This window comes from Bos taurus, chromosome 22, assembly GCF_002263795.3.
Source record: "Bos taurus isolate L1 Dominette 01449 registration number 42190680 breed Hereford chromosome 22, ARS-UCD2.0, whole genome shotgun sequence".
Taxonomy (NCBI): Eukaryota; Metazoa; Chordata; class Mammalia; order Artiodactyla; family Bovidae; genus Bos; species Bos taurus.
The window spans coordinates 59,829,828-59,969,339 of NC_037349.1; the positions used below are offsets into that span (position 1 = coordinate 59,829,828).

General features: G+C 57.1%; 4 protein-coding genes across 14 annotated transcripts; 1 reads left to right on the forward strand and 3 right to left on the reverse strand.

Moving 5' to 3' along the window:
* Positions 1–3,968: 3,968 nt before the first annotated feature.
* ABTB1 (ankyrin repeat and BTB domain containing 1) lies at positions 3,969–8,661 on the reverse strand. 8 transcript variants are annotated; one of them, XM_059879552.1, is made up of 13 exons: positions 8,547–8,661; positions 7,560–7,622; positions 7,427–7,482; positions 7,221–7,304; positions 6,657–6,751; positions 6,357–6,516; positions 6,244–6,289; positions 5,869–5,964; positions 5,662–5,780; positions 5,410–5,505; positions 5,167–5,334; positions 4,563–4,763; positions 3,969–4,497 (listed from the first exon to the last, which is right to left on the reverse strand). In XM_059879552.1, exons 3-13 carry the CDS (start codon positions 7,475–7,477, stop codon positions 4,291–4,293), a joined length of 1,323 nt encoding a protein of 440 aa, XP_059735535.1. In that variant the 5' UTR covers positions 7,478–7,482; positions 7,560–7,622; positions 8,547–8,661; the 3' UTR covers positions 3,969–4,290.
* Positions 8,662–8,864: 203 nt separating this feature from the next.
* PODXL2 (podocalyxin like 2) lies at positions 8,865–58,091 on the reverse strand. Of its 2 annotated transcripts, XM_024983128.2 has the most exons (8): positions 57,909–58,091; positions 52,640–52,918; positions 18,980–19,695; positions 18,351–18,425; positions 12,082–12,238; positions 11,813–11,874; positions 9,636–9,815; positions 8,865–9,221 (listed from the first exon to the last, which is right to left on the reverse strand). In XM_024983128.2, exons 1-8 carry the CDS (start codon positions 57,970–57,972, stop codon positions 9,009–9,011), a joined length of 1,746 nt encoding a protein of 581 aa, XP_024838896.1. In that variant the 5' UTR covers positions 57,973–58,091; the 3' UTR covers positions 8,865–9,008. The 2 variants fall into 2 exon arrangements, with proteins under 2 accessions (XP_024838896.1, XP_024838897.1); XM_024983129.2 differs by lacking the exon at positions 52,640–52,918 and having other exon boundaries at positions 57,909–58,076.
* Positions 58,092–66,188: 8,097 nt separating this feature from the next.
* Positions 66,189–82,873, reverse strand: MCM2 (minichromosome maintenance complex component 2). Its single transcript, XM_024983123.2, has 16 exons — positions 82,828–82,873; positions 82,164–82,396; positions 78,460–78,635; positions 78,121–78,378; positions 77,769–77,988; positions 77,417–77,624; positions 75,901–76,035; positions 75,506–75,697; positions 71,118–71,211; positions 70,321–70,571; positions 70,091–70,217; positions 69,623–69,735; positions 68,590–68,835; positions 67,615–67,797; positions 67,151–67,306; positions 66,189–66,888 (listed from the first exon to the last, which is right to left on the reverse strand). The coding sequence occupies exons 1-16, from the start codon at positions 82,831–82,833 to the stop codon at positions 66,778–66,780; spliced, it is 2,709 nt and encodes a 902-aa protein (XP_024838891.1). The 5' UTR covers positions 82,834–82,873; the 3' UTR covers positions 66,189–66,777.
* Positions 82,874–90,867: 7,994 nt separating this feature from the next.
* TPRA1 (transmembrane protein adipocyte associated 1) lies at positions 90,868–99,938 on the forward strand. 3 transcript variants are annotated; one of them, XM_059879881.1, is made up of 11 exons: positions 90,868–91,009; positions 96,009–96,132; positions 96,297–96,429; positions 97,255–97,341; positions 97,426–97,498; positions 97,611–97,690; positions 98,061–98,171; positions 98,260–98,320; positions 98,607–98,709; positions 98,803–98,883; positions 99,363–99,938. In XM_059879881.1, exons 1-11 carry the CDS (start codon positions 90,883–90,885, stop codon positions 99,601–99,603), a joined length of 1,221 nt encoding a protein of 406 aa, XP_059735864.1. In that variant the 5' UTR covers positions 90,868–90,882; the 3' UTR covers positions 99,604–99,938. The 3 variants fall into 3 exon arrangements, with proteins under 3 accessions (XP_059735864.1, NP_001422094.1, NP_001422093.1); NM_001435165.1 differs by lacking the exon at positions 90,868–91,009 and adding an exon at positions 91,132–91,308; NM_001435164.1 differs by lacking the exon at positions 90,868–91,009 and adding an exon at positions 91,545–91,801.
* Positions 99,939–139,512: the final 39,574 nt, after the last annotated feature.

Genomic DNA, 139,512 nt, shown 5'->3' on the forward strand with positions numbered 1-139,512 from the left:
ACCGAGCAGTCTCCACACCCATCCGTGTTGCTGCAGACGGCACGGTGTTTGACGGCTGAGCGGTCTTCCATTGCAGAGCGCGTGTGTGCCGTGTCGTCTGCATCCACTCCTCGGCTGACGCCTCGTTTCCAGCCTTGGCTGTTGTCAGCAGTGCTGCTCTGAAGACTGACTGGGTTGCACGTTTCAAATTGTGCTTTTCTCTAGATGTGTGCCCAGGAGTGGCACTGCTGAGTCATACAGTAATTCTACGTTTGGTTTCTTAAGGAACTTCACGCTGTTCTCTGTAGTGGCTGCACCAGTTCACATTTCCACGAACAGTGGAGGTGCGTTCCCTTTTCTCGACTCTCTCTCCAGCATGTGCTATTTCTAGACTTTCTGATGAGGGCCATCCTGACAAGTGTGAGGTGATACCTCACTGCAGTTTTGACTCGCATGTCTGTTAGTGATGCTGAGCAGCTTTTCCTGTGCCTCTTGCCTGTTTGTATGTCTTCTTGGGGAAATGTCTATATAGATCCCTGCCCATTCTTTTGATTGGACTGTTTGTTGTTTTGATCCTGAGCTTTAGGAGCTGCTTGTGTGTTTTGGAGACGAATCCCTTGCCAAATTGTTTGCAAGTCTTTCCTCCCATTCTGTGGGTTGTCTGTTCCTATTATGGTTTGTTTTTCTGTGCAAAAGCTTGTAAGTCCCGTTTATTTTCATTAGTCTAGGAAATGGATCCAAGAAGATACTGCTGTGATTTATGTCAAAGGGAGTTCTGCCTGTTTCCTCTAGTAGTGTTACAGTTGCCAGCTTATAGGTAGGTCTTTAATCCACTCTACGTTTGTGTTTCTGTGTGTGGTGTTAGAGAACGTTCTGATTTTTTTTACATGTAGCTGTCCAGTTTAGACTCTGGTTTCTGTGGCTGGGTGTCTCCCTCTGGTGGGCGAGGCTGGCCTAGCAGCCTCCCTGGAGGGCAGGCCCAGTGCCCGCCCAGCCCCATGGGTGGATGACGCTGCGTCCTGGCCGTCTGGTGGGCAGGGCTGTGTCCACCAGGGGGGTCAGGGGGGTCTCAAGGCGGCCTGTCTGCTGCCAGCTAGGGCTGTGACCCCGCCCCGGGGTGTGTGACTGAGTCTCCCAGCTCTGGGTCTGACGGGCCCAGATCTTAGCCCAGAGGCCGTGTTCACGGGGCCAGTGTGTGTCCAGGCGAGCCCCGGCCGCCCCGTCTCTGCAGGAGACGCTCCGCGGCCAGCAGGTAAGTCCGGCCCAGGCTCCTGCCCGGCTCGGTGTGCGTGAGGTTCTGTGAGGCCATGTCAGTGTGAGTCTGTGGGTTTCTGCCTCACGCCTTCGCAGCCAGATGCTCCGGGGGCCCCGGGGTCACACCCCCACATGGGGAGCAGGGTGGGCTCCCAGCGCTCACTCCCGGGGGACGCTCTGCAGTGTCACCTCCCCCAGGCCGGGGGACTCCGCCGTCTCGCTGTGGTTCCTTCTTCATGTCGTCAGCGGCAGGTCATCTCAGGGAGGCTTTGGTTTTCTCCATCGACGGCCGGCATGCTCATGGGAGGTGGGCTCAGGCTGTCTCTACTCTGCAGCCTTGGCTGCTCTCCTGAGATGACATCTGATGCCGTTCTCGCCGTGGGACAGGCCCCATGGGGGCCAGAGCTGGCCTTGCCCCCAGGCAGAGGCCCCCCCGCGTGGCGTGTAGACCTGAAGGACGGACGACCCACTCCTGAGTCCGATGGAGTGGGCCGCCCTTCTGCATGGCAGTCAGGACGGAGGCAGGAGAGCCGTACACTGGTCCCTGCCGCTGGCTTGGTTTACTTTGGTGTGGTGGCCTGCACTGCTTTGTGGCCCTATCTACTCTGGGAGATGGTGTGACCACTAATCCCTGTTTAGCATAAGAAACTGCTTCCCTGAGCTGTCCCCGCCCCCACGGACACTCCTCCTGAGGGCTATTGCGTAGCCTGTGCCCCACGGTCATGGGGGCTGCTCCCAGAACCGGGTGGGGTGACACGGCTTGCCCAAGGGCAGCAGGGCAGGAAAAGCCGATGGAGCACCAGGCGAGAGCAGACGGGGTGGCGGGAGGGGCCGTCGGAGGGGCTGGGCTCTGAGGGCAGCAGCCCCCAGGACGGTGTGTGAGGAAGTGCAGCCAGCGGCTGCAACGCCAAGACCAGCCGCTGGGCGGCGCCCACGGCCCTGGCTGGAGCGTCTGGAGCCCGGGCAGACACAGCCCCCGACGGGGCAGGCTGGGGGGACGGGAGGGCGGGGGCAGCCGCACCTGTCTCCCGTGCCCTCACGGCCCTGCCTGAAGCACAGGGCTTCCTGCCCGTGGACCAACGTGCCAGCTCCTGCTCCTGCCAGGGCGTACTCCTCCCGGCCGACAGGGAGGGCGGAGAGGAAAGAGGGCTTTGCGGGCCTGGCCGCAGCTGAGGGCAGGGGAGCTGGGGGAGGAGCCAGGTGTGCACCTGAGGCTCTGCGGGACGGAGACCCGGGCTGTGTCCACCCGCAGAGGCCGACACACAGGTGAGCAGGCGGGGGGAGAGGCAGGGTCCCGACAGGGGCTGAGGTGCCAGGAGAGACCCTCAGAGCCCGACCAGCAGCTGCTGCGTTGACTGAGAGGGCTCGGGGAGAGCACACAAGGGTCCGAGACCCCACAGGTGGAGAGGGCTGCGCCACGTGCCCAGCTGCGCATGTTCCGCCTTCAGGAAGAGTTCCCGCGAAGCTGTGGGCTGAGCCCACGGGTCCCGGGGACCCTTGGGATGCATACCAGCGTCGGGGGCTGGTGGCGCCACACCGCCCCGCCCCGCCCCCCCAGACGGCAAGGGCACAGTGAGCCTCAGTGGGTGGACCCCACTCCTGCAGGGGCCCCTCAGGACCCTGGGACGCACACCAGCGTTGGGGGCTGGCAGCGCCGCCCCGCACACACCGTAAGGACGGGCGCTGCGGCTCCAGCCCAGGGCCCAGCTGTCGTGGCACGGGTCGCCAATGGGACTCGCAGCCAGGCTTCCAGAAGCTTCTCCCTTCATCCCCACCTGAGGCAGCGGTTCAGACCTTACCCAGGTGACAGCTGCTGCTAACTTCAGAACTTGTGCTCCGGGAAGGCAGGCGGCCCCCAGCCCTGGGACCGCATGCCCAGCTTTCTGCCGCCCCCAGCCCCTCCTCAGCCTGCTGCAGGGAGACGGGGCCCTGAAGGCTAGGCAGTTTTCCAGGTGGAACAAAGCACACACCCAAAGCCTTCATTCCTGCAGGTGAGAAGGCTACTACAGGAGGAGTAAGAACTATTTTGGGGTTAGGGCCAGAACTAGTAGGGTGAGGCAAGTGAAGCACCTGCCTTGGGCACAAACTTGAGCACCGAAAACCTGGGTAATCAAGATAAGCGATATTTTAACGTCATTAGCGACCCAAATGCCGACAATTCTCACAGGAATATAGGCCATGGCTGTGCTCAGGGCCCCCTGGGATGATTGAGCAGCATCCCTGCCTGCGGCCCGTGCTGCGCCGTCAGGCCGTCTCCTCGGGGCACACCCCGCGTTACCGACAGCTGCTCCCCCGTCACTGCGTCTTTTCTTGGTGGTTGGCCTACTTCCCCAAATGTGAACACTGCTGGGGTCCAGGCTTGGGACAGAACGCACGGATCATTTTTCCCAGTAACATGTCTAAACACTGATTCGACCGTTCGCTTAGAAGCAGTCATGGGGAGCTGGGCTCCAGGCTGAGGTCAGACAGACAGTGGCTTCTGTCCTCAGCCCCACAGCAGTAAGAACAGCGGGGCTCACTAAGCGCGCACCAGATCGCAGATGGCTCCCCTTGTCGCCAGGGAAGCAACTGCTGGCTCCTCCAAATCTGCCCTGGCCCCCAAGGGTGGGGGACAGGCTGACCTCAGCAAGAGGAGCCTGGCTGGCAGAGGGCCGGTCCCGGCAGGCAGGTCTCAGGGCCCCAGCCAACACCATCTCTTGTCAATGAGGCTCCCTAACCAGTCCTGGCACACAGGCTCCCACAGTGAAGTCAAGCTTTATTGCCACACTGACATTCTGGCCCCCTCATGGCAGCTCTGTGCAAAGAAGCCAGCTCCCCCAGGGAGACATGGCAGGAGGGGCGGGGGATGGAGTGAGGCCCTCAGAGACCCTCACTCCAGGATGCCCTGAGTGGTGCCCAGCCCCGGAGCTCGGGGGCTGGTTTGTGCTGAGAAAGACCTCATCCCCAGGCGAGCATCCCGGGGCCCCAGGCGAGCATCCCGGGGCCCCAGGCAGAGAGGAGGGAGCCTCTGCAGCCACAGGGATGCCCCCGGCTCCCTGATGGCCCCGTGTGCGGTGGTCAGCAGTCCAGGCCAATGGACACCAGCAGCTCCTCCAGCACCCGCAGGCGCTGCGCGGCCTGCTCCATGGCGTGGCAGGTCTGCACCAGGCTGCCCATGTGGAATCGGATGTCATCCACCAGCGGGATGGAGTCCGTCTCCTGCCGGCCGGCCACAGCCGCGGCCTCCTCCCGCACGGCCTCCACAAAGTCCTCCTGCTGCACCAGCTGTGGACAGGCCGGATCAGGGTCTGTCCTCCGCCCAGGCCCGGCCGCCCGGGGCCCACACTCACCTTCTCAATGACCCTGGCCATGTACTTGGTACACTGGTCCTCCAGGCGCGCCAGGCCAAACAGCTTGGCCACACGCCACACCCCCACCACGCTGTCCTCGTCCAGCAGCTGGGCTAAGCTGCGGCCACACAGCTGCTTCAGGCCCGGCAGCAGGTACATGTCGGCCACGCTCAGCACGTCGTAGGCCAACTCGGGTGGCAGCTGCAAGGACAGAGAGTGAGGGAGGGTACCTAGAGACTGAAGACGGGGTCCCTGGGGCTCACAGCGCAGGCTGGCTCGGCCCTGAGACCCGCGCCTGCTGTTGCTGGGCAGGCCCCTGCTTGGGCGTCCCCTTGTCCAGGAATGGCGTGACGGGAGCCTACGGAGGGTGCTGTCCACCACTGAGCCCTCCCAGTGGGGTGCTGTCCCTGCCCTGAGCATCACCGCAGAGAAGGAGAAGCCCTCCTCCTCAGCTGCTGTTTCTTGGGGTCTCTATGACGGTGACTGCACACACGCCGGCTGCCTTTGGGGTAGCTGAAGGCATCCTGGGGTCCCCGGCGTGCTCTGGCTGGAGGAGCAGTCCACACGGCGCACACTCCCCTCGCCGGTCGGATGTGTGACGCACCTCGGTGTGGTCGCTGTACACGTAGTACAGTACATGCGTGAAGACCTCGGGCGAGACGCTGTGCAGGGTGACGGCCGGGAGGCCGCCCGAGGCCTCCAGCTGCTCACTCTCCTGGAAGTGGTCGTCCAGCAGGGCCCGGAAGTACTCGCTGCGGCCACAGAAGAAGGCCTGCGGGAGGCTGGGCTCAGGAGGGGCTGCCCCGGGAGCAGGGCTGGGCGGGTGTCTGCGGGAGAAGCCGCGTACCTTGTGACAGAGGAAGTCGTAACCGCCCACACGGAAACAGACGTCAGGGCAGCTGCTGAGGCCATCGCAGGGGAAGGGCAGCTCCCCGAGATCACCCTGGGGGGAGGCGGGGCAGCCTCAGGGCAGGCAGGAGGGAGAGCGCCAGGCCGGGCCCCTCCTAGCTCACCCTGGAATGTGACGCTGCTCCAGGGTCAGTTAGACACAAGAGCGCCAGGCTCTGGGTTTAAGCCGCAGCCCAGGGCGGGACCTTACCCGGAGCTCAGGGGGCAGGGCGCAGTCAGCCAGTAGGGCCAGGTCCTCCCGCAGCTGCAGGTCCGCCTGGGGGGGCTCGATGGTCAGCACCTTCATGCACACGCCCGGCTTAGACGCCTCTGCGGGGAAGAGCGCGGGTTCATGGGGTAGGCGGCCCACAGGTGCCCGCCCGAGCCCAGGGCCTGAGGGCGGAACGGCCCCACTCACGTTTGGCCTCCAGGCCGCCGAGCAGGCCCCATAGCTGGCACTGCCGGGCCAGGCGCTCGCAGTCGCTGACGTGCTCCACGCCGACGTCCAGGCAGCCTGGGTGTGGGGGCAGTGCAGGGGGAGACTCGCGGACTGAGGAAGCCGTGGCTGCCCCCCAAACCCCCAGGTGGGTGGTCCATCTGCCCAACCACTGGCTACAGGGCTGCCGTCCGACCTCTCAGGCCCCAGGACAGCGAGAGGGCCTCAGACCGTGGGTGGACGAGCTGACGGAGGAGGCAACTGGGCCATCCCACCGCAGCGGACGAACCCAGAGGGAAACGGTGGCCCCAAGGCCACGTCTGGTGCCCTAGCCCCTGCCCACCAAGCACGGCTCACCTGTGTACAGGTACTGCAACAGCGCCCCGAAAGCCACGGGGTTGATCTGTGGGCAGAGACAGGGTCAGGGACGGCCACGCCAGGCGCGCCTCCCCTCGCGCCCGCTGACGCACCAGGGGGTGCCTGAGGACCACGGCGCTCCTGCCCTTCCACTTGGTGTCGAGCATGTGGGCGAAATAGGTGCTGCGCGCGCCCAGCACGCCGCGGTGCGCCCGGAAGGCCCTGCCGTGCACCACGAAGACCACGTCGCTGTGGAGACCCTGCTCCAAGAGCCTGTGGGCGGGGCCAGTGGTGTGCTCAGAGTCCCGCGCAGCGGACAGCCCGCCCCGGCAGGCCCCGGCAGGCCCCGGCAGGCCGGCTCACCGCAGCAGGAAACTGTAGTAGAGGTCCCGCCGCCAGAAGGAGGCCGTCACCTGTCTGTAGTCACGCAGCGCCCGGCGGATGGCGTCGCTCTGCGCGCCGTAGAGGCAGCGCTCACCATCGAAGGTGTTGGCCTCGCAGCGGGCTCCTGAGGGCGGCAGAGCTGCCCGTCAGCGGGGCCTGGGGCTGCCTGCCATGGCCGGGGACGGGGAGCTGCTCACTCCACCACACACAGACACACACACGGCCCCGGGACTGCCCTGCCCCCAGCACCCTCCCCGCCAGGCCCCGGGCGCACGCCACCGAGCACAGACACCCTGGAGGCCGGCCTGGCCTATGCTGGGCCCCGGGGACACACCCCAGACAGAAGGTCCCCTGCCCGCAGAAAACGGGGCTTCCAGGGGCAGAAGCACACACACAGGCTAGCAAGTGAGGTCAGGGGCTCTGAAGAAAACGAAGAAGGTGAAGGCTGGCTGTGGTGCAGCTGCCACAGGGGTGGCCATGGAGGCACCGGGGCAGACGAGGAGCAGGGATCTGAACTAAGCGAACCCCTGGGAAAGAGCCAGCAGAGCAGAGGGAACGGCACGTGGCCAGGCCCCGAGGAAAAGCAGTGGTACCTGCGGGGGTGGAGGGGCACACTTCACGGGGCAGCTCGGGCACGGCCAGGTTCTCCAGCTCGCGGGAGACGCGGCTGGGAGGCCCTGCGGGACTTCACACCGGTCAGACTGGCCTCCCGGGCTCTGGGCAGATGCTGAGCTGGGCCCCGGAGACCGGTTCTGAGAGCACCCCGAGGGGTGCAGGAACGTGCCCACCCTGCACTCACCGTGGGCCAGCAGATAGAGCACCAGCTCCTCGTGTCCACAGAGGCAGGCATAGTACCTGAGGGGATGGGGGAGGGCGCCGTCAGGCCCGCCCGCCGCCCGCCCCCCCGCCCGCCCCCCAGGCCCGGCGCTCACAGGGGGGTGCTGTCCCACTTGTCGCGCACGTTCACCTCCACGTCTCGCTGCTCCAGCAGGTACCTGGGCCGGGGGACGGGGGTTAGAGAACACCCGCGGGAGGGGAAGGAGGGAAGCCTCCCCGGTGAGGGCAGGTGAGGCAGAGACCGAGCAGGACGGGCGCTGAAGACCAAGCAGCCAGGTCAGGGTGTGGGCGTGGGAGCGTAGGCCTCAGGGGCCTCAGCGCGGAAGAGGCTGAGCGCCGGCTGACAGCGCTGGGAGGGGCCGCCCAGCGGGAGGCCTGCAGGGTCCCGGAGGCGTGGGACTGAAGCGACAGACTCCAGAAGGTGGGCGGCGGGCGGGGGTAGGGAGGGCCACTGAGGATGCCCAGGTGGGAGGGACCCAGCGTGTTCTGAAGAGCACCAGGTTTTGGAGGCTACCAAGTAAACCCCAAGTGGCACTCGACCTGGGGAGGAGCCCAGCGAGACAGCAGGACTCGCAAGTCGGGACTAGCCCCGGGGAGGGCTCCAGGGGAGGACGGAGAAGGGAAACACTAAGCGCCTCACCTCCCAAACAAGCCGCACCCCCTCCGGCGCGGCCGCGGTGACGGCGATGGCAGCGCCCAGGCTCTCCGACAACCGGAGCCTGACTCCGGCCCCAGACGTTCCCAGCACCGGTCCGTGGCTCATCAGAGTAGCCCCGTCGGGGGTCCCAGGCCCGCCCCCAGGGTCTGACCGCCGGGCCCTTCCCTTCTCTCCACCCTCTGCTCCTCCTCCGGGCGTCCGCGTCACAGTCCTAACCCTAAGCCCACCGGAACCCCGGGACAACTCACGCCAGCACCCGCGTCCCCGCTCGGAGGAATTCCTCGACCAGAAGGGCCCTGCTTTGGAGCCCGGGCGCCGGCTGGGGGCGGGGATCCACGCCTGGGCCGGCCCGTGCCCTCCCCCAACCCCCAGCGGGCGCTCCGCGGACCGCCCCCGCGCCCTCCCGGGGACCACGCGTCCTCACCGCACTCGGCCCACGTCCCCCTTCCTGCAGCTGGAGAACAGATCGCAGGTATCCATGGCACAGACGCCCAGACGCCGAGCCACCTCGGGCGGCAGTGCCCGCCGGATATCAACACGCCCCGCCCGCCCCGCCCTCCGGATATAAACACGCGCCGCCCGCCCCGCCCGCTCCCTAGCGGCGCCTGGCGACCGGAGGACCGAGAGGAGGGGAGGGCCGAGAGGGCAGGAGGCGGGCGAGGGGGGAGGCGGCGCCCCGCCCGCAGCCCACCTGCCCCTTCACCCCCGCCCAGCACAAGAACGAGTCGCGCAGGGGACGCGGGCCGGCGTGCTCTCCGGACGGCTTTAATGGGGTCCCGGGGCGGCCTCGAGGGACGTCGGGCGGGGGCGGGGGCGGGGCCGAGGTGCGTCCTGAGTCAGGAAAAGCGGGGGGCCCTGCGCCGAGGGCCGGGCGGGGCACAGCCCCTCACAGGTGCGTGTCCTCCTCGAACACATCCGAGTCCTCGGGGTCGCGCTTGCCCCCCATGAGCGCGCTCCAGCCCCCCGGGCCGTTGACGGCGCCGCCGCCGTTCAGGCTGGGCTGCTTCTCTTGCATCTCCGACTGGCTGTCGCTGGCCACGTCCAGCGTGGGGTTGTCGTGGCAGCCGTTCTCCACGAAGCGCAGCTCCTCGCCGTGCGACTGCGGCGGGACGGGCCGCTGGGCGAGCGCGCCGGACCCCGCGCCCCCACCCCGGCCCTTTGCCGGCCCTGACCCCGCGGACCCTGATGACGCAAGGCCCTGGTCCGCGGCTTCCCCAGCTCTAACCCTTTCAGATGACCACTGAGCCTCCCACCCAGCAGCCAGGGCCCCACCCCCGGACACCAGCGGACCCCTTTCTCACCACCCACGCCTTCTAAAGGGGCTCCTCCTGGGGCTGCGGCCCAAAGCCCACACCCTGCACCTCCAGCGCCTGAGGGAGGCTGGTGCCTTCCTCTGCACAAGCGCTTCACTGCAGTCACCCCCTCCCAGCCCGAGAACACAGCCTCAGATGGCCGACCTGCGGGCACCTCAGAGCAGCCCCCGGCCCCGTCCCGCCCACACAGGCCGGCTCACCACGTGTTTGAGCTTGGGCAGCCGGCGCTGCCAGCAGTTATAGAGAAGGCCGAGCACGATGATGACCACGCAGAGGGCGCCGATGACCACCAGCACCACAAAGAGCGTCCCGTAGTCGCTGCGCACCTGGCTGGCCCGGGCCTGGCAGCTGCTGGTGGTGGAGTAGTTCTGGATGCCAATCTGGGGGTGGGGGGAGGGGCCCGGTTCCTTAGCTGGGGCCTTGGGGTGCCGGGCTCCCCCAGGGCCTATGGGGCTGGGGCTCAGGGATGGGAACAGGCCTGATACCTGTGCTGGGAGAGGACCCTGCCTGAGCCCAGCACCCTAGCCGGAGGGCCCCAGCCTCCTCTAGCAGGCCTGCAGTGGCTCTGACGCAACTGTGGTTGATGTCCAGCCCCACGCCCACCTGGGGGTGCCCAATCCCCAGAGGCCGCCATGAACTGGCTGTCACAGACCACACTGCCCCACCCACGTGGGTGCAGACAGGGCAGCTGGGGGCCTCCGCACTTTATCCACTGCACACCTGCCCACCAGGCTCCGCAAACTCAGTTCCCACCTGAGGGTGGGTGTCCACGTCCCAGGCTGCCCCCAGCCTCCTATTCCTGCTGGGATGGCCACCAGTGTCACTGAGCTGCCCAGCACTCCCACACTGTGGGCTGTCTCGGGGGGGCAGCCGGCCCTGGCCAAGCGGCTGCTGTGCCCCACCCCCCTACCCCCTGGGCTGGGCAGACTCTCTCCAGTCAGCGTCTCAGGCCCCGGGAGCAGAGAAAGTGAGGTGCCATCCCCAAATGACAGGTGCCGGGGCGGGCAGGGGTGCCACCTGCAGAGCAGAGACCCGGGGGGCCACTTTCTGCTGCAGACCTCCTTTCCAAGGCCAGGAATCAGCTCCTCTTCCTGTGAATGATCTGTGCATTTCCAGTGCTCTTCCACTTTTTACGTTACCAAGATTCAGTTTTTCCTGCTGGATTCACCACCAATACACACGCAAAAATCTGCCCACTTGTGTATTTCCAAAGACCCAGCCCAGGGACCTTCCTGGCGGTCCAGTGGCTAAGACTCAGCACTCCCGATGCAGGAGGCCCGGGTTCCACCCCGGTCAGGGAACTAAACCCCGTCGTGCCGCAGCTCTAGATCCGGCACACAGGCATCAACCTTGAGACCGCAAGCACGGCCACTGAGACCGGTGGGGCAGAGAAACAGCACAGGCGTATTTTAAAGAGGTACTCTTTGCTAAAACAACAATAAAGCCCCCGTGTGCCTTTCTGCCAAATCCATCTGAATGAAGCGTCTGGTAAAGCCAGAAGACCCAGACCCCTGGGTGGGAAGAGGCAGGAGGGCCTGTACTCAAGGCGCAGCCCACCAGCCCCGCCCTGTCATGAACCCCACAGCTCACAGCCAGCCCCGCCCCCAGGTGGTGCAGACATGGTGTCTCATGGGACGTCTGGGCCGTGCCTTGGGTGGGGGCATCTCCTCTCTGCTTTCATCTAGACGGGCACCAGCAGGACTCAACAGGGCTTCTTCCCTGCTCACAGCCCCGGTTGGCAATGAGCCCGAGCGAGAACCCAGTCTGGCCCTCAGCACTCCATGCACTTATCGAGAAGCCCCACACCAAGACGGAGCCTCCCTGGCCCCGCCCTTCTCGGCCTGGCACGCAGGAGATAGGAGGGGGGCCCATGGCACGCGTACCTCAGCTCTGCCGTGGACACTCCAGGCCCGTGGGCATGAAGGGGATTGATAAGGGCCTGGATGCCAGTGAGTGGACAGGGCCTGGAGGACACGGGCTGTCCTCAAGGGGGGAGGTGAGTAACGGTGCATCTGGTGGGGGGGGGGGTGGCGCGGGGAGGGGTCTGCCAGCCTGTCCCCTCAGCCCAGGTCCCCAGGAGCGCGTGGTGGGCCTCCCAAACTCTGGGAACGTGCGGTGTTCCCTCACCCACCAGGCTCTGCAGTATTCCTTGAGTAGACACGGTGCTTCTCCATTGCTCACCCAGGGAATGCCACCCACCCTCCCAGACCCCCGAGGCTCCCTCCGCTCCGTGCCCTCTTCTGACCACCCCGCTCCGTGGCTTGGGTCCGCACCTGCCGTCTCACGGGGCTCACAAGGCGGCTGCGGGTGGCTCCATGCCCCTCAGGGGCTGGATCAGGCCGCGCCCAGCCATGCCTCCACCACCCCGCGCTCTTACCTCCTCCAGGCTCCTGCGGATGTCGCCCAGCATGGACAGCACGTCTTGCGTGGGCACCACGCCTGTGCAGAGGGCACCGTCAGCACAGCGGTAGCCATGAGGCGCTCAACCCCTGACCCTCAGACCCCCGCCTGCGCCCCCGCAGCCCCTCCCCCCTACGCGGCACATAGGCCTGCAGTCCTCCCGACCGATTCTGCCCCCCCGCCCCCCCCACCTCTCCATGACCCACGAGGTAGGCCCTGCAGAGCCCCGAGCCTCGCCCCACTCACCCTGCTCGCCCACCAGCGCCATCAGCAGGTGCTGCTCCTTCTCACTGGGCTTGCTCAGGGAGATGTGCCAGGCGCCGTGGCGGCCGCGGCCGTGCCGGGGCAGCACGCCCTCCACTAGGGCCAGGAGCTGCAGCCCCCGGTGCCGCCGGAACACCTCCTGAGGGCGGAGAGAAGTCTCACTTGCTGGGGGCAGCGCCCCCGAGCCCCTCCCACCTGGGAAGGGCCGTGGGGGCTGTCCAGAGGGGCTGCTCCGGGAGCCCCGGGGACCATGGGGGACGGCGGGGGGTGCAAGACCCGAGTCCACCTAGTCCTGCCTTGGCCTTCGCCCCCAGGAGGGCGAGCACAGGGCCTGCCCAGGGCTACTCACAGGTGAGCTGGGGGGACAGACGCACCCACACAGGGCCCGAGGGGCCACATGCGGCAGGTGACGGAGAGCTGGGACAAGCTGGAGGAGAGGGGGCAGGCGGCCGGCCCAGGCTGGCCCTCGCCTTTCACTGCAGAGACAGGGCCCCAAGTCAGGGAGTCAGGGAGGACGTCTGTGCCCTGGCGGGCTGCAGCGGGAGCAGGAGGACCAGCAGAGGCTCCAGAGCGCTCGGGCCCTGGCTGGGGGCGGGGAGACCCCCTTCCCACCTGACACTCCTTCCTGCTTAGGTCTCCTTCCCCTTGTGCACAGGGAATTACACAACTTAAGACCAAGCGGCTGGCGGCAAACAGGAACTCAGCACGCGCAGGAGGCCTCGCTCCTGACTCCCAGCCGGTCACTGTCCCCATGGGGCCGCCTGGGAGAGACCCTCGCCAGGCCTGGTGGTGCCCCCCAGCAGCACCTCCCCTCTCGGACACGGGCAGTTGCCACCCCCGGCTCCTGCCTCTCTTGAGCGCCCAGCCTCGGAGCTGCCACCCGTGTGGGCCCCGACCTTTCTGCTGGAGCCCAGGCTAAGCAGCGAGGCTGTCACACCCTCAGAATGACGTGCGTCCTGCTGTCACGGCACGTCCAGGCACGGCTCCTACCAGCCTCAGACTCGCAGCCTCACAGGAGCTGGTTCAGCTCCGCGCTCGCGAGAGGCTGGTGCCTGGAGATGCCTGAGTGAGCCAGAGGGAAGCCCCAGCCCCTGGAACGGCTGCCACCATCGGTGTGTGCGTGCACACGCGCTCGTGGGCGTGTGTGCACGGGGCCCGAGTGGGGCGCGTGTTCTGGGCCCCCTCGTGGGTGAGGGTCACACACCGCCTGAGCACACCTCACATGTTTGGGGCCCACATGTCTGGCTGGCTCAAGCCCGAGAGCCACAGGGTCACCTGCGAGGAGGCCGGCTAGCTCAGCCTAACTTCACACCATGCATTCTGTAGACGGGAACTGAGGGGAAAGCACTGGCTTTGGAATCCTGTGTCGGTTCACATCTCGGTTCTGCCACTTGTCAGCTCTGTGACGTTTAGCAAAATACTGTTCCTCTCTGAGCCTCGGTTTCCCATCTGAGAATGTGGGCACTGGTCCTAAAACCGCAGACTTTCTGTGAGGGTTAAAATTACTTTTTCAACCACAAGTGCGGGGACAACTGGATGTCCCAAAAGAAAAGAAAACCATGCCTGGACTCATACTTCATACCCACACCAAAGTCCATTTCAGGTGCATTTTACATGGAAAGCTTTCAGAAGCAAGCATGGCCTTGGAGTGGGCAAAGATTTCTAAATTGGACCCAAAACTCCTAACCATGAAGAAAAAAAATTGGTAAGTTGGACTATTTTATGGTGAAGTTAAAAAAAAAGGTCTTCCACTTATCAGAGGGTTCTATCAAGAGGGTCAAAAGGCAGCCCGCGGAGCAGGAGACGTTCGCACAACATACACAGAACGGGGGCTTCACATCCACGATGCATAAGTGATTTACAGACATCGATAGACAAAGTCAGCTAGCCCGGCCGCCAGGTGAGCAAAAGATCTGATGAGGTACTTCACAGAAAAGAGGCTCAAACACGTACGGCAAGTCGTTCAATCTCACTGATCATCAGAGAAATGCAAAATAACCCACAAAGTGAGGCCTGCGAAATGGTTAAACTGGGAAACAACGCAGACAGCCAGCAGCCCCCGAGCGCCAGGCGCTGCCGCGGAGGAGCACACTGCTGGGCCACCGTGGGAAGCTGCTGGGCAGCACCTGGCCAAGGTGACCTGCGGCGCCCATCAGAATGTGCCCGGTGCCCGCCCGCCAACGTGCAGACCCCAGAGCCTCCAGAGCAGCAGACCCACAGCAGCCTGGGAATGAAGCTCCTCAAAGGCCCGCCACCAGCCAGAAGGACAGAGAGAAGACGAGCGTGAACGCACGCGCGCAAGGACACAGAAGCTCCCGAAAGCAGGAGCTGAAGTGCAAGAAGCTAGAACAGAACACCACACTCGAGGAGCCCCCCTCTGTCACATTCAGAAGCACGCAGGGTTGATTCATGGTATCACAAGTCCACAAGGAGGCTCCCTGAGGAACAGTCTGGAAGGCGGTGTGGCCCTCAGGCTGTGCTGGTCTCTCCTGACCGACAGCCGCCCTCCCCGGCTGTCCCCACAGCCTGAGGCGTGAGGATGCCCCCAAGCAGGCGCAGGCGTACCCGGTCTTCCCTGCCAAGCCCTCCCCGGGCAGGGGACCTTCCCCAACGGCCACAGCAGCACCCCAGCCAGTGCCCGGGCCCTGCGTCCACACACAACTCCTCACGGTGCCTGGGGCGATGGAAAATGGTGTGGCTGCGGAACGAAACTGTGTGGCAGCTCCTCCAAAAGTTACAGATAAAATCACCAGGTGGCCTGCAAGCCCCTTCTGCGCACACCAACACAATTCAAAAAGGGGTCTGGGAAGGCATGTGCACACCACAGCATTCACAGCAGCATTCTCCACAACAGCGGAAACACGCCTGTCAACAAGTGAACAATAGCAAAACGTGGTCCTTCCGCACACTGGAATACTGCTCAGCCTTAGACAGGAAGGCTGTTCTGACACCTGCTACACCCAGCATAAACCTTGAGGACGTGACACTCAGTGAAACAAGCCAAGTCACAGCAAAAGCAGATCGTGTGCGACCCACTAACACACAGGGCCCCGAGCAGCCAGGTTCAGAGACCGGAAGCAGAAGGGGAGCTGGGGGGGAGACGGAGCTGTTAATGGGGGTGGTTTCAGTTTTGCAAGACGGAAAAGTCCTGGAGCTCTGCTGCACAATAATGTGAACACACTTAATACAACCGTACACTCAAAAGTGATCAAGATGGTAAATTTTATGCTAGGATTTCTACCACAATAAAAAAAATCCCACAATAATGGCTAATTAGGTAGATGTCACACATACCAATAACCTCTGATATGCAGATGACACCACTCTTATGGCAGAAAGTGAAGAGGAACTGAGGAGTCTCTTGATGAAAGTGAAAGAGGAGAGTGAAAAAGCTGGCTTAAAACTCAACATTCAGAATATTAAGATCATGGCATCTGGTCCCATCATTTCATGGCAAATAGATGGGGAAACAGTGGAAACAGTGAGAAACTATTTTCTTGGGCTCCAAAATCACTGCAGGTGGTGACTGCAGCCATGAAATTCAGACACTTGCTCCTTGGAAAAAAAGCTATGACCAACCTAGATGGCATATTAAAAAGGAGAGACATTACTTTGCCAACAAACGTCCATCTAGTCAAAGCTATGGTTTTTTCCAGTAGTTATGTATAGATGTGAGAGTTGGACTATAAAGAAAGCTGAGAGCAGAAAAATTGATGCTTTTGAACTGTGGTGTTGGAGAAGACTCTTGAGAGTCCCTTGGACTGCAAGGAGATCCAACCAGTCTATTTTGAAGGAGATCAGTCCCAAATATTCATTGGAAAGACTGATGGTGAAGCTGAAACTCCAATCCTTTGGCCACCTGATGCGAAGAACTGACTCCTTGGGAAAGACCCTGATGCTGGGAAAGATTGAGGGCAGAAGGAGAAGGGGACGACAGAGGATGAGATGGCTGGATGGCATCACTGACTTGATGGACATGAGTGTGAGCAGGCTCCAGGAATTGGTGATGGACGGGGAGGCCTGGTGTGCTGCAGTCCATGGGGTCGCAGAGTCGGACACGACAGTGACTGAACTGCACACAAACATTAAATGAGAAGAACAACAAAGCAGATAAAACCAGGGAAAACAGAAAGCATTTTAATCTCTTTGTGTTGTTTGGGAAGAAAAAGAGACATTAACTTTAGACGTCATTATCCACGTATGCACACCCCAATTCCTGGGTCTCAAGGCCCCACATATCCATAAACAGCCAGAAGGCCGCTTGGAGAACGCCAATTCTGGGTCGGAGGAAGGGGACATACAAGAAGAGCTTGGAGCACCCACTACACTGAAAGCAGCGACACCAGGGCCTCCCTGGCAGTCCAGTGGCAGAGACTCCACCCTCCAGTGCAGGGGACACGCTGAGCCCTGGCTGGGGGCACGAAGACCGTGCACGCTGCATAGCAGCCAAGCCTGTGCACCACAAGTCCTGAGCCCGTGCGTGCTGGAGGCCGCGCTCCACAACAGGCCTGCCTGACGCAACGGCGCCACTGAGCTGACACCATCAGATAAACAAACAGCACAGAGAGGAGAGCCGGGGCTATCAGACATTCACAGGCTGGTCAAAGGGCTCAGAAGCCGACTTAGAGAGGCACTCACTGGCCAAACGGGTGCGGACAAAGCAGGCTGCCCGCCACTCAGCTCCACAGGATCAAGTCTGGCCGCTGGCGTCGCGACTACAAGAGCCCTCTGAGAGGAGAGCCGGGTGAAGCAGGCTGTGTCTGGACACCTGGGCCCCACAGGGGCAACACGCATACTGAAGAAGAACGTCGCTGGCCCTAGATTCCCGCTCTGTCCCACATGCAGCAAAGCACCAGAGTCACGAACTGCAAGACCCTCAAGGCCAGCGGCAGCCTCCCCCCGAGATCCCGGCTGCAAGCAGCTCCTTCACCAAAATTCACGCCATCCCGGCTCAGTGTCTCCCTCTCCGAGCAGCTCCTCGGGGCCTCCGTGCTCAGACACTGAATAAACTCGACCCACAGCCCTCGCATCATGCATTTTATCCAGTTAACAGACTGAGCATGCATGAGATTAAGAACTGCCCTGGGTTAAAGCACACCCATGAAGTCAAAATCTACCCGTTTATAAAGATGCTGGGAAGAAGTGAGTATCTCACTGGTCACTTCCAGATTAAATATGTGATGTACTCTCACCACCCCGCCCCAAATTCACTAAAGAAGAAGGAAGGTTGTGTTTTAAGGTCTGAAACCACAAAGACAAAGCCACAACAAAACAACAGAGGAGGCAGAAGCCACACGCTTGGGCACCGGAAGTGGGCGGATGGCGGGTCGGTTTCCCAATTCAGCAAGCCCAGAGAGCAGATCCTGAGCCAGCCCGGGCAGAGCTGAGATGCAGTCACACGGACACTTCCACTCCCCGCGAGCTCGGGACGTGCAGCACTGGTGAGCTCCGGGGGACGATGGGAGGGGAGGGCGGGAGCGCCAGTGAACTTCAGGGGAGGACAGGAGGGGCGGATGTAAGGGGAGAACAGGAGCGCCAGGACAGTGCTGGAACAAGACGACTCTCCGAGTCTGCTGGAAAAGCACTGCATCCCTAGGCGATCCCCCCGCCCCCTGCCCAACACTGTAGAGCTGACAAACATCCCTTCTCCTGGCACAAGACCACAGCCAACTGCAGGAGAGGCTCACGCTGCAGATGAGCGCAGCTAGTGAACGGCCCGGCAGGCACGCCTGTCCTGACTGGCAGACAAGAGCCCTCTCGCACCTGCTCCAGAACACCGGTGACCAGCCCCACACCGTCAGGTAGGACAAAGTTCCTCTTTCCAAGATCCTACTCACCCAGGAAGAAGGACCTAAAAACACCAACATAAGACATTCTCAGATCAAACGGCGCAGCCAGACCACCCTCCGGAGAAGCTCAGTGAAGCCCCCCAGCAGGCTGCACCAGCCCTCCTAAAAACAGCTCCAAACTAACCCCAGCAGACACCTGAGAGAGGATGCAGGTGGAAAACTGACGACACGCAGGAGAAGCAACCTGCAAAGACACGACCCCGTGCACAAAGTCACAGACAGAGGCGGCAGGCGCAAAGAGCCCCGGGGACGTGACCCTGTGCACAAAGTCACAAACAGAGGGGGTAGGCACAAAGAGCCCTGGGGACTTAAAACCAGGGAGCCCTCTTCTCAGGCGCTGGTGGGAGCAGCTCGTCCCCCGCAGCCCCCCCAGGGCCCGGCCGCCCACCCACCGGCACTCACACACTCTACGTTCTCAGTCATGTTTAGGATGACGTAGTTCTTCCCGGCCAGATTGCTCCAGTCTTTGCAGATCACCTGTGCAGTGACACAGAGGGGGTCTGGAAGGAGTCTGAGTGGAAACCCCGGAGACGCGAGGAGGGCGAGGCCGAGTGTGGCTGTGACGGCTGGGGGGCAGACCAGCTGCGTCACCTCCACGACTGACAGCCCCCGGCCCAGCCAAAGCTCACAACCTGCTCTCTCGGGACAGGAGGCGCGGGCCCAGAGGCTCCAGGGCAGAGGGAACTGGAATGCTCTGAAGGGCGAACAGTGCACCTGTGGGCGGACACCAGGCTGACCGCCCAGGACCACCCCTTTTCTTCTGGGGCCGGGGTGGGCCAGGCTGGGGGTATGTGAGAGTGACTTATGGGGTGGGGAGGATGGCAGGGTGGCGGCACACGTGGGGGGCTGTGGTGGGGAGGGGGCTGGCGGGAGTGCCCCCCAGCAGCTGTGACAAGCAGGGGGACCCTGAACTGAGAGGGGGGAAGGCTGGGGGTAGGCGGGCCAGTGTGGAGAGGACGCCACTGATGGGCCGTGAGCAGTGCCCCCAGAATCTGCTTCCTGCCCGCCCCCGCCCCGCACAGTCACTCTACCTGCGTGGAGTCCCAGGGCCTTCTGGACGGAGCTGCCCTGGCTGGCCCTTCCTGGGGCTCCTGCCTGAGGTCATCTCGCCCCAGAGTCACAGAAGAAGGTGTCAGCTCTGTGCCTCCGGGGGCCAGCGGGAGAGAGGCCGAGCCTCCGGGCTGCAGGGCGTCTCTGCCAGGGCCCTCAGCCCCACCGGGAGCCACCGTCTGAGGGAAGGAAGCGGGGGACGGCCCCGCGCCCGGCCAGCCGGCCAAGCCCGCAGCTGCAGCAGCGGCCTCCACACTGGGCTCCGGAGGGGCCTCAGACACGCTGCTGCGCCCTGCGGCCGGCAGCACTGTGGGCCCCGGCCCGCGGCCAGCCATGTCCTGACCCCTCAGGGTCACCGGACTCAGGCTGACCCCAGGCAGGGACAGGCTGGGCTCCATGCTGCTGCCTGCCTCCCCCCCCGAGGCTGCCTGGTCCCCTGACTCCTCAGGCCGGTGCTCAGGGGGCTCCAGGGCCCGGCTGCTGCCCACCGGCAGGAAGCCCAGGGCCTGCCTTCGGGCGCCCTCCTGGGGTCCGGTCACTGGCAGCAGCTGCTCCTCCTCCTCTCCGGGGGCCATGTGCCAAGGCGGCCCCACCAGGTCCACCCCGGGCAGCGGGGAGGCAAGACTCGGTGTCTCCTGACTCTGGCCCGTGTTGTCCGTGGGATCCGCCTTCTCAGTCAGGTCCGGAAAAGCATAATCTGTGGACAGAGAGGGAGATTTCATTCCAGAGCTTCATTGTTCATGGATTTGCTGAGCAGATGATAAAAAATCCAAGAGAGCCTCAGGGGGATGGTGGGGAGGTCGGTGGACAGTGGGTCACGTGGGAAGGGCGTGGGCAACAGGCTGGACTGGAGGGGACAGATAGGGCTGGGGGACGAGCCCCAGGCTGGCCCTCACTTCCTTCATGGGAACGACGTGGTGCGCCCCGCCCCGGTGTACAAGCCCCAGGGACTGGGCCTGCGGCCATCTACGCCCCGCTCTGGCAGCCGGCTCTCCGTGTCTCTCTGGCTCCTCGTCTGCGCTCTCCCCTGAAAACCATCATGACGCTTCACCCCTTTCCTAACAGGCTGGGGTGGGGGTCTTCCATGTGAGTCTGAGGACCCTCTCAGGGCAGGTGATGACCACCATCCCTGACCGGTGCTCCTGCTTTGAACTGAATGATGCCAGGAGGCAGAGGGCAGAGGCTGAGCCCCAGTGTCTGGAGTCTTCCCGTGCTCTCAGCGCCACTGCTGGCGGGGAAGGAGTGCTTCCTCACCCACCAGCCCCTGAGAACGGACGCCTCCTGGAGACTGGGACATCTGTCTTCTCAACGAGATGTGAAAAGCACAGGCCAGTTTGTTTGGAAACTCATTCAAAATGTCAGAGTCTACATCTAGGTAGCAACAGACATTGGCGGCCCCACTTTGTTTCAGAATAATAAACGTCACCAACATAAAACTCCAACTAAAAATCTTAATTTATCTAATTAAAGAATGAAATTTTACGGAAGCTAAAAGTAATAATAATAATAAACATCAAAGTTCTGAAACACCGTAGAACCGGGGCTGGGAAAGGTCTACGGGGGTGACTGAGCTGCTCAGCCTCCTCCTCCTCCTCCTCCCAAATTTCTGACAAAAGAGACAACTGTTTTACACCATGAAAATAAAAGTCTAAAAACACAGATAAATTTCTGTTAACATGGAAAGCAGATGAGCTCAGAGAATCAGATAACCTCTCAACCAAAATAAAGAGGAAAGTCAGCAGTGGAAGAGGGAAGTTCTCTCTGTCAGAATCAAGGAGAGGGAAGTGCTGTGGGTTTAGTGAGGACACAGAACCCAAAGCTCAGAGGGCAGAAGACAACGCTGCAACGCATCCTAGCGCCTCAGAAAGACACAGACACACCGCTTCCCTAAAGCAAGAGCAGAGTAACAAAGGCAAGCAGTCTTTTAAAAAGCAAAGGTCTCGGATTTATTTGCAGGGCAGCAATGGAGAAACAGACATGGAGAACAGACTTTTGGACATGGAGAGAGCGGGGGCGAAGGCGAGACGTGCGGCGAGAGTAGCATGGAGGCTTCCATCACCGTATGTAAACTAGAGAGCCAACGGGAATGGGAACTCAAACAGGGGCTCTGTACCAACCTGGGCGAGGGGGATGGGGCAGGAGATGGGAGGGGAGTTCAAAAGGGAGGGCACGTGTGTAGACCTACGGCTGATCCATGTTGAGGTTTGACAGAAAAGAACGAAATTGTGTAAAACAATTATCCTTCAATTACAATATAAATTAAGTAAAAGAACAGTTCTTGGAAACTAAAAATCATTTCAATGTATGTGAACTTTTGATAGAACAGCTTGAAGAAAAGTCATCAGAGCAAAAGCAAAAGGGAAATAAGCTAAGGGGTAAAGGCGATCAGTGTCGGTAGGTTACTGTCATCTTCAACAAGACAGAAACACCCCGAGTCCAGGCCTCACAGAAGGAGCCCTCAGGCTGGGAACAGCGGTGGGCTCAGCCCCAGCCTCACTCTCAGGACACGCCAGCTCTCGGAGGACAAATGGGCTGCCTACAAAGCAACAGGGAACAGACTCTCGTCAGGCTTCTAGTCAACTACACTAGACTGCAAGAAGGAAAGGTGTGCTCAAAATCCTGAGGGAAGCTTACCTGGAACTGTCACGCCAGGCCTCCCTGTCCATCACCAACTCCCGGAGCTTACTCAAACTCATGTCCATTGAATTGGTGATGCCATCCAACCGTCTACGGTCTCCCGAAGCAGCAATGTCTCCTGAGCACCGCTGTCTTCTGAAGCACCACTCTGTGCTGGACACCCATCTCCTGTGCACTACTGTCTGCAGGATGCCACTGTCCCCAGAGCACTCTCTCTCCTGGACAGCTCTGTCTCCTGGACACCACTGTCTCCTGAACATGTACCCAGTATACCACTGTGTTCTGAACCAACATCTGTCCTGGACACAACTGTCTCCTGGACGCCGCTTTCTCTTCTACCACCACTGTCTCACTCAGTACCCTGCACCACAGTCTCATGACAGCACCATGTCCTGAACAAAAGCGCGTCCCGGACACCGCTGTCTGTGTGCACCAGTCTCCTGGATCCCACCACCTTTGGATCACCGCAGTCTCCTGGAGCGTCACAGTGTCTAGACTCCACTCTCTCCTGGGGCACCCCTGTTTCCTGCACAGCACTGTCTCTAGAACCACCAGAGCCCTGGCAGCAGTCTCCTGGAGCACTCCCCAGTGTCTGGAGGACCACTGTCATTTAGGCACCATGTCTACTGAGCAACACTGTCTCCTGAACTCCACCATCTCCTGATTCCACTGTCTCCCAGAGCAACAAAGTTTCCTGAGTATCATTTTCTTCTGGAACACCCCCATTTCCTGGACCATAACAGTCTCCTAGACACCAATTTCTACTGGAGCACCACCGTCTCCAGGACCCCACCATCTCCTGTGTCTACTGTCTCCCAAAGCAGCAATGTTTCCTGAGTACTCCATCATCTCCTGGAGCACCACAGTCTCCTGGAGCATATCTGTCTACTGAGCACCATCGGCTCCTGGAACCCACCGTCCTGAGCCCATTGCCTCCTGCAGCAACAATGTTTATTGAGTATTGTAGCCTCCTGGAGTACCACTGTGTCCTCAAACATCATAGTCTTCTAGACATGACTTTCTTCTAGAGCAACATTCTCTCATGCACACCTCTGTCTCCTTTGAAGTACTGTCTGCTTGACACCACTGTCTCCTCAGCACCATTGTCTGAGCACCACTGTCTCCCTGGCAGCACTGTCTAGTAAGCACCACTGTCTCCTAGAGCACCAAAGTCTCCTGGATATCCCTTTCCTGGGAGCACCTGTGTCTCTTGCAGAACACTGTCTCCTGTGCATCACGGTCTCCTGGACATCACCGCCTCCTTGAGTTCCATGGTCTTTTGGACACCATTGTCTCCAGGAGCGCCAGTGTCTATTGACAACACCATCTCCTGAACACCACTGTCTCCTGGACGCCTCCATAACCAGGAGCACCACTGCTTCCTGGCAAGCACTGGAAAGTGAGCACCATTTTCTCCTGGACACTATCATCTCCTGGAGCACCGGAGTCTCATGCAGAACACTGACTACTGTGTGCCATGGTCTCCTGGACACCACTGTCTCCTGGGCAACACTGTCTTTGGCGTACCGTTGTTGTCTGAACCTGACCCTCTCCGAAGCACCACTGTCTTCTAGACCAACAGTATCTCCTGAGCACCACAGGCTGTTTGAGTACCATCTCTTCAAAACCACGATTTCCTGAACACCGCTTTCTCCTGAGCAGCACTCTCTTGTGAGCACCATGGTCTCCTAGACATTATCATCTTCTGGAACACCAGTGTCTCATGCAGAATACTGTCTCCTGCGCACCACAGTCTCCTGGACACCACTGTCTCCTGAGCATCATTGTCTCCTTGGCAGCACTGTCTACTGAGTAGCACTCTCACTTGAACTCCACTGTCTCCTGAACACCATTGTCTCCCAGAGTGACAGTGTCTCCTGAGCATCATAGTCTCCTTGAGCACCATGGTCTCCTGAATACCACTATCTCCTGGAGACCCACAGTCTCCTGGAAAAGCATCATGTCCTGGAAACCAACGTCTCCTGAGCACCACTGTCCCCTGGACACCAACATCTCTTAAATCACCACTGTCTCATGCATAATACTGTCTCTTGTGTACCATGGTCTCCTAGATACCACCACCTCTTGAGCACCATTGTCTACTGGACACCAATGTCTCTCAGTCGTGTCCGACTCCTTGCGAACCCACACACTGCAGCACGCCAGGCCTCCCTGTCCATCACCAACTCCCAGAGTTCACTCAGACTCACGTCCATCAAGTCAGTGATGCCATCCAGCCATCTCATCCTCTGTCGTCCCTTTCTCCTCCTGCCCTCAATCTTTCCCAGCAGCAGGGTCTCTTCCAAGGAGCCAGTTCTTCGCATCAGGTGGCCAGAGTACTGGAACTTCAGCTTCAGCATCAGTCCTTCCAGTGAACATTCAGGACTGATTTCCTTTAGGATGGACTGGTTGGATCTCCTTGCAGTCCAAGGGACTCTCAAGAGTCTTCTCCAACACCACAGTTCAAAAGCATCCATTCTTCGATGCTCAGCTTTCTTTAGAGTCCAACTCTCACATCCATACATGACTACTGGAAAAACCATAGCTTTGACTAGATGGACCTTTGTTTGCAAAGTAATGTCTCTAGTTTTTAATATACTGTCTAGTTGGTCATAACTTTTCTTCTAAGGAGCAAGCGTCTTTGAATTTCATGGCTGCAGTCACCATCTGCAGCGATTTTAGAGCCCAAGAAAATAAAGTCTCTTACCGTTTCCACTGTTTCCCCATGTATTTGCCATGAACTGGTGGGACCAGATGCCATGATCTTAGTTTTCTGAATGTTGAGTTTTAAGCCAACTTTTTTATTCTTCTCTTTCACTTTCATCAAAAGGCTCTTTAGTTCTTTGCTTTCTGCCGTAGACATGGCGACATCTGCTTATCTGAGATTAATGATATGTCTCTTATGCACCATTATATCCTGGACGTAGCTTCTCCTGAGCACCACCGTCTCTGAGAGCAACAACATCTCGTGAACACCATAGACTTCCAGAGCTCCATATTCCCTTCAATACCACCATGTTCTGAGTACCACTGTCTCCTGGGTACCACCGTCTCTGGACACCATCCTCTCCTAAGCACCCCTGTCTCTTGGGCGCTACCATCTCCTGTAAAACTCCTGTCTACTGGACACCAATGTCTCCTGAGCACCACTATCTCCTGGATTTTACCATGTCTGGAGCACCACTGTCTCCTGTAGCAACAATGCTTTCTGTGCACCATACTCTCCTGGAGTACCACCGTCTCCTGGGTCACCACAGTCCTCTAGATACTGCTTTCTCCTGGAGCACCACTGTCTCATGGAAAGCAACATTTCCTGAGACCACTGTCTCCTCTGCACCACTCTCTCCTGGGAACCATGGCTACTGATCGGCATTGTCTCCTGGACCCCACCATCTCCTGGAGCAACAATGTTTCCTGAGTATCATGGCTCTCCTGAGCACCATCATCTTGTAGAGCAGCACAGTCTCCCAGATTTGACTTTCTCCTGGAGCACTGTCTCCCGGACACCACTGTCTTCTGGACACCACCGTGTCCTGGAGCACCTTTGTCATTTGGACAGCACCATCTTTAGAGCACCACGGTCTCCTGATCACTACCATCTCCTGGAGCACCACAGTCCTGCATGCCAGCATCTCCAGTAGCACCACTGTCTCCTGACACCACTGTCTCCTGGACATGATCATCTTCAGGAACACCACTGTCTATTAATACTACCATCTCTTGAACACCACTGTCTCCTGGAATACCACAGTCTCCTGCACCACCACTATTTCCTAAACACAGCTGTCTTCTGTGCACCACTGTCTTCTGGACACAACTGTCTCCTGGACACAGTTGTCTCCTGGAGCACCACTGTCTCTTGGACTTCACTCTCTCCTGTGCACCACTTTCTTTTGGATACCACCGACTCATGGACCACCACAGTCTCTTGGACACCATCGTCTCCTGAGCACCACCATCTCCTGAGAATCATTGTCTCCTGGAGCTCCAGTCTCCTTAACACCAGTGTGTCCTAAACATAATTGTCTCATGGATACCAGCACGTCCTGTAGCACTACGCTCTCCTGAATATTACTGTTTCCTGAAGTACCATATTATCTCGGATACTAAAGCTACGTTTTTTCCAGTGGTCATGTGTGGATGTGAGAATTGGGCTATAAATAAAGCTGAGTGCCGAAGAATTGACGCTTTTGAACTATGGTGCCGGAAAAGACTCTTGAGAGTCCCTTGGACTGCAAGGAGAGCCAATATTCAGACTGCTGAATATTCATTGGAAGGACTAATGCCAAAGCTGAAACTTCAATACTTTGGCCACCTGATGCGAAGAACCGACTTATTGGAAAAGACCCTGATGCTGGGAAAGATGGAAGGCAGGAGGAGAAGGGGACAACAGACGATGAGATGGTTGGACGGCATCACCGATGTAATGGACGTGAGTTTGAGTGGGCTCCGGGAGTTGGTGATAGACAGGGAAGCGTGGCGTGCTGCAGTCCATGGGGTCGCAGCACTGAGCGACTGAACTGTGACTGTCTCCTAAGCACAGTGGTCTCCTGGAGCATGATCATCTCTTGGGGCAGTATACTCTCCTGGACACCACCTTCTCCTGGAGCATCGTTGTTTTCAGGACACCACCATCTCCTGAAGCACCACTGTCTCCTGGAGCACCACTGTCTTCTTGATATACTGTCTCCTGGTGCGCCACCGTCTCCCGGACACAGTCCTGGAGACCGCTGTCTGCTATGTAGCACTGTCTTCTGGAGACCATTATCTTCTGAGCACTGTTATCTCCTGGACACCACTGTCTCCTGAGCACCACTGTCTCCTGGAGCACTAGACTCCTTGACTCCACTGTCTCCTCAGCAGCACTGTGTCCTGAACACCACCGTCCCGAGTAGCACCCTCTCCTAAGCTCTGCCATTTCCTGGAGTACCATATTCTGCTAACATCCCCATCTCCTGGAGTACCAAAGTCTCGTGGACACCTCCGTCTCCTGAGCAGCACCGTTTCCTGGACACCACCACCTCCTGCATACTACTCTCTCCTGAAGCACCAGTCTCCCACCACCATCTTTTCAGTACTACTGTCTCCTGGAACACCACCCAGTCCCGAGCACCATCATCTGGACCGCCATTTTACCTGGATTCACTGTCGCCTGGAGCACCACTGTCTCCCAGAACACTATTTTCCCTGGACACTACCATCTCCCGGACCCCACTTCCCCTGGAGCGCCACCTTTCCTGAAGCACCATTCTTCCAAGACACCACAGTTTCCCAGAGCACCACCAAATCCTGGACACCACCATCTCCTAAACATCATCATCTCCTGATGCACCACCTCCTCCTGGAACAACACCGTCTGCTGGACACCTCTGTCTCCCATACACGACCATCTCCCAGAGCTGGATCATGTCCTGAAACACCATCGCAGGATTGCACGACGCCTCAGACCACGAAGACCGTCCACTGACAGCCCTGTGGCCACAGAGAGCGGGGCTCCACCCTGCTTATTACTCTAGTTTTTGTCTTCCCGTTCCATCTACTTCAGGGGTGTGGAGTCAGGTCCCACAAACCCCGAAAGTCTGTCAAGGACAAACATACTTCTCACCTGGACACAGATTTGAACAAGCAGAGATGCCCAGGAGACACTTTGAACTCAGCGTATAAGGACATCAAAGCTTGTCCCTGTGCCCTGGACAGGCATCACAACTCGGGCACCAGAGTCAGGAAGGGTCCCTCACAGCCCATGCCACCTAGGGGAGGCTCCAGCTAGGTCTCAGTGTATGAAGATCAAGGGATGGCTAAGCTGCCCAGGGCTTGGCCAGCCAGCCAGCCAGGTCTCCTCACTGTCCCTGAGACACGAGAGGCCCACCTGGGAACTCACTCAATCCCCTCCCCATTAGCTTCCCTGCAGATGCACTGGCTGACGTGCTGAGGAGTGGCAGCGCCCCCAGGTGGCGGTTGTTGGAAATGACATCTCCCCTGAGCTATGGGGAACATCAGGCCTGCACATCCCAGTCACGGCCCACAGCCCTTCTGTAAGGGGTGCAGAAACAAAGCTCGGAGGAAGGCGGACACTTCCTCTGCGTTGTGAGGCCCGACCCGTCGCAGCTGTAAGGCTGCCAATCTCAGGCTCCTGTGTAGGCAGAGCTAGTCTCTGAAAACACGTTCCCAGCCAGCCAGGCAGGGCCAGAAGGGGCTTCAGACACCACAGGGGCCAGCTGATGTGGCAGCTTCACACCCGTGGTCCTGGCCCCTTTGAAACTGGGCTCCTTCGCCAGCCTAGCTGACATATAATAGCCAAGGTCAAGCTTCAGAGTTCTGCAGGCGGATTTTAAATTCTGGTGACCAGTCCCAGGGCTCAGCACAGCCACCTCTCGGGGGTGTGAGGCTATAATGAGTGACACAAGGGATGCACAGCCCCAGGCCCACAGAGGCTCTGACCCTCCCCTAAGGTCACCTGCAGGTTGTGCACCCCTGAGCTCAAAGCACACAGGCTGTGGCTGGTGTGCTCGGGTGTGGCTGTGGCAGGACCCCAAGGAGTCCTGGGCCCTGCCAGCAGAAGGACCTGGGAGGTTCCCTTGGCCACGGCATGACGGCTGTGAGACTGTAAGTTATCGTAACGGTGACTCAATAAAGCTTATTTCTTATTCATCCTATGTCAATACAAAACTGCACAGACTACACACGGCAGAATTACGTACACGTAAGGATAAATTTACTCAGCAGAGAGTTTCTAGAATATGTCTACAATGATGGGCTGCAATCCTCTTCAAGATCACGTTTTGGGAGGCATTTGTGTGTCGTTGGCTTCCCCTCCCCCCCAGTTTCCTTAAGCTCAACTGGGATGGCTCACTTACAACCTAAGCCCATTTCTGTTTTATCCTCTAAGAGAGGCAAACCTGGGGAGCATCTCCCTCGCGGTGGGGGGGCGGGAATCTACATGTTCTCTTAGGTGCCCCAATTTGCCTTTCTTTCCTGCAGCTAAAACCGTAACTATCCCTTATTCTCAATCCTTCCGTTGTCACTTACGTCCTCTTGTGAAGACTCTGGGTTTGCCAGTTTTAAGAGCACTCACAGGAGACAGCAGAGCGCAGGACATGCTCTCCTCAGGAGCGCGCCAAAACCACGGCTCACTGCTGAGTGACTGTGCACAGGAGACACTGGAGCCACCGAGCAAGACACCACAGCCAGAGACAAAGGGGAAGTGGCAATGAGCGGGTGGGAGGGGGCCATCACAGCAAAATTAAACCCCACCGGGCGGGCAACCCACAAACTGGAGAACAAGTACACACAGAAGTTCTTCCACTGGAGGGAAGGTTCTCAGCCTCACGTTAGGCTTCCCAACCTGGGGGTCCAGTAACGGGAGTAGGACTCCTCAGAGAATCTGACTTTGAAGGCCAGCGGGATTTGACTGCAGGACTTTCACGGGACCCGGCAGAAACAGAGAGGCCACCTGGAGGTTACACACAGTCTCAGCACAGCAGTGACAGGGGCAGACTGGCAGAGTTACACGTGGAGTTGTAGAAATCCCAGCTGCTGCTTGCTCGCTTGCGACCCCATGGACTGTAGCCCGCCAGACTCCTCTGTCCGTGGGATTTCCCAGGCAAGCATGCTGAAGTGAGTTGCCATTTCCTTCTCCAGGGATCTTTCCAACCCCAGGGATTGAACCTGAGTCTCCTGCATTGCAGGCAGACTCTTTAGCACTAAGCCACTGGGGAAGCCTAGTAGAAGGACTATAAAAAGTCCTAGTATGGGTCCTCAGATAAGAGGAAAACCTAGGAAACTTTAGGAGGTGAGTGTAAGTTAATGCTTGCTTAACAATAAGGCAATAAACGAAAGCAGGAAGTATGCCCCAGGCCCTGAAGTGGAGGGAAATGTCACTGCCCTTCGGTTTGAAGAAGGTGGTCTTGTCCCCTCCCCCTTCCCACTACGAAATGGAAGCCCCAGTAACCCCCGGGCAGAGCCCCCTCGCCTGCCCAAGTTAGTTACAAGTGTCCGGTGCAAATCAATCTGTTCCTTGCCTATCACTTTGCCTCTCACTGATTTCCTTCTGTGCTGAGACACAAGGAACCTGAGCCTCAGTGAGCAGGGTTTTGATCAGGTTCAAGTCCCAAGCAGGATCTTGGGCAGGTCTGAGTCCCAGAACATGGGTTCAGGTTCCAATCTGAGGGGAATGGTTTCAGCTGGCAGCCACAAAGGGCCAGCAGGAAGGTAAGAGAAGGTTTAAACTCAGGTCTCGGTCCTGAAGAGGCCCGGGGGAGGCCTTGAGCCAGTTATCCTGGGGAAGACACTCAGCTGACGTCTGCTTCTTTTTGACCAGAGGGTCAACCCGGTATGCTTATGCCCACCCAGCAGCAGGAACAGAACTGTTAAAATCTATGTCTTCTCCTTGACACTGAAGGTTTTCCCCCACATTCTTATTCACTCTGCTCTCTTTCTTTCTCTCTTCTGTTAACCCCAGAAGACCTGTGTGGCCGCCAAGGTGTGCGTTTTATTGCTTCTACTCCCCTCACTCTCACCCTTACATGCGCTCGCCCTTTGTTCCCGACTTACAGTGAGACCAGCTCCCGCTCATTGACAGCATCACTGGAGACACCCTCTGTACTGTTTCTTTGCAACAAGTTTTAGTCACTAAGCTGGCTGAGAGACTACCTTGGAAGGGACAGCATCTAAAATCCTAAGTGCAAATCTTGACCAAATTGTACAGTGGGTTTTGACTTAAGAGCAGAAATGTGGATAGCATGGGAAACAGGAACATCTTCTCAGGTTTGGGTCTGAAATGGGTCAGCTTGCCTCAATCCCAAACAGTACCCCTCTGGACTATATCCTCCAGGACTGGGAAAAATTCAGACACTAGGGATTAACAAGAAAAAAACCTGATTAGACTATGTAATCATGTTTGGCCAGGATGAGTTAGGAAGCCAAAAAAGTGGCCACTAAATAGGTCCCTGAGTTATGATACTATATTGCAGTTAGATTTATACTGCAGAAGAAAATCTAAATGGGGTGAGTTCCCGTATGCCCAAATTTTCCTTGTATTTAGGGAATGAGACCCAAAACGGACCTAAGGCACCTGTAGTTCTAGCAGAAACAGGCATGTAGAGGGATTAACTCCTGTAAGAACATAAACATTTTAACTGCTCTACCCTCAAGGAGGGGCCTCCTGAAAGCCACACCCTCCACAAGGAGCCAGAGCTACCACCCAACCCCTGGGAGGGGCCACAGCCCCAGAAGCAGGTAGGAGCCCCTCCCCTACCCAAGAGGCCCACCCTTAGGTCAGTGAGCACTGTGTGAGTTACAAACCAAGGGCCCTACAGTTCTGCCCCTGAGAGAAGCTCCTGGTGGAAATCAAGAAACAGTATGAGTCTATGTACTTTTCTCAGTATCTAAATCTGGCAAAGGACAAGTTGGGAAGTTTTCCTGAGGATACTGAACTTTTACAAGGGAATTTACCCGACTAGTGAGATCTTTTGATCTCACCTGGGAGGACTTACAGGTCTTACCAACCCACTGCTGCACTCCCGAGGAAAAGCAGCCTGTAATACTGGCAGTCAGAGCCCACACAGACCAACAGGACCATGCAGTGCACCAGGCAGGAATGACACTGTCCCTGAGGAGACCCACAGTGGACTTACCAGCTGAATTCCACTGACAGACAGACGGGATTATACGATTAACTGTTTAATAGAGGGTATGAAGAAATGCACAGTAAAACCTGTTAATTATGAAAAGGGGAAAGAGGTCCAACTGGGACAGGATGAAAACAAATCCTTCAGTCTGCCAGAGGAGATTCACTTCAGTTCAGTTTAGTCGCTCAGTTGTGTCTGACTCTTTCCAACGCCATGAATTGCAGCACGCCAGGCCTCCCTGTCCATCACCATCTCCCAGAGTTCACTCAGACTCACGTCCATGGAGTCAGTGATGCCATCCAGCCATCTCATCCTCTGTCGTCCCCTTCTCCTCCTGCCCCCAATCCCTCCCAGCATCAGAGTCTTTTCCAATGAGTCAACTCTTCGCATGAGGTGGCCAAAGTACTGGAGTTTCAGCTTTAGCATCATTCCTTCCAAAGAAATCCCAGGGCTGATCTCCTTCAGAATGGACTGGTTGGATCTCCTTGCAGTCCAAGGGACTCTCAAGAGTCTTCTCCAACACCACAGTTCAAAAGCATCAATTCTTCGGAGCTCAGCTTTCTTCACAGTCCAACTCTCACATCCATACATGACCACTGGAAAAACCATAGCCTTGACTAGACGGACCTTTGTTGACAAAGTAATGTCTCTGCTTTTCAATATGCTATCTACGTTGGTCATAACTTTTCTTCCAAGGAGTAAGCATCTTTTAATTTCATGGCTGCAGTCACCATCTGCAGTGATTTTGGAGCCCCCAAAAATAAAGTCTGACACTGTTTCCACTGTTTCCCCATCTATTTCCCATGAAGTGGTGGGACCGGATGCCATGATCTTCGTTTTCTGAATGTTGAGTTTTAAGCCAACTTTTTCACTCTCCTCTTTCACCTTCATCAAGAGGCTTTTGAGTTCCTCTTCACTTTCTGCCATAAGGGTGGTGTCATCTGCATATCTGAGGTTATTGATATTTCTCCCGGCAATCTTGATTCCAGCTTGTGCTTCTTCCAGCTCAGCGTTTCTCATAATGTACTCTGCATAGAATTTAAATAAGCAGGGTGACAATATACAGCCTTGACGTACTCCTTTTCCTATCTGGAACCAGTCTGTTGTTCCACGTCCAGATCTAACTGTTGCTTCCTGATCTGCATATAGGTTTCTCAACAGGCAGGTCAGGTGGTCTGGTATTCCCATCTCTTTCAGAATTTTTCAGTTTATTGTGATCCACACAGTCAAAGGCTTTGGCATAGTCAATAAAGCAGAAATAGATGTTTTTCTGGAACTCTCTTGCCTTTTCGATGATCCAGCGGATGTTGGCAATTTGATCTCTGGTTCCTCTGCCTTTTCTAAAACGAGCTTAAACATCTGTAAATTCACGGTTCAAGTATTGCTGAAGCCTGGCTTGAAGAATTTTGAGCATTACTTTACTAGCGTGTGAGATGAGTGCAACTGTGCGGTAGTTTGAGCATTCTTTGGCATTGCCTTTCTTTGGGATTGGAGTGAAAACTGACCTTTTCCAGTCCTGTGGGCACTGTTGAGTTTTCCAAATTTGCTGGCATATTGAGTGCAGCACTTTCACAGCATCATCTTTCAGGATTTGAAATAGCTCAACTGGAATTCCATCACCTCCACTAGCTTTGTTCGTAGTGATGCTTTCTAAGGCCCACTTGACTTCACATTCCAGGATATCTGGCTCTAGGTGAGTGATAACACCATCGTGATTATCTGGGTCATTAAGATCTTTTTTGTACAGTTCTTCTGTGTATTCTTGCCACCTCTTCTTAATATCTTCTGCTTCTGTTAGGTCCATACCATTTCTGCAGAAGCTGGGAGGACCCCATGCCCGAGGGGAGGCGGCTAAGAGGAGTTATCCCATGTCCGAGGTCAGGGGTGGCGGCCGAGAGTGCCAGGCTGTGACAGCGCAGGAACAGCCGAGAGGAGCTACCCCACGCCTGAGGCCAGGGGCAGCAGCTGGGAGGACCTACCCCGCACCGGCCAGGAGGAGCAACCGCACCTCCAAGGAGCGGTGGCTGCGTAGGCGCAGGAGGGCCTAGAGGAGCTATCCACGTTCAAGGTCAGAAGGGGCGGCGGTGAGGAGATACCCCTCGTCCAAGGTAAGGAACAGCGGCTGCGCTTTGCTGGAGCAGCCATGAAGAGATACCCCAAGTCCAAGGTAAGACAAACCCAAGTAAGACGGTAGGTGTTGCAAGAGGGCATCAGAGGGCAGACACACTGAAACCATACTCACAGAAAACTAGTCAATCTAATCACACTAGGACCACAGCCTTGTCTAACTCAATGAAACTAAGCCATGCCCGTGGGGCCACCCAAGACGGGCGGGTCATGGTGGAGAGGTCTGGCAGAATGTGGTCCACTGGAGAAGGGAATGGCAAACCACTTCAGTATTCTTGCCTTGAGAACCCCATGAACAGTATGAAAAGGCAAAATGATAGGATACTGAAAGAGGAACTCCCCAGGTCAGTAGGTGCCCCATATGCTACTGGAGATCAGTGGAGAAATAACTCCAGAAAGAATGAAGGGATGGAGCCAAAGCAAAAACAATACCCAGCTGTGGATGTGACTGGTGATAGAAGCAAGGTCCGATGCTGTAAAGAGCAATATTGCATAGGAACCTGGAATGTCAGGTCCATGAATCAAGGCAAATTGGAAGTGGTCGAATAGGAGATGGCAAGAGTGAACGTCGACATTCTAGGAATCAGCGAACTAAAATGGACAGGAATGGGTGAATTTAACTCAGATGACCATTATATCTACTACTGCGGGCAGGAATCTCTTAGAACAAATGGAGTAGCCATCATGGTCAACAAAAGAGTCTGAAATGCAGTACTTGGATGCAATCTCAAAAATGACAGAATAATCTCTGTTCGTTTCCAAGGCAAACCGTTCAATATCACAGTAATCCAAGTCTATGCCCCAACCAGTAATGCTGAAGAAGCTGAAGTTGAACAGTTCTATGAAGACCTACAAGACCTTTTAGAACTAACACCCAAAAAAGATGTCCTTTTCATTATAGGGGACTGGAATGCAAAAGTAGGAAGTCAAGAAACACCTGGAGTAACAGGCAAATTTGGCCTTGGAATACGGAATGAAGCAGGGCAAAGGCTAATAGAGTTTTGCCAAGAGAACACACTGGTCATAGCAAACACCCTCTTCCAGCAACACAAGAGAAGACTCTACACATGGACATCACCAGATGGTCAATGCCAAAATCAGACTGATTATATTCTTTGCAGCCAAAGATGGAGAAGCTCTATACAGTCAGCAAAAACAAGACCAGGAGCTGACTGTGGCTCAGATCATGAGCTCCTTATTGCCAAATTCAGACTGAAATTGAAGAAAGTAGGGAAAACCACTAGACCATTCAGGTATGACCTAAATCAAATCCCGTATGATTATACAGTGGAAGTGAGAAATAGATTTAAGGGACTAGATCTGATAGACAGAGTGCCTGAGGTTCGTGACATTGTACAGGAGACAGGGATCAAGACCATCCCCATGGAAAAGAAATGCAAAAAAGCAAAATGGCTGTCTGGGGAGGCCTAACAAATAGCTGTGAAAAGAAGAGAAGCGAAAAGCAAAGGAGAAAAGAAAAGATATAAGCATCTGAATGCAGAGTTCCAAAGGAGATTAGCAGAGGCCTTTAGAAAGCATACAAACCTGGATGCCCCTTCCCCAGAGGGTAGACCCTTTGGCTATGCATTTCACAGCCCAGACACCAGCGTGAAATTCAGAAAGCAACTGCTGGTCCATGCATTCGAAAGAACGATTTGCTCCAACTGGCCTGTTCGGCTTTCAGTAACAGGGATATGGCCAAAAAGGCTGAACACACACAGAGAAATATGCAAAAGGCTCGAATGGCCACAGTGGCTTTGTCCCCACAGAGACCACCAACTAGTAGGCTACCTTTTCTGGGCTAAGCTAGCCCTAGCAGACCGCAAGGCCTAAGGGCACCCACACAATGCCGTAATATCCTGCGGAGACAAAAGGGGCACTGGAGGGGCACTGTGGTCAATGCATCCTTTGCAAACAACCAGGGCACTGGTAACAAAATTCCAGAAAAACATCTACTTCTGCTTCACTGACTATGCTAAAGTTTGACTCTGTGGATCACAACAAACTGTGGAAAATTCTTAAAGAGATGGGAATACCAGACCACCTGACCTGCCTCCTGAGAAATCTGCATGCAGATCAAGAAGCAACAGTCAGAACCGGACATGGAACAATGGACTGGTTCCAAATTGGGAAAGGAGTATGTCAACGCTGTGTATTGTCACCCTGCTTATTTAACTTCCATGCAGAGCACATCATGTGAAACACCAGGCTGGATGAAGACAACCTGGAACCAAGACTGCTGGGAGAAACATCAAAAACTTCAGATACACAGATGATACCACCCTTATGGCAGAAAGTGAAGAAGAACTAAAGAGTCTCTTGAGGAAGGTGAAAGAGGAGAGTGAAAAAGCTGGCTTAAAACTCAACATTCAAAAAACTAAGATCATTCCATCCACTTTGATCAGTTCATGGCAAATAGATGGGGAAACAATAGAAACAGTGACAGACTTTCTTTTCTTAGGCTCCAAAATCACTGGATGGTGACTGCAGCCATGAAATTAAAAGACACTCCTTGGAAGAAAAGCTATGACAAACTTATAAAGCATATTAAGAAGCAGAGACATCACTTTGCCAACAAAGGTCCAAATAATCAAAGCTATGGATTTTCCAGCAGTCATGTATGGATGTGAGAGTTGGACCATAAGGAAGTTGAGCACAGAAGAATTGATGCTTTTGAACTGTAATGCTGGAGAAGATTCTTGAGAGTCCCTTGGACACCCTTGGAGATCAAACCAGTCAATCCTAAAGGAAATCAACCCTGAATATTCTTTGGAAGGACTGATGCTGAAGCTGAAGCTCCAATACTTTGGTCACCTAATGCAAAGAGCCAACTCACTGGGAAAGAGCTGTATGCTAGGAAAGACTGAAGGCAGGAGAAGAAGGGGACGACAGAGGATGAGATGGTTGGATGGCATCATCAACTCAATGGACTTGAGTTTAAGCAAACTCTGGGACATAGTGAAGGACAAGGAAGCCTGGTGTGCTGCAGTCCAAGAGGTCGCAAAGCGTCAGACATGACTGAGCGACTGAGCAACAGGACGGAGTTACTCTGCAATATGCAGAGGACCTTTCAGTAACAAGTTTCTCAAAGAGGAACAGGATGAGAACACTTTTAAGACTCTAACTCATTTATGGAAAAAGGGTTACTGGTGTCTAAAGCCTAGGTATAGACTTCTGAATAGGGGGTTCAGTATCTGGGATGTGTGCTTACCCCAGGAAAGAAGTTTACATCTACTGATAAAATGGTGTTAATTCAAAGATTAAAGTCATGAAAATCAGTAAAACAGCTTAAGGCCTGCTTGCGGATAACTGGATATTGCTGGATTTGGATTCCTGGTTATGAGCCAGATGTCCAATTGCTGTATGAGCTCCTAAAACAAAACACAGCAAGTGGACCATTAAATTGTAGGGGATACAGGAGAACAAGTCTTCCAAACTCTAAAAGGAAAATTATTAGGCCCCCCTTGCTCTAGGACTGCCTAATTGAGAAAAACCACTTTTCTCTTTGTGACTAAAGAAGAAGGTACGGCCCCTGGTGTGTTACCCAGCATGAGGACCCACAGATCGACCTGCTGCATATCTACGTAAGGGTCTGGACCAGACAGCAGCGGGACGGCCAGCCTGCCCATGAGCAGTGACAGCAACTGCCTTATTAGTACTCGGCGGCTGACACTGGGCGAAAGGCTAACAGTGCTCACATCCCATCAGGTGGCCAGTTTCAACAAGCCAAGGGAAACCACTGGACGACCAGAGAACACATTAAGACCAAACACTGTGCTTTAATTTCAGATAATACTGCTAATGCTTCTCAACTACTGAGTCACACACACGAAGAGACAGAGGCCGTAAATGATCCTCTCCCAGATTTAAGACTATTGTGGGAAAATGGTTTGGGTCTTTAAGATCATGGCTGAAATTTTGGAACAGGAACTATGAGGCCTCTGTGTTTGTGTGTTCATATGTGTTTATATATGTGTTATTTAGTTCAGTTCAGTCGCTCAGTCGTGTTAGACTCTTTGCGACCCCATGGACTGCAGCACGCCAGGCCTCCCTGTCCATCACCAACTCCTGGAGCTCACTCAAACTCATGTCCATTGCGTCAGTGATGCCATCCAACCATCTCATCCTCTGTTGTCCCCTTCTCCTCCTGCCCTCAATCTTTCCCAGCATCAGGGTCTTTTCCAATGAGTCGGCTCTTTGCATCAGGTGGCCAAAGTACTGGAGTTTCAGCTTCAGCATCAGTCCTTCCAACGAATATTCAGCACTGATTTCCTTTAGGATGGACTGGCTGGATCTCCAAGGGACTCTCAAGAGTCTTCTCCAACACCACAGTTCAACAGCATCAATTCTTTGGTGCTCAGCTTTATTTAGAGTCCAACTCTCACATCCATACATGACTACTGGAAAAACCATAACCTTGACTAGACGGACCTTTGTTGACAAAGTAATGTCTCTGCTTTTTAATATGCTGTCTAGATTGGTCATAACTTTTCTTCCAAGGAGCAAGCATCTTTTAATTTCATGGCCACAGTCACCATCCACAGTGATTCTGGAGCCCAGGAAAATAAAGTTTGAAACTGTGTCCATTGTTTCCCCATCTATCTGCCATGAAGTGATGGGACTAGATGCCATGATCATAGTTTTCTGAATGTTGAGTTTTAAGCCAGCTTTTTCACTCTTCTCTTTCACTTTCATCAAGAGGCTCTTTAGTTTTTCTTCACTTTCTGCCGTAAGGCTGGTGTCATCTGTGTATCTGAAGTTATTGATATTTCTCCTGGCAATCTTGATTCCAGCTTGTGCTTCTTCTAGTCCAGTGTTTCTCATGATGTACTCTGCATATAAGTTAAACAAGCAGGGTGACAATATACAACCTTGACATACTCCTTTCTCAATTTGGAACCAGTCTGTTATTCCGTCTCTAGTTCTAACTGTTGCTTCTTGACCTGCATACAGATTTCTCAGGAGACAGGCCATTAATTAATTCATGAAAGAGCTCTATTTAATTGACTTAAATTAAGCAATAATATAAATAATCAGAAATGCAAAATAATCTGGCCAAAATGAATTTCAGGTTCATGTTATCCGGAAAATATTTAGGACTTCAGGACAAAACTCATACTTGGTATTGAAGGGTGGCTTAAACTTGTTGGCTTGATAGACATTCTAAAAATTAAACAAGGTTTCTAAAATTTGGGTATATCCTCGTGTGATGGTATAGTTTTAGTGGTTATCTTAAAATCTGTATGTCCCAGCAGTAATCAGGCTTCTTCATGGGTTGCACTGTAATCAGACGGTTTAACTGTGCCATGTAAACCTTTTGTCACTTACAGATATTTTTATACTCTGGTGCTTAGAAAAAGTGCTTCATCATCAAGGAGGTTCATAAAGAAAGGGGAAGAAAAAGGAATGGAAGCAGTTACAGTAGTTCCACACCAAGGTAACGGCTCTGAGAGGACTCCTGCCTATATTGACTTAAAACAAGGAGCTGTCCTGACCCTGGGGCCCCTAGATCAGGCGTCCAGAGATTTTCCCTTCCTGACAGGCAAGGTCAACACCCCTACTTAGCCTTGACGCAGTTACAGAAGACGGACCATTGGCCTTCTGCTTCCCATAAGATGATGGGAGTAAAATCTGGAGAATGAAGCAGGAGGGAAGGGGGCAGGGAACAACCTCCCAAGAATGACACATCCCGAGGACACAACACAAACTGATTAGAGTCAAATGAGTCCAACATGGGAGACAAGCCAACCAGCCCTTGACCCTAAGTATACACTCACTGTAACACACCAGCAGGCTACGTGACACACCCAGAGGCGCCATGACAGTTCCAAGGCCAACCACCAAAGACCAAACGTGGGCAGTGACCCAATTCCTGGAAATCTCCACCCCTTCCCCAGAACAGCTGGAATAACTCCCCCACTCATCACCCCATATAAGCTGACCGCACCACAGCCCCAGGCCACATGTGCCCCTTGAGACGGCCCACACTCGTCTGCGGAGTGTGTTTCTCCCAAGGCTGCTTCTGCCCCCTGAGATGCCCCACATTCTGTGGAGTGCATCTCTAAATTTACTTTATTCATCTATTTCTCTAGGTAAATCCACTTCTTACCTATCACTGTGTCTCTCACAAAATTCTTTTTGCAATGACACATCAGGAACCTAAGCTTCATTAGGTCCTGAAACCAGGTTGGTGATCTCACCTGGAAAACCGTGGGTTCTGACTGGATTCAGTCCCAGCCACGTTGGTTCAAGTACAAGCAGTTTTGTCTGGGACTCAGACCCAGCCAAAACTGGGACTCATGAGCACGAATCCCAACCTGACTTTGGCTGAGTCCCAGCACGTGAGTTCAAGCTTCCCAGCCTGAGGTGCACTGTTTCACCAGGACCCAGGGGAAATGAGCAGTGACCTCATAGGAGACTGTGCCCAACCTGCCTGCTAGTGTTAGAGGGTCTCCTGCAGAGGCAGAGGTCAGCTGTAGGTCAATGAGGGGACAAGGGCACTGGTACCAGCAGTTCTGGCAAGCACTCACTAAGCCATCATCAGCCCCACCATAGAGCCTGTAGGCTCCAGTGCTGGTTCAGTTCAGTCGCTCAGTCATGTCCAACTCTTTGCGACCCCATGGACCGCAGCACGCCAAGACTCCCTGTCTATCACCAACTCCTGGAGCTTACTCAAACTCATGTCCATTGAGTCAGTGATGCCATCCAGCCATCTCATCATCTGTCGTCCCCTTCTTCTCCTGCCTTCAATCTTTCCCCGCATCAGGGTATTTTCCAGTGAGTCAGTTCTTCACATCAGGTAGCCAAAGGATTGGAGTTTCAGCTTCAGCATCAGTCCTTTCAGTGAACATTCAGGACTGATTTCCTTTAGGACGGACTGGCTGGATCTCCTTGCAGTCCAAGGGACTCTCAAGAGTCTTCTCCAGTACTGTAGTTCAAAAGCATCAATTCTTCAGCCCTCAGCTTTCTTTAGAGTCCAACTCTCACATCCATACATGACTACTGGAAAAACCATAGCTTTGACTAGACAGACCTCTGTTGGCAAAGTAATGTCTATGCTTTTTAATATGCTGTCTAGGTTGGTCATAACTTTTCTTCCAAGGAGCAAGCGTCTTTTAATTCCATGGCTGCAGTCACCATCCGCAACAATTTTGAAGCCCAAAAAGATAAAGTCTCTCACTGTTTCCATTGTTTCCTGATCTATTTGCCATGAAGTGATGGGACCAGATGCCACGATCTTAGTTTTTTGAATGTTCAGTTTTAAGTCAGCTTTTTCACTTTCCTCTTTCACTTTCATCAAGAGGCTCTTTAGTTTTTCTTTGCTTTCTGCAATAAGGGTGGTGTCATCTGCCTATCTGAGGTTATTGATATTTCTCCTGGCAATCTTGATTCCAGCTTGTGCTTCTTCCAGCCCAGCGTTTCTCATGATGTACTCTGCATATAAGTTAAATAAACAGGGAGACAATATACAGCCTTGACGTACTCCTTTTCCTATTTGGAACCGGTCTGTTGTTCCATGTCCAGTTCTAACTGTTGCTTCCTGACCTGCATATAGATTTCTCAAGAGGCAGGTCAGGTGGTCTGGTATTCCCATCTCTTTCAGAATTTTCCACAATTTATTGTGATCCACACACTCAGCGGCTTTGGAAAGTCAATAAAGCAGAAATAGATGCTTTTCTGGAACTCTCTTGCTTTTTCGATGATCCAGCGGATGTTGGCAATTTGATCTCTGGTTCCTCTGCCTTTTCTAAAACGAGCTTGAGCATCTGGAAGTTCATGGTTCACGTATTGCTGAAGCCTGGCTTGAAGAATTTTGAGCATTACTTTACTAGCGTGTGAGATGAGTGCAATTGTGCGGTAGTTTGAGCATTCTTTGGCATTGCCTTTCTTTGGGATTGGAGTGAAAACTGACCTTTTCCAGTCCTGTGGCCACTGCTGAGTTTTCCAAATTTGTTGGCATATTGAGTGCAGCACTTTCACAGCATCATCTTTCAGGATTTGAAATAGCTCAACTGGAATTCCATCACCTCCACTAGCTTTGTTCATAGTGATGCTTTCTAAGGCCCACTTGACTTCACATTCCAGGATGTCTGGCTCTAGGTGAGTGATCATACCATCGTGATTATCTTGGTTGTGAAGATCTTTTTTGTACAGTTCTTCTGTGTATTCTTGCCACCTCTTCTTAATATCTTCTGCTTCTGTTAAGTCCATACCATTTCTGTCCTTTATCGAGTCCATCTTTGCATGAAATGTTCCCTTGTATCTCTAATTTTCTTGAAGAGATCTCTAGTCTTCCCCATTCTGTTGTTTTCCTCTATTTCTTTGCATTGATCGCTCAGGAAGGCTTTCTTATCTCTTCTTGCTATTCTTTGGAACTCTGCATTCAGATGCTTATATCTTTCCTTTTCTCCTTTGCTTTTTGCTTCTCTTCTTTTCACAGCTATTTGTTAGGCCTCCCCAGACAGCCATTTTGCTTTTTTGCATTTCTTTTCCATGGGGATGGTCTTGATCCCTGTCTCCTGTACAATGTCACAAACCTCCGTCCATAGTTCATCAGGCACTCTGTCTATCAGATCTAGTCCCTTAAATGTATTTCTCACTTCCACTGTTTAATCATACGGGATTTGATTTAGGTCATACCTGAATGGTCTAGTGGTTTTCCCTACTTTCTTCAATTTCAGTCTGAATTTGGCAATAAGGAGCTCATGATCTGAGCCACAGTCAGCTCCTGGTCTTGTTTTTGCTGACTGTATAGAGCTTCTCCATCTTTGGCTGCAAAGAATATAATCAATCTGATTTCGGTGTTGACCATCTGGTGATGTCCATGTATAGAGTCTTCTCTTGTGTTGTTGGAAGAGGGTGTTTGCTATGACCAGTGTGTTCTCTTGGCAAAACTCTATTAGCCTTTGCCCTGCTTCATTCCGTATTCCAAGGCCAAATTTGCCTGTTACTCCAGGTGTTTCTTGACTTCCTACTTTTGCATTCCAGTCCCCTATAATGAAAAGGACATCTTTTTTGGGTGTTAGTTCTAAAAGGTCTTGTAGGTCTTCATAGAACTGTTCAACTTCAGCTTCTTCAGCATTACTGGTTGGGGCATAGACTTGGATTACTGTGATATTGAACGGTTTGCCTTGGAAATGAACAGAGATTATTCTGTCGTTTTTGAGATTGCATCCAAGTACTGCATTTCGGACTCTTTTGTTGACCATGATGGCTACTCCATTTGTTCTAAGAGATTCCTGCCCGCAGTAGTAGATATAATGGTCATCTGAGTTAAATTCACCCATTCCAGTGCATTTTAGTTCGCTGATTCGTAGAATGTCGACGTTCACTCTTGCCATCTCCTGTTTGACCACTTCTAACACTGACGTTAGAGGAATGCAAATCAAAACTCAAAACAAGGTATCACCTCGCACCAGACTGATTATCATCAAAAAAATCCATAAATAGGAGACTTCCCTGGTGACCCAGGGGTTAAGAATATGCCTGCCAATGCAAAGGACACGGGCTCCATTCCTGATCTGGAAGAGCCCATGTGTTGTGGGGCCATGAAGCCTGTGCACAACTACGGAGCCCACATCAGGGAAGCCCAGAGCTGTAACCACTGCAGCCCACGTGCAGCAATGAAGACCCAGTGCCGTCATAACAAATAACTGAACTTAAATGTAGCAAAGAAGAATAATAAAGATTCATTGATTCTCACAGGTCACGAGTCACCCTATGTACAGGGATGCCAAAACCACCAGGTAAACAAGGTTGCTCAAACCTTTTCTTGAATTGCACTGAATTGTAAGTGGAACTCTGTAAACTGGTAAATGACTTCTGACAAGTTTTCAAACACTTTTAAAAGAAAATCCACAAAGAAATGCTGGAGAGGATGTGAAGAGATGAGACCCCTCCTACAGTGGTGGGAATGTGAACTGGTGCAGCCACTGTGGGGACTCCTTAATAAAAACTAAAAACAGGCTGCCACACAGCCCTGCAGCCCAGTCCCGGGAACATGCCCAGAGAAGCACGTGGGCTGAAAGGCCGCGGGCACCCAGTGTTCACTGCAGCACCGTTGAAAACAGCACGACATGGCAGCGACCGAAACGGCCATCCACAGAGGGGAGGGCAAAGAGCATGTGGCTCACATGTACAAAGGGGGCATCACTGAGCCCCAGAAAGAACAAACGAATGCCATCCGCAGCAACACGGATGGGCCCAGAGACTGTCACTGAGTGAACTTAAGTCAGCGCCAGAAAGAGAAACATCAGGGTATCTCTTACATTCAGAAGCTAAAAAGAAATGATACAAATGAACTTGTTTATAGAACAGAAACACACTCACCAGCTTAGAGAAGAAACTTATGGTTACCCGTGGGGAAGCATGTGGGGGAGGGACAGCTAAGTAGTTCGGGATGACACGTACTCGCTACTGTACTTAAAATGGAAAACCGTAAGGGCCTGCTGTAGAGTTCAGGGAACTTTATTCAATGTTACGTGGCAGCCTGGGTGGGGAGTTTGGGGGAATGGACACGTGTGTGTGTGCGACTGGGTCTTGTGCTGTCCATCTGAAACTATCACAATGCTGTTAATCAGCCACACTCTGAAACAAAAATGCTCAAATAAAAAAATAAAGAGTGCTCACAAAATCAACAGTGTAGGCACACAATGAACATTTGGTGAAAAACTTAGGAACTGAACAAAACTCATTAACTGGAGGCTAACTAACACAGAATGTAAAGGGAGGCGTCCTGACTCACACTCAGTTTGGCTTTATCACAGCACGTAAGCCGCATCCAGGCCTTTCCCCTTAATCTCACGACGGTGCTTTCCCTAAAAAGATCATGCCGCGTGATTTTCCCCCGAATGCTTCACCCCAGCTGTGCAGGCCTCTTTCCTGTTTATCACGGCTGCACTGAACTTTATTTCTGCTTCCAGGGCCAGCCATCCTCTCACGTGACCTTCAGTCTCGGCTGAAACAGTAATGAACTGATTCCTCTGTTGAAGACAAGGAATTAAAACCAGCATCAGAGCCAGTAGCCTTGAAAGATCATTTTAAACGTCCTTTAGGTTAATGTCAAATCACTGAAAACCGTCCCGAGTGCAACACTAAAGCGAGTTATTCAAAGGAGTATTAATACAGAAACATTGATGAAACTCACAAAAGGTCTGTGTAGAACAGACATGCAAGCGGAGAAGCTTTCCGTGTAATTAAACACGACTTGTTAATGGTCAGACTCAGCGGTCATCACAGAAGTGTAAATCAGCCCGGGGACGGGTCTTGTGGATGGCAAGCTGACAACACAGGAGCACATCTCAGCGTCCACATGGGGACAGGAGGGAGATCCGGCTGAAGTGTAGAGGGGAGAGCGCACATGAGACCCCTGGGAGACAAACATCCTGAGGCTATTATTTCCAGAAACACACTCTAAGGAGACAATTATGGATGCTCATGACGCTCTGCTCACGCCACAATGCCACGTCACAGGGCAGGAGGCTGACTGAAGCAGCCAGCCCCTCCACACTTGAGGTGCTGATTCGGCCTCAAGGCTGAGGCTGAAGAGCTGTGTTTGCTGCCTTAGTAAGATGTGGGCAAGTGAAACAGCAAGATCTGTGCCTGCAAATGCCATTCTTCATAGAAGCTTACTTTATCTATCATCTGTAAAGGTAGAGGGTCCGGTAAGAAATGCACTAAAATGTTACCGCTCACTGCTGCTGCTGCTGCTGCTAAGTCACTGCAGTCGTGTCCAACTCTGTGCGACCCAATGGACAGCAGCCCACCAGGTCCCGCCGTCCCTGGGATCCTCCAGGCAAGAACACTGGAGTGGGTTGCCATTTCCCTCTCCAGTGCATGAAAGTGGAAGTGAAAGTGAAGTCACTCAGTCGTGTCCGACTCTGTGCAACCCCATAGACAGCAGCCCACCAGGCTTCCCCGTCCCTGGGATTTTCCAGGTGAGAGTGCTGGAGTGGGGTGCCGTTGCCTTCTCCGGTTACCGCTCACTAGCTCTGGGTTAATGATGGGGCTGCAGATGCTTGTTTTTTTCTTTACCTTGCTGCAAGTTTCTGATTTTCATATAGGGACACTTACTACTAGTATAAAACAAAAATATGACACGCTTTTCTTTTCCTTTCTTTTTTTGGCGTCCAGGTGACGTGCTTCTGTCAGGAAACATGCCTGATGTGTGTGCAGCTACCCGGAAGGTCAAATCGCTGCACAGCAGACATGACCCACTGAGACAGCTGCGTAGAAACCACCCCCAGGTCCGGCAGACAGCTGCTGCGGTGACCTGGTGTCCACAAATTCACTCCAGACAGCGGCAACTCAAGCATTGCGAGGAAGGAGCTGACACAGAAGGAGCGAGTCCTGAAGCAGAGCCCGCAGGGCTGAGCCCCTGCCACCATCACCTGGGAACCTCCCTGCGCCGTCTCCCCCGCGACGAGATGTGAGACTAGTCAGGCTGCCATGAGGGAAAAGAGATCTTCCCGTGAAAATGATTATGGAGCAAAGCACTCAGGGGCGCCCCCAGTCAAGAGCATCACTCTGTCCCCCTCTGTCAACGGCACCTGGACCCTCCTTGGAGGGACCCTCCCACCCTCTCCTACCGGCCTAGGACATGGGGCCCTACGCTGGCCTCGGAGGGCTCAGGACCCAGACGAGGCCAGACCAAGGAACCGCCCTGAGTCTTCTCCAGCTGAGCTCTCCCCACGCTGGGCTTGCCAAGTGAGAGCGGCTGGGAGCCTCACTCAGCAGCCACACAGGCCAGCCACTGAGGAGTGAGGACAGGGGAGGGACACGAGCCACGACGGCCGAGGCAGGTCCTGATGCCATCTCAGCAACGGACCCCCCGTGCCTGGGCCGGACACTGATGCCGGGCGTTGGTGTAACGGCTGATACACACTCCTCGCACACAGGCCTGTAAGCTGGTCTGAGTGGGTTCCTAGAACGTGCCAGTCTTAGAGACTTCTCTCTCATCCCGTGGAGCACTAATCAGCTTGCTCACTGGGAAAATTAGAGCCACAAGCAGAGAACTTTGTTAAGGAGACCGGGAAACAAAAGCGTGGGGCGGCAGCAGGGCCGCCTGGGTGGAGGCGACCAGGGAACTAGTCCTGGTCACGAAGGCAGTGCATGAGCTAACCCACCAGGCTGTCGGCAGGCTTGACTCGCTGGTAGGGCAGGGATGTACATTCTACTGTTTTCCCTTCTTTGTTGAGACCAGTCTTTTCACCCAGAATGTCACAGAATCAAAGTATTTTAGAGCTGGGATAAGAGTTCAATCTATCACTCCCACGGTGTCACTTGAGGACAAAGAGGCTGATGCCAAGGTTAGAAAGGTCAAAGCCCTCATCACCGCCAGGCTGGGCCGTTAGGCCCCTGAGGACACTCCTGGAGCAGGCCTAGCTCCAGCTCCCGCAGGCCCGACACGCCAGAAACGAGGCACAGAACAGGGCCCCAGAACAACCATGCGCTGCTCCCTCTTTGCACACCCCACCGCAGGGCTCAGGGCAGGCCTGCTCAGGAGGCCCTGACCGCAGACTGGGTCTGCCGCACACGGGCCGCCAGGCCTCGGACGAGGCTCACAGCCTCTCAGCCTTGGCCCCACCCACTGGGCTGCCCCGCTGACCCACAGGGTGGCTGTGAAGTGCAGCGAACTACGCAAGGCGCAAATGCTGCGAAGAAACCGTGCCAAGTCCTGCAGCAGACCTAAGACACGACTGCCGGCTCTAGTAAAATCACTGAGCTGAGAGGCAACAGGAGAGAGCGAGCCAAGGTCTGGAGTCTGGCAGCGAGGGTTTACATCCTGGTTCTTGCACTTATTAGCTGGGCTGTTACCCAGACTCCACTAGCCTCAGTTTGTCCACTGGTCAAATGGGAATAACAATAAATAGCTCAATGTTTCTGTGAAGATTAAATGAGGTAACACACCACAACACCCAACTGGGCGCTTAGCAGAACTCGGAGTTGGATTCGCGGGTAGACGTCCTCAACACTGAAACGGCCCTGAGGCTGGACGGGCTGCAGCGCGGCCGCCAGCCACCGAGGTCACTGCTGCACAAGCGGTGTGCGAGCCTCACCCTGAACTCTGGGCAGACTCCCCACGTGTTTCCCCGACCTGAGCAGCAACCCCACGAATGATGCCCTCCCCGCTCCCGGAGACCCTGGAGGGAAGCCTCTGACCCTCTGGGTTGGGAGCAGAGGGCAAGAGGAGCGCATACACGGGCCCACCCTAGTCCGTGCTCTCGGGGCAAGACCCGCCTCGTACAAACTAGCCCCACAGCCTAAACACTCTGCACCTACCATGGCCTCAGGGCATAGCCCCCCCAGTCCGGCGGCCCTGCTTCCCTGTGCTGAGAACACAGCGGCAGGCCCGGCAGGCTGACCTCAGGGCCCTCGCCAGCACAGAGATGTCCCCGCCGGGGGGAGAATTAGAAAAAGGTGCGCCCTCCGTGCACCCAAGGGCCCAGCGCAGGGACACAGGCTGCACTGCAGCCCCCAGGCCAGGGCGGAACCATCAGGGAAAGTGGCAGGGCCCCACCCCTGCGGGAGCCTCTCATGGGCAGTCTCTCCAGCCGCAGGATGGAGAGGTGGGGCAGGGTGAGCGTGTCCTGCGCCTGGGGTCAGGCTGGAGCCGTGGTCCGTAAGCAGATGCCGACTCTCGACACAGCTCCACCACACAGCAGCTGTGACCTTGACAAGGCGCTGAGCACCCCGTGCATCCTCAGTCTCACGCCCTCCCCAAGCAGGCTGACGGCAGGACGGAGGTGCCAGACAGCAAGGGCGTCTCCTGCAGAGCAGAGACCTGTGGCCTGGATCCCACGGTCCCCTTCCTTCAGAGACCTCCTTGGCCGTACAGAGAAGAGACTAAGCTGGGGAAAGCGCAAGGCTGTGGGCAAGCAGAGCAACAAGGGAGGGGCAAGGACGGAGCCCTCCTTGGTCCCGGCCCGAGCGGCCAGGTGTCTCCCCACCGTTCAGGGGTGAACAGCACAGACAGGGAAGCACAGTGTGTGCAGCCGCGGGAGGACCTGTCACACTCTGAGTGACGGCCAGGTACCGAGTCCCGGGAGGCCACTGGGAGGAGAGAGGCCATGTGAGAGCAGAAGGGGAGATGCGCGCAGGAGGCAGGGGCAGAGCAAACCTGAGCTCCTCAGGCCCCGGCCACCCCTCCGCTATCCCAGGACGGTCCAGGCGCACAGCGGCTCCTTCCCAATGGACCCTCTGAGCGACTGCTCCTCTCCCACCAAAACCCCAAGAGTCTGGACAAAAGGGAAGACCCCTCATGGCACCACTGAGGACAGGGAGTGCACCTCAACGAGGAGAGGACAGACCACCCAAAAGCGCCACCTCAGCCAGGCTTCCCGGGTGGCTCAGCTGGTAAAGAATCTGCCTGCAATGCAGAAGACCTGGGTTTGATCCCTGAGTCGGGAAGATCCCCAGGAGGACGGCATGGCAGCTCACTCCAGTATTCTTGCCTGAAGAATCCCATGGACAGGGGAGCCTGGCGGGCTCCAGTCCACGGGGTCGCAGAGGGTCAGACACAACTGAGCGACTGAGCGCGGCACAGCTGCTGCAGCCACAGCCCTCCACACGGATGAGCTCCATCCCCGCCTACACCCCAGCCCGAACAGATGACAGCCAGCAGACAGTTACAAGCAGAACCGAGGCTGAAAAAGAACAGAAGAAATAAAGCTGCATCTATCTCATACAGGGAAAGGCTCTTATAAACGAAACACATAAGCACATTTCAAAAGGAAGACTGTCAAAGCTTAAAGATTTTCACCTGTGTATATCAAGTATTACCATAATAAAAAGGAAGCAATAAACTGGAAAAAACTTTCTATTTATGTCAGACATAAGTTTGTATGCGTTTTATATAAAGATTTGCACAGTGATAAGCAAGCCTCAAAAACAATGGAAATGTAATAATAACAGTTAACATTTTCATGTTATCTCATAATATTACCGTGTGTTAAGCACTTCAAATATACTACTGCATTTAACCCTCACAATGCTGTGATACTATTTCCTTCCAGAGAACTCAGGCTTAGACTGCCACCTGCCCAAAATCACAGGGCTGGGACTTTGGACTCTGCCTGACTCCAAAGCTTGCTCTTAATTGCATGTGCTTCAAATCAAAACAACTGGACCATATAATACATTCAGTGCATACATTCAGTTAACTCACATACACTTCAGCTACAGTCCGGTGTTGTTTATAGTCACTCAGTTGTGTCCAACTCTGTGACCTCAAGGACTCCACCAGGCTCTTCTGTCCATGGGATTTCCCAGGCAAGAATACTGGAGTGAGTTGCCATTTCCTTCTCCAGGGGATCTTCCTGACCCAGGGACTGAACCCATGTCTCTGCATCTGCATTGGCAGGCGGATTCTTTACTGCTGAGCCACCAGAGAAGCCCCACAGTAAAAACTTACCAGCCGTTAGAGTTCTGTATATCAAACCAGCAAAGATGTCCAAGTCAGAGAACTCAGTGTCGGAGAGGGTCCAGAACCTGGCATTCACTCCCCCTGACGGGCATGCAACCTGGAGCACCCTTTCTGGAGGCCCCCCGACCACAATGACACAAGCCTCAGAAGAGGCCCGTCCACGTCAGGCCCACCCTGTCCTCTGCCGGGGACCTGGCCCGGGAACCGTCAGCAGCCCTGCCCAGACTCCTCGACAGGCTGGGGAGGCACCACCGGCAACAGGGACCCCGGAGGAGCCGGAGCGTGAGCACCTAGTCCCCGCCCTCGCCTCCATCACCCCACTGCTGGGGTCAGGACCCCGGATCCCCAGTCCCTCCCCACATAGGACAGGCTCCTGCCGTCTGTGCCTTTCTTTGCCCCCTGGGGGTGGGTGCTGAGCACTCTGCTGCCAGGAGCACCGGACTCCCCGGGGTGCCACCCCATGCTGCTCCCCTGGTGAGCCCACTGTCTATGAATGACCCTCCCTGCTCTCTGCTCCCAGGCGCTTCAGGAGCTGCAGACACAGCCAAGTCCAAGAACCACACCGCACACAACTCATCCCCAACTTGGCACAGAGACAGCATCGAGAAACCCTGGTCACAAAGCACGAATCACTTAAGAAGGTGGACCTCAAGTTCCTAAGGAAGACAAGCTCTGCTCTGGAGCACAACAGGGAGGGCCTGCAGACAACGCGGGCCGGAGTGCGCCTGCCGGCGCTGTCGAAGCTTGCCAAGAGCCCAAGGAGTCTGAGCCCCAGGTCCCCACGGGGGCAGTGCGCACTCAGGGGACTCACCTACCTGGCTCACCTGAAGCCTGGCAATGTGCTGGTGCCCACATCACCAAGAGTCCCGAAGTCCCAGGCCAAGGCTCGAACCAAGGCCCAGGCACCCTAGCGACGGTTGCTGCTCTGCCAAAGGCGCCCAGGCCCCCAGGCTGCGAGTGCAGGCCGCCAGCTGCCAGTGTGAGGACAGGGGGACTGGTGTGGCCCCCGGGCGGCTGCCTGCACGGGGCCGCTGCCTGCACGGGGCTGGTGTGCTCCTGGACGTTGGTGCAAATAAACCTGAGGCAGGACGTGTCCAACAACAACAACAACCCCACCAAAACACAGCCTCCTCGGATGCCTCAGTGTGAGCAGCACTTTATTTCTGGGACGCTGGGGTGCTGACTGACACATCTTTAGACCTAGCGATTTGACTCTAGAAGTTTATCCCAAGGAACAACCAGAAAAGTGCAAAGATACATACAGGTTTTTGCAGCGTCTTCACAAGTGCAAACTAGGGCTCTCTGGCGTCCCGTGGTTGATAAGCCGTCTGTCCACACGTGGGACATGGGTGCCCTCCATGGTCTGGGACGACCCCACAAGCCAAAGAATTAAGCCCGGGCGCCACAAGTACCGAGCCTGTGCTCTTCGGCAAGAGGGGCCGCTGCAACAAGACGCCTGCACACCGCAATGAAGACCCAGCACAGCCACAGACAAAGCAAACAAACAAACGAACTGGAAACCACACATTCAGCAACAGGGAACCGCTCCACACCTGAGGAAATGCTATGGACTCACTGAAAGCCAGGTTATAAAAGGATAGCTAACAACGTGGAAATAAGATATTTAAGAACGATCTTAAAGTGGAAAAAGACTCCAGTGTTGCATATAAAAGTGACTGAAGGCACGCAGCCCAAAATACCGGTGCTTATCATTTTTCATCGTGACAGCATGGGGGGGTTTCCTCTTTGTATTGTTTTTGTGTTTCCCACATTTTCTGTATTTTTCATGTATTATATTTGTAATTAGAAAACACAAACCCAAAATACATTTATTAAAAAAAAACCCAGGGCTAAACTCTGTAATGCCCAGCCCCAAACTTGGGCACCAGTCTGAGTGCCCAGTGCCAGCCAAGAGCCCCGCACAGCGGTGGCGGCTGCCAGCCAGGGAGCCCTGTCTCTCCGTCTTCAGCCGCAGCCGTGCGCCACTGAGCCTGGCCCGGCCCCGGGGCAGAGCCAGGGAAGGGCGCTCGGAACACCTGGCGGGGCTCAGGGACCCAGGGGCACAGGGACCCTTCAACAGAGACCACATGGCACAGAAGAGGAGCAGGCGACCAACCTGAGGCCTGGACAGACCGACGTTTGTGCTGCGCCTGGCCACCCCCACAGCTCTGTGACTGCAGGCCCGCCTTCTCCTCTGAGCCTCAGTTTCCTCACGTTCAGGATGGGGTTAACACCCTTCATCTCACGGGCTGTCAGCACTACACTCAATTATATGAGCACAGAACACAGGTCACTACACAGCTGTGAATATTACGAAAGGAAAAGGGTCCCTTGGGCCAGCAAGGCCCTCAGAGTCCAGAGAGCCAGCCTTGAGGTTCTGGAGGGCAGCAGAGGGTGAAAGCAGGTGAGGACGGAGAAGAGGTGGGATGCGGGCAAGCAAAGGGCCGTCGGGCATCGTGCCCGGCCTCCCGGCGGCAATCAGCACACGTCTTAGGAGAGACGGAGGCTTCCCTGCTGGGCCAGTGGTTAAGAACCCACCTGCCAACGCAGGAGACACGGGTTCCAGCCCTGGTCCGGGAGGCTCCCATGTGCCGAGGGGCAACAAAGCCCAGAGGCCGCCACCTCCACCGAGCCAGCACACCAGAGCCCGGGAGCCACAACTGCCGAGCCCCCGTGCCGAGAGCCTATGCTGCAACAAGAGGCCACTGAAACGAGAAGGCTGTGCACCGCAGCTAGAGGTAGCCTTAGCTCAGCAGCAAGGACCCAGCGCAGCCAGAACACAGACAAACAGACCTTCCAGAAACAAGGGCGAGCGAGCACGATACCTGCAGTGGGTCCCAGGCCCAGACTGGACTCGTTGAGCGCGTCCTCCTCCTCCCAGAAGTACTGCGGTGGCTGCAGGATGCGGGACTCTTCGCTCTCCTCGCTGGGGAAGCCTGAGCCGGGGGCTCCCAGGCCAGCGCCCAGGCCCACGGCCTCGCTCGGCTCCTCCGAGTCCAGCGGCTCCAGGCCCGTGGGCAGCAGGAGGTCCAGCAGGGAGGTGGAGGGGAGGCCCTCTGAGCCGGGCTCCTCGGACCCAGCTGCACGCACACCCAGGGACGCTCCTGCGCAGACAGGAGAGCTGGGGGTTACGGGGAAGAGGGCGCAGGGTGGAGACCTGCCTGCGAGGATCAAGGGCCCAGGGCGAGGGCGGGGGCTTCGCGGACACTCCTGACACCCAAGGCTGCGGGTCAGAAGGGGCCCCGCTTTCCTGGACCCTGCACACACCCTGCTCCCCAGGCTCCTATCCCAGGCCGCACACTTTCCCAAACTGCATCAAGAACTCGATCTGCGTTTCAGCAACACAGGGTGTTTAAGACCAAGTGAGGTGGTCACAGGTCAAATTCATCCCAGACTGGAACCCTGGACCCTCTATCCTAATTTACAAAACAAAAAACAGTAAAATAAAGGGGATCTTCTTTTTCCCGTCTCTCTCACTTCCATTCATTACGAACAGGAAGCAGCCCTATTTGCTGGTTTTATGATGTATACTAACTACAGAAGTATCACTAACTTGCTGTAAGTCTTCAGACCTCAGTCTCATCTGAAAAGTGAGGAAGGCGGGTGAAAGGGCCTCCACATTCTCTTTTCCAGACGGATATTCAATGATGCGAGAAAGAGGGAACTGCAGGAGCTTTTTCCCGCTCTGTGCTTGGAGTGCACTGTGATAGGACTTGACAGAGTCCGTGGAAATGTTTAGTCATGTAAGTGTTATCTGGGCTTCCCTGGGGGCTCAGATGGTAAAGAATCTGCCTGCAGTAAGGGAGACCTGGGTTCAGTCCCTGAGTTGGGAAAATCACCTGGAGAAGGGCAGGGCAACCCACTCCAGCATTCTTGCCTGGAGAATCCCCATGGACAGAGGAGTCTGGCGGGCTACAAAGAGTCGGACATGACTGATTAAGCACAGCACACAAGCATCATCTAAATTTTAATGCTTACAAGCACCTTAGGCAATAGTAGGCCCTAAGCCCAACAAGTGGCCACTAAGGAAGACAGATGTTTCAGACTCAGAAGCAAGTTCTACCAGAAACAGAGAACGCGTCCAGAGAGAGACAGGACAGACAAGATACACTTGAGTCTAAGGAAAGCAGCCTGGGGTACCGGGAAGGGGCGGAACAAAGTAACAAGCGTCCGCGGGAGGACACACGGGCCTTGCGGTCAGACTCAGGCTGCTGCAGGAGCAAGGCAGGCAGGGGCTCCGGCCTGTGGCTGAGCGACTGGGGGAGCGTCGGCCCCCCATCACCCGTACAGCAGGATGGAGAAGCCCCCAGACGCGGGGCCACCGGGAGAGGTCAGCCCCCTTCAGCGTGCAGTCTGCACGCTGAAGGGCAGACTGCAGACTGCTCGTGGACGTGGTCTCCTCTTTATGGAGAGCAGGGAAGCAGGGCATTCTTGGCCAGGAAAAGAGAACGTTTAAGAGCGACAATGGTCAGGGTCTTCAAACACATTTAAACAAAAAGTTGCTGTGAATAATGAAGACCAGTTACTCTACGTGACTTCAGGGAAAAACAGGAAGAAACAGACGCTGTCAGAGCCTCAGACAGAGTTAACCAGAAGCAGGTGACACCCGTGGGCACCTGCATCCGTCCGCCTAAGTCCTCCTCCTGCTTCCAGGCTCAGCTCCAAACAGCCGCCCCAGCTCCCTGGGTCCAGGCTGCAGCCCCTCCACGACCACTGGCTCTTCACACGTCACTGCACTCTCCTCACTGCGCTGCAGCAGACCACCGGACAGCCCCTCACTCAACGGTGAACATGGGACTCACCTTTGTCGTGACCGGGCCTCAACAGTCTCTGAAGTATCACAGGAGCTCAGGGTGTGTTTGAGTAAACAACCAAATAAATTAAGACATACCCTTTCCCTATGGCTGATTCATGCTGATGTTTGGTAGAAACCAAAGGGATTCTGTAAAGCAATTACCCTTCGATTAAAAATAAATAAATTTTAAAAATAAGAAATACCCTTTTGTTTTACAGAGAGATAACAGGCCTAGTGAGATTAAGGTCAAATAACCAGGTAACAGAATTGCTGTCATTAGCCAGCTTCTCCCCACAAGAAGGTCCAGTGGATGCTCCCTGAGGAAATGTCGGAAAGCTGCTCGTGTTCTTCTTCCTAAGGACACATAAGGAGAGAGCACCTGGCGTGACCCGAGGCCTCACGGGATCTGAGGAGCAAGGAAAGAGCTGGATGGAAGAGACCCTGTCCTCCCAGCACCCTGCTCAGGGTCCCCACCAGAAACCCAAAGCACAGGGTGGCTAAGAGTGTAGGGGTCTTTCCTCCTGTTCCGAAAGACCTCAAGTCAGTGAAGTGATCCCTTCCTTCCACCAAGATGCCCCTTTATCTACATTTCTGCCTGGACCCTGTGTCTAGAAGTAGGTCATCTATCAGCCCTACTGGAGTAAGACTTATTCTCTAATTTTACAAAGTTAATCACAATACACAAAACTGTCAATCAGATACGATGCCAGGTAACTTTGGTTTCAGGTATGCTGCAGCGTCTTACTGGAGGTTAACATCTGCACTGGACTTCCACTGCTCAGAAGAAAGCAGTCCACCCCCGCCCCCAGCTCCTATTCTGGTCACCTACTATGCCAGGCCTCCTCTAGAGACACAAAGGGGAAGAGAAGACAGCCTCTGCCCTTGGGGGAGAAAGTGCTCTTTGAAAAATGGAATGCCCGGTTATGTAAGACACCAGGTGATACAACAGGTCTACTTTCAGATGTGGCTTCCCCAGGTTTGGGGAACCAAACACCACAAGACAGTAACCTGGAAAAACTCAGGCAGTCCAGGAAGAAAAAACTCAACTGATGAGAAATGTCTGCAGTAATTAAGTAACAAAAACTGCACAGGTTCCCAGGGACCAGAGCAGCCTTCTCTGTGAGGTGAAGCCCTTTATCCACCTACTGAGAGAGACATTACTTCAGTGTTTTAGAAGAGCAATAGACTCTCTTAAGAATCCTTGGAATTTTACCCTCCACGAAACCACCAGAGGACCAAACGTGCTGTGCCTCTCCACAACCTGAGAGCTGCCTCTCCGAGGCTAAGGGAGGTGAGGGAGGAGGAGTCTCGGCCACACAGTCCTCAGTCCTGCCACCAGGAACCTGTGTCTGTCCTGCTGACTTCTTGCCTCTGGGGATGAATCTTTAGCCCGTGAAGCTCTCCATGCAGAGCGCTGTGGTCTGAGGAATCCGCTAGGGTCTATTGTGACCATTCCCCTGACTAAGGGGGCCCCATTCTCCCAGCCTCTCCCCTCCATCTGTCACCTGCGGAGAAACCACAGTTCGTCCTGGTCTATCTTTCCCAACACTCTGATAGGAATAAAAAGTGTGTACGAGACTGCCGCTGCTTCAGTCGTGTCGGACTCTACGCGACCCCATGGATGGTAGCCTGCCAGGCTCCTCTGTCCATAGAATTTTTCAGGCAAGAGTGCCATTTCCTTCTCCAGGGGATCTTTCCAACCCAGGGACTGGATCCACATCTCCTGCATTTCCTGCCTTGCAGACAAATTCTTTTACCACTGAGCCACTAAGAGATTCTGATCATGTTTCTGAAAAGCTGTGTTTGAAAAGGAGGAATCTGGCTTTTGATTTCTTCTGCAGTAAACAGTTTCTTTTTCTTGAAGCTATTTTTCTGCACAATGGTTATTTTTCCTTTATAAAGACCTTGATATTTTCAAAAGCTTGGCAGTGGGTAATTACGAGATGTTACTTATTTTCAAACTTGCCCACCAAAATACTAGCTGAGACCTACCCATTCCCTGTATAACTACTTTTGCACTTAATAATTAATCTGCCTAAGACTACCGGATTTTAACTTCCAGATACACACTGATCTTTTTTTTTCCTCTAGCACCTGCAATCTTCTGTTACCTCCATCACTCTCAACCAAGAGAACAAAAAAGACAGAGCATGAAAAGGATTCCAGGGATCGGCCTCAAAGAACTGAAAACCTGACCCAAACAAATTCAGGAAAGGAGGCGCAGGAAGCAGGCTTGTATCTTAGTGGGTGAAAAGAGCAAGGTCTCCACAATCCCCATGTTTTGTCTCCCCTGCGTCTGCTCTTGATCCCCGCGTCCTTCTCTCGTTTCCCTTGCCCTAATCAGCAGCTCTGAAGTCCGAGATCCCCAACCCTCCGCAGACACCCATTCGGAGCCGCCCAGCAGCATCAGTGACGCGGCCCACAGCTTGGACTGTCCGCTGCAACAGAGATGGGCCAGCACCACCAACGCGAGGGCACACACTTGGCGCGCGTGTCAGAGAAACAGTGCCGCCCGGTCCTGGCAGGCGTGTCCCCACTACAGCTTTGTAAGGGAGACGTCTTGGTGGACACACACGCACCCCAGTACACTAGCGCGCCCCCCGGACGGAAGCGGAGGGACGAGGGGGGTAACCCGCAGCTGGCAGGAAGGGGCACGGTAACAGCTGGGGCATGGTCCTGACACACTCTGCAGACCAGTTCTGGGATGGCTGCCACATGGAGAGGCAGCCGGCCGGCAGCGCCTAGAGCTGAACCGCCCCTGCCCTCCAGACAGGACTCGCGTGGCGCGGACAGCGATGGGGCGGCCCGGAGGCCACGTCCGGGGCGCACCGCCTGGGTCCTCAGCCGTGCCTGCGCCCCGCTGCCGAAGGCGGCCCCTGGCTGAGTCGCGGCGGCGGGATTCTGCGCCCCGGCGCACAGGGCAGCGGTCGCTCTGCAGAGGTCGTCCCCCCCAACCAGCCGGGGACGGACCTCAGAGCGCCTCAGGCCGACCGCGCGGGGAGCATCAGGCCGACCGCGGCGGGCGGGACCACCGCGCGCACACACAGGTGCCCACCCCCGCCGGCGCGCCCCGCGCCCGCCCAGCCGCCGCGGGCCCGGACCCCCGCGCCGCTCCCCGCGCGCACAGCTGCCGTCGCCGCCCCCCGCGCCTGTCACCGCAGCCCGGGCGCGCGGCCCTTTGTCGCAGAGACACACCCGCCCGGCGCCCCCCGCCCTCAGAAGCGCTCAGAGCGCTCGCGGCCGCGCGGCCCTTTGTTGGCGCGGAGCCGCCCAGCGCGCGCCGGCCGCCGCCCGCTCACCTCCGGCCAGCAGCAGCAGCAGGGACGGCAGCGGCGACCCCGCGGCCCTCAGCAGCCGGCCCATGGTGCCGCGTCGCCGCTCCGCAGCTGCCTGGGCATCTCAGGGCCGCACGGGCGGCGGCGGCAGCGGCGGCGGCGGCGCGCGCGCGCGCGCGCCCATTGGCCCGCGAGGCCGTCACTCGCCCCGCCCCGCCCCGCCACGTGAGCGCCCCGCCCCTCCGCCCGGCCACCAGCCAATCGACGTCGCGGAGGTCGGGGGCGGAGCCAGCCTGCTGCCCGCGCCTCGCGCGCCTCGCACCTCAGCCCTCACGCCTCACAGGCCCGCAGCCGCCTGGCGCTCAAGTCTCGCGAACGCGGGGCGTGGCCGCGGCGCTGAGGGCCGAGCTCGCGAGGCTGCGCCCGACCTCAGGCTCTGTGAGGGGCTTCTTTCTCGGTCGCGGGTGGGCTCCGTCTGGGTTAGGCACTGCCCGAACCAAGCTCTGGAGAAGGCAATGGCACCTCACTCCAGTGTTCTCGCCTGGAAAATCCCATGGATGGAGGAGCCTGGTAGGCTGCGGTCCATGGGGTCGCTGGGAGTCGGACACGACTGAGCGACTTCACTTTCACGCATTGGAGAAGGAAATGGCAACCCACTCGTGTTCTTGCCTGGAGAATCCCAGGGACGGCGGAGCCTGGTGGGCTGCTGTCTGTGGGCTCGCATAGAGTCGGACACGACTGAAGCGACTTAGCAGCAGCAGCAGCAGCAGAACCAAGCTCACGCCTTTCTGAATAACTCTTGAGAGGCATAAGTCCCATGATGTTATTAATAGTTTATTCATAAATTGAGAACACTGCATATCAAAATCCGCAGAGCGCAGCCAACGGGTCAGAGTTTATAGCCACAGACGCTACTAGAAGACAGTAAAAGAAAGCGAATTAAGTATCCGACGTAAGAGGCTTTAACACGCACGTACACGGAGGAATCAACACATTTGTTGACATAAGAAAACCCCAGTAGAACTGACTGCTAAAAGCCTGAGAAAGATGAAGCTGCCAAATCTTTTACCATCAAGAAAAGAAGACCTAAGTATAAATACCATTAGAAATGAAAAGGAGAACAAAACTACAAATAAGTTATTTTAAAATTATAAGCAAAACGACACATATTATTAACATTTAAACTGTAATTGCAGTATATACTTTTAAGGAAAAAACAAATGACTGATTCAAGTAGTAGAAAAAGCTAAATAAGCAACAATGGGGAAAAAATAAAAGATAATTAAAATATCCTCCTAAAAAAGATACATCAAATAAACTGCAGAGCAAAGTTAGAAAGCTTCCCAATTGACTTTATGAAGTTGGAATAACAATTTAAAAAGCCCTAAGCCAATCTTATGGAGCGCAGATGCAACTTTCATGAAGAAATATGAGCAAGGTGAAGGCTGCATGTACTAAATATGTTGGGCTTCCCTGGTGGCTCAGTGGTAAACAATTCCCCTGCCAATGCAGGAGATGCAAGAGACATGGGTTCGATCTCTGGGTCTGGAAGATCGATCACCTGGAGAAGGAAATGGCAAGCCACTCCAGTATGCTTGCCTGGAAAATCCCATGGACAGAGGAGCCTGGGGGGCTACAGTCCAAGGGGTCGCAAAGAGTCAGACACGACAGAGCAACTGAGCACGCACAGGAGACTAAGGCCCTGCACGGCTTGCAGCAGGCCAGTGCCTCCCAACGGCATGCAGTGAGGCAGCCTCTGCTCCTCATACAAGGAACAAACAAAACCTTCAGAAGCAAGGAAGGAAAACTCCCTTAATTTAATAAAGGATGTCTCCTAGAAACCTACAGCAATCATACTTAACGAAGAAACATCAGAAGCATTCCCATTAAGTGAGGAACAAGAAAAGGATGATCATTACCCCCATAAATATTGAATATTCTGTAAGAGACAATGCAGTAAGGCATGATAAAGGAATAAAATAGGATAAAAATTTGGAAAGGCAATTATTTGCAACCATACCTAAGAAAATTCAAGATAACTGACAGACTAACCAAAAACTAGTAAGATTTCAGCAAGATTTCTGGGTATAAAATAACATGGAAATCTACTGTTTTAATATATCAATAAACAATTAGAAGATATAGTTGGGGAAAAGATCCCATTCACAACAACAGCTATTGAAAACCAGGAATATATCAAATAGAGATATAAAGTCTAGGTGAAGAGAATGCTGCAGCGTCACATAACACCAGAAGAAAGGGGGAAAGGCATCTTGCTGCTGGAATGGGGTGACTCCATGTTGTAAAGACATCAATTAACCAGATTAAACAACAAATTCAATGCAATGCCAATAAAAACACCTAGTGGAAGGTTTTGTGGAATTTGACAAACTGATGTAAAGATGTATGTTGAAGAGAAAATACGCAAGAGCCAAGGAAACTTTTATCAAAACACTTATACAAATTAAAATAGTAATTAAAACCACTCTACAAAGTACTATTAATAGCAAACTAAATCCAGCAACGTACAAAAGAGTTTTATACCACGGCCAGTGAGATTTCTCTCAGGAACCTGTAACATATGCATAAACAATGAAATGAAACAGAGTTCAGGAACAGACTGCTGCATGTGCGAAAATCTATTACGAAGGGAGCTTCATAAGAAGATAGTCAATAAACAGTGCTATGTCAATTATATTTGAAAAAATAAAGTTAGATCCATATTTTACATCATAAAAAGTAAAACTGGCTCAATTGTGTCCAATTCTTTGCAACCCCGTGGACTGTAGAGTCCATGAAATTCTCCAGGCCAGAATACTGGAGTGGGTAGCCTTTCCCTTCTCCAGGGGAGTTTCCTAACCCAGGGATGGAACCCAGGTCATCATACATAGCAATTAAACTGAAATATCAAATCTAATCATTTAAAAAGCTGCTTTAAATATTGGCAAATAATATAAGTCATATATTAACCAAACAACCAACCAAACACAAAAGGCATAAAGGAAGTGACAGAGGTGTGTGTGTGTGTGTGTGTTTTAGTTGCTCAGTTGGTCCAACTCTTAGTGACCCCATGAACTGTAGCCCACCAGGCTTCTCTGTCCATGGAATTCTCCAGGCAAGAATACTGGAGTGGATTGCCATTCCCTTCTCCAGAGGATCTTCCTGACCCAGGGATTGAACCCTAGTCTCCTGCATCACAGGCAGATTCTTTACAGTTTGAGCTACAGGGAAGTCCTGGTTGAGATATACATCTACATAAAAATAAACACTAAACGCTGACAGGAAGATACCAACACTTCATAAACTCTTCCAGAAATTAGAACAGCAGGGAACGCTTCCAAAACTCATTATATGATGCCAGTATTACCCTGAAACAAAAATCAGATATAGATAGGCATTACAAGAATAAAAAAAAAAAAAAAAACATAGACCACTATCTCTTATGAACATAGACACAAAACCACTCTACTAAGTACTATTAATAGCAAACCAAATCCAGCAACGTATAAAAAAGTTTTATACCATGGCCAGCGAGAATCTTGCTTGTATCTCAGGAATACAAGGTTATTTTAACATCTGAAAATCGATCAATGTTATACACCATATCAAAAACGGCCAAAACGCACATGATCATTTCAATAGCTGCAGAAAAAGCATTTGACATGATCCAATACCCTTTCATGATAAAAACCCTCCAGAAACCAGGAATAGGAGGGAGCCTTCCCAACCTGATAATAGTATCTACAAAAGCCCTGATGCTAACATCATGCCTAATGGTGGGGCTGAAAGCTTTCCCCCATGACCAGGAACAGCACAAGGCTGTCCACTGTGGCCACTTCTATTCCATACAGCACTGAGGTTCTAGCCAGACAGGTAGGCAAGAAAATGAAATAAGAGGCATCCTGAGTGGAAAGGAAGAAGGAAAGCTATGTCCATTCATAGATGATGTAATCTTACACATAAAAAATCCTGAGTTTTCATCCACTAAAAACCTATTAGAACTAATGAACGAGTTCACCAAGGTAGCAGCATGTAAGATCAATATATAAAAGTCAGTGTATTCTGCACACTGTCTGGTAAGCAGAATCATGGCCCTTAGGACGTCCCTGACCTCCAGCACCTGTGAATACATTCCCTCACAGGGAGAATGGGGACTCTGCAGGGGCCATTAAGTTAAGGACATGGGAAGGGAGATGATCCTGGATCACTGAGGTGGACTCAGGGTCATCACGAGGCTTCTCACAAAGGAAACGGGGAGGAAGGAGAGTCAGAGTCAAGATAAAACATGACCCTGAGAGCAGAGTTCAGTGATGCTGTTTCTGGCTTTGAAAACAGCAGAAGGGGCCAGGAGCGAAGGGACGCAGGCGCCCTCTAGAAGCTGGAAGAGGAAGCAAAGGAACTTCTACCCAGAACCCTGCTGACACTTTGATCTTAGCTTGGTGAGACCCATTTCAGATTTCTGACCTCCCAAACTGTTAAGACAGTAAGTTTGTGTTACTTTAAGCCTCTGAACTTGTAGGAATGGCAACCCACTCCAGTATTCTTGCCTGGAGAATTCCATGGACAGAGTAGTCTGGCAGGCTGAAGTCCATGAAGTCGCAAAGCAGAAATAGGAACATATAAATTGCAATGAAGTAAGAAAATTCCACTTAAAAGACCATCAAAAGTATATTAAATACTTGGAAATAAGTCTACAAAATAAGTACAAAACCTCCTCTGAAAACTACAAATATTGCTGAAGCACATTAAAGAAAACCTGTGACCCGTGGTGGATTCATGTTGATGTATGGCAAAACCAATACAATATTGTAAAGTAATTAGCCTTTAATTAAAATAAATAAGTTTAAATTAAAAAATAAAATTCTGTATAAAAAAATAATAATAAAATAAAACCTGTGTAAGTGGATGGACAGCCCATCTCATGGATGAAAAGACTTGAAGTTGTTAAGATAGCAATCCCCAAAGTGATCTATGGATTCAACGCAGTCCTCATCAAAATTCTTGCTGGCTTCTTTGCAGAAACTGATAAACTGATTCCAAATATCGTACGGAAATTCAAGGGGTCCAGGTTAGCCAGAACAATCTTAGAAAGTAAAACAAAGTGGACATATCCTTGGGATAAAATGGAGAGTTCAGAAATAAACCCTCACGTTTATGGCCATATACCTGGCAGGGTTCCAAGGCAATCTGTGGAGAGAGAGCAGTCTCTTCCACAAAAGTGCTGGGACAGGTGGACATGCACACCCAGAAGCATGACAGGTAGACCCCCCACCCCCAACATCATACACAAAGTGTACGCCAAACGGATCACAGACCTAAATGTAAGACAGAAAACTGTGACTCTACTAGAACAAACCCTGGGGGAATATATTCATGACCATGGCTTAGGCAATAGTTTTTCAGATGATATCAAAAGCACAAGCCTTGAAAGAAAAATATATATAGGAGACCGAGAAATGAAAAACATTTTGTGCTTCAGAGGACACCATCAGGGGCTTCCCAAGTAGCACCAGTGGTAAAGAACCCACCTGCTAATGCAGGAGAGATAAGAAATGCAGGTTTGATCCCTGGGTTGGGAAGATCCCCTGGAGGAGGGCATTGCAAAGGACACCATCAAGGAAGTGAAGACAACCCGCAGAATGGGGAAAAAATACTTGGAAATCCTAAATTTGATAAAAGACTTATGTCTAGGCCACATAAAGAACTCATAACTCAAAAAGACTGCCTAATGAAAAAATGGGCATAAATGTGCACAGATACTTGTGCACAGAAGATACACAAATGGACAATAAGCACGTGAAAAGATGCTTACCGTCATCAGCCATCAGGGGGATGAAAAGCAAAATCACAGTAAGAAACCACTTCGGACTTCCCTGCTGGTCCGGTGGTTACGAATCACCCTGACCACGCAGGGTACACAGGTTCGATCCCTGACCGGGGAAGATGCCACGTGCCATGGAGCAACAAAGTCCATGCACCATGACGGGGCCCGCACTCCAGAGCCCGTGCTCGAAAACAAGAGAAGCCACCACAATGAGAAGCTTGCACCATGCAAAAAGAGTAGCCCCTGCTCTCTGCAAGTGGAGAAAACCCACATGCAGCAATGAAGACCCAGCGCAGCCAAAAGAAAGAAACCAGTCCAAGGCACTAAGGATGACTGACATCAAAAAGACAAAGTTTTGTGCAGAACATGGAGAAACCAATCAGAGCCCTCACGCACTACTGGTGGGAAGGCAAGACGGCGCGGCTGCAGCAGAAGACAGGCTTGTGGCTCTCAGAGGAAACACAGCCGCCGCTACGACCCAGCAACTCCACTTCTGGGTCCACACCCGAGAAAACGTGCATCCACACAGACACTCGTTACAGGGACGCTCACAGCAGCAGCATTCACAACAGGCAGGCGCTCACCAGCCGACACATGGACAAGGTGTGGTGGTGGTGTTCAGTCACTCAGTCGTGGCTGACTGAGAGCCCGTGAGCTGCAGCGCCCCAGGCTTCCCTCTCTCTCACTAGCTTCCCTAAAATAGAATGTTACTCAGTAGTAAGAACTGAAGCACTGACATATGCTGAAGGAACCTTAAAAAACCTTAGGCTAAGTGAAAGAAGCCGTCACAGAACACCAGCTAGTGCAGGATTCCTTGTGTGCGAAACGTCCAGAAAAGGGGAATCCAGACACAGAAAGTACATGTGTGGTTGCTGAGGGCGGGGGGTGGGGGTGAGGAGGGAAGGAGAGTGAATTTCAACAGGTGTGGGTTAGGGGGAGGACTAAAACGTCCTAAAATTGATTCTGGTCGATGGCTGTACAATTCTGAACGTGCTAAGACCACTGAGTTGTAGATTTTAAACCATGTTATTTAACCGTGTCCCAATAAACCTGTTACCTAAAATAACACAAGTGTCCACAAGTGTCCATCTTACATTTGTCTTTAATACCCATGTAGATGTATGCAGTATCAGTATATTTAAAAGTTTTACCTGCATGATATCACATCTTCCGGTATCTTTTCAGTCACAACTACATTTTAGATTAACCCATTAATAAACTTGCTGGGAAGGACTGTAGGCAGAAGGAGAAGAGGGCGGCAGAGGATGAGATGGTTGGATGGCATCACTGACTCAGTGGACACGAATACGAGCAAACTCGGGGAGACACTGAAGGACAGAGGAGCCTGGCGTGCTGCAGTCCACAGGATCGCAGCGTCGCACACGACTTAGTGACTCAAAAACAACAAAACTGCAGGAATAAAAACTTTAACGTTCAATCCTAAACTGTATCAAAGGAAAAGCTTCCCTTGATCCCATGTGGCCTGCCAGCTGCCCCATCCCGCTTCAGAACCAGACTTCTCAGGTTCCCACCTGTCAGCTTCCACTTCCTTCCACACACACACCTCTACTCAGGCTGCACTGACGCTGCTGGCCAAGGCCACCGTCAACCTCTGCCTTACCACCAATACCGAACTTCAACCCGAGACGCACATTTACGCTTTCCCAACGTTTCTAAAGGAGAAGGCAACGGCACCCCACTCCAGTACTCTTGCCTGGAAAATCCCATGGATGGAGGAGCCTGGAAGGCTGCAGTCCATGGGGTCGCTAAGAGTCGGACACAACTCAGCGACTTCACTTTCACTTTTCATTTCCATGCATTGGAAAAGGAAATGGCAACCCGCTCCAGTGTTCTTGCCTGGAGAATCCCAGGGACGGGAGAGCCTGGTGGGCTGCCGTCTATGGGGTCGGAGTCGGACACGACTGAAGTGACTCAGCAGCAGCAGTGTTTCTAAACTGGGCTGTTTCATGGTTGGTGGCATCTGGTCGTTTGACGTGCTGGCACCTTTGTCTTGGCAGCGCAGAGACCAGCGATCCCTATAACGGGGCACCTGACATGCAAGGAGACGCAGCACAGGGGCAGGCCTGTCGTCTCCGTGTTCCTGCAGCCGGCTGGGCCCCAGCTGACCTCGGCCCTCTAGAGGTTTCGTCTTGTTTCCCCCACCGCCTGCGCATGCCTACGTGCCCTACGCTGGTTCACATAAAGGACACTCAAGCTCCCAGCAGCCAGCAGCTGGTGGTCTGCCTCACCGCCTTCGAGGCACTTCTGTTCAGGACCCGGGGTGGAGGAGGGCACTGTCCCAAGGTCCCTTGATCCCATACAGACAAGTGCTAACCAAACTCCCCAGAGACCCGCACCCACAAAGCAAACCGCTCTGTCAGCCTGATCCACACCTGCAGAAGGCCAGAGGCAGAAGCAGAGAACCTCAGAGGGAAGTGCAGGAAAGCCTGGGTTGTCACATGAAACTGAAGACACCAATATTTAGGTTTACTCGACTGACTTTATTAAAAACTAAAACCATAGAAAGAACTAATGTATAAACAACAGCGTGGGAAGGCGGCCGGCAGAAAAGACCACCACAGCAACGGGGAGGGGGTAGCCCGGCTCCAGGGACCCTCCCCCGACCCCATCCCACCCTGTCGCCACAAGCTAAGGCTGTGGGGCTGCCAGAGGGCGCCAGGCTGTGCTGGCCCACAGGCTGTCTCTACTCACGGGAGCCGAGACAAGCCCATGGGACACAGTTCAGAAAAACACTGCAAGTCCGGAAACTCAGGCCAAGAGGCCAACAACTCTGGTGAAACCCTTACGGCTTCAGTCCCCCAGCACAGCGCCCTCCTTCACCCCGGGTCCTGAACACAGGCACCTTGAAGGAGGTAAGGCAAACCTCCTGCAGGTAGGGGCCGCTGGTGGGAGGCGGGTGCTGAAAATGCAGCCCTAGAAGATGAGTCCCCAGAAGACAGAGCAGAATAAACAAACACCTGGGCCGACGCCGGCGGGGGAGCCAGAGCCCAGCCCCACCCTGGGAGTCCCATTTGGCTTTGGGTCCCGGGGCAGAGTGAAGCCTGGACGCTAGAACTGCTGCAGGATCACCTTGCGCTTCAGGTCGTGGGTGAACTTGTGCATGCGGAAGAGCTCGCTGTCGTAGAAGGCGGACAGGTTGTGGATGTTGATCTGCCGGGCCTGAGAGAGGGGGCGTCGGGTGAGCCCTGCGGACCGCGGGCTCCCAGGGCCCGTTCGCAGGGGCAGCCAGCTGGGCTCCGTCCCCATCACCAGGAGGAGCAAACAGGCCTGCGGCCGCCGGACAACCTGCAACTGGGCACTGGGCTCAGAACTGCAGCCCGACGACACCCCTGAACTCAGACAAGCTGCGAGCTGGCCTGGCCAGGCTCCTCAACGGGACGAGGGAGACACGCGCGTTCCGACCGCCCGGTCACGCTCGTACCTTGTCCACCAAGTCCTTCTCGGGAACCTCGATCGTGTCCTGCTGGGCCCCGAAGCGGTTGCGCTGATACGTCACCTGCTCGGCCACCAGCTGCTTCAGGATGAACAGCAGCAACTCATTGTTGTCCCGGCGGAACGACAGGTAGCGGGCGAATGTCTGAGAAGACAGCAGGTGAGCCTCCAGCCCGGGCTCAGGCCCCGCCTCCCTGCTCTATGCCCCGCCCATGCAGCTCAGAATCCTGCCTCCCGTGCTCCACCCACGCAGCTCAGGCCCCGCCCCCTGCCCTATGCCCCACCTCCCAACTCCACGCCCCGCCCACAGCTGAGGTCCCGCCTCCCATACTCCGTCCACACGGCACAGGCCTCACCTCCCGTGCTCCACCCACGCAGCTCAAGCCCCGCCCCCACAGAGAGGCGCCCCCGCCTCCCGAGCTCCGTGGCCCATCCCCAGACGGCCGGGCCCACCTTCCGCATGCCACGCATGACGCTGAACTTCTGAGTGTCCACGAAGCTCTCGAGCATCACGCGGATGGCCATGTTCACGTCGTCCTCCATGACGTAGTCCCGCAGGTGCATGCGCGCATGGGCCTCGGCCATGCGGATCATGGACTCGATATGCCGCACGGTGATGGGGATGCTGCCCGTGGCCTGGAGGGGGGACCGCGTCAGGGCACTGTAGGGCAGCCAGGACGGGAGGAGCCGCAAAGCTGGCATGGCCAAGGGCCCGGCTGACCACTCCACAGCGGGATGCCCGCCTGAGCCAGGTACGCAGGCACTTCCACTCACACCGAAGTGCAAAGGCTCACGCCCACTATGTCCACCAGCTTGTGGCACCTACAGTGCACATGCCTGGGGGCTGCTGTGCTTTGTCTCTGTCCGACACCAGGGGCCCCAAGGTGCTATGACCGTGAGGCGACAGACTGCTCCTGTGAAGCCTGCCCTATCCCCCTGCAAAGGCCCGTACCAGTGACAGGGTGGGTGGGTTGGGGGGCAGCGGGGAGGAAGGTGGTTGTGGAACTCCGAGGGTGAGGGGGCAACCTGCCCTTACATTCTCCCTCCACCAGGAACGAACCAGAACCAGCCCCACACTGAGGCGAATGCATATGCATGTAAGTTCCATCTAAACAAACGGACTCACTGGAAAAGACCCTGCTGCTGGGAAAGACTGAAGGCAGGAGAAGGGGACGACAGAGGATGAGATGGCTGGATGGCATCACTGACTCGATGGACATGAGTTTGGGTAAACTCCAGGAGTTGGTGATGGACAGGGAACCCTTGCGTGCTGCAGTCCATGGGGTCACAGAGAGTCAGACAGGCCTGAGCGACTGCACTGACTAGTGAGCAGACTGGGAGGCCGCGTGAGCTCTGCGTCTTTCGGGCCTCCCTGCCCCAGCTCTGGGCCCACTACCGCACGATGGGGCTGGGCTGCAGGGTCCTCACCATGGACTCCTTCCTCAGGTCACTGTACATCTTGGCCACCTTGTCCTGGTCCATCTGGTTGAGCTTCGGGTGGACCTTCTCCTTGGCGTAGATGATGTACTTCCTCAGGACCTCCTGAGGCAGGGGCTCCACGCCGTAGGTGTTGGGCATAGCGGGCTCCGGGGCGCCCCCCGAGCCCCCATCCTCCTTGTTGCTGGGGTGGTGTCTGACGTGGCTGCCGACCACAAAGCGGGCCAGCATCTCATCCTGAGATGGCGGAGGAGGAGCAGGGTGAGCCGGTACAAGAACATGAACCCCCTCCAATGCCCTCCAACAATGTGTCTGCCCACTGCGGACACAAAACTCCGGGCGGGGGGAGGGTGGACAATGAGTGGGGCGCACCCCCAGGAGGGCAGAGGAGATGGGGGGGGGGGCGTGGGGGTGGGTTTAAGCTACAGGGTGAAGAGAAGCAGAGGGGTGGGCTGGAGCCTGAGGCCCGGACCCTGCTGGGGTCAGCAGAGCCCGGGTCATGACACCTGGGAACGCAGGTCAGGAGGCCATGCAGGAGAGGAGGGGCAGAGACCCCGCGGGATGGCAGGCTCCCTGCTAGCGAGTAGGGAGGGGAGGGAGAGGTCAGGGGGGCATGCAGGAGAGGAGGGGCGGGGGAGACCTCGCAGGACGGCGGGCTCCCTGCTAGCGAGGAGGGGAGGCCGAGCAGAGGCAGGCCCACCCATTTCCGCACAGACAGCTGGCTTCCGACAGGGGAGCTGGGTGGCTGTGAGGGTGGAGGCCGGGCGATAGCACCAAGGCTGCAGGGCGCGTGCCAAAGGAGGGGCTGGGGTGGGGCCAGAGCAGTGAGAAGCAAGTGGACTCGGGAGGCAGTGGCAGAACGTGGCCACGCTGGGGGATGGGGCAGCCAAGGAGAGAAATCGAGGACCTCTGGACTCAGAACAAGCGTGGAGAGCACACGACTGTTGAGCAGCCCTTCCAAGCCCACCACCCCACCACCCCGGGACCCACGTGAGGCCCCCAAGCTCGGTGCACAGCTGCGTACCTGCACAGGGTCCACTGTGTCCCTGACCACACACAGGACGTCAAAGCGGGAGATGATGGGCTCAGTGAGGTCCACGTTCTCCGAGAAGGTGAGTGAGGGGTCGTAGCGGCCGCCTGGGACAGAGAGGCGGTTGCTGTCAGGGCTCCTGCTCCCAGGGCCCTCTTCTCCTCGACCAAACGTGGGTTTCCAACCCGTGTGGCTACAGTGGCGGGAGGGGAGTCGACGGACACAGCATCTGCCCAGGCCGTCTACAAGGGTCCACGGCGCTCCAGCCACATGCCGGCTGAGACTGGTGCCAGCCCTGCCCGATGGGACACGCCAGGTGCTCCTCCCGGCCACCGAGTACGCGGCTCCATGAGGGCTGGGGCGTCTCGGCCTTCCACCCTGCCCCCACACGCAGCGCAGGGGAGAGGCACGCCTTCTGCGGCTGGGTCCCTGGGTCCAGGCCCCCCAGCGTCGCGCTCCCACCTATGGGGTTGGCCGCAGCGATGACGGTGCAGCGGGCCTGGAGGGAGGTGACGATGCCCGCCTTGGAGATGGAGATGCTCTGCTGCTCCATGGCCTCGTGGATGCTGGTCCTGTCCTGGTCGTTCATCTGCGTGGAGGGCCAACGGGGCTCGTGACGCGCCCGCTCACTCAGCTGAGGCCCCGGGCTCCCCACCCAGGCCCGCACACACCTCCGCGGCCCAGGGCCCCACCTTGTCAAATTCGTCAATTAGGCACACTCCTCGGTCAGCCAGCACCAGGGCGCCAGCCTCCAGGGTCCACTCCCGGCTGACTGGGTGGCGCTGGACATACGCTGTGAGGCCCACAGCCGAGGCGCCCTGGCCGGTGGTGAAGATGGCCCGACTCGACACCTTCTCCACGTACTTGAGGAACTGCGACTTGGCCGTGCCGGGGTCCCCACACAGCAACACGTTGATGTCTCCTCGCACCTTGTGCTTGCCGCCTGCAGAGGGGACAAGCTCAGGATGACCCCCCAGCCCAGCACCACCACCATGAGCTTCTTCCGGGACAGAGGTGGGACACCCAGGACGCCTTTCCCCTCTGAGCACAGAATCCAGAGGAGCGGGGGCCCCGGGATAGGGGGTGGGCGCCAAGATGCTCTTTGTGACTTGAACCTCGGAGGCTGTGCGCGAGCTCTCCCGCCAGGAGGACAGCTGGACGCAGCCCGTGCAGACCAGGACACGGTCACTTGGGAGGAGCCCATGCTGGGTGCGCCCACGGAGGCAAGGCTGGACGGCCCCTCGCAGGCAGGCAGCAGCACGCGTGTAAGGAGCACCACGCTTAAGGTGCCGTGCTGTTTTCCATGTCAGCCCGTGTGCCCTCCGCATGAATGACTGCACGGGTCTGCCCCGCACCGCCCACCCCCGACCCGTGACCTACAGCAGGGCCCACGCCGAGGCAAGGCGGCCCGAGGGGCCTCGTTGGTCGAGAAGGGGACAGGACAGACACACGTTCACATCTCCCCACGGGACGGCCCACCCCTGCTCACCGGGGTTCTTGGGCTCCCCTCCGAACAAGGCCAGCGCCAGGCCTCGCTTGATGTCCTCGTGCCCGTAGATGGAAGGAGCGATGCTGGCAAAGATCTGGGGGTGAGGGGAGACGGGAACAGTCACCCGTGTGCTCCGGCCCCGCACTGGTGCCCCTACCTGCTGACGCGGAGCCTCCTTCCGAGTCACAGAACCAGAGGGCTTCCCTGGGTGTGCTCGGAGCCTCCTTCCGAGTCACAGAACCAGAGGACTTCGCTGGGTGTGCGTGTGTGTGTGTGTTAACAGGGAGAAAGGCTCTCTCAAAATCCACGTGAGCCTGAATATACAACCAGAGACGTCAGACACGTCTTCTTGGTAGAAATGACCCCCTCCCTCCTGGGTCTCCCGCCCCACCCCGTGAGGGGCCCCTATAGACCCACAGCATCCACGAACCCAACGCAGCTCAGACCAGGCGGCTGTCTAGCACCCACTTCAGGGAAGGGACCCTCGAGTGCCCTGAAGCGGGGCGCCCGAGCCCTGGACCAGGGTGTGGGCCGGCGGTCCGTCCCGTGCGCGGGTGACTGGCGCACCCTCCTGGGAACGGGGCCCGGCCCTGCCCGAGTGCCTCCCGCCTGGCTGCACGTGGTCAGTCTGGAGGCGACGCCCGTCTTCACAGCACGGCCCCGCTGCTAGTTCTGTCCTCGCCCCTAAAACCTACTGAGAAACCTGGCCCGGGGAGCGGCAGCCCTACATGCAGTGGGGACGGGGTCCAGGGCAGTGCCCTGGGGGCCTGTGTCTCCCTGAGGCCACCCCACCAAGAGGGGAACCACACTTCCCACGGGTGCCTTGGGGGAAGCGCTGACGCAAAGTCCAGGCAGGAAGTGTGTAGAAAAGGACCGTGAGGATGCACCCAGATGACTGGCCATGGCCGCCGGCCAGGAGCCGACGTGAACGAGGTCACTGGCAAGACATGGACACAGGGCGCCAAGGGGCGCTGCCCGAGGGGCCAAACCCCAGCGATGTAGGGTCCACGGCTGCGCTGACCCTGAAGCTCGGGTGAGGGGACCACTCTTTACTCTGAAATCTGGTGAATAAAAGGAAACGAGCACCACTTCGCTTTTCCGCCAGGAGGCCCCCAGGCAGTCAGGTAGTTGATGAAGAAAAGCTTCTCCGAGCACAGGACGCCAGCAGGGAAAGGGCGGAGCCGAGCTAGAGGCCAGGCCTCCCGCAGCCCCCGTGAAGGTCCCACACAGCGAAAGTGCGTCTGGGCTGCTCACAGCAGAGACGAGTGGGCACCACCTGCCCCGGGAGGTCCACCTCGGCCCCCCTACCCAAGAAACACCTGCCCCGTCTGACCAAGCCTCCGAACGATTTACAGAAGCAGGCGATAGGAACGTGCTCATGCAGGACAAGGGTGGCAGCGTCCGGGCTGCAGAAGCGCGGAGGACAGACGACCCGGGCCTCCCACAGAAAACCGCAGCAAGAGACGGGCTGGAGGGGCACCTCAGGGCAGGGCAGGAGACACTCGACCGTGCCCACGTGAGGACCACGGGCTGGAGGGGCACCTCAGGGCAGGGCAGGAGACACTCGACCGTGCCCACGTGTGGACCACGGGCTGGAGGGGCACCTCAGGGCAGGAGATGCTCGACCATCCCCACACGTGGGCCGACCGTACCAGGACGCCGACTGCAGGAAGCTCTTCAGAGGAAGATCCCCAGGGAACCGCGGTGCCCATCGAGTGCCGACACTCAAGACCAGCTAGGTGATTTTAGTGTGATAGCGGCGGCAGGCCCAGGCTCAGGGAAAAGACAGCCTCTTACAGACTCACTGACCAAGGTGCTGGTGCCATGCCAGATCTGAATCCGTGGCCCCAGGAGGCACCGCACGGAGCAGACCAGCCCCGACCTCAAGGAGCTGACACGCCAGCATAGGGCCCCGGGGGTCCTCACACCACCACACCCGACTCAAGACCTGAGCTGCGTCCCAACAGACACTCCCACAGAGGGGGCAGAGGGCGGACCCTGGGAGCAGGGCTGGAAGCCAGCCGGCCCGGTGAGACCCCTGCCTGCCCCATGTGAGCCCCGTGACATGGGCACCTCACGCAACCCCCAACATCATCAGTAACACGACACAGCCCACCCTCTGCAAACTGCTCACTCCTGAGCACTCAGTGAGCCTCCTACTAGGCCCCCAGCTCTGTTGGGAGACAGTCACCCTGGGCTGCTCGTCCGCCCACACGTCCGTCCTAAGGGGTCAGGACTGCCGGCCAGGACCCTCGCCCAGATCACGGCCCGGTGCTGTCTGGGCACCAGGCACATGGCAGGATGAGGTGATGTCTCCCACGGGACCGAGGGCAGCAGCCCACTTCCCAGTGCCATGCCTGCAGGCTCCCCGGGGCCTGCCCAGACCTGAAGGGGAGACACCCACTTCCCTGGGGTTAGTCCACTTACCCTCTCGACCTCTGTGTCACGGGAGGAATGAGCCACCTGCCACTGAGCACAGGGTGGGACGACCCCGGACTCCTCTGCTCCCACCGAACCCTGCGGGCCCTGCCTGCCGCCCACCATGCAGACGGCGCCCTTGCCGTCTAAGCTCATCCTCCCGCCCCCCAAGCAGTCCTCGCACCCCGTCCGCCTGCCAGACGGAGAGGTGGCGGCTGCAGCCACCCCATGCGCCCACAGACTGACCTTTTAGACGGTTCCAGGGCTGGGCATGACCCCGCCCCGGCCCCAGTTGGGCTCCTCACCCCACCACATGAAGCACGGTGCTGGAACTCAACCCCGAGTCCAGCTTCCGGCTCTGCGTCCCCATCCATCTCCAGGGTCTCCGATCAGGCAGGAGCCCCCTCTCTCAGCAGCCTCACCCATCAGTGGCCGAGCTCACGAAACCCAGCACGGGCAGATGGTGGGACTCAGATGGGAGGAACCACCGCGGCAGGTGGCGAGATAGGGTAGAACCAGCTCAGGGCAACAGCCACGGAGCACGCCAGCAGTACGGAGCGCCTGGCTGAAACTGTCCACACCTGGGCACCCAGGTTTCTAGGTGAAACCTCCCAATCCCAAGGAGCCACTCACCCAAATGTTAGAGAGAGAGCCACGCAGCAAGACCCGGCAGCAGCCCACGGCGTTGGCCCCGCCCCCGCCCCGGCCGCCTGCAAACTCCGGCCCGAGTGGCTCAGAGCCCGACTGCTTCTGGACCTGCCTATAATCGCTTCAGCGTGTCTCTAGAATTGCAGTCATCCCCAGTGGCTGGTGAGAATGCCCGCCCTGCCAGCAGGCTCGACACGAGGCCGGCGCTGACCAAGCGTGGGGCTCAGACAGGCAGACACCGCCCGAGGCCTTGCTCTGTGAGCATCACGGGCAAGAGGCAGGCAGGACCGAGTTCCCGCTCAACTCTTCCCGGAAACGTCAGCGGCCAGCCCAGACGGATGGACGCACGAGGGAGCAGCCTCCTGGGCTCGGCGGTGCCGGGCACTTATAGGAGCCCAGGCATTAGGCACCCTCAGTGCCACCCTGTTCAGAATCCAGCTGCCTAGCTCTGCAGACCAGCAGAGCAGGAGGTGAGGGGCGGGAGGTGTTACTGGGACCCAGTAAAGGAGGAGTCCCATGAGGGCGATGACCAGATCCAACTCCCCTCTGGAGGCCCAGGCGTGGCCCCGGAGCGTATCCCCTGACCCAGAACGTCGGCAGACCCATGAGTCCTATATCCCCCAGGGGGCCCCAATCTTGGCAGATGGATAACGGGGCCGGTTGGGTGCAGGGCCCTGCACTGCGGGCAGAGAGCAGTCCGGGAGACAGCGGGGAGTGCGGAAACAGGTGGACAGCAAGTGGGAGGCAAGGGGAGGGGGACCCGAGGGGCCAAGCGCAGACCCGGCAGGACTCAAGGACAGGAACCACGCGCCCTGCGGCTGAGCCTGCAACCACATGGGACTGTCCACAAGGGTGCTCACACGCGGATCCTCAGCGGGGTGGTGGGCACTTCTCAGCCCTGCACTGCTTAAAAACCACCTGTATCTTCACCTCTAGACAGTAAACCCCTCTCTCAGCCTCCGCAAACACGCCTGCCGTTCAAGGGCAAACGACAACCCGCACTGAGGAGCGCTCTTCCAGGAGGCAGACCACAGGGAGGCGGGTGACACCGGGGACGACCCCCCTGCCGAGTTCTTCCTGCTCCCGCGTTTCCGGTCCAGCCCGAGCACTCCCCTGTCCTCTGGATGCAACACAGGCTCCGAGAGGCTGCCTGTCGCTCTTCCCTGAGAGCGCAGCCCGCATCGAGGCACGTGGACTCGGTGGATACGAGAATCAAACCGAGGGCCCAGCTTCCAAGACCCAGAACCAAGACGGAGGCTTGCGGTGGCCAGGGTGCAACCCCAGGCACCCAGGCTCTGTGGCAGCGCCCCCCCTCCACCTGCCTTCTCCCCGATCTGCTGGTCCTTGGAGAGGCTGGTGATCATCTTCACGTCCTCGTCGGTCAGCTCGCCCACGGCCACCTTGTTGTCCTTCTTGGCCACGTGGTTGGCAAGGATGACGGTGGCAAAGACCGGGAAGCCGTTGGCGGTGTTGAGAGCCCCATCGTAGTTGTTGTGGTAGATGCCGGTCAGCTCCTGGGGGAGGCCGAGAGGTCAGGGGGCCAAACCGGGGTTGGCCCCACCCTGCCCCTCCCCAGGGCCCCCGGTCCGAGGGAGCTGAACTCAGCAGAAGTGTGGCACCCGGCTGCTGCACCCCAACAGAAGCTCCGCCCAGCAAGAGAGCTGCCCGCTGCCCGGCCACAGCACCCACACCAGCTCCCTTGGCCCCGGGCACTCACAATCTCGTCGCCTGGCTTGCAGCTGTCCACCAGGTCCGCGAGGAGGATGGCGTCCTTGGAGCGGGGCAGCCGGCCCGCTGCCACTTTGCCGGGACTCTCCTGGATCCGGATGCGCTGGTAGTTCTGGTAGACGGTCTGCACGGGACAGACACGGTCTCAGGGGCCGTCCTGCCCGGGGGCGGAGGCCGCGGTCTGAGCACCGGCTCTTGTCACCTGACTGGACCGCGGCCCCGGGCGGGGAGTGCAGCTTGTTACTCTCACTGGTGATGAGGAGACACAGGACCAGAGAGGGCAGGGAGCCACGGGCACCGGCACCCCACCCCACCTCTGCTCCAGCCGCCCACCCTGTTGACTCCTCCCTCTGCAGACGCAGAGCCTGCTCTGGGCCCTGCAGCTCACCCCGCGTGTGCACCTGCGGGAGCCGGGCTGCTCTGTGGCCTGAGCTGAGTGACGCTGGCGGAAGAGGCTCCCCGTGTGCACCATGGGGTGGGGCGTGAACTCTGCAGGTCCAGCCAGGGGAAGTCAGGTCACAAGAAAACCATCAAACCAGCACCCAGGAAGCGAGTTACACCAGCGGTGGGTCTGCTCTCAAAGTCACGGGGCAGCACTGTGCATGCCATCTAACAGCCCCGTCTCCCTATTGTCCAGAAGAGCTATGTGACGGCGGCTAAATGCACACGCTCTGGGTCAAAAGGCCTGAGTTCTAACCCTCTGGGCCACCTCCTAGCCGGACAACCTGCTGTTACTTCATCGGACAAATAGGACCGACGACAGCACCTGCCCCCACGGGGCGATGAAGACCCAGTAACGCACACCCGCCCTGGGCACCGAACAGGCCCCCTGGAAACTCCAGTGTGAGGACCACTCCTCCTCGAGTTCCTGTCCCTGCACGCAGAGCCTACACCTCTGCTCCTGGGCAGGAGGCGTCCAGAGCAATATGTGTGACAGGGTAAGCATAAAGGGAGGGGGACCAGCGAGATGGGGGCGGGGGTGGGGGGCTCTGGGCAAAGGCAGGGGCTCACGTGGAGCCCTGCCCTGCAGCCATCCTCCCCAGGTCAAGGCGTACTCAGCTTTGAACAGGTCAGACTCTGGCGGTGGGCTGCCAGGCACTCCCTGGCAAGGCAGCTCCAACTGGGGCGCTTCTCAGATTTGTGAAGCAGTGGGGGGTCAGCCTGACACAGCAGCAGATGCTGGAGAGATGTGCACCCCACACAGGGGTTGTGATGGCCCCCCAACATAGACAAAGCCGAGCATTATGTGTCCAGGTGCTTAAGGCCCAGAGCCTTCGAGCAGGGCCTCCTGCAGACAGCATAGCAGTGTCTCCCTGCAGGGTAATTGTGACCCTGTGCGAGGCCAGACATGTCCCAGGGAGTCAGGACAGGCCCAGGCCTTGCTGTGGGCAGGGCTCTGGGGCAGCAGGGGCAGTTCTCCAGATCTTCCCATTTGCGAGAGAACGGTAAATGCTGATGTTTCAGACGAAGCATCTGAACCACCTCGAGGGCTGGCTGGCACTCACCTCCTCCATGTTGACCTCAAAGGGGCCGGCTGACTGGCACTCGGGGCAGGAGCCCGGCTTCACCTCCTGGTTCTGGGACTGGCAGAAGGGCCCCAGCACGAACCCGCACTTGTTGCAGTTGTACTTGACCATGCTGAGCTGGGGCAGGACGCCTGTGCAGCTGGTCACCACGCCGCTCGTGCGGATCAGCTGGTTCAGGTGCAGCTGCCTGCGGGGGCCGGGGCGGGACGTCGCGTCAGGGCAGGGCGGGGCGTCAGGGCGCTGCGGGGCGGGGCGTCAGGGTCAGGGCGCTGCGCGGAGGGGCGTCAGAGGGCCCACCTTGCAGACCCGGGGGGGAGTGGGGGGTGCTCACCGGAGCGAGCGCAGCTCCTCCACCAGTGGCAGGTGGGAGATGCGGACGTGGATACGGCTGGCAATGCGGTCGTACTTGGGGTACATGGCCAGTACCACCTCCAGGGCCGCCTCGTCGAAGATCTGCAGCAGCTCGGCGGGCGCCTCAGGCAGGAAGTAGGCCAGCACGTGCTCCCGGGCCGCCAGGTCCTCGTAGTTCACCACCAGGCTCTCACGGTTCTCTGGGGGGCGGGGCGGGGCGGGCAGGCTGAGCAGGAGGGGCGGGGGAGACCGCTCTGCAGGCAGAGCCCTGACTCCCGCCCCGTCCCCAGCACGTCCATCCATCCGTCCGTCCGTCCGCAGGGCGGGCTTACCTTTGCACATGTCGCTGATGCGCTCCTTGAAGACGTTGTGCCCACGGCCATCCACGTGGGTGCGCAGGAAGTTCTTGAAGCGGTGGTGGATCTCCAGCCGCGGGCCGGCCATGCTCACCCACTCACGCACCGAGTGGCCCTTGAGGTCCTCCAGGTTCTCCACGCTCTCGATCATGTCCTCCTCCTCACCGTCCTCCGTGGCCCGCTCCACCTGCCGCCGCTTCCGGCTGGGGCGCTCCTCCTCCTCGTCGTCGCTGTCTGTGAGCCCGAAGGCACTCAGGGCCTGCTCCGCGCCCCCCCACCTTCCCCCTTCCCGCCCCAGGCTCCCCGAGAACCCACCGTACAGGAGCCCGCGGCGCATGCGGCCCAGGCCGCGGCCCGCCTCCCGGTCGCGCTGCCGCATGACCCGCTCAGCCGCCTCCCTCTGACTGGCCGTCAGCTCCTCCACGTCCTCGTCGTCCAGGGCCAGGCCCTCGGCCTCATAGACGTCCAGCTCCGGGATGGCGCGGTAGTCCCTGCAGGGCCCGGACAGGTGGTGTCGGCGCCCAAACCCCCAACAACAGCACCAGGATCTGGGCCCCAGGGCTCCGGAGGCCCACGAGGGTCCCCAGGGACCCCCCCGTCTCTCTCTCTCTCACACACACACACACACACACAGACACACACACGATGGGGTGCAGCCTTCAAAGACAGAGATGCTGAGGACACTGTGCTCGGGGAGACGTCCTGCAGAAGTCGGTCTGGGAACCGGCTGGAGGTGGTCACACCACACAAGTGACCTGATGTCCCCGACCTCACCCTCAGTGCCAGAAACAGGAAAGCTTACATCATGTGCATCTTCCACATGAAAAGGGGAGCTCTGAGCACCCAAAGGAAAAGGAATCGGAGGACCCACCAAACCTCCTGCCGGAAGGGCCTCCAGAGCACCAACCCAGCTCCCCTCCGGCAGGAGGGGAGTTCCCCTCCTGCATGGCCTCTGGCAGCCTCACCTAGAACCCTGGACCCTGGCAGGCCCACCCACACCAGCCCAACTAGCCTGTCCCAAACACATCTGCAGCTCAACCCTCCCAGCCACGAGAGACCTTCCACCTGACCACCTCTCAAATACTGGATGGAGCAATGTCCACCCTCAGAACTAACGCAGCTGCCCTCCCTGGCATTCTGGGAGACATACATACCCTCCATCAGAAAGAGGAGAAAACCCAGCTCAAGGCTCAGGGGATTCCTGCCACCAGTCACTCAACATGGCTGGGTGTCACAGTCGATCCATGGCAGGGGCCCCGCTGGCTCCGACTCCACGCTGGCCCTCTGCAGTCCTCCCAATTCTCCTTCCCTCGGGGGAGGTGGTGATGGGGGAACAGCCTTTCTTAACTTTTTTTTGTGCCATAAACTCTGTCAAGCCACAGTCTCAAAACACATAGTCCCATAATGCTGATGCCAGAAACAAAACCCAGAGCCAGCTTCATTTCTGGGCCGAGAGTTCCAGAATCTGAAGTGTCCTCCGGGAAAAGGTACCTGTCTGTCTGATGCTTGCTCCTTTGAAGGAAAGCTATGACAAACTTAGCATATGAAAAAGCAGAAACGTTACTTTGCTGACAAAGGTCCGTCAAGTCAAAGCTACAGTTTTTCCACTAGTCATGTACGGATATGAGAGTTAGACCATAAAGAAGGCTGAGCACTGAAGAATTGATGCTTTTGAACTGTGTTGGAGAAGACCCTTGAGAGTCCCTTCAACTGCAAGGAGATCCAACCAGTCAATCTTAAAGGAAATCAACACTGAATATTCATTGAAAGGACTGATGTTGAAACTCCAATACTCTGGTCACCTGATGCAAAGAGCAGACTCATTAGAAAAGACCCTGATGCTGGGAAATATAGAAGGCAGGAGGACAAGGGGACAACAGAGGATGAGATGGTTGGATGGCATCACCGACTCAGCAGACATGAGTCTGAGCAAACTCCGAGAGATAGTGAAGAACAGGGAAGCCTGATGTGCTTCAGTCCATGGGGTCGAGAAGAGTCAGACACGGCTGAGCGACTGAAGGATGACAACAACTGACTTGTTAAGGATTTCATGTTATGTGAGATGCCACCAGTGAAATTCTAATTGGTCTGCATAAAAAATTTTGATAAATTCGATCTCAGCAAAATTTACAATTAATTATGCATCTCAAACAAAACCATTTTTTAAAACTTAAAAAGCCACAGGTTGAGAAAGTAGTTACAAATCACATACCTGATAAAAGCCTCGTATCTAGAATAAGTTTTTTAAAACTCTTACAACTCAGTAATAAGAAATCAAGCAAACCAATTAAATGATGGGCAAAGACCCGAAGACCCATTTTCCAAAGATACACTGATGGCCAACACGCACATGAACAAATACTCAACATCACTGATCATCGGAGAAAAGGAAATCAAGACCACAGTAAGATACCACATCATGACATTAAGGTGCCTATTAACAAAACCCAGAAAACATCAGGTGTGGGCGAGAATGTGCAAAAATTAACCGGCATACGCCACCTGTGGTAAGGTAAAATGATGCAACTGCTTTGGAAAACAGTTTGGGGGTTCCTCAAAAAATTAACACTAGAATTATCACAGGACCCAACCATGCCATTTTTAGGACCTGGAATTCCATTTCAAGAGAATTCAAACACACATTCACATAAAAATCTCACAGCAACACTATTAAGACTTTCAAAGAACCCAAGTGTCTTCCAAACTATGAATGGGTAAATAAAATGCGGCCTGTCCATAAAGTAGAATATTACTCAGCCAGGAAAAGGACGGACATGCTGACGCGTGATCCAACAGATGGATGTGGACACCACGGGGCACGCGCACCACAGACCCTACAGGTAAGAGACGGTCAGACGGCCGACCACAGGAACAGGGGCGGGCTACAGCTGCCCTGCAGCGGGGAGAGGGGATGGGTGTGCTGGACTGGGTACAAGCGAACTTCCTGGGATGGCAGAGAAGCGGGACTGTGCTGACGTCCACACAGCTCAGGAAGTCTACTCAGAAGCACTGAACTGTATTCTTGTAAGACGTAGCTTGTATATCATAGAAACCATACCTTGAGGACACTGCGTTTTAAAAAGCTACAAAACACAAAACCTAACTGGGCCCAACCGGTCCTCTAACCTCTATCAGAGCCCTGGCACGGGAAGGGCAGGGCAGCAGAGAGCGGTGGGCAGAGGCAGCGCAGTCAGGGAGGGGCGCCCTGCCCGCACAGCCCCACAGAGCCTGGAAGGAAGCTGCTCCGGGCCCATCTGTCAGGACTCTGCGGCAACAGTGCATAGTCCGCAGTGCCCCAGAAAGTCCGTGCGACACTGCTGCAGGGCTCGCCCCACTGACTGTGGGGTGGCCTGACACACAAAGGCTGGCACCCCTGAGTCAGAGCCACAGGGCCCCAGAGCAGAATGTCCGTGTGGCTCTGGGGGTTCAGACAATTCTGGGGCAAATGTACAGACTGGGTCCTGGCTGTGAACACGGTTAGACAGTAGTGGGGCCCAGCCTGGCTCACTCAGAGCTCTACTCCGCGGTCATAGCATTAAGCCTCCGTGACCGTGAGTACGTTTGCACGTTTATTACTAAGGGTGAACACAGAGTCTGGTATAGATTAGGCACCGTAACTGTTTGCTGAGCTGAATCTAAACCTTGATTAATCAGACCCACCCCCACCCCCAGTTTGTCTGAAGTTGCAGAGAAACTTGGCTGCCTGCTTCTTGACCTTCCCAGTTGGGATCCCCAACGTGGCCCCAGATTAGAGACACCCCCCCACCGGGGTGCACATCTCATGGAGCTGGGGCTTCCCCCGGCCTTAGGTAGGGTCTGGTGTCAGCTAGACACAGCAAGTTACAAGGATGTACGCTGTGGCTCCACAGACCTGTCTCCCCCCGGACACTGGACCAAAACGTGAACAAAGGCAAGGAGGCTCCGATGTATCTGCTTCTCCAGGACCCCAAACAAGGGGGGCCAGACACCGAAGGGACTCCCCGTGTAAACCGTGGAGCGAGGGGCCTGGAACTGCATACCTCTCCATGCCATCTCCAATAAGCTCCTCTCCGTCCTCCTCCTCCTCCAGGGGCCCCTCGGTGCCCAGCAGTCCCTCCGACTCATCCTCAAAGGGAGGAAGGTCCCGGCCAGGGCTGGAGGTCAGGGCATCCGTGCGCCGGGAGCTGCTCCGCCCGGGGCTGGAGGTGAGGGGCTCGTTGGCGCGCCGCCGCGGGCCCGGGCTGGACGCCAGCGTGAAGGACTCGGAGGATTCCTGCGAGAGGAGACAGGCTTGGAGCGGGCGAGGGCCGACTGCGCTCCCCGGCACGTCACCCCCGACTCGGGGCGTCTGCCTGTCCCCCCGCACCGCGGACCCCGCCGGCCTGCGCCTCTGCACCTACTGCCGTCCCCTGGGCCGGCTGACCGCCCGCTCCGGCCCCTGGCCCGGCTTCCCACCCATCTGGACCCCTCGGGGGGAGCTCCCAGGGGAGGCGGGACGCGAGGGCGGCCGCCCCCGAAGGGGTCCGGCACTTGGGCCGGAGGCGCGGTTGCTGACGAAGACCAGCCGGGGGAAGGGGGCCCGAAGGCGCCGGCCGGGCCGAGGTGCCCGGGAGCCGACGGGGTGGGGGACCGCCGGCCCGGCAGGCCCGCCCGACCAGAGCGCAGAGTCGGGCCCCGGGGCCCCGGGCCCCGCGCCGCGCTCACCGCCATCTCCGCGCCGCGCTCCTCTCCTGCTCCGCCCGCCGCGACCAGTTTTCGCGCCAAAAGCGGCCCACGTGACCGCGCGAGCCCGGGAAGCGGCTGACGCGACACGACGTCACGACGTCGGCGACCGCGTTCTTTCCGGCGGCGCTCGGGGAGCGGGCCGAGGGCGTGGCCCCGCCCGGCCCCGCCCAGGCCGCCCGAGGCTCACGACGTCGACTACCGAGTTCTTCCAGCTGTCGCTCTGCGGGGCGGCCCGACGCCCCGCCCAGGCCGCCCGAAGCCCGCCCAGCACGCCCCGAGGCCCCGCCCAGCCTGCCCGAGGCCCCGCCCAGCCCGCGCTCGACGCTGCGGGACCCGTTGAGACGCTGCAACCCGCGGAGGCATTGAGGACCAACCTCCCGTGCCAGCTGTGCGGCTTGGTCACTCTGGGGCCATTTGACAGACGAGGCAACGGAGGCTCAGGGCTCTGTCTTACTGTATTATGTCAACTGCTCCGAAAGTTCAGGCTGAACGCTTCAAGCGCCGAAAAGGCAAGGGTGCTAGGAGGCTACGAGGTTGGGGTGCCCTCTGGAGGCAGACGAGATGCAAGGGGGCGTTCCAGGTAGCAAGAGCCTCCCGCGCAGAGACGTGGAGAGCGGGGCGCCCTGGCATCTGCAAGCACTTCCCTAGCTCCAGGTAGACCGCTTGTGATGTCCTGGAAGGGACAAGACGACGACGTTGGAGACTCCAGCTCACGAAAGGCAACCAAGTCTTTCTAGAGAACTGGAACTTCCTGCGGACGGTCAACAGCCCCCTGGGTTCTAGGAGAATCCTTTAGGCTGCCAGGGATGCAGGAGGATGGAGGCAAGTTAAAAAAGTTACAGTCAGTTCCGAATCTGCGGACTCAACCAACTGGGTGGTTAGAAGAAAAAAAAAAAGACAATTCCAAAAATCAAAGCTTGGTTTTGATGTATACCACTTAACTATTTATATGGTTTTTACAGAGTATTTATACCTATTTGCATAGAATTTACATTGTATTAGATATTGCTCAGTTCAGTTCAGTCGCTCAGTCGTGTCCAACTCCTTACAACCCCGTAAACCGAGCCTCTTGATGAAAGTGAAACAGTGGAAAAAGCTGGCTTAAAACTCAACATTCAAAAAACAAAGATCATGGCATCCGGTCGCATCACTGCATGGCAAATAGATGGGGAAACAATGGAAACAGTGACAGACTTTATTTTGGGGGGCTCCAAAATCACTGCAGATGGTGACTGCAGCCATGAAAGCTATGACCAACCTAGACAGCATATTAAAAAGACATTACTTTGCTGACAAAGGTTTGTCTAGTCAAAGCTATGGTTTTTCCAATAATCATGTATGGATGTGAGAATTGGACCATAAAGAAAGCTGAGCACTGAAGAATTGATGCTTTTGAACTGTGTTGTTGAAGAAGACTCTTGAGAGTCCCTTGGACTGAAAAGAGATCCAACCAGTCCATCCTAAAGGAAATCAGTCCTGAATGTTCATTGGAAGGACTGATGCTGAAGCTGAAGCTCCAACACTTTGGCCACCAGATGCAAAGAGCAAACTCATTAGAAAAGACCCTGATGCTGGGAAAGACAGAAGGCAGGAGGAGAAGGGGATGACAGAGGATGAGACGAATGGACGGCGTCACGGACTCAATGGACATGAGTTTGAGCAAACTCCAGGAGATGATGAAGGACAAGGAAGCCTGGCCTGCTGCAGTCTGTGGGGTTGCAAAGAGTTGGACACGACTGAGGGACCGAACAACAACAAGGTATTGTAAATAATCTTGAAACCACAGTATACAGAAAGATGTACACTGGTTATATGCAGGCGAGATGTACAGATACTGCACCATTTTATATGAGGAACTGAGCACCCTTGAAGTTTGTTGTCTGCAGGTAGCCGGAAACCAACCCCCGAGGACACAGAGGGACGAACATGCAGCCATTCTTCCTCCAGGCAGAGGCAGCCTGGATGGGGGCAGGGGAGCAGGGCGAGGCTGGAGCCCTGCTCTCTTGTGTGGTGAGCAAGCATCTCAGGAGGGGACCCTGGTAGGGGCAGGAGTGATCCCTGAAAGTGCAGATATCCAAGAGGCCTTCAGGAGGTAGAGTCTATTGGTCTTGAGGATCCGTTCAGTTCAGTTCAGTCGTTCAGTCACGTCCGACTCTTCGAGACCCCGTGGACCGCAGCACGCTAGGCCTCCCTGTCCATCACCAACTCCCGGAGTTCACTCAGACTCATGTCATTGCAGTCAGTGGAGGATAGCAAAAGGGAGGACCCAGGATGGAGCTGGAACATCCCCTGGAGGAGGGCACGGCTACCCACTCCAGTATTCTTGCCTGGGGAGTTTCATGAACAGAGGAGCCTGGCAGGCCACACAGTCCATGGGGTTACAAAGAGTTGGACATTGCTGAGCGGCTGACACTTTCACTTTCACCATGGCAGCAGGAGTGTGGTTCGGGAGACTAGGTGGGGGACAGCACCCCTCTGAGCTGGGGAACTCGAGGGGAAGCCGGGTGAGGAATCCAGCAGCTCACAGCAGTCAGCATGTTATCAACTGAGTGTCCGTGGGCCTGGGACTGGGCCGGGCTTAGCCAGGAGCCTCTGCTGCCTGGTCCCTCTGCTGAGCAGAACCAACCATGTCTATTATTTTGGGATCCCCGTTGCTCTCAGGGAGCCCAATTCTGCAGGAGCTGCCCTCCTGTTGGCCATGCCTCGAGAGGCTCACCCCCTGCAAGCCTGATGTAGGGCAAACGAGACACCTGGAGGTCAGATCTGTGTTTATTAAGCCCCGTTCATGGAGGCTCACCGCTGCCCTGCTCTGTCCTCTGTGCGGGGGGCATGGCACTGAGCCAGCGTGCCTCTGCCCCGAAGGGAGGAGGTGAGGATAATGTAAAGTAATGTGTGCCCTCATTACTCCACAAATAAGATCCCACAGAAACCTCCAGTGGGGTCACCGCTCAGAGCACAAAACCCATCCCCGACCTCCACCCCGCAACTGTCCCATCTCAAACAACACGGGTGGAGAGCAGGTCACTGTACTCCTCCCCTCCTTCCTGGCACGGGGGTGAGAACTTTCCTGCGCCTGGAGGTCAGAAGTGGCTGGGAACTTGTGTTGCCAGTTACAGGTGAGCAGGGGTGATGCAGGCAACCCCAGGGCAGAAACTCTCAGAGCTGCCCATTCAGGGATGCAGGCACCTCCCGGAGTGCTGCTTCTAGGGGCTGCTGCAGAAACGGCACTTTGACCAGGGTCCAGGCTGGGAAGGGCAGATAAACTGAGTCCCACATGGTCCCAGATGGTCCCAAGCTGCTGCCTCCTCACCTGCCCCTCGTTTCAAACAGGAGGTAGGCAAAGACTGGGGCTGATCTCATTCCAGCCCAGCTGTGGAAAAAGTGTGGTGTCACGGGTGTGTATCTTGGCTTACTGTGATAAGTGGGTACTTACGAGGTGCGCCAGGCCCTGAGTCAGGCTCCGGACACTCAGGGCATGTGATAAGCACGGCTTTATCATCACAACACGGACATTCTACTTAGGGGAGGCTGATGCTGAACCAGGAAGTGACTAAATGGACACGATCCTGTTAGAGAGACTGTGCTGGAGTAAGCAGATAAGGGCTTCTCAGGTGGCTGAGTGGTAAAGATTCCACCTGCCACTGCAGAAGTCGTGGGTTTGATGCCTGGGTCAGAAAGATCCCCTGGAGAAGAAAATGGTAACCCACTCCAATATTCCTGTGAGAAACTCCCATGGACAGAGCATCCAGGCAGACTGCAGTTCACAGGGTCACAAAGAGTCAGACAACTGAGCGACTGAGCATACACGCACGCAAGCACACAGATAGGGCAGGGGGCCCAGAAAAAGAGAACTGGGCATGGCTTTCTTGACATAAGACAAGCCGTTTTTGGTCTAAGCCATTTGGGGACCTAAGACTGGCCTCTGTCCTTGCCCTGGACCAGGTCTCAGTAATTAATGATATTAACGGACACAAGAATGCAGAGAGAAACTTATCAGGCAAGAGAAGTAACAATGCTAGACGATACATCAGTTATAAATATGCCCCGTTTTGTTTCAATGGTAAAGACAGGCCTGATGATCACCAGGCCAAGTGGAACCTAAGGGATGGTCTCTGACCCATACGACCTCAATTAACTAAAGCTTGGATAGCCCAAGACCCTTCACGAATATGCATATACCCTTAACTTAAAATAGGGCTTCCCTGATAGTTCAGTTGGTAAAGAATCTGCCTGCAATGCAGGAGACCACGGTTCAATTCCTGGGTCAGGAAGATCCGCTGGAGAAGGGATAGGCTAGAATGGGTGAATTTAACTCAGATGACCATTATATCTACTACTGTTGGCAAGAATCCCTTAGAAGAAATGGAGTAGCCATCATGGTCAACAAAAGAGTCCAAAATGAAGTACTTTGGTGCAGTCTCATAAATGACAGAATGATCTCTGTCTGTTTCCAAGGGAAACCATTCAGTATCACGGTAATCCAAGTCTACGTCCCAACCAGTAGTGCTGAAGAAGCTGAAGCTGAACGGTTCTATGAAGACCTACAAGACCTTCTAGAACTAATTCACAAAAAAGATGACCTTTTCACCATAGGGGACTGGAATGCAAAAGTAGGAAGTAAAGAGATACCTGGAGTAATAGGCAAATTTGGCTTTGGAGTCCAAAATGAAACAGGGCAAAGGCTAATAGAGTTTTGCCAAGAGAACGCACTGGTCATAGCAAACACCCTCTTCCAACAATACAAGAGAAGACTCTACACATGGACATCACCAGATGGTCAACACCGAAATCAGATTGATTATATTCTTTGCAGCCAAAGATGGAGAAGCTCTATACAGTCAGCAAAAACAGACCGGGAGCTAACTGTGGCTCATGTCGTGAACTTCTTATTGCCAAATTCAGACTTAAATTGAAGAAAGTAGGGAAAACCACTAGACCATTCAGGTATGACCTAAATCAAATCCCTTACGATTATACAGTGGAAGTGACAAATAGATTCAATGGATTAGATCTGATAGAGTGCCTGAAGAACTATGGATGGAGCTTCGTGACATTGTACAGCAGGCAGAGATCAAGACTATCCCCAAGAAAAAGAAATGCAAAAGGCAAAATGGTTGTCTAAGGAGGCCTTACAAACAGCTGAGAACAGAAGAGAAGTGAAAGGCAAAGGAGAAAAGGATAGATATACCTATTTGAATGCAGAGTTCCAAAGAATATATCTTTGGATTATCCAAGGAGAGATAAGAAAGTCTTCTTCAGTGATCATTTAAAGAAATAGAGGAAAACAATTGAATGGGGAAGACTAGAGATCTCAAGAAAATTAGAGATACCAAGGGAACATTTCATGCAAAAATGGGCTCAATAAAGGACAGAAATGGTAGGGACCTAACAGAAGCAGAAGATATTAAGAAGAGGTGGCAAGAATACACAGAAGAACTATACAAAAAAGATCTTCACGACCCAGATAACCATAACGGTGTGATCACTTACCTAGAGCCAAACATCCTGGAATGTGAAGTCAAGTGGGCCTTAGGAAGCATCACTATGAACAAAGCTAGTGGAGGTGATGGAATTCCAGTTGAGCTATTTCAAATCCTAAAAGATGATGGCTGTAAAAGTGCTGCCAGCAAATTTGGAAAACTCAGCAGTGGCCACAGAACTGGAAAAGGTTAGTTTTCATTCCAGTCCTAAAGAAGGGCAATGCCAAAGAATGTTCAAACTACCACACAATTGCACTCATCTCACATGCTAGCAAAGTAATGCTCAAAATTTTCCAAGCCGGGCTTCAACAGTACATGAACCATTAACTTCCAGATGTTCAAGCTTTTAGAAAAGGAAGAGGAACCAGAGGTCAAACTGCCAACATCAGTTGGATCATCGAAAAAGCAAGAGAATGCCAGAAAAACATCAGCTTCTGCTTTATTGGTTACGCCAAAGCCTTTTACTGTGTAGATCACAACAAACTGGAAAATTCTTCAAGAGATGGGAATACCAGAACACCTGACCTGCCTCCTGAGAAATCTGTATGCAGGTCAAGAAGCAACAGTTAGAACTGGACATGGAACAACGGACTGGTTTCAAACTGGGTAAGGAGTATGTCAAGGCTGTATATTGTCACCCTGCTTGTTTAGTTTCTATGCAGAGTACATCATGTGAAATGCCAGACTGGATGAAGCACAAGCTGGAATCAAGATTGCCGGGAGAAATATCAATAACCTCAGATATGCAGATGACACCACCCTTTTGGCAGAAAGTGAAGAGGAACTAAAGAGCCTCTTGATGAAAGTGAAAAAGGAGAGTGGAAAAGCTGGCTTAAAACTCAACATTCAAAAAACGAAGATCATGGCATCCGGTCCCATCACTTCATGGCAAATAGATAGGGAAACAGTGGCTGACTTTATTTTTGGGGGCTCCAAAAATCACTGCAGATGGTGACTGCAGCCATGAAATTAAAAGATGCTTGCTTCTTGGAAGAAAAGCTATGAGCAACCTAGACAGCATATTAAAAAGCAGAGACATTCGTTTGCCAATAAAGGTCTGTCTAGTTAAAGCTGTGGTTTTTCCAGTAGTCATGTATGGATGTTCGAGTTGGACTATAAAGAAAGCTGAGCGCCCATGAATTGATGCTTTTGAACTATGGTGTTGGAGAAGACTCTTGAGAGTCCTTTGGACTGCAGGGAGATCCAGCCAGTCTATCCGAAAGGAAATCAGTCCTGAATATTCACTGGAAGGACTGATGCTGAAGCTGAAACTCCAATACTTTGGCCACCTGATGCAAAAAACTGATTCACTAGAAAAGACCCTGATGCTGGGAAAGACTGAAGGCGTGAGGAGAAGGGGACGACAGAGTATGAGATGGTTGGATGGTCTCACCGACTTAATGGACATGAGTTTGAGTAAACTCCGGGAGTTGGTGATGGACAGGGAGGCCTGGCTCACCGCAGTCCATGGGGTTACAGAGTCAGACACGACCGAGTAACTGTACTGAACCCACTCCAGTATTCTGGCCTGGAGAATTCCCTGGACTGTATAGCCGATGGGGTCGCAGAGTCGGACCCCATTCAGCGACTTACACTTGCATTAATTTGGGAAAGATCCCAGGTGATCCTTACCTGCTGCAGATAATAAATCCTACCTCGTCCTGCTCTTTACCTTGGTTGTGTCTTTCAGTCCAGGTCAGTTCAGTTCAGTCGCTCAGTCGTGTTCGACTCTTTGCGACCCCATGAATCGCAGCACGCCAGGCCTCCCTGTCCATCACCAACTCCCGGAGTTCACTCAGACTCACGTCCATCCAGTCGGTGATGCCATCCAGCCATCTCATCCTCTGTCATCCCCTTCTCCTCCTGCCCCCAATCCCTCCCAGCATCAGAGTCTTTTCCAATGAGTCAACTCTTCACATGAGGTGGCCAAAGTACTGGAGTTTCAGCTTTAGCATCATTCCTTCCAAAGAAATCCCAGGGCTGATCTCCTTCAGAATGGACTGGTTGGATCACCTTGCAGTCCAAGGGACTCTCAAGAGTCTTCTCCAACACCACAGTTCAAAAGCATCAATTCTTTGGTGCTCAGCTTTCTATAGAGTCCAACTCTCACATCCATACATGACCACTGGAAAAACCATAACCTTGACTAGATGGACCTTTGTTGGCAAAGTAATGTCTCTGCTTTTGAATATGCTAACTTTTTGAATATGTCATAACTTTCCTTCCAAGGAGTAAGTGTCTTTTAATTTCATGGCTCCAATCACCATCTGCAGTGATTTTGGATCCCTCCAAAATAAAGTCTGACACTGTTTCCACTGTTTCCCCATCTATTTCCCAAGAAGTCAGCTCAACAACCCCAGAAAAAAGAATCCAGTTTTGGGTAACAGCTGAGAAGGAAATGAAAGGGCTTTGTGTTACAGAGACTGGCCAGCTACTTTGGCTAGGGTGTCAAGTGGAAGTGTGTGTTAAGTGACAGACCCACAGGTAAGGAAGCTTGGTGTAGTCAAGGAAGAGAAACAGGGAACCCAGAGAGGAGCGGGTGGGAGGGCTGAGGATGAGGAGACAGGAGGGGCCAGGCCAGGCGGAGCCTCGTGGTGGGGGCAGAGGAGTGAACCCCGCACAGACGCAGGAGGGGAAGAACAGGCTATCTGGGAGGGCTGCCTGGAGGAGGCTGCCTGGAGGTAAGCAGTGAGGGAAAGCAGGCCAAGCCCCAGGCCTCGGTCCTGTCACTTCCTGGTCCTGTGACTTCGGGGGAAGCGCTTAACGCCTCCGCCCCGGGGTCTGCTCTGCGAAAAGGGACGTATGACAGCCGGCCTGCAGGGCGGCCTGGAGGCGGAGGGTTCGTCGGCAGGTGCTAAGGGGCCGCGCCGGGCCCGGGTGGGGGCTAGTCCTTGGGGCCTGGAGGTCACCGGGCCGGAGGCGGCGGAGCGCCTCCCCGGACTCTGGAAGAGGGGGCGCTGCGGGCGGCGGGCGTGAACAGGTAGGTCGTAGAGGGATGCGGCCGCGACGCTTGGCGGCCGCGACGCTAGGCGGCCGAGAGGGCCGCGCACGGGCTCTTTAAGAGGCTGGGGGCCGCCCCGCCTCCCGGGGACCGGATTGGCTCCGTCCTCTGCACTCGCCCCGCCCCCGTTTTGGCGTAACTCCGTTCCTATTGGTCGCTGCCGGCTGGGGGCGGGTCCCCGTGCCGCCGCGGGCAGGGACGGTGGCTGTTTTTGCAGTTTTGGCTGAACGCAGAGGACGCGCCTCCCTTCCGGGTCGCCGCTGCCGGGAGGGCCGCGCGGGGTCAGGCCGATCGCGTGTCCTGATTGCGTCTCCCTTCCCCGCCCGCCCGCCCGCCCGCCGCCCGGTCTCCCGGGGCCGGCCTCCCGCGCCACGCTCCCCGCGCCACTTTCCCGGCCCGAGCGCCGGAGGCCCAGGCCCGCGGCCTTTGGCGGGGTCCGCGCCCGGCGGCGGATGGGCGGCCGGGGCCCCAGGTAAGTGGAAGCCCCTGCTCTGCCCCAGCTGCGCGAGCCGATCCCGAACGTCCCTGTCCCGCCTCCTGCCGCCGGGAGTGGGCCTCCCGCCCAGAGGCAGGCCCAGGGTTCCCGGGGAGGCCGAGCTCCCGGACCCTGCGTCCTATGCTGTGCGCCGAGACAGTGTCTGGAATGGTCACCTCTGGCTCCCGCGTCCGAGAGGGTCGGGGTGTGGGAGGTGTCTCCTGGCAGGGCAGCGGGAAGTTACCTGTCCTCCCTGTGTGCTGGGGACGGGGCCGTGGGGCCTCCCGGACTGTCCTCCCACTGTCCAGAAGGGCTGGGCCGCCCTCTCTCTGATGCTGGACGTTCATCTGTCCAGCTCACTACTTTGGCTATCCCCCCGAGAACTGGGTCATGACACGCCTGGGCTGGACGGTCCACAAACACAGACACACAGCTGAGGGCCATTTCAGATGGAAGGGGTGGTCAGGGAGGGCTCCTGGTGCGACCTGGCCGGGGGCCGGGAGAGCACGCAGCCTGCCAAGTCGAAGGGAATCTGCAGAGGTCAGGCCAGAAGGCACAGGGCTGTCTTCCCTTCTGGGGGCTCCTGGAAGGGTCCACCGCCTTCCCCAGGACTGGAGGATAATGGTTGTGAAACATTCCTCACACAGTTTTGGTTCAGGATTGAAAGCTCCGTGAGCAGCTGGGGCCGGCTGCCCTGAGGGGTGTTTCCACAGCAGCCTGTCTGCTCAGGGTTTTCTGTTTCTGCAGGGCTCCCATCCAGGACCTCTGGGCCACACATGGTCAGTCCCACTGCACAGACCAGGGAGACCCAGAAACTCAGAGAGGCTAAGGCTCAGAGAGGTAGGGCCCTTCTGGCCCAGGTCCAGCACACAGGGCCCATGCCACTGGCACGATGCCCACAGGCTGGCTGCAGACGGAGGGCGAGAGGGTGGGAGGAGGTCTCTGGAATGGCAGCGAGGGCAGGAGTGTCCTCCCCAGGTGGAAGAGACAGTCTGTCCCAGCATCCCTGGTCCTGAGCGGCGCAGAGCTACCCAGGGCACTCAGCGTCCCAGGAAGTCCCCCTCTTTCCACGCCCTCCACCAGCCTGCCCTCCTGGCCCCTCTCTCCTGCAGACCCCTTGCTCTGGCATGGCCTGGAGCTCACCTGTTGCGGGGGAGGGGAATGGGGGAGCCTCCGATGGTCCCCCTCAGCCTCCTTCCGACTGTAATGGGACAGCGGGTGGCCGCCCGCTCCTGGAGGCCGGGTGGTGGCCCCACGGGTCAGCACGCAGAAAGTGCGGGCCTGGAGCGCCCACCGGAAGGGAGGGGTGTGCTTGTCCTGTTGCTGGTGTCCCAGCTTCGGTTATTTTGTGAGCTCTGACACACCGTGGCAACCTGCTGTGAGTCGTGTGACCCCCACCCCTGCCCGCCCCAAGTTCACTTGTTACCAGCACTCCACCCTGGATCAGGCCCGGGGGCCCTGTGTCTGCAGGGGAGACACCGAGCCCTGGGACACTCCCCCTGGGAGGGGGCCCGGGCCCTGGAGGTGGGCTCGGCTGTGGGGGTCTCCTCTTCTGCTGCTATTACAGGGCAAGCAGGCCGGGGCGGGGGAAGTAGGAATAGCAGGCATCTGCCTTCCCTAGCCCAGACTCCGAAGTGAGTGGGGCTTGCACCCCGTGAACCGAATCTTGCCCGCCCACACGCCCAGCTCCCACTCTGGGGGGAAAGCGGCAGTCACCCTGTATGTGTGGTCCTGTGCAGACTCCCTTCTCTGCTCTTGCCTGATCCTTCCAGCAGCCTTGCTGGTGGGGATGCTACAGTCCTGTGACACTGAGAGAGGGAAAAGACTGGCCCAAGGTCACAAAGGCAGCACCTGGCAGAGCCAGAAGGTCAAGCTGGGGATTTGTTAGGACTTCAGAATGCAAGGTGCTCCCCAGGGTGGGGCTGGGGAGCCTAGCTTCAGGCGTGGCTGGATCCAGGGGCTCCTGCCCAGTACTGTCTGTGTCTCTCCTCTGTGTTCCTTTGTCGGCTCTCCCTCCACGTGGACTCCAGTGTGAACGCTCCCTGAGGTTGCGGAGGGGGCATTGTAAGTCATACCTACACCCTGTGCACGGAGACGGGGGTCCTGAGGTTTCCCCCAGGAAAAGGGGGTGCTGGCCACGCAAAGCCAGGAAAAGTCCTCCAGCCGCACTCCCACTCTGTCTGGCCGCTGTCCACCCACGGGCTCCTCTCGGCTGTGTGGGGGTCCCTTGCAGGACATGAGGCAGCCCTGAAGCCACCCTGCTGAGGGGCCTGCACTGACCACGCACCACCCCCTCTGGAAACCACTGGCTTACGGTCAGTGGCTTCAGCTTCTGGTGCTGGTGAGGGGCCTTGTCGTGAGCACAGGGTGTCAAGGAGGTCCTGCAATGATGGAGCACCTACTTAGCAATCGTGGGGACACTGTCCTCACCTCAGCAATCCCAGGGACACCCCTCTCACCTCAGCATCGCGGTGACACCATCTGCAGTCGGCCGGGCCGCTGCAGGCACCCCGAGGCTCAGGTCGGAGCCTAGAGTGAGCCTCCCCTGCCCTCTGCCCTCACCCCTCCATGGGTCCATCTGCAAGTCCTGCCGGCCGACCCTCCCAAAGGGGTCCCAGGTCCCACCACGCCACCCCTGCTGCCGCCCCCAGTCGGGCTGCTGTCCTCGTCGGCAGGCCGAGCACTCCATCTCCCCGCCCCCATCCCCCTGCTTTGGTGCCGCCTCCACCCGTCTCCCTCCATCCCTCCTGTTGTGCTTAGAGGGAGATTGGCTGACCTGGCCCCCGCCCTGTCTCCTCTCTCTTCCAGCATCAGTGTGCCCTGTGCCCTTTGAACAGGCCAAGACCATTTCTGCCTCCTGCCTTTGCCTCCACTGCTCCCTCCCCAGGATGTGCTCTGCCCAGATTACCCCAGGCCAGCTACTTCCAGTTATTTAGATCTCAGTCCAAATATCATTCTGTCTGACAACCCAGCCTGGGCATTCTGGCTTAGCTACTGAACAAAGGCTGAGATGACAAGGTGGACAGGAACTGCCACCTGCTGCACAACAGTCTGTGCAGGCTCACCTGCTCGTCTGAGACCCAGACACCCTGTTACCCTCTGTTCCATGACTTCTGCCTCATGGTCCAGAATGGCTGCTGCTGCTCCCACCACCACACCCACAATCCCAGGCAGTGGGAAAGGAGGAGGGCTGCCCTGAAAATTGGCACATCTTGCTGCTCACACCCAGCTGGATGCAACTTGGTCACACGGCCACAGCCAGCACGAAGGGAAGCTGGGAAAGTGGTCCTGCTTCTGGGAAGCCATGTGCCAGCTAGAATCCATGGCTCTGGTACAAAGCAGCATGGACGCTGGGTACCCCAGCAGTCTCTGCTGTGTTTCCTGTCATTTTATTTTGTTCCCCTCCTGTTTTCTTCTCAGCACGTACCTCTGGAAGTTTGGTTTGTAGCACGGGTGCTTTAATACCTTTAATCCCCTTTAACACCTCCTGGCCTCCTCATTAGGTTGCCAAGGGGGACTGATCCCAGAGCTGCTGGTGGCCTGTGTGGGAGGGAAGGATAGAGGGTTCTGAGCCCCTGGTCCAGGCCCACCCACCCCAGAGTCTCCCCAAGTGCAGGGGTGCCCCTGCACCACCACCCCGGCCTGCACAGTGGGCGCCAGCCCCCCGCAGGAAGTGTCCTGGGCTGCTCGTGCCGACCTGGGCACTCAGCACGTAAACGACTCACCTTCCTCGCTGTTGAAAACGCTGAAGCCATAACCCACCCAGAAAGGCGCCCCACTCACAGGCGTGTGCTTGGTGAACCGCCATAGCCAGCACACCTGTGCACTGACCCCGCCATGGGCCTGCCGCCCTCCACCGGGCACCCCTCCCTGGCCTCCACTCAGCGTGCTGCCTGCCAGGCCAGGACAGGGACTCGCTCCTGTTTGTGGGCAGCGTCCTAGTGTTGACTCAGACACCCCGCTGAGCGAGCATTCTGCTGATGGTGGCACTTGGGCTGCTCTCGCCCCGGGCTGTTGCGGACTGCCGGAGGCGGGGGCGCCGGGTCAGGAGCGCGGCCTGTTCAGTCATTGTTTTCAACGCTGGCATTTGTCACGTTCTGCTGCCGGGCCCCGCGCTCCCTGCAGACACCCCATCCTGCCTGCTGGGTTGGGGACCCCAAGACCCTGGTGCTGCTCACGTGCTGACTCTCCCCTCCCCACCCAGGGCTGGCTGCTGGCAGGATGGACACCTGGGACATGGGGGCCAGCTCGCCCCCGCCTCTGGCGCCCAACATCAGCGTGCCGCACCGCTGCCTGCTGCTGCTCTACGAGGACATTGGCACCTCGCGGTGAGGGGCACGGCCCTGCCCTTGAGAGGGGTTCCCTGTGGGCGTGTGTGTGTGCGCGCGCGTGTGTGGGGGGGGCAGGCACAGCCCTCTCTATTTTTGTGTGTGTGTGAGGCAGGCGTGCTGTGGTCCCCACCACTGAGCCACCTGCTGTGCCCATTTTCTAGGGTCCGGTACTGGGACCTCCTGCTGCTCATCCCCAATGTGCTGTTTTTCATTTTCCTGCTCTGGAAGCTTCCATTTGCTCGGGCCAAGATTCGAGTCACCTCCAGCCCCATCTTTATCACGTTTTATATCCTGGTGAGTTCATTCCAATTGGTGACAGAAAACCCAGTTCCACCTGGCTTAAGCAAAACAGGGAATGAGTAACTGTCTTTGTAAAGAATAACCAGCTTCAGGTACGGCTGCATCCAGGGATTAACTGACGCCATCAAGACCCTCTCTGCACACCTGCTTGCCTCTGGCCTTACGTTCACATGCGTCCTCCACACACGGTACCAAAAGCGTCCAAGAGCAGCTGTGTGCTGACTTCCCTGAGCTGACCCCCTGCCAGCTGCAGCGGAAGGGCATCACTTAGTGGTTGCACATTGCAGACCTGGCATTACCTCTCAGTGGCCCGCCTGGGAACCCCTGTTTATCCCTGACTCGCAGGGAAAGAGACACTCTGGAGCTGGGAGGGAAGGGTCAGCTCAGCGAGACCGCGTGGACCGAGGAGGGTAGTGGCCCCAGGAAGCAAACTGGGGAAGTATGACTTGAGGGAAAGGGAAGTGGGTACCAGGTGGGGGATGCCCAGTGTGTTCTTACCTCTGGCTGTGCCGAGAGACCTTAGGCCAGCGGCATGGCCCCTCTGGACCTCAGTGCCCGTCCACCAGACGCGCTGCGGATCTTTTCAGCTCACGGCGCTGTGAGCATGCACCCAGTGGGAGCACACAGAGCTCCCGCCCCTGGCCGCCTGGCATGTGGCGGGCATGTGTACCCAGGCAGTGTCAGCCTTCCTGAGGCTGGACACGGTTTTCCAGGCTCAGGGGTCAGAAGGTACGGCCTTGCGCCCACAGAAACGATTCCGGGAGGGGTCGTCCCCCGGTGCGACGTCCCCCCCACCCTGGGTCCTCTCTGCCTCCCCAGGTGTTCGTGGTGGCGCTGGTGGGCATTGCCCGGGCGGTGGTGTCCATGACAGTCAGCACGTCAGACGCGGCGACGGTGGCTGACAAGGTGGGCCTGGGCCTGTCGGTGGGGGCGCTGGGCGCCGGGAGGGGGCGCCGGCCTCGGGGCTGACGTTCTGCCCCCTGTGTCCAGATCCTGTGGGAGATCACGCGCTTCTTCCTGCTGGCCATCGAGCTGAGCGTGGTCATCCTGGGCCTGGCCTTCGGTGTGTGTGCCCCTGCGGCCTGCGCCCACCCCAGCCCCGCCCCCGGGACTGGCCCTGCCCCGGCCCCTACCCCGGGGCTGGCCCCACCCCCTGACCGGGACATTTGTTCCAGGGCACCTGGAGAGCAAGTCCAGCATCAAGCGGGTGCTGGCCATCACCACGGTGCTGTCGCTGGCCTACTCCGTCACCCAGGTGAGGGGCAGGGGGCGGGCAGCGGGGTGCTGGGCGTGCACTGCCTCCGGTCATGGGTGGGGGGCGTCATGGGTGAGGCATCAGGGCGTCAAGTGCAGGGGTTCAAACGTTCAGTGCCGTGAAGGAATCGCCTGCAAGCCGTGTGCTGGGCGCCTCGGATTCTGATCCACCAGGCTGGACCTGCTGTTTCAGCAAGCAGCCAGGCAGCTCTGCGGGTCCCCCCAAGAGCCGGCATCCAGAGGGCCCTCTGCTAGTGGGGGACCCCCACCTGGGGGCGGGCTGTGGCGGAGAGGAGGCTGGAGCGGGGGACGGAGGGCCTTAGTGGGGCGGGCTGCGGGAGCCCCTGAGGCCCGCCCCCGCGCCCCTGCAGGGCACGCTGGAGATCCTGTACCCCGACGCCCACCTGTCGGCCGAGGACTTCAACATTTACGGGCACGGGGGCCGCCAGTTCTGGCTCGTCAGCTCCTGTTTCTTCTTCCTGGTGAGCCGACGGGGGCTGGGGCTGCCCATGGGGCCCGGGCGTGCTGCTGAGGGGCTGGGCGCGCCGGTCAGCCCCGCTGCCTCCGCAGGTCTACTCCCTGGTGGTGGTGCTCCCCAGGACCCCGCTGAAGGAGCGCATCTCCCTGCCGTGTGAGCGCCCGGGGGGGGCTGCGCGTGGGGGGGGGTGGTTGGGGGTTGGAGAGTTGGGGGGTGGGGAGTGGTTGAGGGTTGGTTGGGGTTTTGGGGTGGTTGGGGGGTTTGGGTTGGGGGTAGGGGGTGATTGGGGATGGGGGACGGGGGTGGGGGTGTTGGGGAGTGGGGGTGGGTGGGGGTGGCAGTGGGTGGGGTGGTTGGGGGTGTGGTTGGGGGTGGCCCGGAGCGCACAGCCCCGGGCAGGCCCTGGCCCCAGGCAGGACCTCACGCGCCCGCCCCGCAGCGCGCAGGAGCTTCTACGTGTACGCGGGCATACTGGCGCTGCTCAACCTGGTGCAGGGGCTGGGGAGTGCGCTGCTGTGCGCAGACATCATTGAGGGGCTCTGGTACGTGTGGGGGGTGGGGGATGGGGCGGGGGCGGGGGGCCGGGGTGGGGCGCAGGTCCCCCTGCCACAGCCCTGACTCGCCCCTGCCCCCAGCTGCGTGGACGCCACCACCTTCCTCTACTTCAGCTTCTTTGCGCCCCTCATCTACGTGGCCTTCCTGCGCGGCTTCTTCGGGTGAGCCCCCCGCGCGCAAGGGACGCGGGGTGGGAGTTGAAGTCAGAGGCTGCGGGCGGGGTCGCTTGCGCATGCGCACCAACTCCCCCCCCTCCCACCGCCCCCAGCCTCCTAGCCTCTGGCTCAGGGCGCCGGCGGTGCCTGTGAGAGCATGCTCGCGAGTGCACGCACACGTGTGTGCCCTGTGGGCGGTGGCGAGCGGGGCCGGGCGGGGGTCAGAGTGGTGGGCGCCCCGTGCTACGCGCACCTGCAGGTTAAGGCCCGCCGTTCACCAGGCTGGACTCTGCCCACCCACTTGACGTGAGAAGGCAGGTGCTCCCCGGGTTCACTCGCTGGAGCTGGGGGGTTCACACGTGTCCCAGTGGACCCCAAAGGGCAAACAAGGAAGGGCACCGCGAGGGATGGGCGTTAGGGGCCCAGCCCCAGCAAAAGAGGGCCATCTGGACTCACGGAGGCCCCCTGACTCTCTTCCCCACCAGCTCGGAGCCCAAGATTCTCTTCTCCTACAAATGCCAAGTGGACGAGACCGAGGAGCCGGACATGCACCTGCCCCAGCCCTACGCCGTGGCCCGGCGGGAGGGCCCGGAGGCGGCCGGGGCGGCCAGCACGCAGTTCGACTCGGCCGGGGTGGCCTACCTGGACGACGTGGCCTCCCTGCCCTGCCACAGCGGCAGCATCAACAGCTTGGACAGTGAGCGCTGGAGGGCCATCAACGCCTGACGCAGCTGCCCCGGGGGCCGGACCGCGTGGGACTGGCTGTGGGGGGCGGGGGGCAGAGAGACCCAGCGGAACGGAAGAGGGGCCCTGCCCACTCTCCGTGCCCACCTCTGTTCAGCCGAGGCCACTCCCCCTCCCAGCTCCCCCTGCCTCGCTCGGGGACGTGGCCCTGACCGTGTGTCCCAGGGCCGGCTGGCCGCCACCTCCCTGCAGCCTGGGCCCCAGAACTGGACTGGCCTCCTCGCCTCCCACCCCTGCCCCAGAGCCCACGCCAACGGGTGGGCCGAAGTGTGTCTATTTTCCTGATCTGTTTTCTAATAAAAAGGACCAGGGCGGAAGGTGGTGGTGTGGCAGCGTGGAGGGTTGACGGGGCCGGGCGCTGCCCGTGCCCCCAGCGGGATGGTCCTCGCTCTGCCTGCCGGGCGGCTCTTGAGGACTCGGGGGCAGCATGGGTTTTGGGGGAAAGCAGGATCAGACTTCTGCCTCTCGCCAGTCCCCGCACTGGCAGGACTTCGGGGCGCCCGGCGAATGGTCTCCATTGCCCTCCCATCAGGACCAGCTTTCGGCTTCCAAGGAGCAGCTGTGTGCTTGCAGCTGGGAGGACGCGGGATGTGACTTTCCTTATCTCTCAGAGATTCCTTCTTATCAGCACTAAGAAAGCCTTAAGAGTTTCCAAGGCCAGAAACTAAAATTCCACTATTGGGCACCGAGAGGAGGGGAGGGGGAAAAGTAGGCTCAACAAGCTGGAAACATCGACGATGAGCAGAAGAGGAGGGGCAACGGGGGGGGGGGGGGGGAGGGGCGGCGGGGGCATCGCCTCTGCGGGGAGGACGTCGGGTGCTGTGGGCGCGGCCTCAGCCCAGGGCTTCAGGGGCAAGACCCCGCCCTCAGTAGCTGCTGGAGACGCAGTTTTAATAACAGCCCCTGGGCGGTGTTTTAATAACTTCCGGGATTAAGCATCAGGGAGACAACGAGAGCCCCCGTGTCCCCTCCCTCGTGATCCTGCCCGGCGCCTGGGACCACGTGCCCCCGGCGTGAATCTCCCGTTTGTCACCAGAGCGCACACGTGTGCGTCCGCAGACCACGGGCTTTGCCTCAAACAAGCGAGTTCGCACAGCTCTTCTCCCACCTGCGGTCCTCACTCGGCTCCTGCCCCAGGCCCCGCCTCCCGTCTGGCTCTCCGCTGTGTAGGCGGAGCATCATCATCTTGTCGGTTCTGTTTTGCAGTGAGTGGTGTGCGACGCCTGCCCTGCGTGTGTCTGATCCTCTGTGCACACGAGGGGCAGATCCAGGGGATGGAGGTCTGGGTTGTTCTCCCAGTGGTCGGGGCGATCGGGCCACAGACCCAGAGATCTCACACCGGGTCCTTCCTCACCCTCGGGGCTTCTGAGACCCCTCAAGGGGTCCCTGAGGTCAAAGCTATTCTCCTAGTAGTGAACAGGAGTGCACCGGGGAATTTTCCAGACCCGGCGGGTGATAACGTCATAGCTCTGATGGCTGATGGCATGTATGCATTATTGAAATTAAACTTTTGAGTATATAATTTCAAGTACATAAATGTTAGTAGACTTAACTCCCATCCAGGACGCTCGCTCCTCGCTCGGGAATTCTTGATCCACCTCAGAATAGTCACAGCTGGACCCCGCATGCAGCGGGGTTTGCCGAGGGCCTGTCATAGTCTGACCTGCCTGATCCATCGCTTGAGGGGACACTGAGCATCCGAGCAGGGAGTCCTTTCTGAGGCCGGGAGGGGTGGGAAGTCAAGGAGCCCGGCGCAGGTCAGACTCCGCCGCCGTGAGTGACCCACACCCTGTGGCCTAGTCAGACACACAGAAGGGAATAGAGCATGCTTCCCTGGAGCATCGAGAGCCAGGGTGGGCACAGTGCCATCCCCGCAGATGCCATCCTGTGTGTTCCCCGCAGACAGACCTTCCTCCTGCTCGATACCCACTTGACCACCTCTTTGCAAACACGTCGGGAAAGCACGTGGCTAGGACCGCACCGTCAAAACCACAGGCCCGTGGACGTTCTGCCGACTGTCCCATGGCGAACAATCTAGTTCAGGGCCAGACACGTGAGGGCTGGCTGCCACTGGGAGGAAGTGCTTCTCCTCACCCACTGTTCACATGCTAGTTACTTATATTTATTATTCAGAGGGAAGCAGGGACCCTGACTGTGAAAGGGGGCATGATCCTAATGACACAGCTAGCATGCTTGGTCACTCAGTCGTGTCCGACTCTGTGCGACCCCGTGGACTGCAGCCCGCCGGGCTCCTCCAGGGTTCTCCAGGCAAGACCCCCAGCGTGGGTGCATGACACAGGACTTCTCCCCAGAAGCCTGGGCGTAGGCCCACCTGTGAGATGACCCTCCCCAGTGCCGGCACCCCAGCCTGTGGCCCCGGAACTCCAAGCTTCCCAACGCTCACCTGCCAGCCATGTGGGAGGGAGACCACATGTGGCTGGGAATGTTTATGCTTACCAAGTCATTTCTTTTTGCAGCCGTTTAGTCAGATTGGTTAGGAATTGTGTGGGGACGTTTATTCTGGCAAGAAGGTTGGATGAGACCACCGACTCAGTGGACGTGAGCTTAAGCAAGCTCTGGAAGATGGTGATGGACAGGGAGGCCTGGTGTGCTGCAGTCCACGGGGTCGCAAAGAGTCGGACACGACTGAGGACTGAATAACATCGGAGCCTGTGGACTCCGATCCAGCCTGGCCGCCCGGCCTGTGAACTTCCCACTGGACACCAGAGGGCGCTGGGAAGCAGCCTCCCTGCTCTCCTCCCGGCCCCTGCCCCACCCTCTGACAGACAACATCCAGACCCCAGAGGCCTGGTCCGGATCAGGCGCTGCCTTTAGCCCTCTCAGGTTCGACACCTGATACACTGGTGTGAAAAAAGCTATGTCTGTTGACCCAGATTAAGATTCATGTACCTGCTTGAAAATGTCTTAGTTGGAATTTTTCTGAACATCCAGTATGGAGAGTTGTCTTTAACACTTGGGCTTCCCTGGTGGCTCAGCTGGTAAAGAATCTGCCTGCGATGCAGGAGACCCTCGTTTGATCCCTGGGTTGGGATGATCCCCTGGAGAAGGGAAAGGCTACCCAGTCCAGTATCCTGGCCTGGAGAATTCCATGGACTGTATAGTCCATGGGGTCACAAAGAGTTGGACACGACTGAGCAAATTCCACTTTCTTTCTTTTAAATACTCGGTGCCACACTTTCTTCTGTGCCTCGTGGACGCTGCCCCTCACCCCCTCTGTCTGTCCAGGTGAGCCGTGGTGGGCGAAAGCCGGCAGGTCCAGGCCAGGACACTGCTGGCCGGGGCCTCTGCTGGGAACAAGCCCGCTCTCCCTGAGGTCGGTTCCTCTGCTAGACGCTGGCCTTCCTGGCCCCCAGAGGAGAAGGGCGCTGGCCGCACGCACTCAGGTGTCTGCAGAAGATATGTGCGCATAGCTCCCGCCTGTGCTAGGCGCTGCCACGAGGCCCCGCACCTCCAAGGGCCCTGTGACCCTCTCAGCACTGAGCTCGGCGGATGCTGTCATTGTCCCTGTTTCACAGACGGGAAAACTGAGGCTCAGAGGATTTGGTGACCTGGTCAAACTCCCGCTGTAGGAAAGTGGTGGAGCTCTGGTTCTGACCCAGCATTGAGGCTCCGGGCCCAGGCTTTCCAGTGTCAGAACCATCAGACAGCCGGAGACTCTGGACAACCTCTTCCTGCCCGCCGCGTCCACGTGGGCTTGGTGTCCTGGCCCTGCAGTGACGTGGGTTTCGCCCCAAGTTGCTGGGCCAGTTGGGCCGGATTTCTGAGCAGGGCCGGAGTGGGAGCGGGCCCAGCTGGGGCCGGGTGAGGCCCGCAGACCCTCGAGCCCTGAGTCCAGGGGAGGGTTGTCTTCTCAGCTCCCAGCAGAGGTGGCGACTCTGACTCGGGGTGGAGAGAACACGCGTGCAGCCCATGTGCACACCACAGCAGGTGCGCGGGGGGCCTGCTCCAGCCTCTGAGCGCAGGCCCGGAGACACACCAAGGTGCGCACACACAACGCAGAGCACACCCCTGACCTCGAGATCCCACTTCTGGGAAGCTGCCCGAAGCACGGAGTGTGGGGTGAGTGCCAAGACTCTGCTTCAAGGAATGTCCCTCTGTGTGACTCCTAATCACGGCGCTGGCGGCACTTGGGGCCGCAATGGGGGTGTGTGGGTGGCGTGCTCAGCCCTTGAGCGAAATAAGGACGCAGCTTGAGAACAGTCTTGCGTGCCCGGCGCCCGCCTGGATGAAACCGAGTCACAGCCAGCGAGGAAGCGGGTCTGGCGTAACTGGGCTGGTGTCTGAGTCCGGATGGCTGTGGGCTTGGGGGCCCCATGGGAAGTAAGTGATGCCGCGTGGTTACAAAAAACAGGGCGCTTTGAAGATGACGATGAATTCTGCGCACACACACCCTCCCCCAGGCAACCTTGAGGTGCGAAGGAGATCAAAGTCGCAATGCTGCCTTAAAGGCAGGCGGTCGGGGCAGCCGTGGCGTCCAGGGGGGCACAGAGCTGCGGTGAGGAGGGTGGGGCCCCAGACAGCCCAGGTGAGGAAGGTCCCCGAAGCACGGTGAGTGGGAACAAGACCCCCAGCACACATGGGCGCCTGCATCTGGAGAGCGGTGGGTGTCGGGGACCAGAGCGGGGAAGGGAGACTCCTGCCGCCAGCAGAGCAGTCCGCACCTCGAGTCTGAGCGTCATTCCTGTACAACGCAGAGGAAAAGGGGTTCCCCAGGTCTCAGGGCGGCACACGGCAGCGGGGATGTCCCAACACGCGGGCAGTGCCCACTGGGCCCACGCGCTCCTTCGCCAGCCTGCCACCCTCCCGTCGTGGCCCTGGGCTGGCTTCCCAGCTCTCTGCCGCTGCGATCCCCTCTGGCTGAGCTTCAATTTTCTGCCAGGCTGGCCCAGCCGCTGCAGAGCCGCCTCTGATAACACCCTGCATCAAAGAGCAGAGCAATTAGGCAATTACACTGTTTTCAATGGAATTTAGAGCTTGGTGTTTCCCCAGGAGGGCGGGGGACAGAGGGCAAGGCTAGTGACAGACTCAGGAGATGACACTCAGCCCTGCGGCCCTGGGGGCATGGAGTCGGCAGACCCCACACCATTGTCCAGGCACGGGGACCCATAAGGACCTGGTCCTCTGGAGCCACGGGACACAGCTGACAAATACACAGACGACCCCAGGATGAGACGATCCCAGGATAAGACAGTAAGTCCGGAAAGGGAATGACTGGGGAACGCGGCCAGCCAAGGCGGTCAGCCTCGCCAAGGAGCTCATGTTCCTCCCGGGAAGCTGGGAGGGAAGAGGCGGACACACAGCCTTCCCAACACCACAGAGGGCAAGTGCAAACGCCCTGAGGTTCACGCCATCCTGGCCACGTTAGAGGTTAACACAGGCAAGGCAGGGAGTCTCGGGAGAGGCCGGCTGGGCAGCTGTGGCCCCTGCAGCTCAGGGCAACCCCGCGGAAGGCACCTGGACTGAAAGGGGCTGCCAGGGGCACCTAGAACCTTGCAGCCCTCTGCGTCCTGGCCCCTGAGGGCCGGTGCGGCTTCCCTGACAGAGCCGGGGGCGGGGGGAGGGCACCCCTGTGAGTGAGGGGGCGCTTCTAAGAGAACCAAGCAGCCAAGGAACACCCTCCTTGCCAGGTGGTGAGCTTCCTGTCCTGGGAAGTATTCCAAGGCTGGACGGCCCGCTGAGAGGGTCTGATAGAGGGCACTCCAGTGCTGCGGGCAGGACCATGTCTGCTGCCCAGCTGGTCTGGGGGCATCCTCGGGGGTGGCTCAGGTGGCAAACAACCAACAGCCTGCCAATGCAGGAGCCTCAGGACACGGGTTCCGTCCCTGCTTGGGAGGATCCCCCGGAGGCGGGCATGGCAGCCCACTCGGGTGCTCTCACCTGGGGAGTCCCATGGACGGAGGAGCCTGGCGGGCTATGGTCCACGGGGTCACAGAGTCAGACGTGACTTAGCACACACATGCATGCACATGCACTCTGCTGGGTGTGGCTTGTTTCCCCATTTCCTCACAGCCACACACGGATCTCAAAGCTTGACGTTGCTGGGAAGACACCTCCTCACAGGGCTTCAGAGCTGCCAGGGTTTGAAGCCCTCCCTTCCCTGTGCCTGACCGCCACTCCCCAGACAGGCACACGCCTGCGCGGTTTCTCAGGGCTCCTCCCACACGTAGGAACACAGAAGCAGGCCCGCAGGACGGCCTCCCCTTCCTGCCGGGCGCTGCTCTGCTGCCTTCCTGGTTCTGTGCCGGCCCCTGGGCATCCGAAGCAGAGACTCTGTACCAGTTCCCGGGTGGGTTGTGCTCACACGTCACAGACACAGACCCCGGCTCCCACAGGGCAACCTCGTCATTCCGCGGGCCCGGCTGTGTCCGCAGGTCCAGTGTTGGCATGGGCTGCAGGGTCAGGGCCAGACCCTGCTGGACAGACAGTGTCCCGTCTGTGGGCGCTGCCGGATGCTCCCCCCAGCGCCATGGCCGGGACCTGATTCCCGTGTGTCCCGGCGCACAGAGTCTCTGGTCCTTCTTCTCGGCTCCCCAGGTCACGTGAGAGCATGGGCATCTGTCACGCTGGCTCAAGGCCTTTGAGTTTCCTTTTTGAAAAACCGTCTATTGCTGTTTTCTCCCCACTTTTGTTGGGCTGCCTCTTCGTGATTTCTAGGAGCTCTTCATATATTGATGAAAGTGGACCAGACCATGGCCTGCAGTCTACTATGTCTACTTCTACATAAAACATCCATTTCTGCTTTACTGACTATGCCAAAGCCTTTGACTGTGTGGATCCCAACAAACTGGAAAATTCTTCAAGAGATGGGAATATCAGACCACCTGACCTGCCTCTTGAGAAATCTGTATGCAGGTCAGGAAACAACAATTAGAACAACAGACTGGTTCCAAATCAGGAAAGGAGGACATCAAGGCTGTACATTGTCACCCTGCTTATTTAACTTATATGCAGAGGACATCATGAGAAACACTCGGCTGGAGGAAGCACAAGCTGGAATCAAGATTGCCGGGAGAAATATCAATAACCTCAGATATGCAGATGACACCACCCATATGGCAGAAAGTGAAGAGGAACTCAAAAGCCTCTTGATGAAAGTGAAAGAGGAAAGTGAAAAAGTTGGCTTAAAACTCAACATTCAAAAAAACTAGGGTCATGGCATCTGGTCCCATCACTTCATGGCAAATACATGGGGAAACAGAAACAGTGGCTGACTTTATTTTTCTGGGCTCCAAAATCACTGCAGATGGTGACTGCAGCCATGAAATTAAAAGATGCTTGCTCCTTGGAAGAAATGCTATGACCAGCCTAGACAGCATATTCAAAAGCAGAGACATTACTTTACCAACAAAGGTCCATCTAGTCAAATCTATGGTTTTTCCAGTAGTCATGTATGGATGTGAGAGTTTTTCTAAAGAAAGCTGAGCACCGAAGAACTGATGCTTTTGAACTGTGGTGTGGAGAAGACCCTTGAGAGTCCCTTGGATTGCAAGGAAATCTAACCGGTCCATCCTAAAGGAGATCAGTCCTGAATGTTCATTGAAAGGACTGACGCTGAAGCTGAAATTCCAATACTTTGGCCACCTGATGCGAAGAACTAACTCATCTGAAAAGACCCTGATGCTGGGAAAGATTGAGGGCAGGAGGAGAAGGGGACGACAGAGGATGAGATGGCTGGATGGCATCACCTACTCGATGGACGTGAGTTTGAGTAAACTGTGGGAGTTGGTGATGGACAGGGAGGCCTGGCGTGCTGCTTTCCATAGGGTCGCAAATAGTCAGACGTGACTGAGCGACTGAACTGAGCTGACTGACAGCCTGTAGGCTCAATAAGGCCTGCTGATTTACTATTTTTTTATCAACAAAATCCCCTGGGGCACACAGCCAGGCTCCCTGTCTGTGGCTGTTGCAGTTACCGCAGGAACGCTGACGGCCTACGGCCTGGGAGCTGGGGTGTGCGCTGTGTGGACAGTGAGTCTGCTGACCCCGGGATGGGATGTCTGTGATGTGAACTGCGAACGCTTCCCCCAGTTGGTCGTTCATCTTTTGACTGTTTTTTTCCCTTCTGAGTGCATATAAAATTTTTAGTTGTCCAGACGTGTTTTAATAGGGCTCAAAGCTGTTTGACTTTGGAGGGTCGTTGCTTCTCGAAATCCAGAATCTTTACACACCACACCCTGCAGTTTAAGGTCACTGTGTTTTGCTCCCGAGCTAAGAGGAAATGAGTGAAAAAAGGCAGATTTGGACGAGCACTGTCTAGAAGCTGCTGGAGACTTTAGCACTTGCACTCCGCCTTCTGGGGGTTTACCCGTTTGAGAGATGAAGACTGTAAGGCAGGTTAGGGGGTACTGCGACCCTGACTTACAGACGAGTAAACTGAGGCTCAGGGGTCGTGCAGCCCGCAGGCCTGCGGGGACAGCGCCGCCACCCCCACGGGGCGACCCTGGCTGGTCCCGCAGAGAACGAACGAGACCCAGGGGCGGAGCGGCTGTCCGGAGTGGCAGGAAGAGCCACAGCTTCGCGTCCCGCCTCGCAAACCGCGCCGGAGCCCCTCGTCCCGTTCCCGCCCCCGGCCCCCGCCCGCGGCCCCGGCAGCGCAGGTGGCGCGATGCCCAACGCGGCCGGCAGGGGCGGCATCACACCGGCGGGGAGCTCGCTCCTCAGTTGCTGCGTCCCGGGCCCCAGAGCCCCAGCTGTGTCTGCACCCCGCACCCCACCTATATCCCAGCCGCCCCCACGGGCCATCCCAGCCCGGCCCCCACCTGTATTCCGGCGCGGTCCTCCACCCGCGATCCCAGCCAGGTGTCCGCACCTGTATCCCAACCGCCCCCACCGGCCATCCCAGCTCGCCCCCCACACCCGCGATCCCAGCACGGCCCACCGCCCCATCCCAGGAACACATCCTGGCCCCGCCCCGCCCACCTCGTGGCCCCGCCCCGCGGCCCCTCCCCCAGGCCCTCCCTCCTGGCTTCAGGCTTCAGTGCCCGGGGGTTTTGGGCTTGGAGTCAGACCCAGGGTCGGGGGCGGGAGCCCGCCGCCGGCCACACAAGCGCCCTTGGGATCCCTCCCCCGGGGTGGGGGGGGGCGGGCTCCTGTCACCTGAAAATAAAACCCCGCCCCCTCTGCTGGCCGACCTGCAGAGGCCCTGGCCGCTGGCATCACCTCCTCCGACCGCGACCACGCTCCTTCCTGCTCGGCCCTCCCGCCAGCCTCAAGGCCCCCTGGGCTTGCAGCACCCCCAGCCCCACTCCCAGGACAGCCCCCCACTTCCCAGGATGCTCCCCTCGCGGGATCTGGAGTAGCCCGGATTCCTAGCTGCGTGTTTCCCGCCCACCCTGGTGCACACCCCTAGGAGACTGCGGGGGCGGGCCCCGCACCCCCACTCAGTCTGTCTCTCCCCGGCCACTCTCCGTAGCTGACCACCGCAAGGCCTCCGAAACCCAGGAGGGAAGGCAACCTCAGTCTGGACTCTGCTGCGCAGGCCAGTGAACCCCCTCTGGGGGCCTGGAGCTGGGTCTTCTCTGGAAGCTGGCCTCCACACCACGGTCTGGGACGCTGGCCATGACGGACATGGGCCTGAGCCCCGGGGGAGGGGGACCCAGGTCAGCTTGGGCCGGGCAGCTGCTGCTCACGCGTACTGAGCCACTCAGGCCCCACGCAGCTCCGGGAAGAGCCAGGCCTGCCTTGCTGGGGCCTGTGCACCTGCCGGTCCCTTGCTTGGATGCTGGCCCATCCCTGGGGTCCCCATCCACCTTCCTGCTTCCTTCGGGTCTCTGCCCCCGAGTCTCAGTGACCCTGGCCCTGACCACATCCGCCACGCTCCCCTTCACTGTGTGGCTTTATGAGTTTGCCCCACAGGATGGTGCCCGGGGCCCAGCTGGTGCTCAGCAAATACCATCGGGGGTGAATTTGTTCTGAGTCCCTCCCGCTGGCATGTGGAGCCACTGCAGAGCGGGGGCCTGTCCCCGGGCTCCCTTGATGGCAGCCAAGCCATCAGAGCACTTTGCCTGAGCGTGGGAAGGAGAGGGTGTGCCGTGGTGCCTGGCTGTGACGGTGCCCTTGGGGACAGCTCTGTCCCTGGTGCGGACGGGCCTGTCACGATATGTGTCTCACAGGCCGCGGCTGCAAACACGGCGCTGCCAAGGGGACCACCAGCTCTCACGGTGCCAGCGGCACGCTGCCCGGGTCCCAGTGTCTGCCTGGCTGCCCCCAGGGTGCGGAGAGCGACCTCGCAGCCCTGTCTCCACATCCTCCCCACCCCCTCAACCCCCCATCCCCCTCCCCACCCCTGCTCCGGCACCGTCTGCTCGAGCCTGGACCCCCATGGCCTGAAGCCAGCCCAGAACACTCTGCTTCCGAAGGCCTCTCGGGGATGTTCCGCCGGCCAGCCCCCCGCCCCGGGGTGGCCGCACACCTCCTGGCTCCTGGAGTAGGACACACATGGGGAGGGCCCCTCTGCACAGGACTCCCCCAGGCCTGGAGCTTGGAGGCTCGAAGCCAGTGGTCTTCGAGCCTCATCTCAACGTCTCTTTCTTATCCGTCTGCCTGTGTGTCCCTCTGTCCGGGCAGACCCTCTGGCTGGTCTCTGGACACAGACTCAGGCGCTCGGGAAAACTGCTTCCTGGCTGAGGCCAGCCCTGCCTACCCAGCTGGCCAGCTGGTCCTGCCTGCTGCCCCTGGGGGTGGGGGCTCCTCTCATGACACCACCCAATGCCCCTCCCAACCCCACTCTGCCCCGCCCGCACCCAGAACCCGTCCTCAGCCTGGGGCGACTTCTCCTCTTCACACTCCCACAGCTCAGCTAGTCTGAAACACACAATTTAGCACTTAATTATACACTCTGCTCACTAATTATTTTGTGCCTTATCTCTGTGGCTGCGTGAATACTGGGAAGCAGATCGCACTCCCGGGCTCCAGCCTCCGTGAGGCCTGTGCCTCCTGCCTCCCTGGGGCTGGAAAGGGGGCCCTTGACGGCAGCCTGGAGCCCACGGTGCCCCACGGGTGGGCCTGGGCGGGGAGAGGTGGCTCATCCGCTCCCTCTGCACATGTTCGCCCAGCCCCCGGCCTGCCCTCCTGGGCCCTGGGCGTCCAGCAACCCCCGGACCACGGGGCCTCCCCACCTTGCCCCAGACACACACGGAGCCGCCCCACCAGCCCCGCAACCTCTCCTGGGCCCACCACCCTCTTGCTGGACAACGGAAAGCTGCGGATCCCCCGCAGGCCACCCTCTGCCTGCGGCCGAGGAAGGGGGGTGTCCCTCCACTCCGTCCCCTTGGCGAATGGCACCGGGACAGACGTCATTGTCTCTTCAGGCTCTGGGCAGAGGCAGGGGTATGGGGGTGTGCGGGGGGGTTCACCCTTGAGGCTGGACTGGGGAAAGGCCTGTGGGGTGTGGGGAGAGACTCGGGCTCCACGGGGCCCACCCGCTGACCGCACCCTGGGCAGGCGTCCCCACCACCCTGAAGCCCTGACGTCCGTCCTCCCCGGGGGTCCTAGGGCCGGGGCACCTGGGAGCCTGCGAGGGGAGACAGCGAGGCAGACGTGGGGCTGGCCGGGCCGTGGCTCCTCCTGCGGGGCACGGCCTGACCCCCGACTTTCCGCCGCTCGCGCAGGCCCGTCCGTCTGTCTGTCCTCCTGTGTCCTGTCCTCTCCTGCCCCGGCCCATCACCTGGACGCTTGGCTCTGGTCTCCCGGGGGGTCCCACTGACCGCTGCCCTCTGCAGACGCCCCTTTGTCTTTGAGAGAAGGTCCCTGCCCGCAGTCAGGGTCCTCAGTGACCACTCTTCCGGCCCCTCCAGCCCCCAGCCCTGGGACACCTTCCGCCATGGAGAACCAGCCACAACCCGGTCCCGGTGGGCCTGACCTCTGCCGGCGCTCCGGGTCAGCATGCAGGGGCCCAGGCACCCTGATCCAGAGATGAGGGGCCACTTCAGGTCTTGCCCCAGCTCCCAGCTGGGGCCCTGCCGGGGCTCTGCTGCAGTTAGAACAGAGATACACCCTGATCACAAAGGCCCGCCGCCCCCCGTTCCCTGGCCCCCTGCTGCCCGGCCAGCCCTGTCCCAAGACCTCTGCCACACACACGTGTCCACTCCCCATTGAGCGTTCACCTGGCCAGGACACACGGGCCGCCTTCCTCACGGCGGGGTCCCAGGCACCCAGTCGGGGCTCCTGTAAGGGGGGCGGGGGGCGGTGAGGCTGCCTGGGGTCTCCACTCCTGAGGGTTCGCAGGGGCAGGCCCTGCTCTCGGGCAGAGGGTGGCCCTGCAGATGAAGGCTACATGAGATCGGGGTGGCGGTGTGGGGGGCGGAGTGGACAGGGCTGGTGGCCACCTCTCTGGGTGTCCCTTTGGTCTCAGCCCCGGGCCAGGCAGCATGGCAGCCCCCTGCACCCACCTCAACCCCTGGGTGTGTGTGTGAGCAGCTCCGGGTGCCTGGTGTGCCCTGGGCGTGTCTGCGCAAAGCTGACCTGCCTGTGGCAGCAGCCCCGTGACCGTCTGCAGCGCGTGCAGGGCGGGTGTGTGCGTGTGTGTGTGCGAGCGTGATTGTTTTGGTGTGATCGGTGTGGGTGTGATTCTGGAAGGCTGTCTGCGAGGATCTGGGGTGTCAGCTGAGGGTGTCAGGGTGTCCCCAGGGCCTGTGGGGCTGTGTGAGGGCGGTTCGTGGGCTCTGCTTCTGTCTGAATGGTCAGGGGGCCTCTGCCATGGGGCCCCGCGGCCCTGGCCTGCTCCCCACTGTCCCCACCCCCAGTTCCCATCACGCAGCAGCGGAGGGTCTTATCAGCTTGGTGGGTGAGACGGGGGCCATGCCAGAGACGTGCGGGGGTGAGGCGAGTGGACAGGGAGGGAGAGTGGTCTCCACTGGACAAGGCCCGCGTCCCCCGCTTTCCTCCTGGGCGGGCAAGGGCTGGACTCACGGACACCCGCCCTGCTCCCAGCCCAGCCCCACCCACCCAGGAGGCTCAGTGTGGGGGTGGGAGGGGGAGGCGTGAGGAAATGACCGGTGAATGCGGGCGAATGCCGGGGCTCTGTGCCACCCGGAGCACCGTCTGGTGAGAGGGAACGCCTCCCAGGCTGGGCGAGGGGCTCTGGGCAGGAGCTGGGGAGTCTGGGGGGAGGACTCTCAGGTCTGAGCCTCCAGGGTGTGGCTCCCTTCCCAGAAGCAAGACAGACTGACGGCTGAGAAACAGCAAACTGTTCACTGTCTCTAAAAGCACAAACCTCTGGGCTCTCCTGACCAGCACACATGGACAGAAAGTGAAGAAAACCATTTTGCAATTTAATCTGAAATAAACACACTGGAAAAGACCCCGATGCTGGGAAAGACGAAAGGCAAAAGGAGAAGAAGGATGCGGAGGCTGAGATGGTTGGATGGCATCGCCGACCACGGACACGAGTCTGGGCGAAGTCCGGGAGATGCTGAGGGACCGGGAAGCCTGGCGTGCGTGGGGTCGCCAGGAGCCGGCACGACTTAGTGACTGAACAGCAGCAGCGACCAGGTGGGTTTAGAGGAAGCGGCTCCAGGAATGTAAAGCGGCCCGGCCACCTCCGCGTCCCTTCCCCGGCCTCCCCCGGGGCAGTACCTCCTGTGACCACTGAGGCTGTGTGCTGATGTGCTGTGACGTGGGCCCGCAGGCTGCTGTCCCTTGTCATCGAGGCAAGCGATCGAGATATGAGATCGAGATACAGAACCATCCCCATCGCAGGGACCGCTCCCTCCCCCGCCACTCCCAGCCCCCGCCACCTCTGGCCCAGGAGCCATCTCACAGCTTCCTCCTGCAAGAGCTCCTTGCGTTCCTGCAAGAGCTCCCTGGGCAGTCTGGTGGTTAGGATTCTGAGCTTCCACTGCAGGGGGCTCGGGCTCTATCCCCGGGGGGCGGAACAAACATCGCACAAGCTGCACCCCAAAACGGGGGGTTTCTTGTAAGTGGGATCCCTAGCGTGCGGCCTTCTCAATCAGCGAAATGCCCTTGAGAGCCGCTTGAGCTGGCGCTGGGACACAGGCTCTGAGGCCGTCGCCTGGACCGGATGTTGGGGTTGTTCGCAGTTCTTGACTATAGAAACGCCTGCTACAAGCAACTGCGTGCAGCGTCTCGTGTGGACGGAAGATAAGGTTTCTCCGGTGTGAGTGCCCAGGGTCGTAGGATCAACGTCTGGTTGAAGCACCTGCCCGTCTGCAGCGGCCGGTGAGCCTTCCTGTTCTCCCTGTCCTCGCCAGCGCCGGGTGCTGTCGCCTGCTTCCTTCTCTGACTTTCAGCCCACCTGTGTCATTAGATTTGAGTGAGTGGGCGGCACAGAGCGGGGCTGTTTTTCCCACGCAGTCTGTCTCTGTCTTTTAATCGGCGAACTAGACTGTTTAGGTTTAATCTGATTATTGACACGTTAGGGTTACGTCTGCTGTTTAATTTTCTTGTCTTTTTGTTACTTCTGTTCTTAATTCCTGTTTTCTTTTTCTTGTCTTCTTGTGTGCCACTTGAGCCTTTAAGAGATGTGGGCTTCCTTGGTGGCTCAGTGGTAAAGAATCCGCCTGCCAGCGCAGGAGACACGGGTGTGATCCCTGGTCTGGAAGATCCCACATGCGCGGGGCAGCTAAGCCCGTGCACCACAGCTGCTGAGCCTGAGCTCTGGAGCCTGGGAGCCACGGCTACTGAGCCCACGAGCCGCAACTGCTGAAACCGGAGACCCCGTGCTCCACGGCAAGAGAGGAGCCCCACCTGCCACAACCAGAGGAAGGTCCAAGCCGCAACCAAGACCCAGCACAGGCCAAAAGTAACTACGGAATAAGAATTATCTCAAAGTTATTTTGACTTATATACAGTGTCTTTGATTGTATCTCTCCATATTTTGGTGGTGTTCTAGGTGTACATTATAATTACGTAACATCACAGTTTATCGATTTGACATTTTATCAGTTGGAGTGAAGTATAGCAACAGGAGTCCCTCTGTGTCCACTCCCTATTTAGTGTGATTGTCTTAAACATTTCCTCCACATGCACTGAGAATCACATCAGCTAGGGGCACAACGTTTGCCTCAATCGTCAAACAAAACTTGGGATATTTAAGAGGCGATGGATCTGTTGTGTTTGCCCGTATTCTTGTTCACTTTGCTCTTTCCTGATGTTCCAAGATCCCTGCTTTTGTCCTTTTCTTCTTGTTTAGGGAACTTACTGTAATAATTTCTTTAGGGTAGGTCTGATGGCGATGGTGACAAATTCTCAGTTTTCTTTCTTCTGAGAATGTCTTGATTTCTTTTTCATTCCTGAAGGATATTGTCACCGGATATAAGATTCCAGGCTGACATTTCTTTCAGGGCTTGAAAAATGTTTGTCGTTTCCTGCTGGTCTCCGCGGCTTCTGATGAGAAATCTGCTGTCAATCAAATCGTCTTTCTCCTATACCTAAGACGCCATTTCTCCCATTGCTTTCAAGACTTTGTCTTCAGTTTTCAGAAGTTTTAATATGCTATATATCTCAGCATAGATTTCTTTTGGTTAATCCTTTTGGGGTATTTCTCAGCTTCCTAAATCTGTAGATTTTGGTCTTTTGCCAAATTTGAGAAGCTTTTCTCGGAAAACTTTTCCAGTCCCACTCTCTCCTTCTTCTTTTTTTTTCCCTTCCTGGATTCTGATCACTCAAATGTTAGATCTTCCTTTTTTTTTTTTTTTTTTAAGTTTCTTAGGTCCTTTCGGGTGTCTCAGATGGTAAAGAATCTGCCTGCAATACAGGAGACACGAGTTCGATCCCTGGGTTGGGAAGATCCCCTGGAGAAGGAAATGGCAACCCGCTCCAGTATTCTTTCCTGGAGAATCCCCATAAACAGAGGAGCCTGGTGGGCTACAGTTCAAGGGGTCAAAAAGCGGGCCTGCTCATTTTTTTTAGGTCTACTTTTTCTGTCTTGTTCAGATTGAGTAACTTTCACTGCTTCATCTCTAAGGTCCCCTCCGTTCTGGCGCTGAGCCCACTGGTAGAGTTTTACACTTCGCTTACTGTATTTTCCAGTTCCAAAGTCTCCATTCAGTCTTTCTTTAAGCTTCGGTTTCTTTTCGGAGACTCTCCACGGTTCCATTTGCTTCAGTCATCTTCACTGCTGAAGGAGTTTCGTAAGGGCCGCCTGAGCATGGCTGGCAGACAGCACTGACGTCTGTGTCCGCTGTGGTTGGCTTCTCTTGACCACCATTTCGCATTCAGCTTGAGATCTTCCTGGATCTTGGTATGAACAGTGATTTGCAACTGAAGCCTGGACTTTGCAGGGCTCAGGGTACGAGATTTTGGGCCTTATTTAAACCTCCGTCTTCACTGCATCCTCTGCCGCTGTTCTGCTGGGGGAAGGGGCAGCGTCTCATCACTGCCTGGTGGGGGAGGGGGTCCAGGCTGCCCAGTAGCCCCCCTCCGATGCTGCAGGTGGACGGTTCTCATTACTGCTGGGGGTGAGTTTTCTGGGCCCCACCAGGTCTTCAGTGATGTGGTCCCTGCTGGGCAGGTGCCTCATCACTGCCCCCCTGGCTTCCTCCGCAGAGCTGGGCAGGTGCTCCTGCTTGGTGGACTGTGCTGGTGAAAGCCTCCACGCCCAGGTGGCCTCTGATGCCCCCAGGGAGGGGGACTTGACCACCACGGGGAAGGGAGACTGTGCCCCAAAGCGAGTAGAACACGAGTTCATAACCAGTTAACTTAGAATTACTGTCCCTAAGTCACGTCTGACTCTTTGTGACTCCCTGGACTGTAGCCCACCAGGTCTCCTCTGTCCATGGGATTTCCCAGGCAAGAATACTGGAGTGGGTGATGATTTCCTTCTCCAGGGGATTTTCCTGATCCAGGGATCAAACTTGTGCCCCCTGCATTGGCAGGTGGGTTCTTTACCACTGGGCCTCCTGGGAAACCAATTTAGAATTGAGAACTTCTAAAGGTCCATGCTCTGTAGTTTTAAGGGATTCTTTTCCCCCTTCCACAATAGAACTGTCAGATAAAACGAGACTGTGTTTGACATGGGCTCACTGAGGATTCCATTCTCCTTCCACACACACAACAGGGTGGTGCCAGGAGATAAGAGGTTTGCTGCGGCACAGCCAGCAAGCATCCAACTCCAGGCACACGTGATGAGCCTGTGGTGGCTCACTATCTTTCGGTCCAAGGTGGCTGCTCTAGCTCCAGCCATCACATCTGCATTCCAGCCAGTGGGAAGGGGAAAGCATGACTCTTTTTGAAAACACATATTCAGAGTTGCAGGTCATTTCTGCTTACACTTCACTGGGAGGCATTTACACACACGGCCACCCCGGCTGCCAGGAATGCTGGGAAATACAGCCTTTATTCTGGGAACCCTGTACCAGCTGAAAGTCTATAGAGTTAGTTCTGTTTGCATGTGAGAGGGGTTGGGAATGGATACTGGGGACAATGAACAGCTTCTGCTTCATCTTCTAATAAATACGATGAGTGCAGCCCTGTCCCCGCTGCATACCCGCCTCACCCAGGCACACTGAGTGCTCACTCCAAGTGAGGCCTGCTGTGGGTCCACGGGACCTACGTACATGTCAAAGTCCAAACAGCGTGTAAAGGTCAGACCAGGGGGAAACGACAGGACCTTGGACAATGCAGCTGCCGTGGATCCCCGAGGACAATGCCCAGGGACTCAGCCCCCAGCCCTCACCTTCAACAAGGCATGGAAACACGCCACAAGGGTTTAAAACAGTAGTCTATGTTTTACATGGTTAACAAGTTACTCACAAGAAGGCACTTCACACGAAAGTGCGCCACAACTGTGCCGATAACAAGGTAATTCCAATATTATTAGTACATGATGACAAGGTAGTTCCGACATTATTAATACAGCATCCACACGCTGCATCGCCGACCGTCTGTCTGGCCACGGGGCATGCATGCTTGTCGAGTTTTGCTACAGGAAGCTTCCTGTCTGTCACGCATCTCTATATTCATGGGTAAATAATCTAAACAGTGGACTCCTGGAGGCTGGGTGGCCTGGCTCCCTGTGACCAGCCCTGCCTTGGTGCACACAGGAAACTTCTCTAGGGCTCCCCCACCTTCCCCCACCCCCACAGCCCGCAAAGCCTCTGCCTGGGCCGGCCAGGAAAGCCGCGCAGCGAGCGGGAGGGGTGCCAGGCCTGCTTGGGTAGCATCGCCATGGCAACGCTTCCCCCACTCCGCTCCTTGCTGAGACCTGGGCATCTGTGGCCATGGAGACTGGTCCCGCCACGGGCGCATCTGCATAGCAACCAGGGAGGGGGCCACGCAGCTGGGCCCCCGTCAGGAGAGCAGGCACACTTAGCGCTTTTATAAATCATTAAGGGGAAGATGGGCGCTTCGTCGAGAGACGGACAAAGGGCGCGGACAAAGAGGAGCCACAAGCGGCTAATAAATACGTGACAAGTGCTGGCACCGCCAGCGATCACAGAGATGCAAATGCAAACAACACTAAGATGCTTTTTCAAAAAAAGTCGTGCGGTTGGCAAGAGATGAAGAAAACAAAGAACAGAGGCTCAGAGTCGGGATGCGCAGGGGGACAGGGCTTGCAAACCTGCTGGTCTGAGCGCACGTTTACGGAACGTTTCTGGGAGGGCAATTTGGCAAAATGCATGAGAAGCCTTTAAAACGCGCATACCTTTTGAACCAACAATTCGAGTTCCAGTAATTTCTTCCAAGGTAATAATTAAGTGAATAAAGATTTAGGTACAAGTGTGTTCCCTATAGGGGCAATTATAAAAGCAAAAAGTTAGAAACAAGCACAATCTGGAGGAAAAACATGATTAAATCATCTGTTCGGCATTCATGCAAGAGAGGCCAGGTAACCATTAGGAATGCTGCAGACCGTTTAATGGCACAGAGCGCTGCACACAGTAACGTGTTAAGTGGCAGAGAACGAATTCTGAAGCATGAATGGTGCCTGGGAGTTTGAGCGGAAGGGGACTCAGGGAGCCCCCCAACACCCCCAGTCCTCGGCAACCCGCCACAGCCAGGGAGAGGACCTCCGGAAGTCTGGGTGTGCATCACGGCGGGCGCGGGGCAGGGCTGCAGGGACCGGGCAGCCCCGGCTGGGTCCTGGTGCCGCCAGTGGCTGTGGGCCTCGGGGACGGCCGTCCCGCGAGATCTTGTCATCACGTGGAAGGCGAAGTCTTCGTGATACCGGCCGCCACATCCCAGGTCGTCGGATGGCAAACCAGCCCCAGGGGACCTGGGGGTCAGTCACGAAGGGCAATGAAAGGTTTTTTCAAGGCAACCATGCAGGTTTGGAAACCTTGCTTGCATGAAAAAAATGAGCTTCGATGAGGGTGCTGTCGCGGTTTAGTCGCTCAGTCATGTCAGACTCTTTGCAACCACATGGGCTGCAGCCCACAGGCTCCTCTGTCCATGGGATTCTCCAGGCAAGAGAACGAGTGGGTTGTCACTCCCTCCTCCAGGGGAATCTTCTCAACCCAGGAACTGAACTGGAGTCTCCTGCATTGCAAGGGGATTCTGCACTGCTGAGTCACCAGGGAAGGACACGAGGCATTAAATACTTAAAATTTTTTTTTATTTATGGGGCTTCCTTGGCAGTTCAGTGGCTAAGACTCTGTGCTTCCAAGGCAGGGGGAGTGGGTTTGATCTCTGGTCAAGGAGCAAGGATCCCACATGCTACTGCCCCAAAAAAGAGTTTTTCTTTGTTATTTGTGATAGAATACACGTAACATATAAAATCTGCCATCTAATCACAGTCCAGTTCCCCATGTGACAGGCTTACTTCACTGGTCACACTGCTCCAGGGCTCGTCCGTGTGGCAGCAGGTGTCCAAGCACTCTCCCTTCAAAGGCTGAGTCACAGTCCACCACGTGAATGGACCTCACTGTGTCCACCCACCACCTGGATAAAGAAGGCTGAGCACCAAAGAATGGGTACTTCTGAACTGTGGTGCTGGAGAAGACTCTTGAGAGTCCTTGGACTGCAAGGAGATCCAGCTAGTCCATCTTTAAGGAAATCAGTCCTGGGTGTTCATCGGAAGGACTGATGCTGAAGCTGAAGCTCCGATCCTTCGGTCACCTGGTGTGAAGAACTGACTCACTGGAAAAGACCCTGATGCTGGGAAAGATTGAAGGCAGGAGGAGAAGGGACGACAGAGGATGAGATGGTTGGATGGCATCACTGAGTCGATGGACATGAGTTTGAGCAAGCTCTGGGAGTTGGTGATGGACAGGGAGGCCTGGCGTGCTGCAGTCCACAGGGTCGCAAAGAGTCGGACACGACTGAGCGACTGAACTGAACTGATCACCTGTGGTCAGACACTTGGGTTGTTTCACCTTTTAGCGGTTGTGAATAATGCTGTGGGGAACATGGGTGTGTGGGTATCTCTTTGAGACCCACGCAGGGCATTTTAGATGAAGAACCACGCCCTGGGGCAAAGCTAGAAAGTGACTGGGATGAGCCTTGCTCCCCGTGTGATGACGTCTGACTGTAGGGACCTGGGGACCAGGAGGCAGGGTGCTGTGAGCGAGCCTGTGGAGACCGTGAGGGAGAGAGCTCAGTCCGTTTGAGCTGGACTTCCTGGGGGAACTCTGAGCCCATTCAAAGACCGCAGGGGAGCAAAGCACACAGTCGCCAGAAACGTGCAACCAGCGAGAAGCCACGCAGGGACATGGGGTGAGACTTAATTCAGCACAAGGCAGCCCACCCAGAAGACACGTGCTGGGGGTCGAGGGCAATTCACGGGAGCGGACACTCCATCCGGGGCCAGCCTCGCTCCCTCTGCACGTCCGGCTCGGTCTTTGCTGCACTCTTGCATCTCCTATGTGCTCTTGTTTTATGCTGGCAGTGACTCCTCCTTCCCGACATTTCTGAGAGCATCCCAGGGTTTCCTCCCATTGACCCTCCTGGTCACACTGAGGGGTAGGGATCCTCAGCACGGAGCTGAGCAACAATTGTCCAGTCCCTGGAGCTGGAGCATGGCGGCCTGGGATGCCCAGCAAGGCACACGGGCAGTGAGACGCCAGAGGGCAACTGTGCAGATGCGGGATACAGGCCAAGCTCCGGGTGGGCAGAACCCACAAGGGAGGGTCAAGGACCAAGTCTCCCAGACTGGCCTTTCCCTATTTCCTGACCAGCCTGGGGCCCCCTCCTGCTACAGATGAGCACGCAGTCAGCCTGCCAGGAAGTGAAGTGAAGAGAAAGTTGGTCAGTTGTGTCTGACTGTGTCCCTGTGGACTGTAGCCGGCCAGGCTCTTCTGTCCATGGGATTCTCAAGGTAAGAACACTGGAGTGGGTTGCTATGCCCGCCTCCAGGGGATCTTCCTGACCCAGAGATCAAACCCAGGTCTCCTACATTGCAGGCGGATTCTTTACCAACTGAGCCACCAGGAAAGCCCTAATCTGCCTGGGGACCTCCACAACTACCCATATTATTTGCTGTTTAGTTTTTTAAAATATTTATTTATTTGCCTATTTATTTATTTGGTTGTGCTGAGTCTTAGTTCCCTGACCAAGGATGGGGCGCGGGCCCCCTCCATGGGGAGTTCAGAGTCTTAGCCACAGGACTTTCAGGCAAGTCCCTGTCTGCTGTCTTAAATATCACCTCTGCACTGACCAGCCCGCCTCCAGCTGGACTCTCTAGGACTCCTGACTCACCTTGGTGTCTCCACTCAGGACCCAGGACGAGGCTCAAGCAAGCTGGAGGACACGCTTCTCCCGACCCTCTTCCCAAAACCAGTTCCTCTTCCCGCCGTCCCCCGGTCAGTAAACAGGCTCCCTTCTCCATTTTGAACTCTGTTGCTGCAATCACAAATCTTGTCGGCCCCGTTTTCAAAGTCTGTGAAGAATCCGGCCTGAGTCCTCTGGCCCTGCTGATTCACCCGGGTGCCCGCCACCATGGACTCTGGGGCCCCTTGCCCAGCCCCCAGCGGCCTTCACGTCCACTCTTGCTCTGCAGACAACAGCTGGATGGAGCCCTCAACAAGCACAGCAGGCAGCCGTCTGCTCGAGGCCCTGCCTCTATCTCATCCACGAATCCCAGAGCACATCTAGTGGCCGACGGGGCCCTGTAGGGTCTGAACCCCCGCGGCGCCAGCCCGCCACCCTCCCCTCACTCTCGTCCCTTGCTGGTGGCCACGTTCTGTCTTGACTGTCCAAGAACAGCCCGCCCCGGGGCTTTGCATCTCCTACCTGGGCGCTTTCCCCTCATCAGCTCCCCCACCCCCACCGCCGCCTGCACCTGGGGGCCTCGGGCTGCTTCTCAGATATCACCCCTGTCCCTTCGCCAAGCCAGTCTCCCCCGTGCCCGGCCACCGGCGAGCATAGAACGTGCCTCACCCAGAAGGGACTGGAAGGAAGGGCTGGCTGTGGGGAGATCAGATGATGGGACACGTGCCCCAAAGAGACCCCGCGAGACCTGGAGCTCAGTGGTGCAGGGGGGCGTGGCCACTGTCAAAGGGCCGACGGCTGGAGGGGACACCCACAGCCCCGCCCACCCACAGCCTCGCCCACCCCACAGGACCAATGACAGGAGGGGACACCCACAGCCCCTCCCACCCACGGCCCCACCCACCCCACAGCACCAATGACAAGAGAGGACACTGCACAGCCCCGCCCATGCCACAGCCCCGCCCACCCCACCACCCTCCACTGGCCACACCTAGCAGGAGGGAGCCTGGGCGCACGAGACAGAGGGACCAAGACGAAGGATGGGGTCCCATCAGGCTCCCTTCCTCACCAGCTGTATGACTTTGGACAAGTGTCTCAGCTTCTCTGTGCTCAGTTTCGTCTCCTATAAAATGGGGGTCACACGGGTGCGCACCTCAGAGAGCCATTCTTGGTGTTACTGAGCTAAGGCCGGCCAAGCAGGCAGACCGGCACCTGCACACGGTAAGTGCCATGGAAAGGCAGCGCTTGTCCCCCTGGAAGGGCAACACCAGCGTGGGAAGTGGCCTGCCGCTCGGACCCTGTGGCCCGATGTCCTGGTGGGCCTCTCTGGCTTCAGCCGCCCTGCCCCGGCAGGGAGGTGTTATGATAATTTACAATAAAAATTCAAAACCAAACGGAACCACAACAGCAACTCCAGTCTGCAAGGACAGTGAGGGGTCAGATTCATGCTCAAGAGATGCGGAGGTGTGAAGGCAGAGCTGAAGGTCAGTGGGTCCCGGCCCCCCCTCAGCAAAGCCCCAACTGGAAACAGCCCACCTGTCCATCAACAGGGTAACAGATGTGAGCCAGGGGTACTGACCCAGCCAAACACCGCAGCACAGTGAACAAACCACGAGTGCACAGCAGTGCGGATGCATCTCGCGAAAGGTGCCGGGCAAAAACGCCAAATAAAAAAGGAGACAAACTACGATTCCATTCTATTTTTAAAAAGAGCAAACAGGCAAAAATGGGGACTTCCCTTAGTCCAGTGGCTAAGACTCAGCTCTCCCAGTACAGGGGCCCGGGTTCCACCCCTCAGGGATCTGGACCCCACAGTAGGACTGAACACGCCGAAACTAAAGTTCCTGCAGCCGAGACGCAACCCAGACCTGGGGCAGCCAAATAAGGAAATAATATTGCAAAAGTAAAAACAGGCAGCACTGAAAAGAGACATCTATCATAATAAGGACCTGCTGAAGAGCACGGGGAACGCCACTCAGTACTCTGTAATAATCTATATGGGTAAAAATCTGAAAAAGGATGAATATATGTATGTGTATAACTGAACCACTTGCTGTACATCTGAAACTAACACAACATTGTAGACAACTATACTCCAATAAAAATTATAAACAAAACACAAACAAAAAACAGGCAAAGTAAACAACCATGTTCTCGTGATGCGGCGTTGACAGGATAAAAGTGCGCAGGAAAGAGGGGGCGTGGTCAGCGTGAAAGTTGGAGTGCGCTCACGGCAGGAGCCGAGAGGCGGGGTCGGGTTTTCTGCCCCGGGCGATGCCTGCGATGACCCCCTGACGTGCATTGCTGGCGGCTGCAATCTTCTGGGTGTTCACGACTCACAAAGAAGAAACTATTTTTACTCCCTGGGTCTCTAAAGACTCATAACTGTGACACTCTGAGCCACGGCGGACACTTCCAGAAGGCCTTTCACAAGCAGGAAAGCGCCCGGCTGGCAAGTGGCTGCGATTCCCCCTCTTTTGATAAGGAAACGGAGCTGGGGGTGTTGTGGGGCCCACGACTGAACCCTGGGGCAGAGCAGGAACCCAGCATCCAGCCATAGCCCGTCTTCTTCCAGCAGCGCGTGTGGTGGGGAGGGACAATCACGTCCTGTAAATTGGTTTCATTTAAGATGCACTGGGGAGTCTGCGCTTCAGGAAACCCCGGAGAGAACTCATTTATTAATTGTCTCAGCAAATAGTTATCGCATGCCTCTTTTATTCACAGAGCTGTGAGCCCCTTTGAAACCTGAAATGTTCTTTCATCAAGGAACCAAGTGTGCCTTAATTTACTGGCGATGCAAGCCTCTATTTTCAGATGTTGATACTTTTAAACTTTTTGTTGTTTAAAAATTTATTGTTTTACTGTTTTTTCCCCTTATTCTAAAAGTAGTACATGTTCTACAAAACTGTAGAAAATCTAGGAAACTGGGTAAAACAAAGAGAAACTTAAGTCGCCTGCACCCCCTGCCAGAGATAACCACTGTGAACATGCGTACTGCCTCCCAATGGCTTTCCTTGGGCAGGGACAGGTGGATTTTCTTACCAAACTGGAACCATCTTAGGTTTCTTCTTCCTTTAATTTTTATTTCATGTTGAACATCCAGTTGGAATTTATCCAGAAAAGCAGAGAGTGGGTTACCAAGCACGCAGGGCGGGGCAGGATAGGGGCCAGAGTGGGGTGTTGGTGCTGGTGGGGGCCCATGTGTGTGCACTGGGGGCCAGGTGCCCCTCTCCCCAGGTGATCAGCACTGTCACCACCTCCCCAGCATGGTATCAGAGCACTGCCCCAGCGGGACCAGGGGAGAGACATCAGGAGACAGTACCCGAGGGGACACAGCACCAGGAGATGAGCACCCAAGGGGACACAGCATCAGGAGATGAGCACCCGAAGGGACACAGCATCAGGAGATAAGCACCCAAGGGGACACAGCATAAGGAGATGAGCACCCGAAGGGACACAGCATCAGGAGATAAGCACCCAAGGGGACACAGCACCAGGAGATGAGTACCCGAGGGGACACAGCATCAGGAGAGAGCACCCGAGGGGACAGAGCATTAGGAGATGAGCACCCGAGGTGACCCAGCATCTGGGGACAGCACCCCAGGGGACAGAGCACCAGGAGATGAGCACCCAATGGGACAGAGCACCAGGAGATGAGCACCCAAGGGGACAGAGTACCAGGAGACAGCACCCGAGGGGACAGAGCATCAGGAGACAGCATTTGAGGGGACACAGCATCAGGAGATAAACACCCGAGGGGACAGAGCACCAGGAGACAGCACCCGAGGGGACAGAGCACCAGGAGACAGCACCCTAGGGGACAGAGCACCAGGAGACAGCACCCAAGGGGACAGAGCATCAGGAGACGAGCACCCGAGGGGATGCAGCACCAGGAGATGAGCACCCGAGGGGACACAGCATCTGGAGACGAGCACCCGAGGGGATGCAGCACCAGGAGATGAGGACCCGAGGGGACACAGCACCAGGAGATGAGCACCCGAGGGGACAGAGCACCAGGAGACAGCACCCGAGGGGACACAGCATCTGGAGATGAGCACCCGAGGGGACACAGCACTTGCTCCAGTGACCCTGAGGTTCCGCACACCCCTCCAACCTCTGGCCAGCGCGTGCTCAGCCTACCCATCTCCCTGCTGGCTGTCAGCTCGTTCCTCTTGCAGTCCCACTGGAAGGATGTGATTTCCCTTGTGAGCGAACCCCGCCAGCCAGGTCCTGCAGGGCCTCCACGCCCCTCAAAGGGCAGAAAAGGCAGGGGAGTTACCCTGCGGGGTGGCGTCTGGACAGGAGGTGGCTGTCAGGGCGGTGCTGGGCTCTTCCTCCCCAGAGGGTCACTGTGGGGAACGGGAGGGACTGAGTGGGCCAAGCCAACACAGGAGGGCTAAGGGCAGGGGGCAGGGGGCAGGGGACGCCCCAGCCAGGGGCTCTACCCCAGCGAGGGGTCTGCGGCTGAGACGGTCAAGGAGACAGAAGTCAGCACCGTCCCAGCCAATGGGCACCCCCTGGACCAGGAGGCCGGCCCCATGGAAGCAGCGGGGACCCCAGCACCCGCCTTCCAGCCTGGCTCAGAGCTGCACACAGCCCAGACCCCCAGACTCCCAGAGACTGGACTTGGGGGCACTAGGGGTGTGGCCCCAGCTCTGCAGGAGGCTTCTGAAGTGGTGTCCGGAGGGGGAGCCTTGAAAGCAGGCCTGCAGATCTTCTATAATATTCTCTGAGCTGCCCCAGGATCCTTTCAACAAGCTCTGCTTCTGAATAAATCAACTAAAGTTGGGTTTAGAGCTCTCCAACTAGGAAGCCAGATTGCCAGAGCATGAAAATAGGAACAGGCACACACTGAAACGCCACCGGCTTCCAGGATGAAGCAGCGTCGCCCAGGCTCCACAAATAGCCACACCGTTCCCTCGAAATCTGTGTTTCCCGCAAGACCCAGGTGTGAACCTGTCTTCTCACTGTACCCAAATGTGATGCGTGCACTGGATGACATTGATTGAAAGTGAAATTGGTACAAAATTTAAAAATACAAAGGAGACTTCTGAAAACAGACCCATCTCACTGAAATCTCTCCGAAACAGCAAGAAAATCAGACTCCAGCTAGATCAGAATGAGGATTTAGCTGAAACATCAAATCACAAAAATAGGTGAAGCAGAAAAAAGCAATACGGTCTGAGCAGGATTGCCGGAGGAAACAGAGCGACTGCCCACGGCCGGAGGAGCCAGAAGCAGCTGACACAGTACTTGTGTCTGAGGGAGAGCCACAGCTGTACCTGTAAGACCCGACCCTCGGTAGACGGGGAACAGAACCTTTGTCTTCTGTGTACTCGGCCTGAGAGCAGCGAACTGACCTCAGTGGTGGCCCAGGTGGACGATCGCACAGCTGCAACAAGCCCCCGGCCACGCGGCCGGGTGACCCTCTGTGGGGCCAGACCTCCAGGGGACAATCACCCTGCTGGGCACAGACAGGTGCTCACTTGGCCAGCCGTGGCTGAGAGCCTGGCTCTCCTCCGCGGTGCCCGTGGGGACAGCTCGTCCACAAAACACGGCCTTGTGCAGAGATGAGGAATCAGAGGTAACTGACCAGCAGATGCTTATAAAGACACCATAAAAAACGAAAAGCGGGAAATTTCACCGAAAACAAAGGGCAGGTGCCCCTCTTTCACTAGAAAACGTTTTTACTCCTGAGCACCCGAGACCAGACTCTGGAGTTCACATCATGGACCAGCGGACGTCATGAAGCCACGCCAGTTCAGGACAAGAGGTTTCGGGGGGCAGGGGGGTTGGGGCTCCCAGGGAGAGAGACGGGAGGGAGAGTCCTGGGTGCTCCCACCTTGACTCAAGAGGGTTTTCCAGTGTTTGAGACGACCCACCGCGGTTAGGACTCCAGCCAGTTTGACAGACTCTGCTGTTTGCAAGGAAAGAATTCAGAGCATCATCAGAGGCAGCCCGGTCCAGCTGGCTCGAGGCCGGAGCCCACACTCGCGCTCTGACCTCAGCTGCTGCCCTCCAACAGAGGCTGCAAACTCTGGAGCCCAGAGCCCTCCTGCCCCCTGCCCCCCACCCCACCCGCCCCATCGCTCAGTCAGCAAACGATTCACTGAACGTTCCCTGTGAGCCAGCCCCTGCCGTGGGCTTATCACAATGAACCCACTCGGCAACTCCTGAGCTACAAAGCAGGACTCATTTGCAGGATGAGGGCTGCGGGTGTGTGTGCGGGCCCCAGCCCCTGGGTCAACCCTGCGAAGCCTCCTCTTGCTCTCGCGCAATCGATGGGCAGCTGTTGGGGACAGGCTGCTGCGGTGCCCCCTCCCTCATCTGGAGACCAGCCCTGTGCAAAGAGCTGGGGACCCCAGGGTCTGGCCACATGGCCTGTCCTGTCACCTGAGACCCTGGGGACAGCACAGGAAGCCCTCGAGTGGGACACCCACCCACCAGGCAGGGGGAGGGGTCTCAGGTTCAGGCAGACAAACCCCGCCCTTACCAGCAAAATCTGTATCATTTCCTTATCATTTAAAACCAAACGTAGCTGGCCACTCTCCTGCCATTTTTTCTGATGAAAACCTGTAAAGCAGAGAAAGATGGAAGGACAGAGAAGTCTGAACAGGCAGCACCTGGACTCAAACATCAGGGCTCCCTCTCTCACGCACAACACCTGAGCCCTTCTGGCTGCATCCTGAGACTGGGTTCAGGAGACGGAGGCTTTCCTCAGCCTCATCTGCGGCCTGTGTTCACCAGCTTCACCATCCCCTGTGTGGGCAGAGGGACCCCGCAGTCCCCAGACCCAGCCACTTCTCCAGGAAGCAGACCCACAGGCGCTGGCCAGGCCGTCAGACTTGCTGCAGCCCCGGGACTCCCAGGGCCCAGCCGAGAGAGAGGCCCACTTGTCTCTGTGTTTCTTTGTTTGGCTGAACCAGGTCTTCGCTGTGCACAGGAGACGTTTAATTGCAGCATGCAGACTCTTAGTTGTGGCGTGTGGGCCTAGTTCCCTGACCAGGGATCGAACCTCGGCCCCCTGCATTGGGGACACAGAGTTAGCTACTGGACCACCAGGAAGTCCCTTGTTTTATTTTGCCTAAGCGAAAGTGAAGTTTCTCAGTCGTGTCCGACTCTTTGTGACCTCATGGACTGTAGCCCGCTAGGCTCCTCTGTCCATGGGATTCTCCAGGCAAGAATACTGGAGCGGGTTGCCATTCCCTTCTCCAGGGGAATCTTCCCCACCCAGGGATCGAACCGGGGTCTCCCACACCGCAGGCAGATTCTTTACTATCGGAGCCACCAGGGAAGCCCCATATTCTGCCTAAGCCAGCTTGATTTGGGTTCTCGTCCACTGGAAGTTGTAAGTGACATAATACCAGCATCGCATCCCCTCCTAAAATGTACTCAGCTACATAAAGAAGTGAAATACACGAGACCGTCGGCTCACAATGACGTGTGACCTGGAATCTGGGTGTACACTGAGAGGAGCCTGGCTCAAGCCCCTCTTGGGGGCCCACCAAAATCACAGCCTTCCGCAGAAGAGCCATCGTCGAAGACCAGAACCAAGCAGAAAAGACCGTCCGCACCAAAGACAGAAAGGCGTGAAACAGGAGGGAAGGGCGCAGGGCACACCTGGTAAAGAAGGACTCCGCCACCGAGACGAACAGGACGCGACTGACACGGGTTAGAACCGACGGCCAGACCTGAGAGGGCAGACGAGCCAACCTCGAACCTTGTTCCCGCCCACGGTAACACGTCAGCTGGATGACGGCCCCGCGATGGCCAGGACAGAGGCCGGTGGCCCAAGTCCTGGAAATGCCAGCCCCTCCCCTAAGTAGCTGGAATCAGCCCCCCACCCCCAGCCACTCAGGCCGTGCAGTCACCCGGCTCACATGCCCCGAGCACCGTGCCCTGCAGGGTCCTGGTCTCAGGCTGCTCGTTTCCCCTGCACTTGGTGCCTGAGCTCCTTCCTGCGTGAACCCGGGGACCCTCACCGGGCGGCTAGGCCACGGGCGTGACAGACCTGGGGCCTGCCCGTCCCCTCCCGCCCCTTCTCCTACCGCGTGAGGACCGTGACGGGACCGTGGGAGTGGCACCCGGGGTACAGTCCCGCTCTGCGCTCCCGGTGGGTGACCACACCCTGAGGGGAGGTGACGCTGCAGAGTGTCCCCCGGGAGTGAGCGCTGGGAGCCCACCCTGCTCCCCATGTGGGAGTCTGACCCCGGGGCCCCCGGAGCATCTGGCTGCGAAGGCGTGAGGCAGAGACTCACAGACTCACACTGACACGGCCTCACAGAACCTCACGCATGCCGAGCCGGGCAGGAGCCTGGGCCGGACCTACCTGCTGCCCATGGAGTGTCTCCTGCAGAGACGGGGCAGCCGGGGCTCGCCTGGACACACACTGGCCCCGTGAACACGGCCTCTGGGCTAAGATCCGGGCCCGTCAGATCCAGAGCCGGGAGACTCAGTCAACAGCCCTGGGGCGGGGTCACAGCCCCAGCTGGCAGCAGACAGGCCGCCTTGAGACCCCCCTGATCCCCCTGGTGGACACGGCCCTGCCCACCAGATGGCCAGGACACAGCGTCGTCCACCTGTGGGGCCACTAGGCCAGCCTCACCCACCAGAGGGAGACAAAGGAAACCATAGTCCTGCACCCACCTGACCTGGCCCATCCAGAGCAGACCAGACCCAGACGCCCCCCACCCCTGGGACCAGCTGGGCCCCAGCCCTGCACACTAGCAGCCAAAGCAAGCTTCGGGATCCCCCGGGCCCCCCACCCCACTATAGGGAGTCGCGCCCCCCTCCCCAGTGGTCCCCCACTCCAGGACCAGCTCCGCCTGCCTGTAGTGGGCACCACCACCCCAGGCCTGGCTTCCCCGCCAGGGGGTGGGCGCGGCCCAGAGTCTCCTGGGCTGACTCTGCCCCCAGTGAGCTGGCACCAGCCGGGGGCCCTAGGATTCTGGAAGCGGCCGCCACGTGACCAGACCCCGCTCGCCAGCAGCATCCACACAGGGCGGGGGCTGGCCACCCACCTGCCCGCCAGAGCCCCCGTCAGCGCCCGGGGAGAGGGGACGCCCAGGACACTCCCAGCTCGCCCAGGTCCAGAAACGGAACCAAGAAACGGAAAACAAACGGCAACACGGACAGGAGGAGCCGGCAGAGGAGCACGGCCCAGACGAGGAGCAGGACAGACCCCATGTGGACAGGAGGAGCCGGCAGAGGAGCACGGCCCAGACGAGGAACAGGACAGACCCCAGCTGCAGACCTGAGTGACGCGGGACGGGCCGCCCGCCGCGGGGCTTCAGGGCACTGACTGCGGGACGACCTGGGACTCGGGGCAGAAAGACGCACAGGGGAGAAGCCAGAAGTTTCTAACAAAGAGAAGACACAAGGGATGTGATAACTGAAGTTGAAAAGTCCTGGGAGGAACCGCAGGAGACGGCGGGACACAGGGATGGAAGCCAGAGCAGCGGACGCCACTGCTGTGGGGCAAAGGGAGGAGGCAGGCGAGAAGCGAGGGCGGCCTCCGACGATGGCAAGGGCACTGATGCACGCGTTAGGGGCGTCAGGAGGAGGCAGGGAGAGAAAGGGCCTGGGAACACATGGGGAAAGAGAATAGATGGAAACCTCCCTAACGTGGGAAGGAAACGGTCACCCAAGTCCAGGAAGGATTAAGCCGCAGCCGATCACGCCTGGACATAGCCTACAACAGATCTGGCTGAAAAAAGACACTCTCCACTTGGCCACTTTGCGTGATCCTTGTGGTTGCGTGCGCTGTGAACTCACCTTGTCCACGCATCAAAGTGATGATAAAACCGACCACTGCACTCGCGTTCTGAGAGAGGCACGTGGGCGCGGGGCCCTCACTCAGCAACTGGAGTTGAGCGTGCTCCACCCAGACCTGCTGAGACCTCGGCCTCCTTGCTTAGAAACAAGAAAGGAACGTGGGAAAGACATTCATCAGAAAAGAGAACCAGGGAAATTTGGAATAGAGACAGAGAGGGTAGGATGGGAGGCCATTTCCCGGGACACAGAGGGGCCGGTGCTGGGGGCTTCCACATCACTTGGCTTGCGGACCTCACCATTCACACCTGTGAAATGGGCTCAGGGCCGCAGGGACCCACCCACTCCAGCACTCGGGACCTCGGACAACGGCCCCCAGACGCCTTGGAGGACGCCTCCCAGGGATCGGGTGTCCCTGGCGGGAGGCTGGGACCTCACGTCCCCTGTCCCCCGGGTGGCATCCCAGACGGACGTCTGTCCCGCGTTTGTTGGCTGGAACCTCCCCACCCCACGGCCTTAGCGGAGTCTGTGCTTTTCCTGGTCTAATAATCTGACCGCCTTTAAAGAATTAACGAGCGCTGAATTTGAAGTGGGAAGGCTCCACACATAACAGAATTTTCCTTGATTGGGTTTGTAGGAGGTTTTTCTTTTTTAGTAGTTTATTTTCAAAGAACCAGGTCTGGCGTTTATTTACTGCCAATGATTTTACGTTCTGTAATTTATTTATTTGCTTTTATCTTTATTATTTCCTTTCTTCCGTTTCCTTGGGGCTTCTTCTCTCCTTAAGGATCTGAGGTGGAAAGTGCATCTGTTGTGCTCTCTGTTGAGAGCGGGTCTCTGGCAGCAGAAGCGTTGACGGTCGTGGGGGAGCCTTCGGGTGGGGGCGGTCCCAGAGGCTCTGATTCACGGGGCTGAGCTGCCATTGTTTTCTATGGCGTCTGCTGTGTGCTTCATTTTCTCCTTGACCTAGATGTTATCGATGACAGTAGTCTTAAATCTCCAATTTTCTATTTTTAGGAAGCGTTTATTTCTAGTTTTATTATACTGTGGTCGGGACTTTTGTCTCTAAGAGATCTGTTTAGACATTTTTGACATTTGCACCCTGACTACCAGGTCAGCTTCTAAAGATGCTTTATGGACCCTCCGTGACCCTCAGCCCAGCAGCACATTCTCTGTCTGTTGGCTGTAATGGCAGATGTTTATGCATTAATTCTCTCCTCTGACCACAGCATTCATAAGCACATCCTCTGTGCTTATTTTTTTCATTTTATATTTCACTAAGGAGAATCAGTGAATTAAAATGTCTACCCAAACTAGATTTTTCCCCCTTTATTTTTAACATTAAAAAATGTTAGAAGATTTTCCTGTTGGCCCAGTGGTTAAGAATCCACCTGTCAATGCAGGGGACACGGGTCTGATCCCTGGTCAGGAAAGATTCCACGTGCCACGGAGCAACTGAGCCCGTGGGGCACAATTATGGAGCCACAACTATGGAGCCACAAATACGGGGCCCGTGTGCCCAGAGCCCGTGTGCCTGGAGCCGTGCACCACAGCAAGAGAAGCTACTGCCGTGAGAAGCTGGTGTCCACAAAGGAGAAGCCCTGTCCTCGATCTCCGCAATGAGAGAAAAGTGTGCAGCAACAAACACGCAGCATGGCCAGAGATAAAATTAATAAAGCTAAAAAATGTTCAGTTCAGCTCAGTCGCTCAGTCGTGTCCGACTCTTTGCGACCCCATGAACCGCAGCACGCCAGGCCTCCCTGTCCATCACCAACTCCCGGAGTTCACCCAGACTCACGTCCATTGAGTCGGTGATGCTATCCAGCCATCTCATCCTCTGTCGTCCCCTTCTCCTCCTGCCCCCAATCCCTCCCAGCATCAGAGTCTTTTCCAATGAGTCAACTCTTCGCATGAGGTGGCCAAAGTACTGGAGTTTCAGCTTTAGCATCAGTCCTTCCAATGAACACCCAGGACTGATCTCCTTTAGGATGGACTGGTTGGATCTCCCTGCAGTCCAAGGGACTCTCAAGAGTCTTCTCCAACACCACAGTTCAAAAGCATCAATTCTTTGGCACTCAGCTTTCTTTACAGTCCAACTCTCACATCTATGCATGACCGCTGGAAAAACCATAGCCTTGACTAGACGGAACTTTGCGGGCAAAGTAATGTCTCTGCTTTTTGATATGTTATCTAGGTTGGTCATAACTTTCCTTCCAAGGAGTAAGCATTAAAATGTTAGAGAAAAGAAAAACATCAGGATCCACTGAACTTTTTTGCGAGGGTCTGAGAACAGGGAGTCCAGGCGGGACTGCTGGGTGCTCCCACCCTTCGCTCTCTGGGGTGACCTCCCTATGCCTCAATCTACCCGTCTCTGAAGGGGGTCTAAGGATCTCTGTGCGCCGAGCCGCCATGCAGAGGGCCTGAGGCAGCAGGTGGAGAGAGGCGAGCAGATGCTGATGACTGAGCGACCGAGCAGCGTGTGTGTTGGGATGACGGCTCTGTCCTCTCAGCCGCCAGCCTCGGCCGACAGCAGCACCCTCAAACGCCAGACATGCGCCCACCAGCCTTTGCCCCGTGGCGCCTCCTGGCTCCCCGGCCCCTCTGATCTTCTGTCCCCCCTGCTCAGAGCTCGTGTGCCCCCAAAGAAAGTGGGGGCAGGGGTCAGCCGGCCTCCTGCCCTGCATCTTCTGGCCCTCCAAGTGACCTCCCCAGGCAGCTCCCGGCCCGTCCCCCAGCCTGAGACAGGCAGTCTCGGGACGCGTCTCTGTCCTCCACATTCTCCTTTCCCGCGAGGCTGCGCTGGTCCTGAGGTGTCCGCCTCCTGCCGAGCCTCCAGGGGCTCGTCCATCTCAGCAGGAGCTGTCAGAGCGCCCAGGTTGTTCTGCTCTTTGCCTGTGGAATTCTTGGGGGCTGGCCGGTGCCTGCTGGATCCGCTGGCCTCCGGGGCTCCTCCCTGTCCCTCCTCCTTCCCCACCCCCTTCTTGCCTTTCACGACAAATACTTGTGAACAGCTACCCTGTGCTGTCAGCATGGAGGTACGGAGTAGAATAGGTGGGGTCCACTGAGTGACCACATACCTCTGCAGGCCGCACGCAGGGCAGACCCCGCAGGGGGGCATGGGGCGCCCCCCGCCCTTGCAGGTGCTGTGGGGGTGGGAGCAGTGAGCCCGCACCCCACCCCGAGCGGCTGAGAGCTGCCGCCCACCACGCAGACTCCCCTTTGTCCCACGAGCTGGCAGGTCCATGCTGGGGGCCATGCACAGCAGAAACGCCTTAGATGCCCAGGAGCCTGGATGGGCCACGCCCGAGAACTGACCACTGAGGGCACGGATCCAAGCTCACGACGTCGGCCCTGATGGAGAGAAAGGCACGCGCTGGGGCAGCCATCCCCAGACTCTCGGGCGCCAGGGACCGGGTTTCCGTGGCGGAAGCCACGGAAGAAGGTTTTCCGTGGACCCAGGAGGAGGGGAGGTTTGGGGATGACTCAAGCATGCTGCATCTACTGTGCCCTTTATTTGCACCGTCGTGACCTCAGCTCCACCTCACATAGCAGGCATCAGGCCCCGGAGGCTGGGTACCCCCTCGCTAGAGGCCTCAAGGTCAAAAGCCAGAACAAAGCCTCTGGGTTGTTGGACGTCAGGATGTGGTCACCTCTGGGGCGAGTAGCCTTGGGGGTGCCTCCTCCGCGGGTCGCTTTGCACGGCGATCTCAGCCCTCCAACAGCAGGTGGACGTTACAGACCTGGGGGTCATGTCGGAGTCAATCCCTCACCCACCCCCAGAAAGACTTTGTAGGCAACTTGAAGGCCACGGTGAGAAATGTGTGAGCCCGGCCACGTGCTGGGTCTGAACCCCGTGGACGCTACACAGGCCTGGCGAGACTGAAGCTCGCTGGGCTGGTCATCCCTCCTGGGGTGGGGGGTGGCTGTAACTGCCAGGGGCCCCACAGGTCCCCAAGCCCAGGACCTTCCCACCTGGGCAAGGGTGTGCAGGCACGCGGGGCATCAGCGTGTCCACAGCCTCTCCCCTCTCTGGGTGCGTGGGTCTCTGCCGCAGGCCTGCAGGGGCTCCCCACAGACCATCTTCCTGCCGAATCATCCCCCGAGTCCCCTTGGCTCGGGGAACGTCTGCCCGGCCCGAGGCGCCTCCAAGGAGCCCCTCCATGCCCGCTTCTTCCTCCCAGTGCTGGGGGTGCCCCGAAGGCGGGTAAGACCCAGGGAAGTAAACTCCAGGCTAGGGCTATCCCCGGGGACCCCGGGTCTGCAGTTGGGAGCCCCAGGCTGAGCATATCTGGGGGGACGGGAGAGACAGCACAGGAAGAAGTCCCAGCATCTGTCTTCGAGTGACCAAGACGTGGGCTCTGGAGGGAGCATGAGGGAGGGGTGTTCGGCAAGGGACCCCGAGAGTAGAGACTTCCAGGGCAGAGGCCCTGGGGTAGGGACGTCTCCACGAAAGAGGGAAGGCAGGGGAAAGGCCTGGGGTGGGGGTGAGTGGCCGGAGAGGGTGGGTGAAGGTAGACAGGCTGGGGGGTGATAACCGCAGGCGGCCCCCAGCGGGGGGGGTGCTTGCCCTGCAGGACATCTGGGCCCATGCCGTCACCTCACATGCAGAAGGGGAGGGGATGAGGAGGCCCAGAATCTCCTCCAGGATTCCCGGATTCTGCAGACTCTGAGGGTCAGCCGGAGCCCAGCCGCTGTTCCCCCACCCCGCCCCGGACCCTGCCCCCTCACCTCGTCGGGGCCTCGGCCGCCTGGACAGGCTGATAGGCGCTGGCTCTGCACCCGTCAGGCTGTGGATGGCTCCTCGCCTCTGATCCCCTTATCCTGCTGCTAGGACCAAGCGTGCTTCTTTGAGGCAAAGTAATTTATTTTCTAATTACAGACAGCACCGGGCCTGAACAAAGGGAAGCAGCTCAGTTTGAGTCGGAGAGGTCTCTGCAGCGCTTTCCCGCCCCCCGCCACTGGCTTGCTCTGCTCGCAGGCTGAGGGCCCCAGCTGGGGTCCAAGCACCCATCTGCGGGGCGGGGTGGGGGCGCGTGGCTATAGGGCCCTTCCAGCTGGGGCGCCTGTAATTCTTGCAGACTTCCTCCTCTTTCTCCTTTGATACTTTCAGATGCAACACAGCTCACACACCTCCCCCCATGCAGGGGCCTTGGACGAGCACCCCCTGCCAAGAGACCCTAAAGCTGCCCCTTGATGAGACTGGTCGCCCAGGAGACACACATAATCAGAGCCGATACCCCAAACGGGCCGATCAGTAGCTCCACTGGCCCAGCCCACCTGGCGGCGAGAGGCGCGTTTAGATGGCCTTCTCTTTTCTTGTCTCGCAGGCCTGAGGGCCCAGGAACGACCCTTCTCAGCTTCCCTCTGCCCTGACGTCTCCCCTTGGAAATGTTCTGGGGAACGCTGGTGGGGACCGCCAGAGGCCTGCCCCCTGGCCTGGCGTCCACCGTCCCCTGGCTACGGGCGGGGGCCGCGTGAAGCCGGGAGGATGGTCCGTGAGCACCTCGGCCTGTGGAGAAACGTGGTCCTCCAGGGCTGGACCTGGGTCCCCCGTGGCCGCCGAGCCCCCACGGTCGTCCTTCCCAGGGTCCTTGCTCCACTGCTTCTCAGGGTCAGACCCAGGGCCCCCCACCCCTCGGGCATGGCTCCTTACGTCTCCCTTTCCAGCCCCAGTGGAGGCCCAGGCCCCCAAGGCCTGAGACAGTCTCCCTGGGGACAGGACACTGGTGAGAGCCTGGCCCAGCCCCGACCCTACGTCTCGGGTGGATGCTCCCCATGGGCTCCGGGCCTGAGGTTCCCATCTCAGCATCTCACCTAAAGATCTGGGAGGCTCCTGGGCCCCTCCTGGACTGAGTTCAGCATGCTCTGTGCCAGCTTCTCCTCTGCATCTTCCCCTCGGGGGCCCAGCTTGCCCCGCCCCCTCCCCCACCTCCTCTGGGCTCCCCCGCTTCACGTCTGTGTCTCCCACCAGGACTGCGGCCTGTGGCTCCTGACTGCTCCTAGCTCCTCCCCGGGGTCACTACACATCCTGGAAGCCCTAAGAGTGACCCCACTGCCACACTGAAGACCCCTGAGCCCCCGTCCTGCTTTATCTCCAGGGGGAGCCCTGTGGGGAGCCGTGAGCACAGGACGGCTTGCCTTCCCCCAGGCCCCCAGCCTCGAGCCCCCTTGGCCACCTGGAGCTCCTGGGGTGGCCCGAGCCACCTTCCTCCTCCTTACCACGGGCTCACAGACCCACGTGGTTGGGAATCAGTCCTCGTTTGCAGGCGGCAGGGGACCCTGGCTGTAGAGTGGTGTCCCTGGAGGGCCCAGCCTCGTCCCACCTACAAAGGCCTGGCCGGTGGGAGGGCAGGTTCTGACCTCCAGGTGCCCCGAGACTGTGGCTGCAGCGAGCCGGCGGCAGGCTGGACTCCTCGGCCCTGAGAAGGTTGCCCTGCGCCCCTCACCTCGGCTGGCGCACCCACCCCCTGCCTAATTAACGCCCGGAGCGGCCGTCTGCTTTCTCGCTTGTCTCATCTCCAACATTTTTCATGTCTAATCCACTGAGGAGATCTCCTGAAGGCTTTGAAGTCTCCGGGCGCACGAATAAAGATGTCACCCTGGCACACACGGCGCCTCTTAATGAGCACGGGTTTGATGTGAGGCTGTGGCCCGAGGGAAGCGGCCAGGCCTGACTGCAGTGGGCGGGCGGGGGGCCCAGGCTGAAGCCAGAGCGGGCTGGGGGGTCTGAGCCCCACAGGTCCCCGAGGAGGGAAGGGCACAGCATGGCCAGGTCCCTCATCCCTGCGGGTCAGGGACCCCAGGCCTTGGGGCCCAGTGCCAGAGACCTGGGTCAGGCAGAGTGGGCTGAAGATGGAGAGCAGGTCAGGGAGACAGGAGACATGGCCCCTCACAGGGGAGACGGGGCCTGGATGGGTCGGGGGGCACGGGGGGCAGGGTAAGATATCTGGGGGAGATGGACCTGGGAGGGGAAGGGGGGGAACATGCCTGGCAGGGGATGGGGGCCAGGGGGAGATGGAGGCTGGGGGAGGGGGAGATGGAGGCGGGGGGAGGGGGAGGGGGATATGGAGGCTGGGGAGGGGGATATGGAGGCTGGGGGAGGGGGATATGGAGGCTGGGGGAGGGGGATATGGAAGCTGGGGAGGGGAAGGGGGACCAGGGGAGATGGAGGCTGGGGGAGGGGAAGATGGAGGCGGGGGGAGGGGGAGGGGGATATGGAGGCTAGGGAGGGGGACCAGGGGAGATGGAGGCTAGGGGATGGAGAGGGGGACCGGGGGAGGTAGAGGCTGGGGGAGGGGAAGGGGGAGGGGGAGACGGAGGCTGGGGGAGGGGGTGAGGGCAGGATGGGATGTGGAGCATAGAATGTACCAGAATCTCCATGAGGAAACACCTGGCTTAACAAAGCATTTCCATATTATATAATAATGCCGTATTTGGGAAATGAAAGTACTTTTCCTGTATCCTGTAGAACCTACAGAAAGTAGAACTAAACAACTCTCCAGGCTTGGGTTTAAGAAGGCCGCAGCAGGACTCCCCTGGTGGGCCAGAGGCCAAGACCCTGCCTGCCAGTGCAGGGGACACGGGTCTGATCCTCGGTCCGGGAAGGCCCCACCTGCCTCAGAGCAACTGTGGGGCCTGTGTCTTAGTCCAGAGCCCGAGCTCTGCAACAGGCGGAGCCACCACCATGCGAAACCCAGACACGGCAGGCAGGGAGTAGCCCCGCTCTCTGCAACCAGAGAAAACCGGTGTACCCAAAAATAAACTGATAAACTGGGAACAAGAAGCAGACAGTGGCCAGGACCGGGGCCAGTCTCTCCAGGCGTCCCCGAGCTGCCCGGTGGAGGGTTAGGGTTAGACACCTGGGCCTTCAGAGGGGTGACCAGCTGGTCACGCGGCGGTAGCTAGAGGCAGGCTGGGTAGGGGCGCAGACGCTGGCCCTGCCCCTGACTCCACCCCAGATCCAGGTCGCCCCGCCTCCTCTGCCTCTGTGACCCTGCCTCTAACTCCACCCCAGATCCAGGCTGCCCGGCCTCCTCCGCGTCTGCCTCCGCAGAGAGTAGGCCTCGGCCGGGGGTCGGGCAGCAGGAAGGAGCCTCCGCTTTCCTGCACACGTGCACGTGCCGAGAGCCCTATGAGCCTGGTCCGTGAATCCTGCAGTAACCCCGGGAGGCAGGCCGCACTGGAAAGGTTACAGACAAGGACCCGCGCTCACCCCTCTGCACCCTGCTCCCGGCACGTGGGGCAGCCCCGGGCCACTGGACCCGCTCTGGCCCGTGGACATAACGCAGGTGACGGGGCTCTCGCTCCCCGTCCAGGTCTCAGGAAGCCTGTATCGTCCACCGCGGCTCCTGCCCGGCCCAGCTGCCCCGGGGGCAGGCTGGGCTGGCCTGCGGGGGACGAGACACGCGTGGCTGGGGCCCCCGGCAGCGTCACCTGCCCTGTGGGCGAGTCCCAGCTAGGGCCGAGCACCCGCCTGACCGCGGGAGATGAGCT

Coding starts and splice junctions, on each gene's coding strand:
- TPRA1 (XM_059879881.1), top strand. CDS start 90,883: ATGAGGAGACAGGAGGGGCCAGGCCAGGCGGAGCCTCGTGGTGGGGGC. Junction 91,010..96,008: donor CTGGAGGAGGCTGCCTGGAG/GTAAGCAGTGAG, acceptor CTCCCCACCCAG/GGCTGGCTGCTGGCAGGATG. Junction 98,321..98,606: donor GGAGCGCATCTCCCTGCCGT/GTGAGCGCCCGG, acceptor CCCGCCCCGCAG/CGCGCAGGAGCTTCTACGTG.
- MCM2 (XM_024983123.2), bottom strand. Junction 75,698..75,900: donor GCAAGCCAGGCGACGAGATT/GTGAGTGCCCGG, acceptor GGCCTCCCCCAG/GAGCTGACCGGCATCTACCA. Junction 67,307..67,614: donor TCATGCGTGGCATGCGGAAG/GTGGGCCCGGCC, acceptor CTGTCTTCTCAG/ACATTCGCCCGCTACCTGTC.
- ABTB1 (XM_005223164.4), bottom strand. CDS start 8,602: ATGGATACCTGCGATCTGTTCTCCAGCTGCAGGAAGGGGGACGTGGGC. Junction 6,752..7,220: donor GTGCCCCTCCACCCCCGCAG/GTACCACTGCTT, acceptor TGCCGCCCTCAG/GAGCCCGCTGCGAGGCCAAC. Junction 5,506..5,661: donor CCCTGCCCCCTGAGCTCCGG/GTAAGGTCCCGC, acceptor GCCTCCCCCCAG/GGTGATCTCGGGGAGCTGCC.
- PODXL2 (XM_024983128.2), bottom strand. CDS start 57,972: ATGGGCCGGCTGCTGAGGGCCGCGGGGTCGCCGCTGCCGTCCCTGCTG. Junction 19,696..52,639: donor GGGCCTGGGACCCACTGCAG/GTATCGTGCTCG, acceptor CTCTGTCCACAG/ATTATGCTTTTCCGGACCTG. Junction 9,222..9,635: donor TGCCCAAGCTCAAACACGTG/GTGAGCCGGCCT, acceptor GTCCCGCCGCAG/TCGCACGGCGAGGAGCTGCG.